Source organism: Pogona vitticeps, chromosome 5, assembly GCF_051106095.1.
Source record: "Pogona vitticeps strain Pit_001003342236 chromosome 5, PviZW2.1, whole genome shotgun sequence".
NCBI classification, from domain to species: Eukaryota; Metazoa; Chordata; class Lepidosauria; order Squamata; family Agamidae; genus Pogona; species Pogona vitticeps.
Window position 1 is genome coordinate 127,917,393 of NC_135787.1, and position 144,179 is coordinate 128,061,571.

Genomic DNA, 144,179 nt, shown 5'->3' on the forward strand with positions numbered 1-144,179 from the left:
CAGGCAGCTCCTCTGTTCCTAATGGCTTCTTCAGATGAGTCAAGTAGTCAAAACATAACATTCAAGGAGTCATCTATTCAGATTAAATTCTTGCTTTGGCTCTAACTATCTAGAGTTGTGATCAATCTCCTGCAATCTCCTTGACTTGGAATGCTTTTGTTTCCCTGCCAGACAATTCCCATGCTTGTAAGTCTATGACTACATAGCAAGGGAAATGCGAATTAACTCACCTTCTTTTGTTGTGAAGTCACATTGGGGCATTCGATTCTCTCGAATATAAGTGGCCATAGAAGTGAAGGGTGGGTTTCATTTGAAGTTTCATTTGAAGTGCCTGTTGTTGTTGTTTAGTCGTTAAGTTGTGTCCGACTCTTCATGTTTCCATGGACCAGAGCACGCCAGGCCCTCCTGTCTTCCACTGCCTCCCGGAGTTGGGTCAAATTCATGTTGGTAGCTTCAATGACACTGTCCAACCATCTCCTCTTCTGTCATCTCCTTCTTCTCTTGCCCTCACACTTTCCCAACATCAGGGTCTTTTCCAGAGAGCCTTCTCTTCTCATGAGATGGTCAAAGTACTGGAGCTTCAGTTTCAGGATCTGTCCTTCCAGTGAGCACTCAGGCTTGATTTCCTTTAGAATGGATAGGTTTGTTGTCTTTGCAGTCCAGGGGACTCTCAAGAGTCTCCTCCAGCACCACAATTCAAAAGCATCAATTCTTCTGCGGTCAGCCTTCTTTATGGTTCAGCTCTCACTTCCATACATCGACACTGGAAAAACCATAGCTTTGACTATGTGGACCTTTGTCGACAAGGTTATGTCTCTACAATTCAAAAGAATTGCTTTAAAAAGGCTTTCCTCTCAACCACATCTGTATCGTATCGTGCCGATGAGAGACTTCTTAAGCTGTTAAAAATAAATGAATGAATAAATAAGATTGCATGGTGGGGGAACTGTTTAAGGGAACAGAGACTTTGCAGAGAGGTGAGTACTGGCTCTGCTTAAGTGCATCACGTGGACAGAAAAAAATAATTTGAATCCACCCGTTTTATAAATGGAGTAAATCCCAAAGTATTTGGTGGTGCAGTTGGGCTCTAAGATGGGCAGAGTCACATGACCCCTCTACTGGCTAGACTGAACACTGGCCTCTCCTAGAAAAAAATGGATATATGTGGACACCTGGTGGAGAATGTTATGTTTGCAGCAAAGCATTGAGAGCCCTTCTGTGACACCATACTCCTGAGCACAATGACAACGTTCATCACTGAGGAAGAAAACTGACCACGGCTTTCAAGCTAAATCTTTATTCCATCAGTGTCATATAATGGCTGGTGGGGGGGGAAGCAGTCTGCTGTCTGCTAGAAGACCCATATGAAGAGATCAAATTTATGAGCTTACATGTATTCCTCACACCTATTTTTGGTGTAGCAACAAAAACTTTGGTACTCTGGTCTGAACTAGATGTGGAAGAAGGATTTGAGTCTGAGTGTCTTAGAGGTCTGTAGTCCTAATTCAGAATCAATGAAGTGAACAGTGGAAATTCTATTGCTCAAATGATGTGTTCTTTTGTTAAAGCTGTAATTAGTAGGTGAAGAAGCAAGAGGAAGTGTGAAGAAAGAACATTCTGAAAAGGTACAAATTGGGTTGTATGGTACTGAGAGCATGAGGGAAAAAAATCTATAAATGCAAAGAGAACTACATGGACTATAATTTAAATATGCACTGGAAGTAACAAATTGAGAATCATCCATCCTTTAAAAATGCAAGGTAATGTAGCCCAGGCAAAATAAACTGAAATACAACTATTCAGTGGGATGGAACCTGAAATTCAACAGAGCATTAAAATGCTTTACTGAAATAATGGACAGCTAGATAGATATCATTAGCAACCTTGGTACTGTGATAAAAACAAGTTCAAATTATTAGGAACAAAACGGGCAGACAAGAACGATACTCTTTATACTCTATTTAAAGGAAGTTGGGGCTACAAATTTAAAATCAGGTTGCCCACATACCAGGAAAATGACATTAATGGGTTTGAGTTGGCATTTCTCTTCTGTTTCTCATCCTTGTTCCTGGCCCAGTTTTGGCCATTTGCCAGAAAAGGGGGACAAAAGGCCAATGTGTTCTTCTTTAGATAAATAACCTGGGCTTTTTTTCTTCTGTGCTTCACCTCAAGCCTTCCCAAACTGTGATGTTCCGCCGGCTGTCTTTGCTACAGGACTTCATTTGGTCTCCTGTTCACAACCCTGTGAACTTTAAAAATTAGTTCATAAGATAGCAATCCCTAGCTTAGAAATGCCACCAGAAAGAAAAGGAAAGGGGGGGGGGAACCACCAATCTGTCTTCAGAAAATATCTGGTTGTATTTATGAAGAATTTGAACTCTACACACAATTGTTTTGATGCTATAAAAAGATATGCTGCGATCCTGGACACATCTACTCAAGAGTAAGCTTCACTGAGCTTAACGGGCTTTATACCCAAGCAAGTGTACAGGATTATGGCTTTAAGGAAGCACAGAAAGAAAGCTCCATGTCCCCACTTTTCTATGGGTAAATACCAGTGTTCCCCAAAAAACTTCTCTGGATAATCATGGGGTGGCTTAAATATTATGCCATCCAGGCAAGGGCAGAAAGAGAGAGGAGAAGACAAAAAAGTATCCTTCTTTGAAATGACTTCAGCTCATTTATTGTAGGGTCCAAGTTTCTCTTCTGAAAATAAGTTTAGAAGAAATTTTGGAGAGAGGTTCAGATCATGATTCTTGCACTTCACTTACTTGGTTAAAACACAAGGTGTTTGCATGCCCCTCTTGTATTTTATGTGCAATCATCTCCATGGCAATCACCATCTTTCCCAGAGTTCAAATTACCATTACAGTGGTGCCTCGCTTAACGTTTGCTTCGTTTAACGTTTTTTTCGCTTAACGTTTATTTTTTCAGAGGCAGATTGTGCTTCGTATAACGTTTTTCCCTATGGGCGATTTTCGCATAGCGTTTTTGGGACCATGCTTCGCTTAACGTTTTTGGTTTTAGGTCCCCTGCTTCGCTTAACGTTTTTTTGTTTTCAATTTAAAAAGTGTCTTAGAAGGGTCCAAAACGGTTCTAAATGCTTGGATTCGTTAGAGGACCCCTTAAGTCATGTGCAAACCTGATTTGGCTTTGATCTGACGTTTCGTTAATTTTTTGTGAATATTTGTTTTTTGGCCCATAGGAACCAATGGACCTGTCAAAATCTGACAGCTCCATGCTTTCCTATGGGGGAGAAAACAATTTACAAAAAATTAACGAAAGTTCAGATCAAAGCCAAATCAGGTTTGCACACAACTTAGGGGGTCCTCTAATGAACCCAAGAATTTAGAACAGTTGCTGAGTCTTCATTAAGTTTTTGTGAATTTTTTCTTCCCCCATAGGAAATAATGGAGCTGTCAGATTTTGACAGCTGTCAAAAGTTGGGGGAAAAAAATTCACCATTAATTAACGAAAAGTCAGATCAAAGCCAAATTAACTTTTGCATCCGTTTTAGAGGGTGCAGAAGCTAATCCAAGCATTTAAAACCATTTTTGACCCTTTTATGACACACTTAATTTTGCAAAAATTGACTTCGCAAAGCCATTGAAACCTATTGAGTCAGCTACAATACATTCCAATGGAGGATACATTGTATCGTTTAACGATGTTTCCTATGGGTTTTTTCGCTTAAGGACGGCAATCCGTGCCTATTGGAACGGATTAACCGGTTTCCAATGCATCTCTATGGGAAATGGTGTTTCGCATAAAGTTTTTTTCGCATAAGGTGTTTTTTTTTGGAACCAATTAAAAACGTTATGCGAGGCACCACTGTATATGTCAATTTGATCTGTAGTGTTAGGTTTTCTGGTTTTTAAAAAATTATTTTAGTTGGTCGTATGCTTCGTTCAATTATGTAAAACACCCTGGGTAGTGTTCTCACTAAGTTACACAAACGAACAAACAAATTCTGATTTATGGCAACACTTTTCAGGATTCTCTTGGTAGAGAGAACTCTACCAAGTGGTTTACCATTCCTCCTTCTGGCAGCATTGTGGAACCGTGCAGCTTGCCCAAGGTCACACAGCCCAGTTCCTCTGGGATGTGCAGTGGGGAACTGAACTCCATATTGTCTGGTTCCACAGCCAGATACAGAGCTCATTGAGCTATCTTGCCAGTGAGCTTCACAGAGGTCTACACGTCAGCTAAAGCCCTGGGCCTTAGGGGAAGATATCCTTCTTTGAAATGACTTCAGCTGTCAAAATCGTTGTCTAGCGAAAATCGGTTTGCAAAGCAGGGACCAAACATTGTCCAGCGAAATTCCTCCATAGGAATCACTGTTTGGCGAAACGCTATAGCGATCGTAAAAAGCCAATGTCTAGCGAAAAAGCTGTCATGTGGGGTAACTGTCTAGTGAGGCACCACTGTATAGCTCATGTATGTTAACAATTACTCTTTAAATCATTCTTTACCACTTTAAAAACTACAAGTAAAGACTTTAAAAGCCAAGGTACATACGAACGTATGTATGTACGTACAGTATATATAAGGTAACATAATGTAGAATAACATAATGTTTATTTTTCTGATCCTGTTTGGCCAAAAGAGACACATAGGCAAAGATATGCACAGAAATAATTTGGGGGAGGGGAGGAGAGCAAAGTCTAGTAATTTTTACCTGTACATATTTAAAGAAACACAATGTTTAGGATTCTTAAGGAAAGGCAAACACCCTTACTCCCTCGCCTTCCCTGACACCCATGCCCACATAGGTGCACAGGACAGCGTATGAAATATAAGATGAGATGATAAAATTTACAAAAGTAAGTTAATTGGGCATGAACCCATAAGCCTAAAACATTATGGCAAACCAAGCTGACTCCTTTCAATAGGGCTGTTTTAGCCTAATTCATCATAAAACACATTTGTATTCTTCGAAGGACAAAACATGAGCAACACAAAGTTCACCCATCTTGTCTTCATAAGAATCCAGTGCAGCGGGTTACATGAGAGAGATGAGCTCTTGACATGATCTCTCCAGTGAACTTTGTAGGAATTTTGGGCATGGCTTTCTCTCCCTCACTCTTGCCTTTTGCTGCCAGCCAAAGGAACTGTTATTCAGGGAGGACTTTGATTGAAGAGGATCCAGTCAGAGGTTGATTTTGTCCTTTTTTCTGTCCTTTCACTTATCTTTTTAGCTTATTTGTTTCCAGTGCTTTATAACTACTTCCTCCAAACCAACGACTCCTGCCCTGCCTCGGTGTAGTTTGTGTATATGAAATGTCCATTGTTTTAGCAATAAATAATTTGTTTCTACTTTCTGCATTTGTTGGGAAAAAGTGCTGCTCAACAAAAAAAGAGGGGGAACAGGGAACCCTAACCCTAACCTTTTCCTTCCTTTTGCACTTGTTTCTGGCACGGAACCGGTGCCTTGAAAGTTTTATTATAAGAGAAATGTTGAAAAAAATTCTCTAAGAGTTGTCCTTGGGTGACAAGGAAAAGTGCTTGCCCCCTGAATCCCTTTATTATTCATTTTATTATTAAAATACATGTTTGCTATCCACATTTAGAAATGTTCAACTTTCTTATCACATTTCTTTATGATTCTATCATGAACTTGTCAGATTCTTCAAAGTATTAGGATTAATGTACTGAGACTGACATGTTTTATCTGCTTCAGTCTTTCCCTTGCAAAGAGCATGTTGCACTTGATAACCGACGCATTTCAATAACTGCCCTTTCAAACAGATTCATTCTTTCCTATCTCCAGCAATCATCTGATGTTTTCAGATCTCGGCACTTACAGTAACCATTATCTGTCATGAAGGCTTCATTTTCCTCCCCATGGTGGTTATATATCTCCAATAAGCCACCCAACGGCGCTTGGCTATTTTTTCTGTGTAACAAAAAGTGTAAGTGAAATAGCAAATATGCATCTTGAGATAGCGTTCTATGCAGTTGTTTAATTTTTGCTGTATTGCCAACAAGCATAAACATTTTCATGATCCGATAGAGAGCTGAAAGAGAATGAGAAAGACCCATACTGAGTGTGAAAACTAGAACACAGGATCACTCATGTTTAGAAGTGGTGTTCCCTTAAGTGGCAAAAAAAAGTCTACTTGTCACAGTTTAAGCTTGGCTTACCTTCCTCACTTGCAGTTTGCTTGCTTTGATTTGTGACTGGTCATCAGGAGGTAATCATGGACCTGCACATCTGATTGTCGGTCTGAGGAAGTCCTGTTGCTTGAGGGCAAAATAGCAGGAAAGCCTTTTAAGATTTGATCTTTTGTAGCTTGATCCAACATAAAAGCTGATAGATACAATTTCTTATCAGAGAGATTGCCTGGGAAAGGAAGAAACTGAGATGAAGGAACTGTCTTTTCCTCCTGTCTTTTCCTGCGCTCAGCTATCTCATGTCTAAAGAATAGAAAAACAGATATCTGGTATTTTCCCCTGTTTCTTTAGCCTCTCATATATTATATATAATATTTATTTATTTATTTATTTATTTATTTATTTATTTATTTATTTATTTACTTACTTACTTACTTACTTACTTACTTATTTATTTATTTATTTATTTATTTATTTATTTATTTATTTATTTATTTATTTATATCCTGCCCATCTGGTATATTATACCACTCTGGGCGGTATGAGAGGCTATATATAAGAGGCTATATATAATCAGAGGCTATTGGTTTTAATGGGAAGGAAATGGCTTGTGCCCATTTCAGAGCTGGTGAAGATTTCTTCCATTCTGGAGCCATACCAAAGGAATGGAAAGGCTTTTCATGTTTAACTGCTATTACCATAATGTTCTCATATATAGAATTGCTGGATAGCTTGGTGGTTTAGGTATCTGGCTGTGAAGCCAGAGGTTGGGAGTTGGACTCAATCACCCAAAGGGTCCCTGGTGGTGCAGTCGTTAAACTGCTGTACTGCAGTGAAAACTCTGCTCATGACCTGCTTTGATCCCAGAAGATTCAGGTAGCCGACTCAGCTTTCCATCCTTCTGAGGTCAGTAAACTGAGTACCCAGCTGGCTGGGGGGGGGGCAATGTGCAGTTTGCATAATTAGATTGCAAACTGCCCAAAGACAGCTTTAAGCACTATGGAGCGATATATTTGCTCTTTTTTTTTTTTTTTTTTTGCTTTATTCCTTCCAGCTCTGTGATTCTAAGATGATGATGATGATGATGATTATATATGGTGAAGTTTACAGATTGTAATATGTTAGGGAGACATTTTATATTTTAATATGTCATCAGCCACTGGGGAGGTGTTAATGTGCAAATGGAAAAATAAATAAATAAACCACCATCTCTAAATGGTTGCATGTTAAATCTCTGTGCTCCACAACCCTAAGACCTGCATAGAAAAACACTAAATGGAATTCACCTAGTATAGTATCATACTCTAAATCCCTATGGAAATTATTCACATAAATCTAATCAAGAAAGATTTCTTCAGCTTGGATTTATCCTGTATTCATGTAAAGATATGTATCATATTAACTATTCCAGGCTGGGCTGGGCCAGGTTTCCTGCTCATATCCTGACCGCTTAGCACCTTTTGCAATTTATTGTTAGAATCATGGATTAATTTCTGACAAAGCTTTTGTGACTGACCATTCTTCCCCAATCTCCTATTGGAGGATCATTGCTTTATTAAAAAGGCAGGGTGCTTTAAAGATGAAATCACCGACCAAAATTTCATTACCGCTAACCTAGTTTCTGTAAGAGCAAGAGACCTGAACCCAGGAGGTTGCAGATGAAAGTCTTAATTAATATTATAAAAGTGAAAAGCTCAGAAGTGCCAAAGCTATGTTTTGGAAAATCCTGACTTTGCTGTTAACAATAATTATGATATTGTATTATGCTCAAGGCAGCACCAGTCAGAACTGAAAGTGAGACAAGAACAATTGAATTTTTAAAATGGAATTGTTCATTGTATTTAACTGTGCCTTGTAAAAAGGGGGTCATGTTCAGAATGACAAATTAAGTGTTTCTGTGGACAAAGATCTCTGGTAAAATGCTTAGAGAAAAGGACTAGGTTTTATTTGATTGAAAGGGGTACGGAATGAAACTCTCTTATGAGAATGGCTATATGAACACTCACATTTTACTTTTTTACATGTTGTACTTACATACAGTACAGTATTTAGGGCTTTTCATGCATTTCTTCCATGTGTTGATTAAAGATATAATCAGGATCAAGACCATATCTGTTGCCCCTGCCCCTATCACCAAGACTCCATCCCTTGTCCTGCCCCAAAAATCTATGTAGTCTATCGGATAAGAACAAAGGAATTATATCACTCTGCCTATACTGAGTCAGGCACCTAGCTCAGTATTGTCAATTTGTCTGTTAACAGCCATCCAGAGTTGTGTATAGGGTGTGAGGAGACCAGGCGCTATATACTGAGTAGAGGAAAGAAGTATACTGTTAACATAAACATAACCACAAAGAAAAATCAAGTTTTCTTGGGGAAGGAAGGGAATCTTATATGTTTTCCATACCATCTCCTAGAGTTAGTCAACCAAAGTCTATGGATCTCTCAAACGTAATCCATGGGAGGCCTGGGGCCATATCTAGAGCTTCAGAGTTGCTCCCATACATATCACTGACCTAATAAGTCATATGATAGCCAAGTGAAGTTCCCCCAATCCCACTCCTGCCAAGGAAAGAGGCTAACCACTCTTGGAATCCCTTCTTCAGTGAGGAAACTCTGGAAACCTTACTCCACACAGCTGCAAGAAAGTAACCCACCAAAACTCCCCCTGAACACCAGCTGCTTATGAGCTTCAATCAGATCAGGGTGCGCATGAAGAACAGGCTGGAGGGAGGCAGGATGAGTCTGTGAAACATGTAGCACGATGGTCTCATGCTATCTGCTGCATTGTAAAAAGGCCAAGTCAAAAGTGTCTAGCACTTCTATATGGTCACCTAGAAGGGAGGGAGTCTCAGTTGGTACAGGATCTCATGAGAATCGGGCCCCACACTTTCACTGCAGAAATGTGGCCAGATATGAGGCCATCCTTCTTCCCAGGATAATTCGACATTATAAGTGTCTCATCATGGGACTGCTGCTTGTTTAGCTGCCTGCAACCAGCCTCTTTTAGTAAGCCCTGGCAGGGAGGTGCATTTTCCGGAATAATACTCTCCTAGCTATAGAGATGCTAGAGACCCCTGGTGTCCCCTGATGGTCTTCCAACCAAGTACGTGCCAGTCTCTCCTTAGCTTCTTCATTTAGATGGGATTGAGTGTGTTTAGGATGTTTGAAATGGGTATTTAGGGGTTTTATACAGCCATAGTCTTTTTCAATTATCTTTGATCTTCTGCACATGACCTTCTGCAATATGTTGTCTTTTCTGCCCTCCATGTCATGATCCAATGGATCAGACATCAATAATTCCATTCTAGATTAATTGTAATTTATATTTCTGCATGTCCGCACTTAAAAGTTCTAAACATCATTGCACCTACAGTATTTAGATGTTAACTACTGGAAAGAAAACACATGAAAGAGCAGCCAATCAGGACAAAAGAGTGCATCATGGCATGGTTGACTCACTCATACCATGGTACACATCAGTGCTGATAACTGGAAAAGCCATAATAACAGGAAATTTTCATGTGAATATATATGGCTGAATGTATTTCTTGGTGTACAGTTTTACAAAGGCATCCATTCAGCCATCACTAAAGCAACTGGAAAACCGACACATAGTTAGTTAGTTAGGCATCCTTCAGTCTCAAAAGACCATGGTAACGTGCTCTGTATGGAGGACTTGGAACAGCGTCTAGTGTGGCTGAGAAGGCCAATTCGAGAGTGACAATCTCTTCCACACTGAAGACAAATCCAATCTGTGTCCTGTCCAGCTCCCTGATTTTGCTGCTTTTGTGACTTCCTCTTTGCCTCGGCCTGCTGGACAAGGGTCTCTTCAAATTGGGAGAGGCCGTGATGCAAGGCCTGCCTCCAGGCTGAATGCTCAGATGTCAGGGTTTCCCATCTGTTGAGGTCCATTCCTAAGGCCTTCAGATCCCGCTTGCAGATATCCTTGTATTGCAGCTATGGTCTCCCTCTGGGGCGATTTCCCTGCACTAATTCTCCATACAGGAGATTCTTAAACTGGATTATTAACCTATGGCCTAATTTTACCTTTTGCCTAGGGAAAATATGCAACCCTTGTGCATTTAATTCTGATGTAAGCTATTGCTTAGTTTATTATATTTTCACCAACATTCACTTAAGGGATTGAGGATAACAATTTTATGCAATCAGTGTCCTTTATTTGGTCTTTTCATTCTGCTCAGATCTTGTTGCTTGATTATCTACTGTGGGTTTTTTTAAAAGCTCTGTTATGTTAAGCCCTGATACTGGGAAATTGAAATCCATGGGGCTTAAGTCATGTTAAGTTAACATTGGTTGTATCTCATTGCTTTTCATGGGTCTACTCTAAACATAATTATGACTCAAAGTCAGTGTTTTGGATGATAGAATGGTGTGTATTTAATTATTAAATGATTTAATGATTTGGGAAGAGTTCCATACTACTGGCTAAAAATTTGTTTTTAAAAAGGGCAATAAAAGTTGCAAATGTCCTTCTAAAGAATGACAGGTATGTTTACACAAATTTCTTCTCTTTTCTGTCCTTTTCCCTTCAAAGAGAAGAACCAAGATGAGTCAGATGACAAAGTTATTTCAAAGATTCACTTGCAGGAGAGATGACAAGAAAATTGTAAACTTACGAGCAATATCTTCACAGTGCTCTTGCCCACTTCCAGGATTTGACAAAAGGGATGAGAACAGAGGGCGATGCCTTTGTCTAATAATGTACATTTTCAGCATTACTTTTATTCAAGCAGTTGAGAAAAGCAGACATGTAGCAGAGATAATAACTGGCTGTGACACAGGTTGTCAAAGCAGAGCAAATAGCTATGAAGAAGGAAGGGTGAAGGAGTGCTTTAGCATCTTGTAGCCTTTCTCCAAAACCCTACGCTTTGGTTCTGACAAAATTCATAAAAATAAAAATAATAAGTTGATTCCTTTGTACAGGTTGGAAGTGTTCATGCATTACAGAATCTCTGGTCCAGTCATTTGATTTCTGAGAGCTGAGCTTTCTATACATTCTTGTCAAGTTTTCAACTGAGTTGATATCCGTTTGGGGAGCACTGGCTTTAAGTATTCAGGACTATGTGGAGGATATACTTTAAAACCCGTCTTTTATCTACTTCCTGTAAAGCCTCCTGCTAACATAGATTAGAGAAAGTAATCTGATTTATGGAATTTCCACAGATTGAGAGAGAAGGAGAGATAATAGGGTATTAACATTTCCCTCATATGCAAATGCAATAATATGAGATAGCTCATTTTCTCACACATTCATTTGCTATTTTCTCGTCCCTGCTGTAGAAGGAGAGCTCTGAGACACTGCCATTTTAAATGAATGAGAACTCAGATTCGAATGAATCCTTCAAAAAATTCACCCTTCCAGCAGATTTATTTCCACTTCAGCTTCAAAATTGCAGTCAGGCGTTCCAAAAGGAAAACTTCATGGGTGAATCACAAAGAAGGTTTTAGTGATTCATTGATCTGTAGGACCAAACTATTGCTCTTTCCTGGCTGTTTATTTATGTCTCTAATTTCCACCATATTCATTGCAGTGCCAGAATTCCAAATTAATTAACACTGAGAAAATAGAAAGAGTGGCCATATATATCAATGCACAGATGTAACTAGAATCATTGCACTCTGAAAAGCCTTGCGCAACCAAGTAAATGTCTTCTTGTTTTTGAATGTTTATTCATGTGTTTGTCCCTTTTCCTTCCAGGAAAGGCTGGTGTTAAGAGTGAGCTGCAGGCAGCTGTCTGGGGAGAATGAGGAGCCTGAATTTGTGGGAACAATCCAGAAAACCAGAGCCAAATAACACTGAGAAGCACTCTGGAGCCAGGAGTGTATTAAAGCCAAGCCATAAATTACAAATATCCCATTGCCGGACAAGGGAATTTCTTAACGGCCCAAAACATCTGATTGTCATAGCAGGAGCTTCTCATTGTATATTGTATATAGGATTAGTAGATTCATACATTAAAGCAAGATGCGCTGCTTATGTACCACCCCATAATGCTTAAAGCACTCTCTTGGAAATTTACAATTTAATTATGCAGCCTTCACATTCCCTCCCCCAGCTAGATACTCATTTTACCGACCTATGAAGGATGGAAGGCTGAGTCAACCTTCAGCTGGCTACCTGAGCCCATCAGTATTGAACTCAGGTTGTGAGCAGAGCCTTGATTGCAGTATAATGTATTATTATAAATCAATAGGTGGATATTCCATTAGGCTTTGGCCCTTTTGAGGTATATCAGGCAGGAGAATAAGGTTTTGTTATCTAGAGACAGATATATTAAGTTAATAGATGTTGTTTCTCTGTGTGTGTGCATGTGTGATTTTCACTGGAAAGCATTTTGTTCTGCTGTTCTTTGGGTAAAGCCTGCACTGCATCAGCACTGACACTATGAAAGAGCAGCAGGCAGCAGTACAGGGTCTGTGTGTCTATGCCAAGGAGGTGGCAGAGAAGTCTCTGGTTCAAGATGGGGCAGATACGTGTGAATCTCAGATGTGTTCCATTGGCGCCTTTGTGCAATCTGGCCAGGTCAAGGGACTTGAGAAGGCTGACGATGGCTCTTTTCTTTCAAAGATCAGCATTCAGACTGACACTATTAGCTTGGGCAGCAGCAGTGTTCCTGCTTTTGCAGTTGTGAAAGAGATTCATGAAGAACATCAGCAATTGCCTTCCTTATCCATACCACGCAGTCCCATCATATTCAAGAAAGGGTTTACCCCAGCTGCCATTCCTTCTTATGCAAGGTGGGAACTCCCCTTCAAGTACATACTCATCTGATGTGGATGAGGAGGAGAGTGAGGGAACTAGGCGGGCACTATTTCAGAAGCTTGTGACATAGAAATGACCCCTGCCCCTCCCGTTGCACTTCCCTTCCAGTGGCTGAAACTAGCAGTGATGACAGGTTAGCAATCCCTGTTAGGAACATGCAGTCAAAAACTGGAGCTCTCAAGAAGCCAATAATCTGGAAACATTTTCAGCAGTGTGCAAGGGATGCTTGCATGGCCGACTGAATGGTCTGCAAGGAGATGCTCAAGTGTTGGCACAGCCTGGGCCACCTCTCCAACAGTAGCAGACTCAGCCACCTGAAGACTCAGCACAGGGCATTGCTGCTGGAAAATGAAGTGGGTATTGTGGGGGCCAATGGATTCTTTACTGTGCAGGGTAAGAGTCATGAGAAGGCAGATGCTGAGCCATCAACCCAGGGAAGCCAGGAGATGGATGGGCAAATGGCAAGAGGGAGGAGGCAGCAAATGCCAGACCCACGTCGCAACAATTAGTTCCATTCTAGTGCACATCCCTACCTGGCACACATAAATTGATGTCCATTACCTAAATCAAAATGATTAGGGCCTACATTTCTGCAGTCTGTAGACCAACAGGCCCACATCCCTCTAACACTTTTCTCACACATGCAAACACCCCAAATCACCAAAGAGCAGAGGCCCTTTCCCACCTCCCAGGTTACACTAATTACCTTAGAAAGGTCACACCTCTGTCTGACTCACTGAATGGGATATTCTATATGATAAGCCTAATTTTTGGGTTTTCTATAGATATTCAGTTTCTCATTGTTGGCTTTCTACTCATAGCTCTACCAGAATACATTTTTGCTTCTGGCATCAGCCATTTCCTCACTCTGTGAACTTTAATAGCGCCTTTCTTATTGAAGCTCCCATTCATGATCGTCTTCACTTGAGGCTCAGAATTATACTCCACAAATAGCAGCATATTTTGCCTTTCTGGCTTGGTGGCTCTAAAACGTTTTATTCATTGTGTCTCTTTACCTTCCATACATTGGACATGGGATCATTAAATTCATAAGGCCATGGTATGCACACAAGCCAATCCTTTTTAAAAAGAAAAGAAAAAATAGACAACCTGTAATTTCTTCTACATTATTATCACTAAAGTTGGGGACTTCATATTCATATACAAATAGAAAGCCTGCTGGCACTGGTGGCCAGCTTGATGAACACCTACCCCCAGAACCCACCAGACCACGTACCACGTGGCATGTAATGTGCATGACCAGCATCATCTCTGTGTCCCAGCTGCCACAGCTCCACCTCCCTACTTACCCAACCACTCCATGGCTGAGCAGGGAGACTTGTCCTCTTGCCCCTTTGCCATAGTGGCCAGGCAAGCAGGGAGGCAGGGCTGCAGCAGCCAATCTACCACTGCAGTTGGGGCACAGAAGATGATGCTGGCCATGCGTGTTGCATTGTCTGGCGGGTTCCGGGCAGTGGGTGTTCGTCAGGCCGGCCACCTGTGCCAGCGGGCTTTGTATGCATATACAAATATGAAGCCCCCATCTCTAATTACCACACAAAATACAGGAAAATGTAGGAAGTTTTTTTAAAAAAATGCTTGGATCTAAAGATTTGCTGTGCAAACAGAAAAAATCGTGTTCGAAAATTACACAAGCAGGAGATTTCTCCCCTAAATTTCAGAGCTCAGCATGTTGTCAAATTGCTCAGCCAATGCCTACAATAACAACAACAAGGAGAATTGTCATTCTAACCATCATAGTGTTCATTAAAGATTTTTTAAAGTTATCTAAAAACTGTAGTCATGGAGAGACCCTGAAAACATCCCTCACTGACTGACAGGATGAATGGCATTATATCTCTGTTCCCTCACTGACTAAGAAACTTGCAGCTATTCATTTGCATTTTCAGTTTATTTTCTGTGTCATTTCCTAGCTCTGCATCCACCAGGTAGGCCACAAAATTCTGCCAGGCCCTGAGGATGAGAACGTTGAAGGTATTTAGATGGGAGGGAAAATGTGAGCTCCCTTCCTCCATCTCTTCTTAATAAGCTGGATGTAGTGCATCTCTTTCCTTTCCAATCTGTTGCTTTTTATGGACCACAGAGGTTTTGCCTTACTTCATCCTCAGAGATGACAATGCGAAGTTTTGAATGTTTTATGCCTGCGTTGTGCATTTTTGCACAAAAGCGGTGAATTGAGCTTGGGTCACTGCAACTCCCTCAAGGTGTGATCAGACAGCAATTTGCCCTATGGTTTGGTCCCATTTGGTAGACAGGTTGAGTCCGTTCTTTTCTGGTGACCACATGATGTATGAGACATCCTGCCCGATTCATGCCTACCCACACCTTTTGGGGTGCCTGTCAGGGGCTACTTTTTGTTGGCGGGGTATGGTTGCTTCATTTCGGTTTGGCTCTGGCTGGTGTGATCACCGGAATCAAGCCAAAGCAGATGGCTGAAGTGGAAACATTGCTTCAGCCATTTCATTGTGAAATGACAAAATTAAAACATTGTGACACCCGGAAATTGAAAGTTTCCTTCTGCTACCCCATGAGAGGGGGGAAGAGGATGCAAAGGTTTTTTTTTTTTTTCTTAAAAACAATTAAAAAAAAAACAGCTCTTGTAAGGCAGCACTGAACTGATTGCTCAGCAAGCTAATAAAGAGCTTTGCCTCTTAGAAATAAACTTTTAAAAACTAAATGGTTCCTCCTGCTCCTTTATGGAGCAGGAGACAGGAGGAGAGAAGAAGGGGGATATTTTATTGTTGGTTGTTGTTATTATTATTTTCTTTTTCTTTAGAGGGAGGAAGGCCCAAACCCTGTCTTCTGAGGTGTGGTGCGGTTTCCTACACTTAAACCACCTTATCTTTGCAAATGGGTGCAAGGATTGTCCCAAATGACTTAACCGCATCTCAAAGGGACCCTGTTTAGAGCAATGCAGGCCCAGTACAATTTGGTCCCCCAGTTGCACCCTCAGGCTTATTTACATCTCAGGATGGCTGTAAGGATAAATTCAGCAGGAGGGAGCCATATACACCACCCTGAGATCATTAATGGAAAGGCAGGATATAAAGTGATAGCTGAAGTCCAAAATCTACCACTGAGGAGATAGGAAGGTCTCGACTGAGCTCATTGCATAGATGAACGAAATACTTGCACCAGTGCTTAGGTAGCCTTTTTGGACTTGAGAATATTCTTTTGGTTGTCTTAGTCAATTTAGTTTACTAAACTTTACTGAAATTGAGATTGAGTATCAGTATGGTTGTGGAAGAATTAAGATGTAGTAAAACTCCCCCAATAATAGCTGTCTGTGTCCCATCAAATATGGCAATTATTTTTTTAAAAAAATAAAGATCTAAAAATGCAGAGATAGTGTCAAAGAACCGGGGATGAAGCAGCTGGAAATGACTCTTAAAGGGTGTGGAGTAAAAGACACTATATGTCTTTTATTCAGATACAAAGCCAGTTGGGAAAGGTATTCTACACTCCCCTAATATAAATATACAGTGGTGCCTTGCTTAACGGGTGCTCTGTTTAACGACGAATCCGCACAGCGATGAATTTTTTGCGATCGTTTTTACGATTGCATTGCGATGTTTCTAATGGGAAAAAATCGCTTTGCGATGATCGGTAAGCTGTTTCGCTTACCGATTTTTGCATAACGATGATTTCCCAACAGCTGATCAGCGGTTCTAAAATGGCTGGCGGGTAAAAAAAATGGCCGCCCGCTGTGTTTTCGCCCGGATTCCTCGCTTACCGGAAAGCGAAAATGGCAGCCATATGGTGGATTTTCACATAAACGTGAGTTTTTTGCCCATAGGAATGCATTAAACGGGTTTTAATGCATTCCTATGGGCTTTTTATTTTCACATAGCGACAAATCCATATAGCGATGATTTTTGCTGCACAGATTATCGTCGCTATGCGGGGAACCACAGTATATCCATTTCTGCTAGGCAACAAAATGTGTTCCTTTTTTATGGTTGTCTTCAGGCAACTCTTATCTAAGCACTCCATGATCCCTATCCCCAATATAACATCAATGTGTGAACTCCTGACAAATAAGGCAAATAATAAATAATAACAATGCTTAACTTTGTTGAAGCACAACAAATCACAGCTGAAGAGAGATACTACAAAAATCTATAAAGTATTTATAATTCAGCAACGGGATGTTAAAATACCAATGTTAGCTATTTCAAAGAAAACCATGTTATTTTTATATGTGGAGCACAATAAGCTATGTAATGAAGAGAAAACAGGAGGAGAAATAAGTTACACACAAGAAAAGCACATAAATGTGTCAGTTTGATGGACCAAACTTGGAAAGAACTCAGGGAAACACAAACACAATATAAGCTGTACATTGCGTAGATACTACACTGTGCATCGATTACAAAAAAAGATCTTTTTAACACTTATTGAAAAGCAAGAGAGAAAGTTACCAAAACAGAGTTGCAATTTGAGGAGTCTGTTTTCCTTTCCTTCTCAGATCATATGTGTTTATTTCTCAAACCGCCTAACATCTTTGATTCTGTGCTTTGAACTGGAAGCCTATGCAGGTCTTGATGGGACCTGGGGGTGTTCGCCTCAAAATGTTGGTGTGAGGTGATCCCAACTAGGTCCATGAGCTACTCCTAGCTACTCCTTGCATATGAACCTAACCGGCAGTTAAGATCTAACCAGGGGGCTCTTTTGAAAGAGCCATCCCTTAAGGAGATAAGAGGGAGGGCTTGTAGAGAAAGGGCCTTTTCGGCAGCTGCCCCCAGACTATGGAATGCCCTCCTGACTGAGATTTGTCTGGCGCCGACGCTGATGACATTTTGGCGCCAGGTCAAAACCTTCCTGTTCCAAATGGGTTTTTAACTGAAATAATATCAGCTGTAGGTCTGATGGCAATTTTTAGAATATATATTTTAATTGCATTTTAATTATTTTGCCCTTTTATTTTGCCTTTTTATTGTATTTTAAATGCTGTAAGCCACCCAGAGACCTTTGGGTAGTGTGGGCGGCATATAAGTTAAATAAATAAATAAATAAATAAATAAATAAATAAATAAATAAATAAATAAATAAATAAATAAATAAATAAATGTATCTTATACTAGTAGAATGCAGCAAGTCAGTGTTCTGCTTATGACTATTAAATAGGAGTATTCTGGAAATTTGTATCTTGTTAAAAATAGAGATGAAATACAACGTCCATTCAGGGAGGTCCATTCAGAGAGGTCAGAGTGGTCCATTCCGGGAGGGGGGAAAGCCAAAATTTGATTAAAGAAGTTTCTAAGGCTAACTTACATGCATAGGATATGCTGATAACCATTATGGAGGTCACCCCAGATGAGGGTCTCTTCAACTAGATCAGGGGTCAGGGAACTTTTTTACCTTTTACCCCAAAAAATGTTATATAAGCTGACATTACTCCCTTGATTTGAAAGGAAGGATCTCGGTCATGTACGGCCAGTCGAGTGTCATCGCCAAAGCCTCGCCACCCACGTCCAGGCAACCACCGCCTCCTCCACCTGGCAGGGCTGTGCTCAGTCCTTGGTCCCGCAGGGGCGGCTCCCTTTCTCCACCAGCAGATGGCTCCTGGGTGGCCATCAAAGAGCAGCAGGTGGCTCGCCCACTGGGGGCACCCAACACCACCTCCCGCTCTGGCACCGGCTCTGGCGGCTGCTCACCGGGGCAGTCACATCGGACCTCAGAGTCAGGGCTCCCGCAAGCCTCACAATCAAAGCGCCATGACAGCTGCTGCACAGAGGGCAAGGGGCTCTGCCAGGCCCAGCCGGCCAGCATGGAAGCCATGAGGCCGGGCAAGCGCTGCTGCCACCTGACAAGCTCGGATGGGGACGGGGCGTGGAGCAGCATCGCAGCACCAGAAGGCTGAGCCTGGCCACGCCCGCCCCCCCCTCCACTGTGATCCATCTCTCCAGGCACTGGAAGGAAAGGCTCCACCATGGCTGGTCCCGCCACCGCCACTTTGGCTGCCATACGCTGCCAACTGGGGCCCGTCGTTGGCCACCATCCACCATGGCTCGGTTGCAGCCGGGCTGGAGAAGAGGGCAGGAAGGGGGCAATCAGACAGCCAAGGATCCCCCTCCAGGCAGAAGAGGAGGAGAAGGGGGTTAGGGTTGCGTCCTCATTACCCCCAGGATTTTCATTTTTACCCCATTTCGGGTAATTTACCCCTGTTCCCTGACCACTGAACTACATGAAGGAAATAAAGCAATTCATATATCATCAAGTGATTATCTGGGGAAGACAAAAAAAGGAAGGTGTTGTAGCCCATCTGATGGTCTGTCTGGCTCTCACCCATTACCATGACTCATATGTACAGTATGTCACTTGTTACCCATGTTGATGCCTTTTACTTTCAATAAAAGCCCCGTGCAGTCCTTGTATGGACACAAAGAGGATCTCCCAGTTTCTCCACCCATGTGCCTGCTTGGCCCGCCACAGGCAGTAGAACAGACTAGCACAGAGCAGAGGTGTCTTGTGGAACCAGCAAGGGGAGATGCCTTTTCCCAAAATTTCAAGTGGGAGTGCCCTGCATTTCTAGCTACAAGACACTTGGAGGTCTATGAGCATTTTGAGAACCATCTTTCCTTACATGCCTCATGCAAATTACTCATGTTCTGAAGCAACAGTAAGTTGAATGGTTGAGTGAGTGAGTGAGTGAGTGAGTGAGTGAGTGAGTGAGTGAGTGAGTGAGTGATCAGGTGATGTTTCTTGGAGACTTGCATGGATCTTCTTCCACACTTCTCAGTGCTTCTTTGTGCTACCTGTGCAATAAAGATACACCCATATTTCTATGGTGAGAATAGGTAGTGCTCTGTCAGAAACTGACAGGCTGCAGATGCTGCACCCACACAGAGACTTGTCTTAGGGTGAAGAAGACCTACTCTTCTCTAAATGTACAAAAGGCTATGGGTTGTCTGTCTTTGAAACACATCCAGAGATGGACATGAAGCGCAAGTAGATACATGTATCATCCATACAGGTGTTAGGTACTTCAGAGCCCCACCTCCTCTGGCAGGCACCCACTCAGAAGCAATGCCCAGAGGAGGCAGGGCAGGGAAGCCAGGCAGCTGCCTCTGAGTGGGTGGCCACTGGAAGAAGCAGCGCTTTGAAGTGCTGAACACCTGTTTGGCTAATAAATGAACCAGTGCAAACCGGGTCATGCCCATTTCTAAGATTCCAAACTCTCCCTTTCATACTTCTCTTTCCAAATTTAACAGCTACAGTACTTCATAAACAATAGGAATGCAGAAAACTATATAGGGCACTAATGACCAAACTAGAAGGAGATGAAAGTGCTTTTACAATTAGCAGCTGCTTAAGCTTCAAGACATTTACTGTGCTGAGAAAAATGCCATCTTGGTACCTTCATGAAATCTGTGTCAACTTGTGATAAAGGTGAGGCTCATTAAAGTGTCAGGTGTTAATATTATTAATGGGATCCCCATTCAATGAAGATTGGGTTATATTATTAATGGAATGCCCATTTAATGTAGATTAGGTTATGTCTTTGAATTAATTTCATTTTAATCCATTTAACTGAATTTAAAATTCCTAAAACACCAAGGAGCTGCAAGGATTGGTGCTACGGCCTGAGATTTTTAACATATTCATTAATTCCCTAGGAAGGAATGAGTGAGAAGCTGAGTGTTAAAACCTGAAGATGAAAACCACTCAGGGTGCATTTAATTTGGATGAAAATGACCAGTTCTGGACAAACTGGGAAATGGGAAATCCATTTGTATTTTAAAGCTCTCTCAAAATATGCACCCTCTGATGCATTAGTGAGGAGGTCCAGAAAATAGAAGATATTCAGGGACAGAAGGTTATGCCAAAATGAGTAAGGAAATAAGGTCTAATCTCGTAGCACAAAATGGGCTCATTAAACAAAAAGCACTATATTGTGAAAAAGTTCAGAGGGTGGTATGTATGAAAGCCATAAATATGATTTATGAGCCCATCTCTTTGGATCTGATGCTCACTGGCAGAAGTGTATGAGCCTTAGGGCTCCATGCAGCACTGAGGGATAGTGTATGTTGCAAAAAGTGTAGTGAGACTGTACACTACTAGACAATATCCAACCTCTCACACACACAGCAGTCTATGATGTTGTTGGTTCACTCGGGTACCTTCACATAACTACGCACAATGGAGAGGTAGCCACGGAGACAGCCTGTGTACCATAGTTATGAGGACATCTCCCCTGCAATGCTTTGATTTGATTTAGCACCTCTCATAGTCAGGTAACTGGGCCTAAACATCCCTCTGGAAAACTGTACCAGCTAGCATTGCTCTGCACAATTTGCCTGAGCTCTCACTTTAAGCCGCCTTACTCAAAACGAGATATCTGATAAGTCCCACCATGACAGGTGCTCTTGGCAGCTGGAGATGTTCATTGGCAGGGCTCTCTCAAGAAAGAGTTGGGATGAGACAAAAGGGAGCAGGAATTAGGTGACAAAAGAAGAAACTTGGGGAAAGACGATCGTTAGAAAAGGGAATAGATGAGGCAAGGAAGGTAAAAAGGGTGAAGAAGTAACAGATGAAAAATATCATGATTCCAAGTAGAAAGTGGGGTTAATATATGATTACCAGCCTAGCTATAACCCATTATTGTTTCCTCGCCCTTGATGGGCACATCCCTTGTTTGTAATATTTATTTTCATGCACCGCATTGAAAATTCTGTGTAATTTGCAATTTTATGTAACCACAGATTTATTTCTCTTTTTTCTTCCCCTTCCTAAGCAGTCTTTTACAGTGCCATCACACTGTACATCTCAATTGCCTATTGGAATATTAGATACACCCCTGAAAGCGATTACCTGTCTTATTTCCTTTCTCAGCCCACACATTATTCTGTCTCTGAGAAGCTTACACAGAAAAAAAAATCTCGATCATAAGTTATGAGAAGGTGTACATTTTTTTTTCCTTCCTTGAAAAATGAAGTGTATGTGCAGCCTTTTTACAGCTTACTTTTGGAATGGAAATCTCTCAGAAAAAGTCATAGGTCTCAGATGAAAATGTTATCAACAATCTCCCCTATTAGCTTCTCCTATGTCATTTTCTCATGACACATTGCAATAATGCACTTGTTTTGCTTCCAGGAAAAAAATCACATCACATTTTTCTTTGGCCATCAGTAGCATTTTAAGAATTCCATTCCTTTCTTTAAAAAAAAAAAAGACTTAAAACACACACACACACACAAACATTCACTCCCGTTTAGAACGGTTATTATTTTTCTTTCGGAACAATGGACTGGATTGGGCAATTTATCATACTCATATCTCCACTGCAGAATATAAGAGATTCTCACAGTATCTGCACATCAGACAGTACTGGTACTTTATGAGCAGGAGACCCCAAAGTGACAAAACAGAGGTGCTGTCATAAAACACTGAATCACTCTATCTGTAAAGAGTCAAGACTGTTCAGCCTGTTTTTCCCAATTACTAGATAACAATGTGAACATTGGACAGGAAGAAAACTCATAATGGGGGTGGGGGAACCCAATTCTTAAGAAATGTGGTATTAGAGGTCAATTTTATGGATACCTTAGGACAGTGGTCCCCAACCTTCGGCCTCCAGATGATCTTGGACTACAACTCCCAGAAGCCACCTCTGCTGGCCAGGAATTCTGGGAGTTGAAGTCCAAGAACATCTGGAGGACCAAGGTTGGGGACCACTACCTTAGGCCACCTACAAGACAAATATAAATGAAGCCTGACCTCACATTAGAAGCTAAAGTGGCTGTACTGAGGCTTCCGTACTTTGGGTGCATCCGGGGGAAAAAACTCATTGGAAAAGACAATATGTTAGGAAAAATTGAAGGTAGTGGGCAAAGCAAAAAACAAAACAAAAACTAATAAGAGATTCAATAAAGGCACCGTAGCCTTTAGCCTGCAAGATCTGGGAAGGGCTCTTAATGATAAAAACTTTTGGAAGTACTTTTGGAACTCCATAGAGTTGCCATAAGATGGAAGTGACATGTCAGCATATAACATGACAGCCATGAAATACACCAACATGTGTTTTAAAATCCTTCAGGCCATAGATAGTTGTCTCTGCAAGCAACTATAGAAGGTCCAGCTGGCCTCCATCACATTTTGCTTGGTTGCTTCCAGTGTCTGCTAACATAACAGTCCTGGTGCCGTGTTGCCTTTTGACAAAACTGGGTTGTTATCCAGTTTGTTGTTGAGCAAAACCCTCTTCTTTGGTCTCTAAAAGAAGGTACGTGTTCTGCACACCTTGGTTTAGAAACTGAAATGTACTTACAGGAGTGCAGTTTTACTTGGGATGAAGGACGTGCTTTCTTTTAAAGGTTTAATGCTCTTGCCACTGTGGTAACAAATGTGGCATTGACCATTGTAACCCAAGTGGAAGGAGCAAATGCCTGAAACTCATGTGGTCCAAATAAAGAGCCAAGTATAAATACAGCCCTCAGTTGTCTTATATGGAAAAAAAAGGCAGCTAGGATTTGAGCACTGCTGACCCCCACCCTCGACTTTCAGAAATGTAGGGCAAGTCAAAGTGGGGACAGATATGCCCTGATTATAATTAATTTGAGAAATACAGTAAATCTGAGTCAATAATAAATATGTGGATTGTGTTGCAGAGTTTTGAATTTCTGGTGAAATTCCTTTTGTTATGCAGAAGTAGAGACTCACAGAGGAGAATAGCTACAAGTATACCAGATAATCCACACCTTTCTCATTAAGTGGCACTTAAGGTCCTCACTCTAAGGAATTTGTATGAGAAAGAATAAAAATATTTCAGTATTTACAGTTGTGAACAGGTCAACTGGAAACAAAAAGACTGCCTTCAACAGACGAAAGACATGGAAAGAGCACACTCAGCAGAGAGATGGGGTTCTCTTTGAAGTCAAGGCAGGAAGGAATGATTGGTTAATACTCAGCAGACTGACAAGTCATCTCAGCCCAGAAGGGTTCCTTCCACAGGCAGCATGTGAGGTTGTAAAAACTCCAACAGATTATGTAAACAGAAAGGCAGTTGTGGCAAGGAACAAATCCTCAGAGAACATTAGAGGATCAGGATTCTAAAATGTTGAGACAGCAAAGACTCACATCTGTGAACAATTGTTCTCCATCTTTAAAGGGAGAGAAGAACAGCAAGGGACAGGAGGGTGGCACGATTGTCTTTTTGACAGTCTTCCAATACCAGTTAGTGCACCTATTACGCCTACACTAATGGGAGGCGAACAATACTGTGTGGAAGATTTCAAAGAAATCGCTGCAGCGGAAATTAATTGCATAAGTTATCCAAAGCTACAGATTTAATTAATATCAATTAGGATTTTGAGAGTTTCAGTGGCCCATGTATAGTCTGGCACAGGGGCTTGTGGAAGGCTGATATTAGCAGTCACCCTCAGATTTCTTCTCTGGAGTTACGCTATTCAGAGAAGTGCCATAAACTTAGCAGGATTTTTTTTTTGTCTCCCTTTCAGGCCTAAGAATTTACTTTGTTCTTTCCATTTTCACAGCTGGCAGTAATAGAGGATGAGTGGCTGTTATCCGTCTCTTTATAAGAATGGTTTAGGGTTAGAGAAAAATAGTTTCTATGAAGTCTGCACAAAATGATGGGTAGATTTTCCTAGGCTTATTCCCATGTTTTTAGAGGTTTATACTGTGCCTGCCTTCTCCAAACTGGTGTTTCAGAGAGGGATGTGAAAATCTGGTTCATTCCATTTCATAGTACTTCAACAGCATCCTCATTCTGTCTGGTCCATATCAAGCTATGATACTTCTCCCCACCCTTCACTGAACAAATATTCATGTGTAACTTGGTTTGCACTTTTCCTGATATGCACATTTGTTATGCTTTTCTTTCCCCTTAATGTCTGCATTAGTCTTTATTTTTCCCATTGTGAATCTTGCATATTGCAGGCATTTTTAGTTGTGCAGGTTTAAATGAGTAGAATTCAGTGGAGGATAAGAATTGGACACCTGCAGTTTCCTCCCAGTGATGGAAAACTGAGAATAAGGTGCACATCTTCATGAGGAAGGTAAAGACCACAAATTGGATAAATTTGATAAAACTACTTGTTAGTTTCTTTTCCATCTTTACTTCCAGCTGTGTCAGACAACAACATGGCATGTACAAAAATGATGGACATTGTAGTATAAGACAGCTGGATTACCTCCCTTGCACTAGGGTGGAGGATATGTTGGGCAAAACCAATCACCACCACTACCATTGAGAAATGTTAATGAAATTATTTTGGCTTCCCTCAAAATCCACCACAAATACTAAGGCTGCTGAATAGCTCAGTAGCTTAGGCAGAGGTTGGGAGTTCAATTCCCCATAGTACTTCCTTGACAGGGCCTGGACTTGATGAACCATAGGGTCCCTTCCAGCTCTGCAGTTCTAAGCTGATGATTATGATGATGATTAAAAAATACCAGGCACAGTGAATCAAAATTATAAAACCATTGACTGGTATTCTATAACAGATACAAGTTTTAAGCAAAAACCTAAGTGTCTGTGAAATATTGGAAATGATGATGATGATGATGACGACGACGACGACGACGACGATGATGACGACGACGACGACGATGACGACGACGACGACGACAACGATGATGATGATGATTTGTCAGCTTTGCTTCAAGAGGAATTTCAGCACTGGCTTGCAATTTTCTTTTCTGAATGTCACTTGGGCCTCCAAAGTTTAGGATACATGCAGAATCTCTCTGACAGCAATATGCTACGTTAGATCTGCACTAGAGATGGGCATAAATCAGGAAAAAATGTGATTCACTTTGATTCCTGATCATGATTAATCAACATTGACAAATCACAGATAACAAATTTATGAATTTTTCTGATGAATCAATGAATTGATGTCAATTCATTTTTGTCTTTAAAACCCTATAAAATGCTCCCCAAGCACCTAGAGATATCAAAATCACAGAGAAGCTTCCCCTGACTCTCCTCTACAATCTCTCCAAGATGGATAAAGACTGGGTTTCAGACATCCATGTTATACACCCACAAATGCCTCCAGGAAAGTGCCCTTTAGCAGCTGGCTTGGGGAAACCCAATCCTCACCAAACTGGGAGATATTAGAGAGGAGAGTCATGGGAAGCTTCTCTGTGATTTTGGTGTCTCTAGGTTTCTGGGGGAAACTTTCGGGGGGGGGGGCTCTTTGTGGGTGTATAACTCCAAAATCCAAAAGCAATCTTCACCAAACTTGGAGTAATTGTAGAACAGAGTCAGATGAAGCTTCTCTGCTGTTTTAGTATCTCTAAGCGCACGTGGGGCCATTTTTATAGCCCAATGAATTGACAAATAAAAAATCTCTAAAAATTCAATGATTCGTATTCATCGGGAACATTGATTCATAAAATAAAAATAGATGAATTAGTGATTTTTTGATGAATTTTGCATTTTTTTTTCAATTTGTACCCATCTTTAATCTGCACACATTTCTTTGCCTCTCTGGGACATTCTTCTGACTTCCCCTTAAGAGAGATATCCCTCCACAAATTCATTTTGAGTTTTTCTCTCTCTTTTATTCCTGTATTCACTTTCCCAAACAATCACAGGACATAGACAGCATAGGAAATAAGAATTTTTACTCTGCTGGTGTCATCTTCTTTATTCTTCAAGTACCAGTAAAAATTGATAATACCTTCATTTGTTACAAGATTAACAGATATTGCCTTCATGTGTATGTTATCTATACGGTTTGCTTTGATAAGAAGAGGATTATGCCTTCATACCTGTAATGTCCAAAGAAGAATTGGTATGTGTATGGCTTTACACTGAGCTCAAAATGTGTCCTGTAAAGGAGAGGGAGTATATTCAGAGAATTGGGATGGGATGGGGCAAATTCTTTTGGAGGACAAATGTCTATGTTTCAGTATCAATGGTTATTCCATCACTAATGGCCACAGCATCAAGAACACGGAAAATTGGATACAACTGTGTCACTGTTATTATCATTCCACCACCATATGACCAGCAGCCTCATGGTGCAGTGGTTCAACTTCAGTACTGCAGCTAAAACTCTGCTCACAACTTGAGTTCAATCCCAGGTAGCTGGCTTTAGATTTACTCAGCCTTCCAGCATTTTGAGGTTGGTAAATTGAGTATCCAGCTTGCTGGGTGGGGGCAATGTGTACCCTGTATAATTAAATTGTATACTGTCCAGAGAATGCTTTAAGTGCTATGAAGCAGGATATAAGCAGCAGGCTTTGTGTTTTGCTTTCTTTTGTAGAATTAACCCACATCAGTACATGACCTCACTCTGGCTGCTTCTGTCATAAATTGAATGAATGAATGAATGAATGAATGAATAGATAGATAGATAGATAGATAGATAGATAGATAGATAGATAGATAGATAGATAGATAGATAGATAAATAAATAAATAAATAAATAAATAAATAAATAAATAAATAAATAAATAAATGTAGCCAATCTCAGTCACACGGAACAGTCAACATCCCATCTCACAACCTTAGATTCCTCACACTACCTTAAATTAAGTGACGATAACCACTTTGGAATATTTGATCAATTATTCATCACATTTAACCAATATAGATGCCTTCTTCCACTATATAAGACTGAAACCTGTTTTCCTTGATCATTCGCATTGGCAGTTAGTACACAGCATATTTGTGTTTTTGAACTACAGTTCCCAAAATTTCTCAGCTGCTTGTGGAATTTATGTTTTCGTGCAAAGCCAAAATCTGCTTTCCTATATTTTTGTTGTTACTGAAGTTACCTCTCTGAACCCACACAGCTAACTCTCTGAAAATAGCCCATCAAGAATCCCCAGACCTGCATGAGATCTCACCTACGTTGTGTAGTCTCAAATACACTATTTCTTTGCAATCTGCACAAAAAAATTCTTCACGCAAATAGACTTCATATTTTTCCTTCATGAAGCTAAATGATTCACAAGGAGAACCAAGCAGCTTACCTAATACTATTGTTTCACTCATCCATGTAGCAAAGCAGCAGTTATATAAATTTTAGTTGTTTGCATATTTACAGAAATGTATAAAAATCAGTATTTAAAATGTGCAAAACACTATGAGAATATACTTATTTGTTGTGTTTATTATGTAATATTTTCTCTTCGAAAAGATTGCATCACTTTAGCTAGACCTATTAAATGATGCAGAACCTGACAACATGCACAGTGATGTACAATTCAACTAACTTATATTATTTGGTTGTTGGTCATTTTTTAAGAGCTGCCATTTTGAATAAGCATAATTAACCATTCTCTGCATTTGATCATTTCAGTCATTTCAGGGCTAGAGCTCTGATATGTTACAGAAAACTGTGGTTAGTTAAATCCCAATTAAATGTGTAGGCTACAATAAAATAAACCAATCAACTATCTACACACTCAGTGTGGGTGTCTCAACTCCTCTGTGAGCTGAAAACAATTGGACATTGCATCAACCTGTAATGGTGTTTTGTATCTGTATCCATAATAATACTCCTTGGTTTTTTTCTTTCTAATCTTGCATCTGCAGCATCTAGAGATCTATCAAGTCAACCTCAAAGCTATTCAGCCACGCTAGATATTATGGCAGGTAATCAGTAATAGACATCTCCCACAAGGTACAGATAATGCTAGTTTTCTTCCCAGACAACAACCTAGCAATCCATCCAAATAGCAAGGAATTGGAGCATATCAGAAGAACAGTGATTACAGCATGATACTGACGGATAATACAAGGGAGGGAGACATTACAAGTGAAACCTCACATATTTACTGCAATTGATATTCTTCATTGCAAGGCACCTGCCGCCATCATAAAATAGCAGGAAACGAAAGGCAACACAAGTTTTTATGAGGCTTCTAGTGCTGATATGGGGCTGTTGGAAGAAGTAATTGTGTGAGAGAGAAAACAGAAACCTAAGTAAAACCTAAGCAGAGAGGGGAAAGGTCCAAAGGGGAAAGAAGAGCCAAGGTCCTAACAGTAACTGCAGTCACACTAGCGAAGCACCCCCTTTTTTCTTGTGTCTTCTTCTTCTTACACTGAGGTCACATGCCATATATCCTGTAATAGTCATTCATATATTTTTAAACTTTTCCTCCTTTTTTTAAGGTAGATGCCATGCGTTCATATACACGCCTCAAGCAGGACACATCCCCTTCCTTTTCTGTGCATTTCTCTGCCACACTTCCCTTTTAAAAAAAGTGTGGGCACATTGACATGTTGCTAAATCGCCCATGCTGTGAGAATACCTTGAAAGTGCATTGTCTTCTTAGCACCACCTGGTGGAAGCATGCTGTGAGTAGCAGGCCAGGAAAACCCTCCTCAAGTACTTCAAGCTGTATTTGACAGAAGCAGACCAACATGTTAACATTTCACTATGAAAATTAATTTTTAAAAATTAAGGGAGTCAAAATACAGCAGGTGAGGAAGGTGGGACTGTACACCAGATGTAAAGGAAATGAATCAGTTTTGGAGTACACATTCAATGGAATGTCGTACTGCACCTTGAAACATGGAACAAATATAGTAGTTGCCTTCTAGCGGGCTGGATTTGATGTGGAGATAGAAGAGAGAGAACGAAAGAATCAGTAATGGCTCTGTCATGAGAAGCCAAAAAAAGGGGGTTGAAATTCACGAGGAGTAGCTCAGAAACATTTTGTTGGTGTGATCTCAGCCAGTATTAGAAATTAATGTACCCCCATAAAAATAGTTTTTCCCAATGTTAATAGTGACAGTTTCCAGGAAGTGCTCAAGCTCAGTCAATACACAAGTGATAAATGGCGAGGTTCGAGGGTGCCAATAGTGTGCAATAATAAAAGCATTTCTCAAATGGTAATGACAGAAATGTTACTTATGTTCAGAAAATTACATTTGCTTGCTTGCTGCAGGGCCATCGCAACCTCCCTTGATCCTTGCCCGGTCTGGCTCATAAAAGCGGCCAGGCCAGTAACAACGGAATGGGGCACTGCTTTTATTCATGGGTCTCTCCTTCAAGGCAAGGTTCCCTGTCAAGGAGGCACTTATTAATCTCATTCATTAAAAAAAAAACCTAAATTGGTGATGGATGATATTTATTTATTTTATTTATTTATTCTATTTATATCCTGCCTATCTGGTCTTATGACCACTCTAGGCAGCTTCCAGATACATAAAACAACATGTAAATATAACAGAAAAGAAATTATTACACTGAAAACAAGTTCTTCAAGATGGAGAGGGAAAATAAAAGTACACAAAAAAGAAAGAAGAGAAAAGGAGAAAATCAAATATTAACTGGAGGGAAGGCCTGCATGAACATCCATGTTTTTAATTGGTTTTTAAAAACACCCAGCGAAGGGACCGCATGAATCTCCGGAGGAAGGTTGTTCCAGAGGCAAGGAGCTACAGCCGAGAAGGCCCGGTTTCTCATTTTTTCCTTCCGGGCCTCTATTGGCGTCAAGCTCCTCAGCCTCACCCCCTGACTCGCTCGGGTGATACGGGTAGATCTTGGTGGGAGTAGGCATTCCGCCAATATTGAGGTCCTAAACCATTTAGAGCTTTATACGTAAGCATTAAAACTTTGAAGTCAATGCAGAACTGAATGGGCAGCCAGTGCAATGTGGCCAGAATAGGAGAAATATGGTGGTATTTCCTTGCCCCACTAAAGAGTCTGGCCACCGCATTCTGCACCACTTGGAATTTCCGCATCAACAACTATAGATCTGTCATCAATGTTCCTTTTCTTAGCAAGCTTCTGGACAGAGTGGTGGCCGATCATCTACAGACATTACTGGAGGAGACCAATGCCTTTGACCCATTCCAGTCCAGGTTCAGGCCATACCATGGCACAGATACGGCATTGGTTGCCCTGCAAAATGACATTATAAGGGAGACTGGCAGGGGCAAAATGTCCTTGTTGGTCCTCCTCGATCTGTCAGCTGCCTTTGATATCACTGACCACGATATCCTCCTGGGGAGGCTCTGGGTTGGGGATTGGTGGCCTGGCTTTGGCCTGGCTCTGGACCTTCCTTGAGGGCCATCATCCGAGAGTACAGCTTGGGGAAATAAAGTCCATTCCTTGGACTCTCAATTGTAGAGTCCCACAAGGGTCGATCATCTCCTAATTGCTATTTAATATCTATATAAGGCCACTGGGGGAGGTCATCCAGAGTTCTGGAGCTTCATGTCACCAATATGCAAATGACACCCAGCTCTATCTCTCCTTCCATCTCCCTGCAAAGGATGCTGTTCCATCCCTTGAGCGCTGCCTGGGCACTGTGCTGGGGTGGATGCGGGATAATAGACTAAGCCTGAATCCAGACAAGATGGAAGTCCTGCAGGTGGGCACCCCTAGTATTTGTGGATTGGGAGCCTCCCTCTCCTTTTGGGGGCGGGAACTCTCTCTGCTAAGGATGTGGTTTGCAGCTTGGGTATACATCTGGACCCAGCACTATCAATGGGGTCCCAATTAACATCTGTGGTCTGCTCTGCTTATTTCCATCTGAGGCAGATTGCCCAGCTGCATCCCTACCTTGACACCAGGTTCCTCATCACACTGGTCCATGCATTGGTAGTCTCAAGATTCGTCATCGTTTAGTATTTTAGTCATGTCAAACTCTTCATGACCCCATGGACCAGAGCATGCCAAGCCCTCCTGTCTTCCACTGCCTCCCGGAGTTGTGTCAAATTCATGCTGGTTGCTTCGATGACACTGTCCAACCCTTCATGGATTGCTGCCTTGTCATGGCGAAGGGGCTTGAGTAACTCAGATAAGCTATGGGCTATGCTGTGCATGGCCCCCCCCCCCCAAGAAGGACAGGTCATAGTGGAGAGTTCCGACTAAACGCAATCCACCTGGAGCAGGAATTGGCAATGCCACTCCAGTATCTTTGCCAGGAACACCCCATGATCAGAAATAAAAGTCTTGAGATTTGACTACTGCAATGCTCTCTATGTGGGGCTGCCTAAGAGGCTGCTACAGAAACTTCAGCAGGTCCAGAATATGATGGCCAGACTACTGAGTAGTATAAAGAAATACCATCATATTTCTCCTACTCTGGCACTGGTTACCTGTTTGTCTCTGTGCCAGTTTCAAAGTGATGGTGCTAACATACAAAGCCCTAAATGGTTTGGGACCTTGGCACCTGACAAAACACCTCCTTCCAATGAGATCTGTCCATCCTATATGATCTTCCCAGGCCACGTGGTTGAGAGTATTGACCCTGAGAGAGGCCTGGAAAGAGAAGACTGCAAACTAGGCCTTCTCAGTGGTTGCTGCCCAACTCTGGAATAACTTCCCACCTGAAATCCACCTGGCCCCTTCACTGGAAACTTTTAAACAACTGCTAAAAACATGTTTTTTTAGACAGGCCTTTCCGGACCTTATAACATCATAACAGAGGGGTTGTTTTAACATTTATATTATCCGTCCTGGTGCCTTGCTTCCATTTCATTTTAGTTATTTCCAATTAAATTTGTTGATGCATACGTGTTTAATTTTGATTTATAATTATTATGTTTACTGTTTTAAATTGTTGTCTGATATTATATTTGTTTAATGTATAAACCGCCCAGGGTCACCTTGGCAGCCAGATGGGCAGTATAAAAGTCAAATTAAATAAATTAAATAAATAAGCCTTGAGAATATTTTTTAAAAAAGTTGTGAAGGGGCTACATGGATTGGGTGAAATGATGGATTGGTCATAGCCACTAAACATTAGCTCTTCCCAAGTTTAGCCATTCCTAACTTCACAGCTTAGTTGTGCATAAAAAAAAAAACCACAAACACAAATCTCTTTTTGTAATGGATGCAAGACACAGCTGGAAATCAAGTTCGGAGACAAGAAGTCAGATATTTTTTAGGTTCAATTCAGAAGGCTGAAGGATTGAGATGACCCAAACTCTGAATCTCTGTAAAAGATGTTTTGCTCTACAGATGATGGCATTGCATGGAGCTATCTTTGGGAGAATCTCCCAAGATGGCTTTGGTGCCCCATTTTGCTTCCTGCTGGCCAAGAACTCCAGTTAATAGTATTTGTCTCCATTCTAAGGAATCCTGGGGTTTGTAGTTTGATTATGTTCTCAGCAGTCTCTGCTAAAGCAATAGGGCTGTCTAGCAAAGAATTCTAAGTACCTCAGCATACTATAGATTTTAGGCTTCCATAGGATGCAACCTATGGAACTTGTGATCATTAAAGTGGTGTCAGATGGCTGTAACTGTGTAATATATAACTACATTGACGGTCCTTCCTCCCTTTTCGGTCTACTTTGTATCTAATTTCCCACCTACAGCACAAGATGGCTGTTATTTCTTCTTGATGTCTCTGTTCTCTAACACAAATGGGTAGGTAATTGAATGAAGCAAATAACAGCAGCAATGGCAAATAGTAAGTTGGTAAGTTGGTAGCTCTTCTACTGATGCCAAGAGTAATGAAACCTCTGCAGTTGCCTAAGAATACTAACAGGTAATGACCGCTGTAGTACTGGTGCTGTAATAAGATGATCCTATTGAGACTGCTGTACAGTATTCCATTCCTGGGGACTGCTAAAAGCTGTTACTTTATTCTGAAGGATATTTCTGCTTTACTGCATGCTAGCATTCCAGACCAACCCTAACATTAGACACAGAGAGGCAATTGACTCTGAACGCAGTCAACGGGCAGAATAATATCCCTTATTTATTGTGTTATTGCATTTTTTAGGCTAGAAATAGGGCAGCTGATCCACTTTTGAAATTTATGTTCCATTTGCCAATATACCTTGCCTTGCTTTAGTTGTTTTGTACTTTGAACTAGGTGGATGAGGGGTACTATTTGAGGGGAGGAGCCTCATGGTGCAATGGTTAAACCGAGGTACTGCAGCCAAGACTCTGCTCACAACCTGGGTTCAATCCCAATGTACTCAGGAAGCCAGCTCAAGTTTGAATCAGCCTTCCGTCTTTCCAAATTTGGTAAATGAATAGGCCAGCTGTGGGGTGTGTGTGGAATAATTTGTAGCTTGCATAATTAAATTGCAAATTGGCCAGAGGGTGCTTCGAGTACTATAGGGTGGTATATAAGCAGAACACTTTGCTTTTACTATTTGCTGCTCTTGTGATGCAATGATTAAACTGCAGTCCTGCAATCAAGACTCTGCTCACAACCCCAGTTCAAGCCCATGTTCAGGTAGACAGCTCAAGGTTGACTCAGCCTTCTTTCTTTCTGAGGTCAGTAAATAGAGTACCTAACTGACGGGGGGGGGGCAATGTGTTGCCTGCATAATCAAATTACAAAACACCAAAAGAGTGCTTCAAGTGCTATGGGCTGGTATATAAGCAGTATACTTTGCTTTGCTTTTGCTCAGGCTGCAAAATGTCTGGGTCATCCATGACAGCACTGCATATTCAGAATATGTATCATCAAAATAATTGTAATGCAAGTCTAAATGTGTGATTTATATTATTTACAATCATCTTGTGCATCCAGTTTCTTTCTTGCTTTCTGAGGAGGAGTGAATCTAGCAAATAATGTTCTCAAATTCACTGGCCATCAGTGCATCTGCTACAATGAACATGTGGTGGGTTGTTTTAATATTTCAAGCATAAAATCGGGAACAACACAGGATTTTTTTGGTATCACATTGTAAAGACATCTGGACCGAGAAAGCTGATCAACTGTAGCCAGAGATCCACAGTAATGATTAGGAGTAAACTGGAATTAAGCAACTGAGGGCATCGGTTCTAACTAATCAAAATGGCTAAGGGCTGGCTCAGCTGACACTAAGCCAGCCGAGTCAGTGCTGAATCTAAACCCTTCTGAACCTAGGGATGGTGGAAATTATTCAGACTCATCCTGACCCTCGCCTAACATTTTGCCAATGTAATGGCTGTGAGTCTAGACTAAGAGGAGCTTGGATCTGGCATTACTCAACTTCTCTCCTGCTCCTCCTCTTCTCTGTCCCTTTTTGGCTCTTCTGCTTGCTCATCTCAGCCAGCACAGTAGTTGACTTGACAGATCATTGTTTTGCCAGCAATTCTAAGATGAAATCTGAAACTTGCCCCCTCTGAGCTGAATGTGCTTCACATTTTGGAATTTGCTTTTAACAAAGGAACATCCAGCCATGCTTTTCAAAACGTCTATGACTCTTCTGCATCATCCCCAGCTTTATAATGCCAAATTTGATGAAGACTCCTGCAGGAGTTGAAAGTTAGCTTCTGTTTGTGAGATGTTAGTGGTCTAATTACGTATCACACACTCTTGTATTCTGCATTTTTAAAATTTAGGTGTCAGGGAGCATACAGGTTCCTTGCATCACTTCTTATCCTTACCAATGAGTGGCTGTGCACAGGCCTTCTGCCAGGGCTCCCGTCCTGCCCTGGGTAGCCTGCTGGATTGTCAGGCCTCCACTTGCTGTGGCACACAGAAGTGATGGTTATCGGCATGTGCCACCATGACAAGCAGTGGTCCAGCAACCTGTGTGAGCTACCAGAGTGGGGATAGAAGGCTTGAAAGGGGGAAAGAGACAGAGTAGTAAGGAAAGCTGTCAGAAGACAAGTCAAACAAGGAAGGGGAAGCTCTGCATGGAACTGGACCTGAGGGGGCTGGAATGGCAAAACCCCACTGGGAGAGGATTAATACAACCACAAGGCCACTCCTGGTTTCCTATGCTACACCTACCACCCAAGTCTGGGCCATATTGAGGATTGGGGCCCAGGACAGTACATGGCTCTAAATGGAAGAAAGACAGGAACCAGCCACACCCGGCCTTACCAAGAAACTGGGGGCATATCCTACCTAGAAGGAGAAGTAAATGTATTTGCAGTGACAAGGGGGTATATTCATGCAATATTTATGAAGATAGCCATGTCACTCCTGTAAATACTTTAATGTTCATGGCTCTCCTCTGAGGAACATGTTTGATGGCCAGGAAGTCAATACTGCCAGATTTGTGGGGGTAGCTGGAACTCATCCTACTGATACTTATGAAAGATGAGGGATGTGGATAAAAAGTTTGGGTGGTGGTAAGCAACAAACATGAAAGGAAACTTAATAAACAAAGTTTTGGATTGCCACTCTCAGCTTTGCTTCTTGAGTGCATGTCTGTAGTGGTTTAAGGTGTACCTCTCTTCATGGAATAATCCAAAAGGGTCACAATATGTTTCCTGATCCTTATTAATCTGGAACCAATATTCCAATGAGTTTCCACAGAGCAGGGAATAACAACAGCATAGGGAGTGTGTCATTCGTGCAAGCACTGCTGTTGTTCAAACAGAAGGAGGGCTTTTTGTTTTGTTTTAAATATCACCACATGAGCAATGGTGAAGCTTGCATGATCCCACCAGAAAGACGAGTTTATAACTGGAAAAGGTGAATACCCACTTCTGGAAGACTTTTCCAAGTATCTTTTCCAAGTTCTGCATGTAGGAAAAAATGCACACCAGCCAGAATCCTATCACTTACATTCACCAGCATAAGTCAAATGGCATAAAGTTTATTGGCTATTTTCTTGCAAAATAAGTCAACACTTACATTTCTTGTCTAACACCAAGTGCATAACAGGAAATGCAAACTTTGTCTTTGTAACCAGTGACAATTTGCATCTAAGATTTACACTATTAGACCAATGTGCACAAGTGGCCTCTGTGATGTTGGGGAGCCATATGGATTTCTGTTCACTACTACTATAAGAACTGCCCAGGTTCCAGTAAGATAGAATGGCACATGCACATCAAGAGAGCAATTATTTATCACATCTGTTATCTGTCACACATCTCTATACATTAAGATTCCTATTCCTATGTGTTTGATATTCAGCCATACCTAAGCTTAGAAAACTCTTAAATTTGGCTATAAACCACTTAAATCAGGAGTGTTATAGGATTATCACATTCATTGTGGTATCTCGTCTTCTCATCTTTGCTACACAGCTATTTGTTCTTCCCGTGGAAACTAAATTAGTGAAATATTTCCAACTCTGACACACACACAAAAGCATAGGAAATGCTGCCCAGCTCTATCTTCACAGGTATTCTCTAAATCAGCTCTTAAAGCTATAAATTGAAACTTATTCCAAATGATATGTTAATTAAAACCAGGGCTTGTAACTCTAAAAAAAGAGAAAGAACTAATGTGACCCAGCACACTAAATTCTAATACCTTTGAAAAATTAGTATAATAGGTTGAAGAAACATTGAACAACAATGCCATACATAATTCACTTTAAGAGTTGTTGTAGATATGTAGCTTATTAATCAAAGACATAAATAATATTCAAAGGTAAAACAAGTTGTTGTCAGCATCAGGCACAATTTTTCTGCCTTTAATGCATTTTCCCCCTGAACTCCCAACAGAGTTCACACCTAAGCTTTGACAATAGAGCTGAATTTGTGTATCACAAGGCATGTCCCTGTGGTGTAAATCTGACAGTTTTAAAATACGTAAGTTGTTTTGATGCAAAAAACAAAACAAAACAAAAAACAGTTTGTATTAATAATGGGTGAATTCCCCTTGGCTCATCTCAATTTCCACTTGTTTTTTGTGGTGACCTTTCCTTTTGTGTGCTTAAAAAATCAAATGAAAACAATATATAAAACTTTCTAAGTGTTGGAAGTGTGGGACGGTAATCCTGCAAGTGGTTTCTCCCCTTCATTGGACAGCTGATCTAAATCTTTTCAAATCCACTCTGACACTCCTCCAGCAGATCTTTCCAGAAGACATCAAGGCCTTTTTCCAACACTGCCTGATGACCAGCTACTTTCAGTGGGATAACGGGTTCTATGAACAGCTAGATAGAGTGGCCATGGGGAGCTCCCTCAGCCTGGTTATAGCTAACTTCTACATGGAACATTTCAAAACAACAGGCCCTGGCTTTGGCACTCTTCACACCCACAGTCTGGTTCCGATATGTGGATGACACCTTCGCAATTTGGAACCATGGTGAAGAAAAACTGGAAGAATTTCTAAACCATCTTAATGGCATCCACCCAAATATACAATTCACCAAGGAAAATGAAATAGAGGGCCAACTCCCTTTCTTACATGTCATGGTCATACGCAAAACTGACCTCCTATTGGGACACAAGGTCTACAGAAAACCCACCCACACAGACTGGTATCTACACAAAAACTCCAACTACCACCCATGACAAAAAAGAGGCACAATCAAAACACTGGTAGACCGTGAAAATTGGAACTGTAAAGCTCAATTTCTCAGCACCAAACTCAACCATCTGAACTGGGCCCTACAAGCAATTGGCTATTCCAAGAATGAAATCAAAAGAGCCATCAAACCAAGAACACAACACCAAACTGAAGAAGAAAAACAGCCACCCACAAATAAAGTATTTCTGCCATAAATCAAAGGGGTCACGGACCGCATGGGAAAACTTTTGAGAAAACATAACCTACAAACAGTATTCAGACCCACCACAAAAATACAACAAATGTTACGGTCAGCAAAGGACAAAAGGGACCCACCCCCTCACCACTGCAGGAATATACTGGATACCTTGCAGTTGTGGACAGGTATATATTGGAAGCAAAAAATGCAGCATTCAAACCAGAATCAAAGAACATGAGAGACACTGCAGACTAAAACAACTGGAAAAATCAGCAGTAGCTGAACATGCCCTAAAACAAGCTGGACATGAAATTCTATTTCAAAATACTGAAGTACTAGACAACACCAGCAATCATTATGTTAGACTGCACAGGGAAGCCATTGAAATCCATAAACATCAGCAGAGCTTCAACAAAAAAGAAGGAAGTCTGAAACTGAACAAGGCCTGGCTTCCAGCACTGGAAAATACAGCCTGCAGAAGGTCAGCGAACTCTACCCAGCCACAAGGACCAGGGATCATTGCACAAAAAAGATCAGCTAAAGACACCCATCAACCACAGTGACAGATAATCTCTCCCAATTATCACAACAATACATCCACAACAAAAACACACTCCCTATCTCCTGAAAAGGACAAAAGCTGTTCCCGCAGCTATAAATACTCAACTATCCAATAAACAGCAACAGATCATGGACAGAGTTCCTACTCCAGTCCTCTGAAGATGCTGGCCACAGAGACTGGCGAAACGTCAGGAAGAACAACCTTCAGAACACAGCCAGAGCCCAAAGAACCCACAACAACCATCAGAACCCGGCCATGAAAGCCTTCAAGAATACATTTCCCTTTACCCTTTCCTGAGAAGCTAAAACCCATAATGTTGTGAGAATGGCTGATGGTCAGATTTCAAAAGATCTGAATGGAGAATTAGTACAGGGAAGGCACCCCAAAGGGAGACCACAGCTGTGATACAAGGATATCTGCATGAAGGATCTGAAGGCCTTAGGAATCGACCTCAATGGATGGGAAACCTTGACATCTGAGTGTTCAGCCTGGAGGCAGATGGTGCAGCATGACCTCTACCAATTTGAAGAGGCACTTGTGCAGCAGGCCAAGAGCCAGTCCCAAAAGCAGCAAAATCAGGGTGCTGGACAAGGAACAGATTGTATTTGTCTTCAGTGTGGAAGGGGGTTGTCACTCTTGTATTGGCCTTGTCAGCCACACTAGATGCTGTTCCAAGTCCTCCATTCAGAGCACATTACCATAGTCTCTTGAGACTGAAGGATGCCTACACAAAAAAAATCGTAATTATATATTTCAAACATACAATAAGGGGAAACTTACTCAAGTTCACACTGTGGGGACACCCATATTTCCAATATGGAGACAGAGAAGAAGATATGGAGGGAGAAATGGCCCAGAGATAGTAAAACGGGCTCCAAAGAAATTGATGGACTCTGGACCTGATGATAACCTGTGATATGATGTGTGTTAAAAACCGTGGTTTCATGTTCACACAATGAATTCCAAAGTGTGTATCTATTTTCCTCTGGCTTGTATTATTTTCTTAGGAGGCAAGTTAAAATAAATAGCCACCAGAGGGCTGTTAATTTTAGCATGCTGTATTCTTAACCATCTTAAGCCCATTGTGAACTACAGAACCAGTTTTAAAAGGGATCATTTCAAGTATTTAGTAGGAATGCATGAAACTATTCAAAAACCACATGACATGAGTTGGCTAAAATTAAAATGCTACATATTGTGCGCGTGTGTGTTTTTTTTTTTAAAGAAATGTAGACAGGCTCTCGGTGTACAAACAAAAAGTGCTTACCGGCTACCCGTCAGGACATCAGCAAAAGGAATTAAGGAACTGCACTGCTCAGGGCGCTATACAGTAATGGAGGAGAACACGGGGGAATTGACCCTCCACCAGTCAATAGGAGCATAAAGGATGATACGTCAAATGTGACTCTATAGATTTTTGTACAATAGGAGGCAAACAGGAAGTGGGGATATGCACCCTATATTTTTATACACTTTCATTGCTTGGAAGAACAAAGAGGGAGGAAGTTGCCCTAGCCATAAAAAATAGTCCATGCATCAAGAACTCTGCGTTGAATTTGGAGATAAACAAAGAGAAGATTCCTGTGGTACAGCGATGCCACAGTGAGCCACACAAACACATACTCATACACATAGAAGTGCCTCATCGCCAAACTCATGGAAAGAGCTGCAGCAGATGCATCTTTATGCAGAATTGGGAGTTCTTGAATGGAGACTCATCAGTCCAGGAAGGCTTTCCATGCAAGCCAGATCATGGAGAAATCTGACTCTAGCCATGGCATTTGCCCATTGCCAGTGAAACAGAAAACATCGCAACCAATGGTGAGCAGAGCTGCAGGTAAATCATGCCCACATGGGCACATATTTATATATATAAATGCTGGCACACCCATACAGGTACATATAGAGGTAGGCAGACAAATATTCACACATACACAGGCTTTCTGCCTATGGTAAAGAGGCAGGTAGGAATGGGGTGACCAAGGTCACTCTGAGCTGGGAAAGCATCTTGTTTGCTCTACTGAACAAGCCCCACTGCCTAGCTTTTACAGAGAACCTTCATAGATCAGTGAGAGCTTCCTCTTAAGACCTATAGATTCACATGACTAAAATGACAATGGGGGCAGGAAGCCTGGCTCATTCTCCTTCTTCATGCAGGTAGTTCATTCACTTAATGAAGGACTGAATAGGGTAATAACTGTTCTGAAATCAGAAGCCTTTGTCCCTTTTGCTTTGTAACTCCTTTCTTTTCTCTCTTTCCTACCCTCTGAAATTATTTTCCCTACTTCTGCATCTCCCCTGTTTTCATAATCAGTTCTGCTTGCTAAGCACCATAAAGTGGCCAGCTGGATAGCACAGTGACCTGGAGCACCTGGTTGTTAGTTCAATTACACAGTGTAAGGGAGGAGCCAGCCTGTGTGGCCTTGGGCAAGCTGCACAGTCTCAGGGCACACACCCCCCTCAGAAGAAGGGAATGGTAAACCACCAAGTACTCTGTACCTGGGAAGCCCTGAGAAAGATTGCCGTAAGTTATAACTGACTTAATTATAATTATAAGGACCATGAAGCACACTTGAAAATTCATCCAGGGCCCACCCACTCCTTTCCTCATGTTTGCAAAGAGTATCCATCTCTTTTCTCCTCTTTAGCTTGTGCATATGTGTTTCTTTTTTTCTCATTTCATCTTCCTTCCTAGCTGCCAATCGCTGATCTTCCCCATTAGTCAGTTGCGCATACGCCCTACCCTCAGTCCATTTGCTATTTCCAACTAGAATAATCTTGCTAAATGAATAAAATTGACATGTTTGTTGTTAGAAAATTATAAAATGGGTCCACTCTGGCCTGAAGTAGCATTTGGATTCAAGCCATTAGCTTTCTATGTATTTTGCTGCCTGTATCTGCTTGGTGGACTTTAACCTTGTAACTACTGGCTGTCAGCTGGTAGGCCATTTCATTTGACATCCTTCTGAGTACATGGTTTTGATAAACAAACCCTTCTTTCAAGGTCTATATTCGTACAATCTTTGACCCCCTAATCATTAATGTGCCCATTTCTCAGTAGTGTTTAGGATTCAACTTTAACAGTACAATCCTGTGTCTGTTTACTAAGGCATAAGTGCCACTGAACTCAGTAGGACTTCTACATTCATACATCTGCCTCAACCCATGTTATCTAGGTTGCACATCTAGAGGTGAACCAGGAAAACTTGGCAAAAGGGGAGGATGTTAATCCTCTGTTATAATTCAGTGTTACCCTATTTGTGAAATTCCCTCTCAGAGCTACGTACCAATGCTTTCAAATCAGAGAGAAACACAATGCATGTAAGACAAGGAGCAGCGTATGCTCTACAGGCAGCACTGCAAGGGAATATGTTGATCTTTCATCCTGGTCCATTTGGCACGAATAGTTCAGTGTTCCTACATAGCGAACAAATGTCTGCAGCTGAAGGCAAATCCCAAGGGGGGGGGGGCTCTACAATGCCATTTCTGCCTAATTCAGTTCACATTCATGGAAGAAGCAAGGCAGCTAATCTCATTTCCAATGAGCATTCACTTGCACATTGCTCCGGTTATTATACATGCTTTATCGCCAGCTCCAAAGTCAAGCATTCACGGGATGACAAAAGATGCTCATTTTATTTGCTAATGAGGGCAGGGTGTTCTGGTACGGCTGGCGTTCAATAGATATTGATGGGCAAATTCAAGACGAAGCAGGGGCGGCCTCGCAAGCTGGATTCGCAGCGAGGATGCCGATTCCTAGCATTTACAAAGTGACAGTTTGATGACATCTGTAATGCTGGGATTGGCCCAATTTGTGCACCATCTGTCTGCAGAAAAATCTGCTAGATGGGTCTGTAATAGAGCAATCCTGGCACCCGGTGTAAATGAGCAATTTAACAGCCACGCAATGGTTTAAATGTTTGGTACAAATGCCCTGATAGAATTATGTAGCACTACAGGGATGATGGGGTGGTACAGACCACTTCTGGAATCTCTTGGTTAGCTGCACATATTGGCAACCAAAGTCTGATAGTAAAATTTAAAAATAAAAATGGAAATCTCCTTCACTATGGCAAGGAAAACCCAGTACCTCTTGTCTTGTATATCTGTATTCACAGATGAAACATATTTCTTTTTTGTTTTCTTAGAAACCTGTACATAAAAACCTGTCCTACTTTGGTCATATCATGAGAAGGTAGGACTCTCTGGAAAAGACAATAATGCTCGGAAAAGTGGAAGGCAGCAGAAAAAGAAGAAGACCAAATACAAGGTGGACTAACTCCTTAAAGGAAGCCACAGGCTTGAGTTTACAAGAGCTGAGCTGGGCAGTTGAGGACAGGATATTCTGGAGATTGCGCCTTCATAGGCTTGCCGTTAAGTCAGAGGTGACTTGATGGCATATAACAATAACAAAGAGTTGTTGGATGTTATGTACAGAAACACAAGCATGCTTTCACAAATTAGCACACTGTGTCTGTTAAGTAACAGTTTGTGTGGAAATGGCAGTCATCAGGGTGCAATTACAAATGTTTTTTTCTTCTTCGGTTTAGTGCAAATTAAATCTGATTCAATGTACCTAGGGGACTGATGCTAATTATTACTCCCAGGAATGTTGTTAAAGCTCTAGTAGCTCATCTTGTCTACAGACTCTTCGTGAGAACAAAAGATGCTGCCCTGCACCACTATTAGGTATTGTCTTCATTTCAAAATCTTATATTTTAAAAAAACCATTGCTGCAATTAACTGGAGTTTTTTGGTGATTTTGTTCATGTTTCTGCTCTCTTGATTAAGTTTTCAGCTGTTGTGCTGACACATGCACAGCAGATATACTTACTAAACTGTCCCTGACTCAATGGTTAGGCTAGGGGTCAAGGAATATGATTTATTCTGGATGACTGGATAATTTCAAGCATCTCACGTGGAACAAGAAAAGAAGCAGGGGTGGGATTTCTTTTTCTTCTTGCACAGAGATTTTTCTGTGTGAGGAGATTTCCCCCCCCCCCCCACCGCCCTTGAGAAATTTTGCAAGAAACCCTGGAAAATTCCCCAGATGTTCATAGGTGTGTGTGTGGGGGGGGTTGGTTTGGGTTTTTTGTTGGAATCACTGTTCTCTGCTGAATTATTGCGATTTCTACACAAAAATGACATCTTTCCTGTGGAAAACTACCTGCAAAGGACATCAAGCTGCGCAGAATTTGGTGGTGTCTTTGGCAAGAGAATACAGTGGTGCCTCCCTTAACGATTGCCATGCATTATGACAAAATCGCTGTACGACGATCTTTTTGCAATTGCAATTGCGATCGCACAACGATGGTCTAAATGGGTTTTTTTTCGCTTTGCGAAGATCGCTTCCCTGCTTCAGAAACTGATTCTTCGCATTACGATGATCAAAACAGCTGATCATCGGGGTTTCAAAATGGCCACCGAGTGCTTAAAATGGCTCCCCGCTGTGTTTAGGGATGGATTCCTCGCTATACAGGCAGTGAAAATGGCCGCCGTATGGAGGATCTTCGCTGGACTATGAGTTTTTACCCCATTGGAATGCATTGACCAGGTTTCAATGCGTTTCAATGGGGTTTTTAATTTCGCTTTACAATGTTTTCACTTAACGGCGATTTTCCTGGAACGGATTATCATCGTTAAGCGAGACACCACTGTAAGTGAAGAATTTGTGGGGGAGGGATGAGAAATAGAAGTCTCTTTTTTGCAGAAAGGTGGAGAACATTGCTACTCCTGCAACATGGCAAGATTCAAAAGAGAGCTAAGAAGAAGAAAATCGGAGTGCTCTTTCCTTTCTTAATTCAAAGCAACAGGCTGAGGAAACACACACTGAATTACCAGCGGCAGGCCCTTCTCTCACGTCCACCATATTCCCAAGCTCACAAGGAGAAGACACGAGATATGGCCTTCTCGGTGTCTGCTCCCAGGCTTTGGAATACATTTCAGGAACCTGGGTTGACCCTGTCCCTCTCATCTTTTCATGGTCAGGCAAAGACCTTCATCTTCGGGCAGGCCTTCAAGCAGTAAGTTATCTCAGGAATGCTGGTTTTCAACTATAGGTTCTTAAATGTGTTTCAATCATTTTAATACTAGATTTTAAAAAAGATCTTCATGTATGTTTTATTATTTTTAAAATGGTATATTTATATAATGTTTTTAAATGTCTTATTTGATGGTTGTTGTGGGTTTTTTGGGATCTTTGGCCATGTTCTGAAAGTTGTTCTTCCTAACGTTTCGCCAGTCTCTGTGGCCGGCATCTTCAGAGGACAGCGCTCTGTGCTCTGGTCTGTCCTCTGAAGATGCCAGCCACAGAGACTGGTGAAACGTTAGGAAGAACAACCTTCAGAACACGCCCAAAGAGCCTGAAGAACCCACAACAACCATTAGATCCCGGCCGTGAAAGCCTTCGTGAATATATTTCTTATTTGATGTTGTGAGCTGCCTTGGGTCCCCTATGGGGAGACAGGTGGCATATGAATAATTTAAATAATAAAAATAAATAAATAAGTAGTTGACTGCTAATTGCACCCCATCAGCTGTTGTAGGCTTTTCTCCTGGCAAGATATAAGAGGGTGTGCTACCTGCTACCGCTCCAGTTGCCTTGGGGCACATGGCTCTTCAAAGAGCATCTCCTATTAAACGGCCTAAGGAGAAATGAGAAAAACATGTATCTTAGATCCTTCTGAAAACCCATTGAGAAGTAAGTCAACATCTCCAGGCCTGGTAGTTACTCCAAGAAAATATGAGAATTCCTTCTCTCTTACAATAGACAATTCTGTAACAAACAAGGAGCACTGGCCTCCATAAGATCTCCAAGGGCCAAAGGGGGACAGGCCACAAACCCGATGGCAGAGCATACACTTTGTATTTGGAATGTTCCTCTTACAGCCACTGATATCTAGGAAGTATAAAGCCAGGAAGACATCTCTCTGAAACCCTTGAATGGTATATATCAGAAAGACTTAGCATGGTACACCTATGGTCTGCTTTGATATACACACCAACTTACTATGCTTCTGTGCTACCCAGCAGCCATTTTTTTAGCTCCTCAATCATAGGACACCAGAACTGGGCTTGGATTATCTCCATTTTAGGCTGATTCACTGCACCTGGCTAAGCCAGCAACTCGCCCAGCTCCATGTAGGGCCAGGCCAGCCATTAGTCAAACTGAAGCAGTCACTTCAGGCAATGGAGTGGTAAGGTGGTTATGGAGCTGCCACAGCAATACACTTTCTGCTCCCTGAGTCAGCTGCCACCACCAGTTTGCCCCCTCCCCCATATGTAATGATTGCGCCAGTGCTGAGCCACGCTTCAGCAATGTGACTCGCCTTTGCCTCCTTCCTCAGAGGCTGCGAGACCTTACAGTCTCATGACAGCAACAGTGGGAGAGGGGGGACAATAGGTTATTTAAGGGCCGTTCCCCCCTCTCCTCTTTCTCTTCCTTCCCTGGCACCCACGCGCCCACCCTATATTCTAGTGTGATTTTATCTGGTCGCCCTTTGGGGCTGGATAGGAATTTCTGACCCATATCCTGATTGGTCTTTGGATGCAGGAAAATATGTAATGGCATGTTTTGAGGTGGAATTTCCGGTCACACAGGCAAGTAGTGCGGATAAAACAGTTTTTTTGTGAGTCCCATAGCAATCTCAGATAAGGTATAGCTCATTTGAACTCCCAGAGCTGCGGATCATGTGATTACAGTGCTTGGGGGGAAAGATGTGCTGGGGTCACACCTGGACCAACAGTCAACAAGGAGAGGGTGGCTTGAGGTCCAGGGGGTGGTCAAATTTGGGCCGGCCGGGTTTTTCGTTGTCTTCATGGCTGCGAAACCTTGGGCCAGGGACTTGTCCATTTGTTTGTTAAAAGGTCCGTTCAGGCCTCTGTGTTTAAACCTGATTCCACACTATGGGAGGACCCCCCCTTTGCCAAAGGATTGGCAACATTGATTATTTCAATAAAGTGTGGCCTGTGTTTAACCCATAATTCTGGTCTCACTTCATTATTCCAGGGAAAGGGGGCAAAGGCCACATCTCCTTCATTATCTCCTCACAATGTCTTTGCCCCAAGGAATTATGCATAATTTCCACAGCCAACCAAACGTTGACCAGGGCAAACAGATGGGAAGAAAGGTACCTTGGTGTGCCACCATCACCCTCCTCCTCCCTCTTCCCAGTGAGGTGAGGGGCAGGATACCGGCAGCTGCAGCAGCATCCAAGGCAGCAACAGCTGACTTTTCCCCCCATCCCAACCAATGGGAGAACTTTCACCAGCCTATGTATTTCAAAAAGGGCATGAAGGACCTTAAATTCTACTGCTTTGTGCCAAATTTTCTTCATTAAGAAATCTAATACACAGTGCTGCTTCATTTCACCTTCAGTGGCTTCAGCATTCCCCTAACAACAGATGCACGCATCTAAAAATGAAATTTTGGCTTTTTTGCAGACCTGTGATTAGATGCCAATGTAGCCGGTAGCAAAAAGGGTTTGAATTAAAAGCCACTGGACTCCTGTGGCCCGCAGATCAGTTGCAAAGTCAATAGCCCCTGTTATGCTCCATTCATTTTACTTTTTCCCCAAAAATAGGAAAGAGGCCTTTGGCTTTCAGGTTTCTCATTTGAAATCAATAGTTCAGCGTTGTGTGTGCCTCTCTCTCTCTCTCTCTCTCTCTCTCTCTCTCTCTCTGTGTGTGTGTGTGTGTGTGTGTGTGTGTGTGTGTGTGTGTGTGCGCGCGCGCACGTGTGCGTGAGCGCATGCACATGTGTATATTCTTTAGACTTCAGAATATTTCAGTACTGTTTTCAACATGATTAGATGGTTGATATGAAAAACTAAGAATAAAACTCAGATTACAGTGAGAAATTGTAAGCCAAAACGTCATCTGTTCTGAGGAGAATAACATTTTGATTAATTATAGTGTTTAATTATTCAATTTTGTCCCTTCTAACATCAAATCACACATCAAAAAGACATTTATTTGTACTGGTTCTGTTGAAAAACAGTTCCTTCAGGAGATAATGCAAATGGGGATTGTTAATTGTCTTTAAACACACCATCAAACTTCTTAATCATGGCATTGCCTTCAGGAACTAGCATTTCCTGGGACACTCTCCTATCGAGATTTTTCTAAAAAAATTGATTGCAATTTTACCCAGAGACACAGATTCCAAACTAGGAGAAAATGGTTACAGTGATGCCCCGCATTACGATGGTCTGAATGGGGTTTTTTCGCTTTGCGATGATCGGTTCCCTACTTCGGGAATCGATTCTTTGTAAAACGATGATTTCCCTCCAGCTGATTGATGGTTTCAAAATGGCTGCCGGATAAATAAAATGGCTCCCCGCTGTTTTCTGGGACGGATTCCTCGCTGCACAAGCACCGAAAATGGCTGCCCTATGGAGGATCTTCGCTGGATGGTGAGTTTCCAGCCCATTGGAATGCATTAAACAGGTTTTAATGTGTTTCAATAGGCTTTTTATTTTCGCATTACCACGTTTTTGTTCTACAGCGATTTCGCTGGAACAAATTAACGTCGTAATGCGAGGCACCACTGTACTTCTATACTTAGGCAGGAACCTGCATGTCTCCATATGGCAGATGAAGGGGAGATACCGGAAGCATTGAATGAAGGTGGAACATTCTGGCATGTTGCTCTCAACCAGCCTATTGTAGTTTCTTCATCCAGTATACTTATGCCAGGCAATGCACTAAAATGTTACGCAAAGACCACAAATTCAGAATTATCCAAGGAGTTAGGCTACAGAAATACATCTGAAGGGAAAAGCTTTATATGGCAAAGTTCTGTTTGCACATATTTCTGCTGCTTATTAAATTCAGTAGGGTCTAGGAGAGATGAGCCTTGTTTCATACGTTGTTGACTACAATTTCCACTAGCCCAAATCCACATAACCAGTGGTGAGGAATGCTGGGACGTGCAGTCAGACAACTACCAGAAGTTGTTTTGGGAGTGCACCTTGCCCACCTGCAGCTTCCTGACATCACTGTTGACTTCTTCTGAGGCTAAGAAACAGGTGCTGGAGTTAGCCTATGACTGGGAAATTGTTAACTAATGTGATTATCTGAATGTCTCCACATGAGCTTTTCTTGCTTCTGGGATTATGCTGATCAGCTTGCTTTGTCTGGTAATTGTTTTTCAGGATTTAAACATGGGGTTCCTTTAAGGTCTGATTTCGCAAACACAAAAAGGTTGCCTCAGTCATCTTCTTGCAACATTAATGTACTGTCAGCTTAATTATGGTCTGTCTCTAATGCTATTTTTGGTCTATTTCTGTAGAAATAAAGTTCTAGATTAATTGCTTCCTTGGTCACAGAAAACTACAAACCGAGCAAGCTTTTGAATTCACTGAGATCTCTCCATTAGGTGAAAATAGGGTGACTTAATAGGGTGAGAAAGAAGCAAATAAAAAATTGGGCACATGTTATGTCAGTTGTCCATAAATGCAGACATGAAGATTCAGCTTGAGACAAAGGCATTAACATATTTTACTGTGTCTCTGTGCAGGCAGAATCCTGACTTGGACCTCTACAGATCTGTTCATGTCTTGAGTTAGGTAGCCACGCCTCTTCCTTGCCGTGGAGCAGAAATACACAGAGCAAGATAAAAAATTTAACACCAGACTGTAAAATGATATCATGACAACATATTCAGTGGTATTTGATGAAGAACTCACCAATCCGTTTGGATGAAGGGTGTAAAATATAAAAGCTGAGAATGTGGTGATTATGGCTCAACTGGGTGGACTACAGCATTACACATAACCACACACTGGATGATATCCGCAGCTGCTATGAAAAGGCGTTCAATAAATGTAGTGGTTAGCGTGTTACAAGCTGTCTCCTGCTGTCTGCATATTATAAAAAAGGAGAATATACAACATTAAGGAAAGCCTAGAGGCTATTGCAAGCAGATCCATTACTATAAAAGCCATATGAAAACTAAAATCATATTTATGTAAATGAACATCTTACAAACTTTATATTATCACTGTATTTCTAGGGTGTCCAGATCTTACAAAATTTGCAGAAATAGTGTCATCGGATCAGGATAAGTTGCACACATCTGAGCTTGTTGCCCGTCTGCCTCTGTAGGAAGGAATGAAGGAGGGAGGGAAGAAGTTTTTATTCAGGGGATAAGTACTCTGTCCTCTGCTCCAACAGATACCCAAAAAGAAACAGACATGCCTGAGCTTTATCTAGTCCCAAACTCTTTTCCCACACCAACTGATGGCAGAATTCATTGTAGATATTTTCCTGGATAGACCAATATTCTGAAGAAGTCAAACAGGACAAACTCACAGAAAAAAGAAAGAAAGCTGTGAAAACTCTATTCACTTTTATTGCCAATGGTATGCTTATTGTTCTAGAGTAGGGATGGAATATGTCAGAGTTGCTTTGTGGAAGCAGGCGGGGTTGCCCATTCCACCATCACCACCCATCAGAAGAAAATGCCATGCCATATTAACAATCACAGTTCATTAAAGTTGAAGAAAAGTGATGGATCACAAAAGGCTGTGGTTTCTTTGGTTGCAGAAGAGTAGTTTTGGCACAACATGAGAAGTGAATCCAAACACTGGAAGACCTGCCTGTCAACTGATGCACACCAGCCCAGTCTGTTGCTGGGGCATCATGGGTTGGCACTCACTTACAGGCATAACCCTGAATGCAAGACCACTAGAGTGATTTAGTGATTTAGCAAGTAGTAGGGGATTATGTCTGCCCTCCTGAACAGGACATGCCCCTGTCTGACCCCGCAGCTCAGACCCCTCCAATGAAAGGGTCATATTCTGGGATGAGGCTTGACAGATTGTCTTCCATTTTGTGGATCCATTTCCATGCAGAAAACTCAGGCAAGTTCCAATTGAAAAGAACATTGTCTTTAAATAACATATGTCCAGCCTTGTCACCAGCATTAACCTACAGCATCTACACATGCAGGAAGTACAAAGTTGCAATCAGCATGCATATACCATCCGAAGGGAAGAGTGGGTGGATGAAGTCTTGAAGCAGATTGCCAGAGAGCAGCCTGGGCAGCTCCTTGTATACTTGTCTGGCAGACCAGATTGAAAACTTCTACTCTCTGGTCCACCAGACCAGAGGCCCTTCCATTCGCTCCAGCTGTTTGATTCTCATTGGCCGGCCAGCAAGGAGAGCAGAAGATCCTTCCAGTTTGGCACAGAGCCTCCTGGGAAGATGACAATGGCTCTGTAGATGGCAGCTTCTTCCTTCAGCAGCCTGAAACTTGCCGGGTCTCAAACAGGGTTTGTGGTCTGCCAATTTTGATAAGTGTGGCGGTCGCCCCATGTCACTCCTGTCAATCACATTCAAGGTCTCATTTACATGAGCCTATGAGAGGAGTGGAGGGGCGGAGTCACCAGATATAAGGGGCTTGGCAAGAGAGAGAAGAGGAGAGTAGCTGATTGGTGTGGAGAGAAATTGCAGAGACAGATATATAGTCAGGGAGATAGTGATAAGAGCTAATTAATAGTGATAAGCTGGTTAAGATCAATAAATATAGTAGGTGGTGATTGTTTATGTGAAAAGTATCTGACTCTTGAATGATTTGATTGTAAGCATTAAATAAAAGAATGTCTGTGATCCTGAACAACTTAAATACACCTTAATAAATAAATAACTTTTGTTGGCAGTAATCAGACAAGTGTTTGTCTACAGTTCTTGGCATTGTGGATAAAATAAAATCCACTGGTGGCAGTGAGGAAAAGAAGAAACGTGTCAAGTGGTCAGAAGGCATAGCATGAGCTCCTAGAGTGGTGAAGCAAGCAGGGGCCATGTGGCTAAACATCACAAGTGGTGTCCAGCAGTGGGATATTAATAGAGTCCAGTAAAGTCAAAGTTTAAAAAGGGAATTTTTCTGAGTCAAGGGTACCTGGTAGTCAGAGGGTCTGTCGTGAAGGAGTGGGTAACTCGCTCGAGCTTTTGTAGAAAAGCTTAGTAGCAGGGCTCCTGAACACAGATCTTGGAGGGACTAAAGATAGGGAAAGACTCTGAGAGAAAAATTCTGGCTGAAGTTTCCTCAGGATTTGAATAGACCCAGTGGGCTAACTTAGAATCCAAGGCTCCAAGAGTTAAGAGAGCACTTGAGGAGAAAAAGTAAAAGCCAGGGTCAAAACAGGTCTGAGGTAATAGGAATAAGGCTAGAAACAAATCCAAAATTGTCCTGTGTCTGGAGGCCAGAAAGTGTCTCAGACCAACAAACACTGTGGCTTGCAGAATGCCAAAAAGAAAAAGTGTAGCCATCCTTAGCTGCAAAGGGAGGAGCTACATAGTAACAGTAACTCAGAAAGAAAAAGTATTTTAAACTGAGGCCTGACTATCTCTGCAGATTAATCCAGCTCTTATCTAAATAAATACACATATGTATGCCACCTAAACGAAGTTAAAAAAAAAGTGATGGAAGTAATTGACCCTCAAGAGGCACAAGAGTTACAGTGGAATGGTGTTCTTAAGTTGAAGCGTTCTTAAGTTGAAGCGACATTTCCCATAGGAATGGACTGAAAACCAATTAATCCGTTCTGGCTGTTTTTTTTTTTGTTATGTAGAGGTGCGTTCGTACATTGAAGCATTAGTTCCCATAGGAACTAATGCAAAGCTGGTTAATACGTACTCTACCACTAGGGGGAGAATTATTTTTTTTTACCTAAGATGACCTAAGGTTAAAAAAAGAGCAGGAAAGGTTTTTTTTCCTGTTCTTATCTTGGATTTCTGTTCTCAAGTAGAAGCAAAATTTAGCAAATGGAGCTGTTCTTAAGTTGGATTGTTCTTAAGTAGGGACGTTCTTAAGTAGAGACCCCACTGTACCTCAGGAAATGGAGGGAAATGGAGTTCCTCTAGATGTGGAGATGCATGAGGGTGCCTCAGGGAGAGAAAGTGATCTAAGCTCCCAAGAGTTTGAAAAATGGAGGTTACTACAAGAATTTAAATTAAAGGAACTAGAAATCAAAGCCAGGGCTGAGGAGCTAGCTTTGAAAAATTAATTAGAATTTGAAAGAGAAAAAGACAGAGCTGAATTAAGAGAGAGGGAAATGGCAATTGAGCAAGAAAATAGACAAATAGAATTAAGACAAAAAGAGATTGACTTTCAATTACAAATGAGACAATTGGAACTGGCATCTCAAAATAACAATAATAACAAGAGCAATGCTGAGGGAAATTTCTCAAAAATAGCCCTAAAGAGATTTCCCCAATATAGAAAAGGTGACTGCCCCGGGTCCTTCCTCATTTCCTTTGAACATGCTTGCTGGAACTTTAATGTGAAAGAGCAAGAGAAGTTGATTGTGCTAAGATCGCAAATAAGTGGAGATTTAGCAGATTTATATTCACAAATGCCTTTAGAGCAAGCCAGAGACTGAGGCTTTTAGAAAAATGGTTTATGCTAGATATGGCATTAATGCAGAGCACCTGAGGCGAAAATTTCACTCCCTGACCAAAAAGCCTGATGAATCTTATTCTCAATTGGGGGCTATATTAGTTCAATGCTTGCAGAAATGGATGGAGCGGGAGAATGTCACTTTGTTAGATCAAATGAAAAACATGATAGGGCTGGAGCAATTCTATTCTAGTTTACCTGGTGACTTGCATTATTTAGTGAAAGACAAAAATCCTAGAAATGTACTGGAAGCAAGTGAAAATGCTGATTCCATTAATGAAATAAACCCCAGGTTTTCTGAAGTAAAAATTGGCGGTAAAGTGTGGGACTTTGACTTACGAACAGAAAATAGGCAGGTGAAAAGGGTGGGAAATTCTAATTTCTAACTGTAGGTGGTGACGAGGTTGCTTCTTTGTAGCTCTTTCACTTGGGCAGAGAGTGTGCGATCCGAGGAGGCTGCCCACTAAGGTAAGGTTCTGCTTTATACTTTTAAAAAACTGTTCTGGATATTTTTGCAGTGTGATTTTCGGCTGGGGGGTATGTTTCCATGCTGTGATGGGTCTTGGGGAGGTTGTTTTTTGGTTTCCCCCCATTTCCAATGGGTCTTGGGGGGTTTGGTTGCTTTTGGGTCCCCCCCCTTGTTTTGATGTTTCTTGCATGCTTTTTGCTTTGTTCTCTTTGCATTTCTGATCTGCTCCGTTTGTTTTTGCAATGGTTCATGCATGCTTCTTTTGCTTTTTTGCTTAGTTCTCTTTGCTGGGGTCTAAAATGCATTTAAGTCTTTTGGTTTTAAAATCAGAAATGGTTTTGCAAAGGTTTCTTTGGCTACTGGGGGTCTAAAATGCAGTTTAGTCTTTTGCTTTTAAAATCAGAAATGGTTTTTCAAAGGTTTCTTCTGGTGGCTGCTGGGGTCTAAAATGCATTTTAGTCTTTTGCTTTTGAAATCGGATATGGTTATCCAAAGGTTTCTTTGGCTGCTGGGTGTCTAAAATGAATTTTAGTCTTTTGCTTTTAAAATCGGATATGGTTTTGCAAAGGTTTCTTTGGCTGCTGGGGCGGGGGTCTAAAATGCATTTTAGTCTTTTGCTTTTAAAATCAGAAAACTTTTTCCAAAGGTTTCTTCTGGTGGCTGCTGGGGTCTAAAATACATCCCCCTAGTAGTAGAGGATGGATTAACCGGCTTTGCATTAGTTCCTATGGGAATGAATGCTTTGACTTACGAACCATGCCTTGACATAAGGACAAAAACAGCCAGAACAGATTAATCGGTTTTCAGTGCATTCCTATGGGAAATGCTGCTTTGACTTACGCACATTTTGACTTACGAACACTGTTCCAATACAGTGGGGTCTCTACTTAAGAACTTAATCCGTATTGGAAGGTGGTTCTCAAGTTGAAAAGTTCTTATGTTGAATCTGCATTTCCCATAGGAATGCACTGAAAATCATTTAATCCATATCTGCTCTTTTCCGTCCATAGAAACTACAGTGGAACCTCTACTTAAGAACTTAATCCATTTTGGAATGGTGTTCTTAAGTTGAAGCGAAATTTCCCATAGGAATGGACTGAAAACCAATTAATCCGTTCTGGCTGTTTTTTTGTTATGTAGAGGTGCGTTCGTACATTGAAGCATTAGTTCCCATAGGAACTAATGCAAAGCTGGTTAATACGTACTCTACCACTAGGGGGAGAATTTTTTTTTACCTAAAATGACCTAAGGTTAAAAAAAGAGCAGGAAAGGTTTTTTTTCCTGTTCTTATCTTGGATTTCTGTTCTCAAGTAGAAGCAAAATTTAGCAAATGGAGCTGTTCTTAAGTTGGATTGTTCTTAAGTAGGGACGTTCTTAAGTAGAGACCCCACTGTACAGATTAAGTTCGTAAGTCAAGGCACCACTGTATCTAGCACTAAAAGACTCCCGCTCACAAGTTACATTATGCCCCCCAGATATAGTCCCTAAGGAAAATAAGTTAGAGAATGGAAGATAGCAGTTGAAAATAAAACACACAGTTGGAGATATGAGATAGGAGATAAGATCAAGAGAAATAGAGAGATAGGGATATAGTAAGAAGAGAAACAGAAATAAGCTGGTACAGATAAACAGATACATTGATAGAGCAGGTGAATGCAAAAGATATGGGATATTGATTTGATTGTTTGCAATGAATAATAATAATATAATTTATTGTCATTGTAAGTATATACACAGTATACCATACAACGAAATTCACAATGAATAAACAGCATCTGTGATTCCAATATAATTTAATACACTTCAATAAATCAATTCTATTGGCAGCAAGTGTTTGAATAAAGTCTTTTACGTTGTGGGTAACAGAAATCCACTGGTGGCCGTGAGAAAGAGAAGAAGTAACTTTTCAATTGGTGAGATGACAGTGCAAGACATTGTTTGGTGAAGCAAGGGTCACGTGGCAAACGTCACAATAAGTTCTTTTTAAAAATATTGTGATCTTATAAAAAATGAATAACATAAAATTCCTAGTCATCTGCAGTGGCTTATTTCAATAGATACAGCCCTTGACAGGAAAAAAAGAGCCATGGTGTACCTGCTCATCGTGTAGTCATGAAGGATGAGCAACTACCCTGGGACTTTTTTTTTAAATGATAATCTGAACTGAGCATTGGAAGCATAATTGCATGCATAAGGATTCAAAGCCAGGCTTTCAACAGCTAGGCACTCCAAATCTCTCAAGATCTCTCTGTCTGCATGGGCGAATCTAGTCAGCTTTGCTTTCTTTCACATTCCTTTTAACAAGCAAACAAACAAACTTGCATTATTTCTGTCAAATATAGAAAGAACTCTGTGGATTATGAAAAGATAATCTCAAACATGAATCTTATGAAAAACAAACCTAATGGAAATCTTGCTGATTGGTTAGCACATTTTTCATTCCTTTATAACTGCAGCCATCCACTTTCTTTCTAGATTGCCCAGCTCAATATATGCAGGGGTTACTCTCAAGGACAATTGCTAGACCTGGAGGTTAGCATCAAATGAGTGTTTCCTGGTGCCCACCTTGTTAAAATGAATCATGTGATTAAGTGTAGTTTCACCTCTCAGTCAGCACATGGCAATGTGTCTGCCGATAGATAGACCTCCTGCTATGCTGGTGAGCTCCTGAGGACTTACCAAATAGTACAACAACTAATTCTGGTGGCCTGGAACCACCATTTGAACTACCCACAATGCCTTGACAAAGCATGACTCCTGTGCAATGTGAGATATTCAATGAATATGAAAGGGTGGCATTTAATATACTACAATGCAACAGAGCAATTAAATACAATGTTTGCTTATCAATTCAAAAGAATAAAATATCTGTCTCCGTAGTGGGTAAGAAATTTGTACATTCCTGTTCAAGGTCCTGCCTTCAACATGCTGTCTCTCTGCATGAGCAGCCCTCATGATAAACCTGAGTACATTTACTCCTGAGGGCAGCTACAAATGAACATTCTGGAACAGTACATAAAAGAACAATTGTTTTGTTTGGCTGTTGGTTTCATGAAGGGGGGCAGTTCTAGGTTTTGTTTTGTCAAGATAATAAGAAATAGGACTTGGGTCTGTTGTTGTTGTTGTTTTAATTCCAAAGGAATCTTCAACTTGCTAGCTGGCATCAGCATAGCACTTATCTATGCTGGTGTAAAGCACACTAACACTTTTTTTCATAGAGTGATGATTCACCCAGCTCTAATGATTAATCCATTATGTTGTCTCTGCATGGTTTCCTTTTATATTTCGGTTAGCCCTACACTGCAAGAACTTTAGAAGAAGTCATTAAAGGGTTGTTTGTATGCATTACAGTATATATGGGAAATGACACTGTTTGTTGCACAATGTTGTTAATGTCACAGATAATGAATTGGTATAAACCTCTGTGTTTTATTTCCTGAGTTTGCACATTTGTCTAGAAAAGTTTCTTGCACATTTTTGGAAAAGAAACCTAACAATCAGCTTGATGTAATTCTGCCTTCTTTTTCCTTAACAAGGGATGGGGATGAAGTTATATGTAGTATTGCTTTGAGTGGGTCCATTGAGATCAATATGACTAAATGTAGCACTGCTGGTTTCAGGGGTCTATTCCAAGAACAACATAATCTGGACTGAGCCCTGTTATGACAGGACCAGCAGATAGATGGTCCTGAAATTTTCAACATGCCCAATTTTCCTACTAGAGCTGACTGCAGAGAAATCGATGCACATTTACAATGAAGAAGGACCCAGCAATTGCAATTGGTTGGATCTACGGTAAATGAATTGTACTGCAGCCTCACTGAAATCTGTGTAAAAATGCAGTGAAGTCCTATTGATTTCATTGGAACTCACTATAAAATCATCTCATCTGGATCTCATATGGGTCCAGTACAATCAGATTTAATTCAGAGCCATCCATACTGACCATTTGTTAAGCTTTCCTGACACCAATGACACTGGAACTGCAGCGCAGTGTTGACACGATTCAAACCAGTGTAAAAAGATTCAAAGTAGGAAGCGGAAAAACTTGCTTTCTATGGGGTTTGCACCCAGTTGTGCTTTGTTCCACTTTGCTTCTGTACAGGATCTGCTCACTTGGACCCTAGTATGCATTGTTTGTATGCATCATTTGATGACTTTTTAATGCATTTTTTAAACTAGTTACACGCCATCGCTCCATATCCCAAGGATGGGTAAAACAAGGAAGGGAGGGAGGAGACAGGAGTCAGGGATAGGGCAAAGAAGATAGGCAGGGGAGGAGGGCAATCGGTGTTGGGAGTGAGATAATAGGGTGTTCTAGATGTGTGTGTATGAAGATGGCATGATACATTCCAGGACATCTAGTGATTATAGTCTTCCAAGTGTAGACACAAATAGCAGGATGATTTATCCAAATTTGCAACAACAATAAAAATACAGGAACGCAGAAACAAATCCAGAACAACTGGAGATAGCACTAATGTCTGAACAATCAGACACATGTAGCAATGTGAATAATGACCTGGTCTGTTGTCTTGCACACATGAAAACACAAGAATTCTCCTCATGGTAGGAAGAGGGGTATTGCTGGTGGTGGTGTTCATAGTGAAATTGTATACATCTGTGAGACTGATTTTTGTGTGTGTGTGTTACTGTACAAAACTTATATTTATTTTGTTAGGACCCAAGGTGGCTTACAATGTCAGTTAAAGCAGATAACAGTGAAAAAACAGCTGATTGTAGTATTTAAAAACAAATGCAATTAAATATTTGTTGATTTTGTTAGGCATCCTTCAGTTTCAAAAGACTACGGTAACGTGCTCCGTATGGAGGACTTGGAACAGCATCTAGTGTGGCTGAGGAGGCCAATTCGAGAGTGACAATCCCTTCCACACTGAAGACAAATCCAATCTGTGCCCTGTCTAGCTCCCTGATTTTGCTGCTTTTGTGACTTCCTCTTTGCCTCGGCCTGCTGGACAAGGGGCTCTTCAAAATGGGATAGAGGGGTAATAGAGGGAGGTGAGTCCACGCCTTCACCCATGACTTGTATTTTCTTCAGGCTGATTGTTAGTCCAAAGTCTTGGCAGGCCTTGCTAAAATGATTCATGAGTTGTTGGAGGTCTTCAGCAGAGTGGGCAACAATGGCTGCATCATCTGCAAAGAAGAAGTCCCATATGCATTTCAGTTGGACTTTGGTTCTCGCTCTCAATCTAGAGAGATGAAAGAGCTTTCCGTCTGATCTAGTCCAGAGATAGACACCTTCTGTTGCAGTTCCAAAGGCATGCTTCAGCATGACAGCAAAGAAGATTCCAAAAAGGGTTGGTGCAAGGACACAGCCCTGTTTCACTCCACTTCGGATGTCAAAGGAATCTGATGTTGAGCCATCCAAAACTAAGGTGCCTTTCATTCCCTCATGGAAGGACCTGATGATGTTAGCCTCTGGCGTCATGCTCTACGCCAATCGAGCAAAGACTTATAACTGGTAACTGCTACTTCCCGTGTTGTTTCGACACTGTATGCAAAGCTGGAGTGTCCTCCCCAGAGCACAAAGCCTGGGTAAAATAATATGGAGGATAGGCTGTTACCCAAGCAGCAAATCCCCCTTCTCCTCATCGGTGAAATATTCCAATGGAAAGGCAAGAGCCAATACAACTGGTTCCAGCAACGTCGCAGCGACGTCGCAGGAGTTGGCAGAACAACACGAACTGCCTCCGGGACTCCAGCTCTGGATTTTGCCTTGAGGTTATCTCCTGAAGCCTTTTCCATAAGTGGATATAGCAACAAGGCAGTGGAGGTTTGGAATCAGAGTTTTCCTTCTCCTAGATGGGCTGCCTTCCAGGGCTGACGAGCCCCACCTACCCAACTTGCTCTCTAATAGTGTGGAAGTATGATCTGACCTTTAAAAGTATACTCCCCCAGGTGTATGCAATGCTAATTGGCTTTCCTATTTACCAAATTAGGGTAAAAAATAGGATTAGAGAATTTCACGCGCCGTTAGACACGATCTCCTGCTCATCCTTTAAAGCTGAAACTCTGCCCTCCTCAGGCCATTCCTATTTACCATATTAGTATCGGAGACAACATTTTTGGTGCCCTTGGGATTAGTGAAGTAGTTGCCTCAGGAAAGGGGGACAAAACTAAGGTAGCTCTGCAATTACAAGATGTTAAGGTAGTTGATGGGATGGTGCAGTTCCACGTATGTCGATCCAAGATTGATCAGTGGGGCAAAGGATCAGGTATTACTCTGTCACATTGTCACATTAAGACAATCTGCCCTGTCAAGGCTATGGAAGAATATTTAAAACTTAAAGAACTGGACCCAGGTTAATTCTTTATACATAGGAATGGTTACCCTTTGACAAAGTACCAGTTCTGGAAGTTAACAGATTTGGCCCTTCAAAAGGAAGGAGTTCAAGGTCTTAGATTTGATATACATTCCTTCAGAATTGGTGCGGCATCTACGGCGGCTGCCCTCGGTTACCGTCCAGAAGATATCAAATAGTTTGGATGATGGGCTTCATCCTCTTATCATAGGTACATTAGAGCACTTCCCAACGTCTAGGCAGGGACCTATTTTGTTTATGTCTTGCAGATAGTGTGGTGGTGGCCAGGAGAAGACACATCATGATCATGGGCCACAGCTACATTTTTTGGGCAGTGTGATATGCTGCTGTGTCCCCATGGGGGAGTTGTCTTGGTCTAGAAGCACGGGCCCTTATTGAGTGGAGAGGATGCTGAGGGATACTTTGGAACCAGATTTGGCATATGACTGCCTTTGGGCACCACCCAGGTGGCAACGACTTGACGTGGCATTGTGGAAAGGCCCTGATCATTGATGTGATTTGTGACCTCACTTCGTTGAAGGCCACATATCCTGCCATGCACATTGTTTGGTTGACTATCATCCCTCGGCTGTCATGGAGGGATGTGAGAATTTTTTTACCCATAAACACTGCCTGACTGAGTGTTAACAGGAGAGTCTACAGAGCTGTTTGCAGCAGCCTTGAATTGGTGATTGGTCACCAAAGGATCCGCTTGGATAGGCCAGAGTTTTTTCGGTCAGATGGTGTACATCTTTTTGAATGAGGTTTGGATGTCTTCCTTGAAGACATCAGGAGGGGGGGCTACTGCTGGAGCTTGATGGGCTTGATGGTGGGCATGGGACTTAGCGTGACTAGTCCCTATGCAGTGGCGGTTAATGTGGATCAAACAGGTATTTTGGTGAGTCCCATAGCAATAGCAGGTAATTATAGCTCATCTGAACTCCCAGCGCTACGGATCGTGCGATTACAGTGCTTGGGGGGGAGATAAGCTGGGGACACACCCGAACCAACAGACAACAAGGAGAGAATGGCTTGAGGTCTGGGATGGTCAAATTTGGGCTGGCAGAGTTCTCACTGTCTTCATGGCTGGGAGAACTTGGGCCAGGGACTCGCACATTTGATGGTTAGAAGGGTCCATTTAGACCTACGTTTTGAAACCTGAATCCACACTACAGCAGGACTCTCCCCCCCTTTGTCAAAGGATTGGCAATAATGATTATATTCAATAAAGTGTGGCCCATGTTTAATCCATAATTTCTGGTCTCGCGTTTTTATTCCGGAGTAAGGGAGCAATGGCCAACTTTCCACCTTTTAGCTCCCCAGTTAATTCCATACTCCTTACTGAGTATGGAAAGGTGAAAAAGTTAGAAAAGGTGGAAGTAGAAACATGGTAGGAGGAACAAAGAAGTTGGGGGATGAATTCTGTTCTTACCCTGTATCCTGAGCAACATAACTGGGCCCAAATTTCCTGTGCTGTTTCATCTTTCGGGGGGAATGGAAAATCAATCTTTGCTGTAAATAAACAACCAGTTGCACCAGTCTAGGCTATAAATATATTTATATGGCCAACGGAGTTATGGGAACTGTGGCTGTAAAAGAACAGCAGAGTGATGCTATAAATCACTGAAAGTGGTTGTATATGCAGCAGGAAAGATACTACTTAACAAAATATATATGTAGTATTTTTCATCCTAAAATAATCCAAGGGTGATGTAATAGACTGAGAGGCTAGCAGTTTGAAAGATGAGCCCCAAAATAAATGACCTCAAGTCTATAGATGGTCTGGAATATAAGGAATGTTCCAAATGCTGCACAGAGAATAACGGATGATCTTAAAGCACAACGCTGTTGGGTGAGTGATGGCATTTGGAATGGCATGTTCACAACCAACTAATCAATGCATAATTTCTGCCTTAGTAGTAAAACATTTCAGAAGGTTCTCGAGGTTAGCTGGTCAAAGAACTAAGAGCGGAAATTGCCTTTTAATAGCTCCATAATGAGTAGTGTGTGCACATTCACGTGAATGTTTGCATGGGTTTTACAATGTCAAGACTTTTTTTCTGCAATTATTCTTTCAATCAGCAATAATGCCCAAGACGAGTGCTATTTTTGTCATTGCTTGTTTGCTCATATAAACAGGGGTCTACTAATGAACATATGATGCTGCATTAGTCAGCTTATTAGTCCATATAACCCAAGGGTAAGGAACTTTTCAGGACTATTTCAGTTTTCTCTTCAGATGTTTTAAGTACAGTTCTCACAATTCCTCATCACTGACCTTTCTGACTGGGGTTGATGCATGTTGTAAGCCATAGGCTTCCCATGCCTTATGTTGCTTAATATTGTCTACTATAATCAGTTGTGTCTCGGTCCATATGTATAGATCAGCATTATATACTTTCTTTGGGCATTCTGTATGCAGCCTAATGGGAAGAAAGACTGTCAGTCCCATAATGCCTTATAGTTCCTCTGGAGCTTAGTCCCTGCCAGCAGGTTCTCCTGCCTCCCTAGCAATATCATGCTTCTCAGACATGTGCTGAATGGAGCTGATTGAAAACTCCTGTGAACATTTACATTTTTTTGGAAACGGTTCCCAAAATTCTGTCTTGAGGAATTCTGGGTGAATTCTGGAACTTGTAGTCAAAAAATAAATGAAGGTCTCATGTTAATCTGTCACCAAGCTTTAAAGAACAGAAGTGGGAGGCACCAGAACTCACTAAGACTTCAGGTTCAGAGTACAGCCTGTTACTCTCTTGGGTGGTCTATGGAACTTGTACTCATTGTATGCCCTGGGAATCTGACTGGTGTTTAATTAGAGATACCATTGATTATTTCAGTGTGTAGCTGTGAGGGTCCGTTATTCTTCGCCTCCCCCTTCCCCAATAAAGCCTCAGACGCCTTTAAACCAAACAACTTGTCTTCTTTATTTAACTGTGGTAACGGGATAGAAACGTCAATTAGGTTGGGGATAAACTTCTCCTGTTGAAGTAACGGCTCATACAGGGGCACCCAATCTTCGTCAAACGGGTTACTGGACTTCGATGCCCATGGACCGGCCTGAACCTGGGAGGGTTCTTCGGGATCGAAGTCATCTCGCTCCATCGTCAATAATGGGGTCGTCTCCTCGAGCCCTGCATATCCCCAGGGTGAAGCTGCTGTTGTCCCGAGGGTTTCCCAGGGTCCGGATGATACCCCAGTCTCCTCAACTCCTCCAGATGCCATCGGGTCTTTTCCTCTCTTTCTCTCTCTACCCGTTTCTTTTCCTCAGCTAGCTTTCGCCTCCACTCACGGGTCTCTCTTTCTCCCCAGTAAGAGGGACGGACCCGAGCCTCATTCCTCCTTCTCTCCTCCGCTTCTTGCCTGGTCATACACACCTGTTCCCACTTGCCCGACCAGGGATCCTGGATTGAGACCCATTCCCATTCGCCTTCTTTCCCCGCCTGCCTCAGACTGACCTCTCCCTCAGCTCCCTCTTCTGGAACTTTCGTTCCCCTCCCTGCCCAGACTAGAGGAGTCTGGGTCGCTATGCTTAACCCTTTCATACCCTTTTCTAAATCAAAGGTATCCACTGCCTGGTGCAGCATCCGTGGTGGAAAAGGCTTGGGTGCGGTCTGGGTGCCCACGGAGGCTCTAGGGCGAGACGGCACTCCTAACATCACTTCACGACCCGGGGAACGGGTGACACACATCCCCCCCTCCAAGAGTGCCGTCCGCTCTTCCTCGCTGCGCGCCCACGGACCCTGCCGAGAAAAATAGTCGACATTAGTATGCTCTTTGCCTTTTCTATATCTTACTTGAAAAGAGAACGGTTGTAGAGCTAAATACCACCGAGTTAAGCGTGGGTTGGTCTCTTTCATTCGTTCCAACCACTGTAGAGGGGCATGGTCGGTGACCAGGTCAAAGGGAGCTCCTAGCAAATAGTATTTAAGACTATGTGTGGCCCACTTGATGGCCAAAGCTTCTCTTTCGATGACAGCATATCTTTGTTCTCGGGGTGACAGCTTACGACTCAAATATAACACCGGGTATTCTACCCCGTCTTTAACCTGTGATAAGACAGCCCCTATACCCCGATCTGATGCATCTGTAAAAAGGGTGAAGGGTATATCAAAATCAGGTGCAAACCTGACTGGTAACTCACAAATGATTTCTTTTAACGTCTCAAATGCTTTCTTTTGGGAAGGACCCCATATTACTTTTACCGGGGCTTTTTTCCTAGTTAAATCAGTTAGCGGCGCCGCTATAGAAGCAAAGTTAGGCACAAACTGGCGGTAATAACCTACTAAACCTAAAAATTGCTGGACTTCCTTCTTTGTCCTGGGTTGGTACCACTTGGATATTTTAGTCACTTTCTCCTCCTGGGGTTGGATTTCTCCTTGCCCGACTTTGTACCCCAGGTAATCTACTTTGGGCAGCCCAATTTTGCATTTCTTGGGATTAACCGTCAAACCTGCTTCGTGTAGCCTTTCCAGTACCCTCCTAAGGTGGGCTAGGTGTTCTTCCCAGGAGCTGCTAAAAATTATAATGTCGTCAATATATGCGGCTGCACAGTCTTGTAAGGGTTCCAACACCTGGTCCATTAATCGTTGGAACGTAGCAGCTGCCCCATGAAGCCCAAACGGCATCTTCTTGAACTGGAATAAACCCTTAGGGGTACAGAAAGCCGTTTTCTCCTTATCTTGGGGTCTCAAGGGGATCTGCCAATATCCCTTTGTTAAATCGATCGAACTGAGATATTTGCCCCCCCCTAGTTTATCTAGCAAGTCCCCTACTTTGGGCATAGGGTAAGCATCGAACCGGGATATGGCATTAACCTTCCTGAAGTCAATACAGAACCTAAGCGACCCATCAGGTTTTGGAACCATTACAGGGAAGCTTCTCCAAGGTCCGTTGGATGGTTCTATGACCCCCAGTTTAAGCATCTCATCAACTTCTTGGTTAATTACCCCAGTTATGTGTCTGGGCCAAGACCTTCCACTAACCCTTACAACATTGCCAGGGGGTGTTTCTATAGGGTGTTCCACCAACTGGGTGCACCCAGGTACTGAGGAGAATACTTGGGGAAAGTCTTCCTTCAACTGCCCTGCTTGTAATTTTTGCTCCTCTGACAAGAGGTCTCCTACCACTATATCCCCTCCGGAGGTCAAGTCTTCCCTTTCGGGGCCCAACTCGTCATCGACCTCGGTCCCAAACAACACTTCTCTGTCTATCCACTCTTTTAACAAATTTACGTGGAACACTTGAGTTTTCTTCTTCCTATCAGGGGTCTCTATTTCATAGTCCACTTCATTTAATTTTCTTAGTACTTTGTAAGGCCCGTGCCATTTAGCCAAGAACTTGGAAGTCTCTGTGGGTAGGAGCACTAGTACCTTTTGTTGGGGTTCGAATTTCCTAGGACGAACCTTTTTATTATAGTAACCCCTTTGTTTAATCTGCGTTTGCCCCAGGTTCTCTTTAGCCATCTCCCACGCCAATTGTAAACTATTCCTCATCTCAACTATCTGTTGGAGGGCCCCCTGGGAACGATCTTCCCCTTCTTCCCATTTCTCTCGTATTAAATCTAGTATCCCCCTGGGTCTTCGGCCATATAACAACTCAAAGGGGGAGAATCCCGTGGAAGCTTGGGGGGCCTCCCTAACCGCAAACATTAATGGGGCAAGGAAGGTATGCCACATCTTGGGTTTTTCCATTGATAATTTCCTGAGCATACCCTTCAAAGTCCGGTTAAATCTTTCGACTAGCCCATTGGCTTGAGGATGATAAACCGAGGTTCGTAAAGGCTTAACCCCCAATAGGTCCCACATCTGCTTGAAGGTCAGGCTCATAAAATTAGAGCCCTGATCTGTTAAGACCTCTTTTGGAAAACCCACCCGGGAGAACATTTCTAACAATTCTTTGGCTAAGACTTTAGCTGTAGTGGATCTCAGGGCCACTGCCTCCGGGTACCGAGTGGCATAATCAATGACAACCAGGATGTACTGATGCCCCCCCCGCTGACTTGGTTAGCGGACCTACAATATCCAAAGCAATTCTGTCAAATGGCCTATCTACCAGAGGCATAGGTATGAGCTCTGCCCCTGGTCCCGACTTGGGTTGAGTTATCTGGCACTTGGCACAGGACCTACAGAACTCTTCTACGTCGTGGGCCATCCTGGGCCACCAGAACCGCTGTTTCACTCTATCCAGAGTTTTTTGGGTGGCTAGGTGTCCTGCCACCGGTAAGTCATGAGCCCAATGCATTACCCAGAACTGCAGGCCCTCTGGGATTACCAGTTGGGATTCTTCATCGTTGCCAGCCTTGGTTACACGATACAGCAAACCTCCCCTCAATTCAAAGCCTTGCCCCCCTTCTGGGGTGGTCCCTTCAGTCATCGCTTGCTGCAAACAGCTGTTAAGTCCCGCATCATCTTGTTGGAGGCATCGTATCTGGTCTCTAGACAAATTCATCACTTCTAACTCCCTGGCCTCCGTTTCTTCCTGAGCCCAGCCTATTTCCCCGGGCTCCTTAGCCAAATTGCTCAGTCCAGGCCAGTCTCTCCCTAGTAGCATTTCTCGGGTCATACCGGGCACTATTCCCACTTCCATGTCCCTTTTAAGGCCATCTACCTCGACCTCTGCCATGGTAGTTGCATATTCTTTCACATCCCCATGGATACACCGGATTACAGTGATCTCAGGTAAAAGTTCTCCCTCTAGCTCCTTTACCAGCGTTTTGCTGCATCCTGTGTCCACTAAAGCCTTCTTAGGATGTCCATTTACTCTCGCTTCTACTACCCAACCCGGGTGATTCTCCTCACCCACCTTGGTCATCCCGGTGCAAGCCTCTGCCCACGCACACTCAGTCACTGGGCAATACTTCCGAATATGGCCGAACTGGCCGCAGCCGAAGCAAGCGGTCATCTTCTCCTTCCCTAGGTTCCAGGTCGCCGCTTGTTTGGAGGCTGCCGGGTCGCTTGTCACCGTTGGTCTTGGTACCCTCGTTCCGACTGGGTTTGCGTATTCAATGCGGTCGGGTCTATTCTTTTTGGCCCCCGTCTGCGCCGCTCCGCGAAAATCCGCCTGTTTGTTAGCGTCCGCCATTTTCTCCCTCAGTTTGGCTCCTTCTCCTTGTGGCGCACTTCTAGTTTGCCACGTGTCCTCTGCTTCTAAGTAATCTTCGAGCAGTGTCACAGCGCCCTCTAGGTTGGAGGGTTTGTTCTTGATGACCCAGTTCCTAGCTCCGCTGTTGAGCGTGGATATTAACTGTTCCATAATCACGATTTCTACGACCTGTTCTGCTGTCTTCCCCTTTGGTTGTATCCACCTCGTGGCGTTTACCCTCAACTTTTGCGCTAGTGTCCTGGGGTGTAACCCGGGCTTCAATTTTAGTCCCCGAAATTTCCTCCGGTAGGCCTCCTCGTTTAAGTTGAGGGTATTCAAAATGGCCGTCCTTACCACGTCGTAATCTCCCGCGTCTTCTGGGTCTAGGGTATCTACTATTTCTTGAGGTAACCCCGTGAGGTATGGGGTCAGTATTAGTGCCCACTGATCCTTTGGCCATTGCGCGGAGATGGCGATCCTCTCAAACGTGTGTAAGAACGCTGCCGGGTCATCCTGGGGACCCATTTTCTGTAACTTAACCGGGGGCCGTGTTGCTATGGGTTGTTTCAGTCCTATGCTCTCTGAAGGCTGATTTCCCTGAGGTGCTTTTAACTGTTCGATTATCATCCGCTGCTGATCTGCTAATTGTTTCAACAAGACCTCCTGCCCTTCTGTTATACGCTGCATCCATTTTTCTGCGTCTGTGGGTTGCGGGGGAGGCCCCACGTGCTGGGCGCCAGTATGTGAGGGTCCGTTATTCTTCGCCTCCCCCTTCCCCAATAAAGCCTCAGACGCCTTTAAACCAAACAACTTGTCTTCTTTATTTAACTGTGGTAACGGGATAGAAACGTCAATTAGGTTGGGGATAAACTTCTCCTGTTGAAGTAACGGCTCATACAGGGGCACCCAATCTTCGTCAAACGGGTTACTGGACTTCGATGCCCATGGACCGGCCTGAACCTGGGAGGGTTCTTCGGGATCGAAGTCATCTCGCTCCATCGTCAATAATGGGGTCGTCTCCTCGAGCCCTGCATATCCCCAGGGTGAAGCTGCTGTTGTCCCGAGGGTTTCCCAGGGTCCGGATGATACCCCAGTCTCCTCAACTCCTCCAGATGCCATCGGGTCTTTTCCTCTCTTTCTCTCTCTACCCGTTTCCTTTCCTCAGCTAGCTTTCGCCTCCACTCACGGGTCTCTCTTTCTCCCCAGTAAGAGGGACGGACCCGAGCCTCATTCCTCCTTCTCTCCTCCGCTTCTTGCCTGGTCATACACACCTGTTCCCACTTGCCCGACCAGGGATCCTGGATTGAGACCCATTCCCATTCGCCTTCTTTCCCCGCCTGCCTCAGACTGACCTCTCCCTCAGCTCCCTCTTCTGGAACTTTCCTTCCCCTCCCTGCCCAGACTAGAGGAGTCTGGGTCGCTATGCTTAACCCTTTCATACCCTTTTCTAAATCAAAGGTATCCACTGCCTGGTGCAGCATCCGTGGTGGAAAAGGCTTGGGTGCGGTCTGGGTGCCCACGGAGGCTCTAGGGCGAGACGGCACTCCTAACATCACTTCACGACCCGGGGAACGGGTGTCACAGTAGCTTGCACCAGTCAGCTTTTTGTTATTTTGCTTTTTGTATTCCCAGCTGCATTTTCTAATTGGTTTTCTGTAATTTTGCACAAATGGATCTTTTTTACAGTTTGGCTTTTCTCTACTCCCCTAATAAAATAAACATATATAATTCTCTCCACTGACTGTGTGATTTATGCTATATGTTTTTTTTAAGAATCTGGTACTAAATCCTGCCTATTTCTTGGGTCATGCTCTCAGGAGAGGGGCCTGGTATGTCTATCTGGCCATGATTTTTGGATTTTGTATGTCTTATTTTGCACTGTCCACAACTCTGAAGTGCCCAACCTGGTGAAAACCACCCTTGGCTTTGGATAATGGCTACCTGAAACTCTGAGGCAAAAGGTTCATCTGATTTCATGACTTAATTCCTGAGATTGTCTTAGTGAGGTCTGATAAAGGCCCGTATCTCCCTCTAGCCTGGGCTGGAAGATGGGGATAGAAGTTGTGATAAGATAGCTTGCATATTTGTTGTGGTTCTGGATAGAATCCTTTGGTTCTGCTGCCCTTGTTGATGATGCCAGCTCTGTGTGCTTCTTTGCCTCAGATGGTATTCATTCATTGGAAGGCAGAAGCAAGTGAACTTTGGTAGGAAAACCCATTGACAAGACTCACCACAAAAAAGGGCAACCTTCATTTTCCCAATTTTTAGGATTTGTTCATCAGTGCAACCCCAAGACTCAAGCAAAGAATCACACAGACAGTACACAATGTTGATGGCAACTCACTATCCAAAATCCAGGCCAGGTGGATGCCTCAAAAGCTGTTTAAAAAGTAAGCATCACGATTCAGTTCAGAAGTGAAGGTGAGTGGGTGGTTTGCCTGTCCAAACATTGGCATCATATTATCCCTGAAACCAAAAGTATAGCTGAGCAGTAGTTATAGTCATTTGATACTACCTAAGCTACCAAAACATGATCCTACAGAATCCTGTGATTCATAGTGTAATGAGAATATTAGCATTTTTGCTATGGTTTAAGCAAGGGGAGCACACAGAAAGCTTCTTAGTGAACACACTCTCAATATTTCACCAAACTTCAGATCTCAAGATTTTTACAGTAGAGCCAAGACACTTAAAGTGATATCAAACTGTGATAATTGTGCAGTGTAGATACACCTCTGACAATCTTTTACAAGCCCTAAGTCATAAGTGCAGAGTTATTTTGGGATCCCAACTCTCACATTCAATTTCACACATACATTTCAAGTATACTGTGTTGGTTTGTGCATTAATTAGCATGCATGGGTAAGATCTTTAATTGTACCAGAACCTCAAGGTAAATTTCACTAAATTAGGGACTCATTAACATTTTCATTAAGTAAAGTTATTTGTTCCCAAATTAAACCTTTCTCCTTTTATCGTTTCCCTCCCTACAGCTGCCCTGAAAATTTCTTTTTAATTTCAGCATATGTCCTATGAATATAACATTTTTTCAAAGAAAGTTTAGGTTCATTGTCTCTTATAGGGATGTGCTTCCCATATAAACTGTTGAACACCAGTTTAGACCAATGATATATTTCTAATCAGATAGATAACTGCCACTGAACCAGTGAAACTATTGGCTGTCTATGTTTTCTACTTTTGTTTTCTCTTCCTAGAAAACCTGTAATCACCCAAGTGTGCATCTAGTTTCAAAGAGTCTGCTTCACTGCCTACCCCAAATTAACATTGCACAGAAAACATACATTCTTCTATAATCCAAGTAATGGGGTCCATGGTCTGTAGTCCTCAGCCATCCATTTGGGGGTAACCCCACTCCAGCTTAGGCCATCACCCTTCCCAGTAAGAATACTTGTCTAAATGTGCTTGGACTAAAAGAAATGAGCCAGTTCTAGTATTATTTTATTTTGCATACCACTGAGGGTCAAGAGTCAACCAAAACGAGAGAGCGAGAGCTGAAAGAGAGAAGCAGGCCATACACCACAGGCATATCTAAAGCCAATAGTGTACCTCTAGTACCCCTTAATTCCCCAATATAATTCCATTTTTTAAAAAATCCCAAAGGCTTTTTCATTCACTTTTCATTTTGAAGAAAGACCCCTCCCTATCTCTAATAAGATCTGTGATGGCAAAAATATGGCACAATTGCTCTGTATACCCTTTACAGAGTGTGAGGGGGCCTTTTAAATTAAAAATATTGGAGAAGGCATAGAAGCAGTCCTCTATAATCTAGAAGAGAGCCTGCATGGCCTGCAGACCTCTGGAAGCCACTCACCTCCGCACTGGAGAAAGGAACATCAATGACTAAGCAAGAGGACAAATCACTTTATGGCTAGAGATAGCAAAGTGAGTGATGAAACCCAAAGGACTGGCCTGTATTTGTTTATTTGTTTGCAAGCAGGAAACATTAGAATTCCACACTTTTACAAATTATGCACTCACATTTGTACCTCAGTAGTTGGCTTGAGCTACATCTACAAGTCAGGCACCAACTTTGTGATGTATTCAACTTAACATGTTTTTGGTGGAGGGGAGTAATGAGTCCTTTTAATTTTTTAGTTTCATGCTTAAATGTGGTAATGTGGAAAATATCTGTGGATGATCCCTTGACCCAGACAAATGTCACCTTCAGAGGACAGTCAACAAAGCCATACCATATCAGAGGTCAGAGGCCGAAACAATCGAAATCAGGCAGGATGTGTGAGCAGGTTCCAGACTCTAAATACCTGGACATGTCATAGTCTAGTTGAGTTGTCACATAACTTCTTCTTCTTCTTCTTCTTCTTCTTCTTCTTCTTCTTCTTCTTCTTCTTGTTTCACCTGATACAAATTTCTAAGATCAGTCGTATAATAAGAACTAGATTAAATTGTTTGTGTTCATTCTGAGTATCCAAGCGACTTTCAATTTAACTTTGAAAACCCGAACTTTAATAGTCAAGCACCCCCCACATGGAATGTTTCGTATTATGAAATAGAAACAACACCAAAATACTATAAATTCAATGAAATAGTTCTCTTGACTTTAAGGTTCCAGTGAGTGCTTTTCTGACAGTTAAAGGTGGCATTTAATTTCTGTGCAGAGCTTAGGAGTCATTTAATTGTCAGACATACATTGCAGAAAATACAATTTCTTCTCTCTTTCAGGAAAAAAACCAATTGCAATAGTAAGTCAAACTCATGATGCGCTAAGACTTGAACTGTGTTCCCCTGGGTAATAACAGCAAAAACCACCTTGATTGAATTAGCGGGTATGAACTTTGCATGGCAGTAGAAGAGTATTTGACTTGAAGCATATGACGGAGTCTTCTGGATTGCTCTACTGATGCATGTCCCTTGAATCAGCCAGGCCTTTTTTTGGGAACACACCTGGTTTTATCCTGCTTTCTGCTTGTGATCCACTGAAATCAGAATATGAGTTTATAAATATGGTATTGACTTGAGCTTTGGATTTAGAGAATGTGGAACGGAAAAATAATATCCTGTCATTTTCTTTTTTATTATTATTCGTATCAGAAGTGCCACAGAACAATACAATGCAATATATTGTTAAATTCAGATAAATATGTCAGATGATTTTTGCCCACCAATAGTAGACAACATCAAGGGCATTCAGGGTAGTATACATTGCTTCCTAACTGGGTTCCACTTGTAATGAACAGTAGAAAATGTACTGTAAAAGGTGGTTATTACATTACATTACAGTTTGAGTATGCTTTGTTTACAAGAACCCGTTCTTTTCTACACAGAAAATGGTTTGTGCTGCTGCTTGATTTTGTGGAAATAACTTCTACTGTCTCATGGGAGATGTCTCTTGGAAAGGGTCAAGGAAACTACTTATGAGTTCTTGAAGCACAATAATCCATAAAATGGAAAAGATATGTGGCAGCCCTCTGGTTTTGTCCCACATTCTGAATGTCAGAGATGCCATTTAAAGAAATGTACACGGAGACCTTTTCTTGCATTCAATATAGATGGATTCTGAATATGCTCAGAGACAGCAACATCATCTACCCACTCATACCCAAAGACTTGCAGAGAGCCTCGACATTTACAGTTTCATGCAGGAGGCCTTCTATAGATGTTGAATGAATGTGCAGATGTTTGGGTGAATGTTAGGGCAAACAGTTTTGATCTTTTACATGTGTTTGCTACCTGTGGATGTAAATTGCTTGAAAACAAGCAAATCATAGTTCTTATACATTAATGTGCATACATCATACATGGTTGGGCCATAATATTCTACTGTTTGAAGAGGAGAGATAGTGTTGTCTCCCCTTCCCAGATATAGAAGTCACCTGGGCTAGTAGCTGAATCATAGTTAATACAACAGTGAAGATAATATCCTCTATTATATTTAAGGAATCTAGTTAGATTAAGGGCTCTGATAGCAAGCTGTGTGTCTCTGTCTTCCAACAGAAAGGAATGGCTAGAGTCTCGAGAGGAACAACATCCCATTGTTTATTACCTGAGACAACCTCTGCACTTGACCTAATGTATCTCTGGCTCCAGTCTCTAAATGGATTGCATGAAACAGTCCCTAAAGAACACTGGAAACAAGATTTTCCAGTTACTGCCAGTCTTGAACAGAAGCCAATGATTCTTATAGGAGAAGCTTACCGCCTATGTGAACAAAGAAGGGCTCCTCAGCATGGAGCATTTATTCTGCCAGCATGTGCACACACACAGGGAAAGAGGAGAGAGAGAAAAAAAACTTTTGACTGCTTGGTGACATAGGAACACAGAATTTATCAAGATTTGGGTCCACAAATTTCTGTAAAGTGCCATTTCTCTTCTGAAGAAATCAGCATCATTTGCGGTAGAATTGTGAAGTTATACAAAAAGTATGAGTTAAAATATTTGAAGAAATTAGAATTGTTGGAAGACAACATCGAAATGGTTCCAAAAACAGCATTGTTACTGATGATAGAAAATTGTGATGTGAATAATACAAAAAAAGAAAGAAAAGAAATGGTAATGAACTTGATAACCACAGCTTGATTGCTTATAGCGAACAAATGGGAAGCAGAATTGGGATTTTCAGCTTCGCGAGTGGTACAATGAAGTATGGAATATAGCAGCTAATGATAAACTGACTTCAGAAATTAAGTCTGAAAAAGGAGAACTAAAGATTAATAAATCTAAGGAATAATGGGAAGAATTTATAAAAGTTGTATTGTATAAAGATAAAGGGGGAAAAACTGGCAATGAATACAGTATATGTAAAGGATTTGGTGGTTGAATAAAAGAGAAGGAATATTATGATCATAAGTAAAAGTATGTAAGATATAATGGTCCCTTCAGGGAGGGGTGTATTAATATTTTGTGTTTATGTAATACGTAAGTTTTATGTGTTAGTATTATATGTATTTTGGTTTATATTTTAAAAAAACAGAATCTGACACCCAGCAGAATGCAATTCTTTGAATTCTAAACATGTGAGAGTATTGGTTATACTGTAATCCATTGTATTGGCCAAAATCCTGTTGCATAGTAATTCTGGTAGAAAGGAAATGGTGTAACCTGCAGCAGCAAAATGCCTTTAATTCTCATTGTGGGCCAATCATTGCTCATGTCAGGAATCCAAGGAGGGACTCATTATTTAATGGGAGTTGGATTCACTGTGTGAGAAATGCTCACACCCTTGTTACTTAATACAGAACCCAGACAACCACGAATTCAAGCCGCTCTCCTTTATTAAAAAGCACTTTTGCAAAAGTGGGTGTCCTAACTAGGTAGGCCCACCAATCTATATAGATAGCTAGATATTTATTCGCTATTCCTGGCCTCATGGTCCCTCCCTTGTTTCCCCATTGGTAGGTACTCCAAGGTGTACAGCCTATCTGGTATGCCTAAACCAATCATGTGAAGTCCCACCCCTGTTTACATCTCCCATTCCCCACATTAACTAGACCCCAGACTCCTATTTATTTTTCTCCTTATTTGTTACATGTTCCCCTTAACGTTCTTATAGTCATTCTTACTGATCCATGTGGTTTTCTCATTATTAGCTAGGCTTAATAGCTCAATCTTCTTGTCAGTACAAGTACCCTAACCCTAACCCTAACCCTAACCCTTATTTGTACTTTCCTCTTAAAATTTCTCAAGACTTCCCTAAATTCCTTATTCTGGCTAAAACAACAACAAAGAATATATTCTGATTATTTTATCATGACCATTTACTCCATCACCCTGTCCTTGCAGAGACTTGCAAAAGCAGCATTTATCCACTTCCTTTTCTCTCAACTGTGAGTTACATTTCTTTTCTGCCAGCATAATTGCACAACAGGATTTTGGGCACTGTCTCCATATAGACATGTGGTAAAGTCACTTTCAAAAAATGTAACGCAATACCACATTTTAGGATTTTTCTGATTAGATTGTTTCAACAACACAAAAAGCAAGTAGAACAGAACAGAAAAAAGAAAAAGGGGGAGAAAGGGAAAAAGATAAAAAAGAAAGTTAGTCTGCCTGAATGTGCACATACTTCTTCTTTCAGAAGAAGAAGTGGATTATAACCCGTAGAAGCTCCCACTGAAATGTATTTCTTAGATTTTAAGGTACCACTTTCAGGTCAGAGATTCTGACCCCAGAATGTACCGCTAAGAGACTTGTAGAGCATTATAGACCTCGAGGGAAAAATCAGAAGGCCGTGTTTCTCACAGTTGGCATTTATCCCAATTAGAGATTAGCTCCAGAATGAAACCAGAAAATTGTTGACAATCGTATCAAAGTTAATGTGAGTATCATGGAATACAGTATGACTTTTCACTGTTGCAATAATTCCTGGCAATGTCAGCATGTCTAATTCTACAAGCTTTATTTCCTAATTGTTTCTATGTCCCATAAAGACAAAAATACTTCATAGTTGTAAAAATATAAAAAACTTTCAGCTATGTCAAAACTGTAGCTACTAAATATACATGAACACTAAACTTAAACTGCAATCAAATACAATCCAAGATACCATAAATTTCTTCTAAGTGTCAAAAACTATAATGAGAATGTTTCAATTACATTCTAAAAAAAAGCACACTGAAACAGCAAAAGGCAGAAAATACTTCTCCAACACACCAAAGTTCTTGAAAGAGTAACTTTCTTAGCCTCTAAGAATATTAGGAACACACAAAATAATTCACCAAGCCACACTAGTTTGAACCTATGGAAGAAAATCCATTTTAATTGTGCTGCTGACTTTTGGAAATGAAACATGCTGCTACTGCATGATTGTTGTTCTTTGATATCTAATGCCCTGAGTGGCATGGACTTGCAATGATGGTGTGAATGTCTGTATGTGTGTCTTATCTCCCTATATTTATAATTCAGTTGTTTACACCCACCTGCCCCATCTGTAAACAATATTTTTTCTTCAGGGGCCTGGATATTCAGAGAACATGAACTCCAAGAAAAAAAGGGAAGCTAAATTGTTGTTGCACCTACTATAATTCCAAAATTTCACAACCTAATATCTTGCACAATGCCACAATAACAATATAATTTTTATGACTAAAAATTGTCCAGAGCTTGGAGTAAAAAAGGGCTGTAGCATTGAAGGTCTGGAATCACAGAAACCTAGAAGGCTAGAATATTGTAAATATAGATAGTACAGACCATAAAACCTGCAAACACCATCTCTGAATTTACAAATTGTAACAAAACAAATTCAGCTTTCAGGATGTTATGGTACAATGACCTTGTTTGTCTGGAGAACTAGCTCCTTGTTTTAAAAGGACTTTAGTAAACTGTAATTCAATCCTCAATTTTAAAAACACTATCATTTTCAGGGCTGTTTTTTTTCTACACCTCCCTTAATTATTTTAACACTGAACAGAAATTTCAAACCTTAACATTACAATGCTTTAGTTTTCAGTTTTGTTTCCATGTGTTGATCAACATTCCATCTTCAAGAAGGTGCTAGTATCAAATAATTTAGGCAGTTTAAACACTGCCATTTGATATTTGCTTCATTTAAAGAATTGTTTTTTAAAGACTTTTTTTTCATCTTTATGGTCAGTTTGCTAGAGCAAGTGAAAGAGCCACATTATTTTTTTAAACCAGTATTGTGCCAAATTATACAGATATCAGTGAAAATATCATGCCCCATTCCTTCCCATCAGGACACCTAATAATGGGCCCAAGTTGCAGGAAGAAAAATTTCAGCTGAGTACTGTATCAAGAAAACTTCCTAACTATTAGATCGGTACAGCAATGGAACCAATTACCTTGGGTGGTGGTAAGCAGGTACGCTGGAGGTACCCAAAAGAAAATTAGACATCCATCTGTCAGATATACAGTATATCACAGAAGTGAATACACCCCCTCACATTTCATAAATATTTTAGTATATCTTTTCATGTGACAACACTGAAGAAATGGTACTTGGCTACAATGTAAAACAGTGAGTGTACAGCTTGTAGAACAGTGTAAGTGTGCTGTCCCCAGCACACAGCCATCAATGTCTAAACTGCTGACAACAAAAGTGAGTACACCCCCTAAGTGACAATGTCCAAATTGGGCACAAAGTGTCAATGTTTTGTGCGGCCATCATTATTTTCCAGCAGTGCCTTAACCCTCTTGGGCATAGAGCTCAACAGAGCTTCACAGGTTGCCAATGGAGTCCTCTTCCACTCCTCCATGATGACATCTGTTGGATGTTAGAGACTTTGTTCACCTCCACCTTCCGTTTTAGGATGCCCCACAGATGCTCAATAGAGTTGAGGTGTGGAGACATGCTTGGCCAGTCCATCGCCTTTACCCTCAGCTTCTTTAGCAAGGCAGTGGTCATTTTGGAGGTGTGTTTGGGGTCGTTATCATGTTGGAATACTGCCTTGTGCCCCAGTCTCCGAAGGGAGGGGGATCATATTCTGCTTCAGTAAGTCACAGTACATGTTGGCATTCATGGTTCCCTCAATGAACTGTAGCTCCCCAGTGCTGGCAGCCCCAGACAATGACACTCCCACCACCATGCTTGACTATAGGCACAACACACTTGACTTTGTACTCCTCACCTGGTTGCTGCCACACATGCTTGACAGCATTTGAACCAAATAAGTTTATCTTGGTCTCATCGGACCACAGGACATGGTTTCAGAAATCCATGTTCTTCGTCTGCTTGTCTGCAGCAAACCGTATGCGGGCTTTCTTGTGTATCATCTTTAGAAGAGGCTTCCTTCTTGGATGACAGCCCTGGAGACCAATTTGATGCAGTGTGCGGCATACGGTCTGAGCACTGACAAGCTGACCCCTCACCCCTTCAACCTCTCCAGCAATGCTGGCAGTACTCATATGTCTATTTCCCAAAGCCAACCTCTGGATATGACACTGAGCATGGGCACTCACCTTCTTTGGTCAACCATGGAGAGGCCTGTTCTGAGTGGAACCTGCCCTGTTAAACTGCTGCATGGTCTTGGCCACCGTGCTGCAGCTCAGTTTCAGGGGTTTGCAATCTTCTTATAACCTAGGCCATCTTTATGTAGAACAACAATTGGTTTTTTTTCAGATCCTCAGGGAGTTCATTACCATGAGGTGCCATATGGAAATTCCAGTGACAGTCTGAGAGAGTGAGAGCGATAACACCTGCTCCCCCTTCATACCTGAGACTTGTGACACTAACGGGTCTCATGACATCAGGGAGGGAAAATGGCTAGTTGGGCCCAATTTGGACATTGTCACTTAGGGGTGTACTCACTTTTGTTACCAGCAGTTTAGACATTGATGGCTGTGTGCTGTATTATTTTGATGAGGGGACAGCACATTTACACTGCTCTACAAGCTGTATACTCACTGTTTTACATTGTAACCAAGTGTCATTTCTTCAGTGTTGTCACATGAAAATATATACTAAAATGTTTGTCGCCTCTGGAACAACCTTCCCCCGGACATTCACGCGGCCCCCTCACTGGGTATTTTTAAAAAGCAATTAAAGACAATGATGTTTCCGCAGGCCTTCCCCCCACCCCCCCTTAGCTAATCCTGATTTTCCTTTTTTCTTTTTCTTAGTTTATAATTTCATGGTTGAAAGTTTTCTTCTTTGTAATTTCATTTTTAGTTATTGTTGTACCCCTGTTGTGAGCCGCCTAGAGTGGTCTATTGACTAGATAGGCGGGATATAAATAAAATAAATAATAAATAATAATAATAAATAATAATAAATTATGAAATGTGAGGGGCTGTACTCACTTCTGTGATATAGTGTACTTTGTTTTGGATTCCTGCACCATATAGGCCTCTTCCAACTCCATTATTCTATGATTTCTAGAAGAAACCACAATGGGACATTTGATCTATTTAGAACACAGTTTAATTAGGAGTCTCCATGTGTCCATGGTATATGAAAGGTGTAAAAAACATAGTGATGTTGTTCTATTAGGAATTAAAATGAACAAAATTCTTCCAAAACATTTTTTCCTTCCTGTACGTCCAAGCCTTCAACTGTAAAGTCTGAAATTACTAGGGTGAGAATGATCAAAGTCAAGGGCAACAAAGCAATTAAATCAACTCCTCAAAACATTTACTTTTTTAAAAAAATTCTTAATTGCTTTGTGAATTTTTCCCCCAGAGATACAAGATTTCCCAGATTGACAGGCAACCATTTCAGACAATCAGCCCTCATTGTATATCCACTTACTGTGAATGATATCTTTATTTTGATGTTGTTACAAATTGGTTGCTAGGCTTCCCCTCCTGATATATTTCTGAGCTGGATTTTGTTGATAAATAAGGTAGGAAATGTCAGGATTCTAATGCAGGAAACCTGCGGGGACATCTTCTCTCTCCCTCTCCCCCTTCTGGGTGGAAGGGGACATCTTAGCCCTGGCTCATAATATCTTCCTTGGGATGACAGGCTATTTTTCTTTCATGCTTTCTGTTGGGCAGCCACATTGGCAAAAAGGTGGATTTGAGAAAAGCCAAGCACATGCTAGTGGATTTGGGCAAGGCTTATGGAGCTTTTCTAATGCATTATAATGATCAGTCCTGGGCTTTTTAAAAAAATCCCTAAGGTAAACAGACCACCTCATTGCTCAAAAACTCCATTTTATGTTCCCCGCCAGCTTCTGTTTCCTCTCTGCTTTTATACAGAGTGGATAAGAATTTGCACCTGCTCTCTTGAATGTTTGTACCAGATGCATTTTGTTACACTACTCATACTGTACATAATCACTGTGTGCCTGTCCGCTAGAGAGATCTAGCTATTTTGTCAATATTTTGCAGGTTTTTGGTCTAAATATGCACTGACAATCTGGCCTTATAGATCTGTAGGTTTTAGATTATTTCCATTCATATTGACTGACACCACTTGTTCTGGTGTTTTCATTTAATCAGTGTGGGTCAATGTTCCCTCTAATTTTCCAGAGTGTGGCACGGGGCTCTGCCTCATGCGCATGAGTTTCCAACCAGAAGCAAATGGGTGGAAGCACAGACTCGGCTGTGCCCACCCGATGTAGCACTGTGCACCTTCACACCCATACAGTTTAGAGGGAACATTAGTGTGAGTGCATTTTGATCATGATTTTAAGCCACCTTTGATCATTTAGAAAAAGATGGGATGCCAATATGGGTGAGAGGTGGAAAATAAAGAATATTACAATTATTATTTTCCAAAAAAAGGTAAAAAGGGTTCATATCTTTAATGAAGATCTCTAGAAATATGTAACAAGTACCTCATTATGACACTCTCTGTAAGATAGAAGTGTCCAGCCTGTGTCCTTTTGAATAAAAAAAAATCTACTGTTCTCAGAACAAATGAAATTCTTTGTTCCCTCATGTTTCCCATTGCTGCTAATGCTTACTGATGCTACTCTGTGCTTCACCCTTCTTTCCACAGAGCTCAGAAATGTTACTTTTCTGGACCACAGCTCCCAGAATCCCCAAACCAGCAGGGGGACAAGCACATCTGTAACTCATAAAATCCAATTCTAGAGGCTTTTGTAAAGTAACTTCAGCTTTTCTCCTGATCTGACTCTGAGTGATTTTCCAGAAATAAATGTATACATGTTTCTTTTTCTAAACTGTAGAATACCAGAATATCTATTTGATTCAATAGACCCAAAGAGAACCAAACCACTGTACTTTACAGCTGTGAATGTTCTATACTACATTAGTTCCTCAAAACCAGCAAACAGCCTATCATTTCTTGTGGAAGCAAAACTGCTTCTTTAGGCTTAAGCTGTCTGCACGGCAGGAAACAAAATATATGAGATGTTGAATCTAAAAGACTGTGACAAAGAGATCATGAAGCAAGGTACATTACAATAAAACTACGATAATGTAGTACTGAATATCTGACAGAAATTCAGCTAAATGAAGCAATTTAGAGGCTAGTACTAGATATTAGGTATCATATTATGTCATTATATCAATTTTCCTTATGTGTGAGGCAGATATTCGGAGATATCCAAACAGCCAAATAGCAACTGAAGTATATATGGTGATTTATTAGAAGTATTGTTTTACTGTGTCCTCTCATACAAAGTGTCAAAAATGAGCTCTGTGTAAATCTTAAGTTCTGAATTCTTTGTTTCACTGATAGAATAAGAAAAGAAAAGAAATAACACACATATAAGATATTCACCACCTCTCATCCACCCTGTGGATTCTGGGAATGGTCCGAAACAAAAAGGTAACTCATGCATGCTCTGATTGCATCTGGCATGGGTTAAAAGTGATGAGAAAAGAAGGATGGACTAGGCCTGGTTCATGGGCCCACTCTCCCTTGTAAAGAAGAAAATGATCTTCATACCCTTCTATGTTAGATCTGTGCTCATTCTAAAGAGAAGAATACTCTATTCCCCTCCCCACATTTAGTGAGGTACTGTTGAATGGTATCCAGAGGAAGAATCCCAAAACTAGAAGAGACATCCAGTCACCAACTCCAAGACTCTTATTTTGGGCCAAATCTGATCTCCTCTAGATGTTTTGCCTAGAATATCATTGTGTTTTATTGGATGTATTGATGGAACTGTAACCAATTTTGCCTGGTAACAGAAGATTGCCTGGGAGAATGCAGAAGATGAGCCAGCCAATCCTGAAGAGCCTGTTGGACATGGAGTCAAGAAGAAGAGCTAGAGAAAGAGTAGGAGTTAATTTATATCTGGGAGACGGGGGTTGTATTTTATCAGCGGGTTGTAACTCAATATAAACTTTCATTGAACTCTGTTTACCTTACCAGTTGATATGTTGTAATAAAGAAAATCTCACATATTTTATTCTAAAACTGCTTGGGCTCATATGTTTATGGTTGAAGGCAAGCCTTATAATATTTTAAAAGTGGCAAGCCTGGGTCAGGGCTGGTCACATATGTCTTTCAGTCTTTAAGCATGAGGATGTGGCTTAAAACACAATGTGTTTGACTAAGCCCACCCAACCATCTTTGAACTTGATACTTTTAGCCACCAGGAAGTGGCACACTGTATCAGAAGGTAGAAAATACTTGTTTGGAGGTCAAACTAGATGCCAGTAGCCTTTCTTTTACTCTCGCAATCATGATTTTTGAGAAGGCAGAAGGGTAGGTAATAACGAATTACAAAGAAAACCCATATTCAACTTCCATTGACTAGCCACAAAACTGAAGCATAATGTGTAGAGTTGAGTGAAAGAAAGCACATGGTATGACAAGCATTTCTAAGGATACATTAAAAGTATTACATACCATACACACAGAGGCATGGTGGATGTCCTAGCTACCTTGAAGGAAAATCATAGTAGCACTCTACCTTAGGAAACCCACTTTACACCAGGACCACATGAGCATATGTCCACTCCCTTGCTGAGTTGCATGATTAAGTGGGTTGTTCCCAGGCAACTTCAAGTACTCATGGGTGATTTCAGCTTAGATTCTGGTGCAGAATCTCAGAGGTTTTGTGCAGAATTTGCCTTGGTCACTCCTTGGAAATACATTTCCAGGAAGGAGAAAAATGAGTGAGATCTGATTGATTCTTAGATATCCATTGTCTTTCAATGCCAGCAACCATGGAGTTTTGCTTAGTAAACTGTTCAAGACAGAGTAAGCAGCTTTTTCATAATTACCTCAGCACTAGATAATGGGACTTCTTCTCAACTTAGCATATAAACGTCAGGATCCCACAGAGTTACAGTCTTTTCTCCATGCTAACATCTACTACAGTGTGCACTCATCCCGACTGAAATAAGATATCATTAATATGCCCATGAGGCAGCCACTTTTTTCATCAGAATGCCCTAAGGATATGTTTTGCCATCATTGAGTGTCTTCCCAGAGATATTTGTAGCCCTATTTGCGAAAAACATAGGAACCATTTGCCAAGTTTCATAAGGGACATTCAAGATTAACGAAAGGGGTGGATTAAGATGTTCTCAGGCTAGCTTGTTCTTTACAGTCCCAATACTACCACCCATTTGAATGGATTCTTCTCATTGAGTCCTACTTTCTTGTTCTCATCAGAGAAATAGGATTTTGAGAAATAGGAAAGTAATTAAGTTCTCTTTAAAAACAAAGTAATGGTAATTGTAACTAACAACTTTGAAGTTACTTGAATTATCAACTGTACTGAAATATATTTTGAAAGCAACTTTCAAAGGCTTGCCAATTACAAGTGCACATACTAATTCAAATAATTTGCCAAATTTTTGGCCCCAGGCATCTACCTTTACAATGCAGTGCCTTGTATGACATACTAACCAGAATTCAATGGGTACTCTCTAAGGGTTGTACAACTTGCCATTGCTACTTGACAAAGTGCCAGGCACATCTTGGTTGTACAGTCAGGCACATGACGAAACACATGACCAAGATGAACCAAGGCACCTCATCAATTAGCCATAATTAGTCACAACAAGTTATTCAGAACTTACCTGAACACTAGTACAGTTCTGACCACAGAGTGAAAAGAGTCTGTTGAAGGATGACACCTATTTGAGCAGGAATATATGTAGCTGCTGGCCTTATAGAGGCATGCAAAATTGTTCAAGAACTTAAGCAATGCATAGCCTTCTCTCATACAGGACAAGTCTTGAACTTCCTCCACTGGGATAAGATAGAGAAAGCTTGTCCTGTTCTGAGTTATATGAATGAGGGTAGCTTTGTGTTGATTATGCTGATGGTTTTCTGCTTCTCAAGATTCTACACTTCGAAGATGCTACTGATAACATGATCCTAGCCTCTGTTTTCCATTCCATTTCCCAATTCTTGGCAATATATTTTGTTTTCATTAGACTCTCAAGAAATTGTAGGCCGTTGAAGAGAAAACATGTGATTTATATTTTTTTTATATTTTTATGGTTTCGGTGGGTGAAAGGTATAGCTTCTGTTCAGGTTTCCTTCTCATAATGAAGTGAAGAGTGATATGGAGATATGCTCCCTGCTCCTGCCCCCACCATCACATTCCCACTGATCCTCTCTATCCACCTCCCATAGAGGAGGATATGTCACACAGTTACACTAAGCTGCCACCAACCATTCCCTTTAAGAAGTCACACAGACCAGGGATGGATTTTTAAACAATAAAAAGAATAAGGTTTATTTAAATACACACACAGGAAAATAAAATAATCAGGTGAATAGGATAAAGTAACGTGGCTTATTCTCACTCATACAAGCATACAGTTTGGTTCACACAGAACCCTTAACTTGAAGCACAGACCCTGAACCTATCAGTTCTGGCTAACCCACAGACACCTGAACCTATCAGGTTGGTACTCTGACACACAGTAGTACCCTGTCTGACACACAGACTCCCACAACAGCTTCTTCTTCCCAGCTGCTGCTTCGTCACAACCCAGTGTCTCTCAGCATCTCCTTGTGTGTGTGTGCTTCACCACCCAGGCATCACATATTTATACAGTACAGCCCCTCCTCCTGATGTCCCGCCTTCCACTCCCCATAGGATGGAACTTTCCCTCCAAACCCATGACAGACAGGTAACATCAGTGCTGTATGTAACACCTCCCCTCTTTATAAGTTGTTTTGTAGGGGGAAAGCTAACGTGCTTTTCACCAAAAAACAACCTGAATAAAATATACAACAACAGTTATACATACCATATTATACTTACTTATTCTTACACTCTAAGTTAACCATAGCAAATAGGCATTTAAACATTTACCATATACATTACATCAATTTACCTTTATTCATACAAACCAAATTCAAAACCAGGTACATTTAACTTTTGTCATCATTATATACACATATAGTCCATGTTCTTTCGCCGTCTTCATTCTTCAGGTCTTCTTGATAAGGCGTCAGCAACACAGTTCACTGACCCTCTGACCACCTTCACTTCAAAGTCATAGTCCTGTAGGTTTAAAGCCCACCTCATAAGTTTGCTATTGTGGGTTTTCATTGTCTTTAACCATTGCAGTGGTGAATGGTCAGTACACAGAACAAAATGTCTTCCCCAGATGTAAGGCTTGGCCTTCTGGATCGCGTAGACTATGGCCAAACACTCCTTCTCCACGGTTGCCAAATGTCTCTCACCTTTTTGAAGTTTCCTACTCAGGTAGGACACTGGATGCTGGTCACCATTCTCATCCTCCTGGCACAGAACTGCTCCTACCCCGCTGTTAGACGCATCGGTGTAGATGATGAACTCCCGGTCGAAGTCTGGAGCACGCAGGACAGGATAGTTGATTAGCGCCTCCTTCAACCTCTGGAACGCCGCCTCACAGTCGCTGGTCCACGGGATGCGGTCATCAGCCGTCTTCTTCGTCAGATCGGTCAGCGGAGCCGCAATCTCGCTAAACCTCGGGATGAACTTTCTGTAGTAGCCCACCAACCCAAGAAATGATTTGACTTTTTTCTTGGTGTTGGGTCTAGGCCAATCACGAACAGCTTCTATTTTGGCCTCCAGGGGTTTTATCATTCCTCCCCCTACCATGTGACCCAAGTATTTTATTTCTGGGCTACCCAGCTGACACTTGCTGGCCTTTACTGTTAGCCCTGCTGCACTTAACCTCTGCAGCACTAACTCCAGGTGTATCAGGTGATCTTCCCAGGTATTACTGAAGATCCCTATGTCGTCAATGTAGGCCACTGTAAAGTCACTGAGCCCTGCCAAGGTCTGGTCCATCAGCCTTTGGAATGTGGCTGGTGCATTTCTGAGACCAAAGCTCAGGACTCGAAACTCATAGAGACCAAAAGGGCTGCAAAAGGCAGTCTTTTCTTGATCCCTGGGATCAATTCTTAATTGCCAATATCCCTTTACCAGGTCCAATGATGAGATGAACCGACAACCCCCTATGGTTTCAATCAGGTTGTCTAGCCTGGGCATTGGGTAGGCATCAGGAGTGGTTACACGGTTTAATTTCCTGTAATCGACACAAAACCTAATGCTCCCATCAGGCTTGTCCACAAGGACTATCGGAGAGGACCAAGGACTAGAAGAGGGGACGATTATGTTCTCCCTCAGCATCTCGTCCAGCTCCTTCCGCACCTTGTCCCTATAGGGTCCCGTTACTCGGTATGGGGATACTGCCTGCGGGGGTGCATCCCCTGTGTGGATCCGATGCATCACTCCCTTCACTATCCCCGGCTTGTTGGAAAACACCTGTTGATATTTACTAAGCAGCATTTTTAGTTCTTGCTGCTGGTCTTGGGTGAGTGCAGGACTGATCTTTACCTCCTCTGGGTTGTATTTTACTTCCCCTCTACCCTCCCAGAAGGGTAATTCAGCTTCCTCACTCTCAGCTGCTTTTATCGCGAATAAAACCCTCTGTTCCCCTCTGTAGTAGGGTTTTAGGGCATTCACATGAACCACCCTCCTTGCTTGGTTCTCCTCCTGCTCTATTAGGTAGTTCAGGTCTGACATCTTGGAAATGACCCTATATGGTCCTGCCCATTTGAGCTGCAGTTTATTCTCTCTGCAGGGCCTAAGCCAAAGCACTTCCTCCCCTGGGTCAAAGTGCCTCTCTCTAGCTTTGTGGTCATACCATGTTTTCTGTCTGACCTTCTGAGCTTGCAGGTTTTCTGCTGCCAGCTCTAGATTTCTCCTTAGGTCATTCATCAAGGTGTCTATGTACGTCACAACGTCTTGTGGGTCATCCTGGGTGATCTGCTCCCAAATTTGTTTGATCAAATCAAGGGGCCCTTTCACCCCTAAGTGTGCAGCAAACATGTCAGAGTGACCCCTTTGTAAGATCATGGGGCGATACTTTTCAGGTACCACCAGCTGACTTCTGATCCCATCTCCCCCTTTTGAGATATTCCTCAGGGACTCTCTATATAAAACCCCCTTTTTCTCCAGAAATCTCACTGGGGTTTCAGGTGTTAGCTGGGCGTCAGTCACCTGTTCAAAACACTTTTGGAGAGTGGCGTCTGCCTTTTGCTCCTGTCCAAATCTGCTGTCTGTGGTTAAGGTTTCCACCACAGCTTCTGAACTCCCCTCTGCTTCCGTCTCTGGCTCATCATTACCCCCCTGAACTGTCCCCGTGGTGGCTTGTGAGCGTGTAATCACTAGCACCCGTTTCACATGTTCAGCCAGGTCATTTCCCACGAGCACGGCTGCTGGCAGAGCCGATGAAATCGCTAGCCGCCAATCTCCCCTCCAGCCTTGAAAGTTGACAGGTACCTCTGCTACTGGCAGAGAGATTACCTGCCCCTCAATCCCTGCCACCTTCATGCTCTCATTTGGGATTATAAACTCCCTAGGAATAATATCTGGATGGCACAGGGTTACCTGGGAACAAGTGTCCCGCAGCCCCCTATACTGACGGTCAAGTATTCCTACGTCCACCCCTGCTGTCTCAAACAACGGAGAATCTGTTTTCACCAGCAAGCAGCGCTTTACCTCTATAAGAGGACCATTTTCCTCAGCCTGATCAGCAGAGGTAGCTGTTCCAGACTGAGTAGCCATGGCAACCGGCTCCCTCAGTGACACTGAGCCTTGCTCTTTCTGGACACAGAACACAGCTTTTGGCTGGGTTCCACTAGACTCCTGAGGCACCATTCCTTTTAGCTGCTTCAATTTCTCACACTCTGAGATTAGATGACCCTTTCCCTGACAGAAATAACATTTTCTGGTGTATTTTGATTCTCTCTCATCTTGTTTTGGTTTTCCCTCCAAAATCTGAGGTCTTAGTTTCATGTCTGAGGGCTTCCCTTCACCATGGGCCCCTCCCCCTTGCTGGCTTTTCCCTGGTCCCTGAGAGTACTTGCTGTAGGTTTCTTTGGGTTTACCTACAGATTTCCCCTCACCCAAGGGCTTTCTTATTTGGGAAATAAAATCTGCGATCTCTGCGGCTTCTGCCACAGACCTCGGTTTCCTTTCCCTCACCTGGAATTTCAATTCCCCATGCAGGACTGAATAGAACTGTTCCAGTGCTATCAAGTCTTTAAGCTGCTCATAGGTCTCTGTCCCCTCCTGCGATAGCCATTTCTCAAGCAGCCTCACCAATTGGGCCCCCACTTGGGTAAAAGTTTGTTCTGGTTTCTTGGCGAGGGACCTGAATCTTTGTCTCAGCTGCTCTGCATTTATCCCATGTCTGGCAAACACCAGTTTTTTAAACTCTGCAAAATCTTTCATCAGTTCCTCAGGCATCTCGGCATAAACCTCAGCTAGGCTACCACTGATTAAAGATCGCATAATGGTCATCTTCTCAGTTTCCCTCACTGAGAAGTCCACAAACGCTCTTTCCACTAAGGAAAAGAACACCTCAGGACAATCTCCCTTGTGGTACACAGGGAATTTCTTCAGGTCAGCTTTAGACAGTTGGCCTCCCTCAGAATCCCTATTATTATTATTGTTCTGGTTCATCAGTTCCAGTTTTTTTAATTCAAACGCCATTTTCTCTCTCTCCAATGCCAATTCAAATTGTCTCTGTTTCTCCCTTTCCTCCCTTCTTTCTCTCTCTAATCTTTCTTCTCTTTCCCTTTCCTCCATTTCAAATTGCCTCATCCTCAGTTCATGCTGTTGGGCTATGAGCAATTTTCTAAGTTCTGGGTTCTGCTCTCCTGTGCTGTCACCTTGCACTGAGCCAAATTCATCCTCAGAACCTTGGTCAATCTGGGGGTCTTTCACATCACTCATTTCTGCCATCTGGCTTCGAGTCAAGGGCATAATCCCCCCTCAGAACAGGCTGCTTTAAAAAGTCAAGCCTCAAAATAAAACGACCACTTTTTTCCTTCTTGCCTCAGAACCAGCTCTCCCTAGAGATTGCTGCTGTTCTTCAGCACTAAACTTGCAACAGTATCGAGTCAGAGCCTACCCCCCTCTGCTGGGCCTCTCAGCTGGCAAGCTAGCTCACTGTTACTACGCAGTTTTGCCTCAGCTTTTTCCCGCCAAAACTAGGCTGCCTCAGAGCACCTTAATCTAAGTCTCCCCAGTTGGCACGTTCTTCTACTAGCGCACCTCCCCGTGAGGTACACCTAGAAGATTACCTACGCGCCTCAGACTGTCCCTGACTAGACCCCCCTTGCTCTGGGCACACTTGCCAAGGCTTTGCTGGACCGCTGGACAACTGGACCAGTCGTATCCCACACGCTGGACACCAATCAATGTGACAAACCCAGACCTACTGGGATCTGCCACACGTTAACTATGCTGCCACCAACCATTCCCTTTAAGAAGTCACACAGACCAGGGATGGATTTTTAAACAATAAAAAGAATAAGGTTTATTTAAATACACACACAGGAAAATAAAATAATCAGGTGAATAGGATAAAGTAACGTGGCTTATTCTCACTCATACAAGCATACAGTTTGGTTCACACAGAACCCTTAACTTGAAGCACAGACCCTGAACCTATCAGTTCTGGCTAACCCACAGACACCTGAACCTATCAGGTTGGTACTCTGACACACAGTAGTACCCTGTCTGACACACAGACTCCCACAACAGCTTCTTCTTCCCAGCTGCTGCTTCGTCACAACCCAGTGTCTCTCAGCATCTCCTTGTGTGTGTGTGCTTCACCACCCAGGCATCACATATTTATACAGTACAGCCCCTCCTCCTGATGTCCCGCCTTCCACTCCCCATAGGATGGAACTTTCCCTCCAAACCCATGACAGACAGGTAACATCAGTGCTGTATGTAACAATGCTCCCTGCTCCTGCCCCCACCATCACATTCCCACTGATCCTCTCTATCCACCTCCCATAGAGGAGGCAGTGGTGGTAGTACACATAGAATCATAGAATAATTGAGTTGGAAGAGGCCTATAAGGCCATTGAGTCCATTTCCTTGCTTTGAACATTTCCAGTTCAAAGCACATCTGTACAGGGAAGTGTTTTTTGTATGTGCCAGCTCCTCCACAGCATGGAGTCAGCCACAATTCCATAATTCAAAATTCTTTATATCCCAAAGATAGTTTTTGAATTTTGGAAAATTTTTATATAAACATGAACTGAACTGAAATTCTCGGCATTCCTAGCTCCCCTTAGGCTTCGCCGTTGGTTGGTCCTCATATTAGTCAGCCATGTTTCTGAAGGAATCTGCTTCTGGTTGGTGTCGAATGGAATAACTCCTAGAATCTCAAGTATATCACCAGAGGTTCTCTTTTTAAAAAGGATGGTAGGATTTAAATCATGGTTGGTCAACTTGGCAGATCAAAGGGGCAGTGGATACTTTTAAAGCCATGAAGAAAATTTGAAGGGGGTTAAAAAAGAAAGAAAATGGAAATGGCCAGAAATCTATTTCTGGTTTTGAAAAATGAGTACTTTCTGATGTTAAACACTGCAAAGAAATATTACAAGCTATATAAGTGGTTGGACAGTAAAGTCCCATCTTTACCCTTTAGATTGGAATAAAGCCATGGGTAGTCAAATACATCAATATTAGATCAATACTTTCAAATCTATCAACACACAACTTTAAACAAAGGTCAGGTAGGCTAAAAGTCACATGGATTTGCTGACAGAGGAGAACAAATTTACTTTACAGTCAGTTTATGAAGTACCAGAAGTTCTGAGAGCACAGAAAGAAATTTCTAAATCACCATTTTGAGGACATCTTCTAGAAGGACTTGGAGTCAGTATGTGCTTGATTAGATAAGCTCACTGCAAGGCCAAGCATATGTTTACATGAACCATGTAATTATTTAGTTTTGGCATAAGTAACAGGATGTCACAAATGGTCATTGGATGAAGAATTAAATATATTTGAAAAGCAATGCCCAGGAAGCCAATGAGGTTCTTTAGGGGTTTTTTTGGAGTATGCTTTATGATTCCACATCTGGAGTTCCAGGGCTGGTCATGACATTATCTTTTTTCTTTGAATCTCACTGGTTCTGTGATTATGAGACTATGACTGCTTACATAAGAACATAAGAAGAGTCCAGCTTCCTGTATCTCACAGTGGCCCCATCAGATGCCTGTGGGAGCACATGAGACAACTTAGATACCTGTCTCCTGATACCACTCCCCTGCACCTGGCATTTTGAAGTACCTTCCTTTTAAGCCTGGAGATTCCCATGATGGTTTGTAACCTGCAATGGGCTTTTCCTCCAGAAATCTGTCCAATCCCCTTTTCAGGGCATCTAGGCCAGATGCCATCACTACATCTTGTGGTAAGCAGTTCCACAGACTAATAACATGCTGGGTAACTTTTCTCACTCTCCCAACACTCAGTTTGAGCGGAGGACCCCTGGTTCTAGTGTTGCGTGAGAGGGAAAAGGACTTCCCTCTATCCTCTTTATCGTGATCACAATTGTTCTGCTTCTTTTTCCCTTTCTACTTATATATTCAACAAAGCCCAACATGTTCCTAGCCTCTCCATGAGCTAATCTGTTGATGTATGTACTGAGTCCTTCTAGGACACATCCCAATGTAACTTTCTTTTCCTCACAATGGTAATCTAGACTATTTTAGGAACCAAAACTTAGCTCTTTCTTGACAACTTTACAAAATTTGCTTAAATACCTTCTGGTGTGATAGTGCCCGAATTCCCAGAGTGTGAACTAAGTCCAGACTTTAAATGCACTGGTTAATTGAGGATTTAAAGGCGTTCCTCTTTCTTTCATAATCAACTGGAGTGCTTATTAAATAGATCGCAGAGCCTAACAAGGGGAATTACTGTTTCTGGGGGCTTCTAGGAGTGATAAGTCATTTTTTTAAAATTGTGAGAAAAATCATTTTTGAGGCAGGAGAGCATGAGTCTGATGAGATCAAAGCTTTGAAAAAACAGCCACTGGGCTTACATTAAACCCAAGGGCTACATTAACTAAATAAATATACTTCCACAGTGCACTTCTACCGGTAATACTAAAACATTGCACTGATAATGCTGAAGCACATTTTGTTCCACTAAATGTAAGCCCCTGGCAGAAGAAGCTGGACAGATAAGAAGACTTAGCAAAACTTTCCACAATAAACCGCTCCACAGGGCAGTTATTCCATGTAGTGAATAGCTTCATGCGTAAGTATATCATACAAACTGACTCACACCCATTCTCCTCTGTGCTGGCATTATAAATAATCAGTGACACTGTGGACACATATCAGACAAAATAAGAACAAGAGACAAAAATGTTTTGGCACCTTGAAAACTAACTGCTATACTGTATTTTAATCTGGCCCTTTGGGGATCGAGCCCACTTCCTCTGACACGAGATGAGACCATATGAGAATCATATTTATACATGGCCCCATGACTAGGTGGGGATACAGATTATGGACAAAGTGGCAACAGTTAATAACCAAATAATGTCAGTTATCAGTCTACAATAGCATAGCTGACACAAAGGGAAAACTATGGGAATCAATGCAGGACTTCACAGTTTGTAATGACTTAAGAACCTTTGATTGATATTCAGTCCTCTTAAGTGGGTCTCCAGTGTCCATATATACCTTATCTCAGCTGTTTCTCTTTCAAGTCTAGCTTTGTAGTTCTTTTTCTCCAGAACAGTGAATTTCAAATCGTTCAAAGAGTGTCTAGGTAGACAGAAATATTCGTGTATTGCCATTCCTTATGTCAGATATATGCCATTCATTCTTCTGATACTACCTTGTTTGTCCTACGCAAAGTGCAGAAAGACATTGTTGGCAAATGATGGCATAAATCACATTAGCAAAGCAACAAGTAAACAGGTCCTTGGTACTGTGTGTGACATTGTTGGGGCCTGTAATCATGTTGCCAGAGCACATATGGGGACAGAGCTGGCACCTCGGATTGTAACAGGGATGAGTTCACATCTCTGTCAGCATTCTAAAGTCTATTATGTGTCAATAGTTGCTTGAGATTGTTTGCAAGGAAGTACAGGGGACGTGGTGGCACTGCGGGCTAAACCACAGAAGCCTTTGTGTGCAGCAGGGTCAGAAGACCAGCAGTCGTAAGATCAAATCCACGCGACGGAGTGAGCTCCCGTCACTTTGTCCCAGCTCCTCGCCAACCTAGCAGTTCGAAAGCAGGTAAATGCAAGTAGATAAACAGGTACCACCTCAGTGGGAAGGTAAAGAGTGTTCCGTGTATAGCCGCACTGGCCACGTGACAATGGAAACTGTCTTTGGACAAACACTGAGCAGCGCCCCCTAGAGTCGAACACGACTGACTAAAAAAAAGTCAAGGGGAAACTTTACCTTTACAGGCCTTCCACCAAAGGAAAGTGAACTATTTTTGTCAAGAATGGATTGAAAATAATTTTGATGCATGTGAATGGTCTCAATTATGGGCTAAAGGTGACAACTAATGGAGTTTGGCCATTTTCTTGTCTGGGTCTGTTTCACATTCGGTTGCTTCTGGGAATTCACATTGCCCAGTTAATTTTTTCTTTAACTATATTGGCTGAGTATTGTAGTCTGAGAAATACCTTTTGTAGGTCCTTGAGTTTGGAGTCCCTATCTTGTGGGTCCAAGCAGATGCAATTATATCTATCAACTTGGCTGTAGTGTAGACAGTATATGTTGTGCTGTGCTCAGGATGGAAGCTGGATACATCCAAGTAAGTATAACAGTCAGTGGGTTTCTAATATAACTTCCTTCCTTCCTTCCTTCCTTGAACACCATCCAGCCAATGAGCATTCAAGGCAATATCAGCTTAGGTAAAATAGAAACAATGATGAAACACAATAAAACACAAGCACCTCAAAATAATAAGTTGAAATGGGTATGGAAATCTTCACATCAGAGTGAAAATGAAAATGGACCAAGAGCCTAGTGGAACTATATAGTCTTCACTAACCATCTAAAACTTTACCTGAAAATAGATTAGAAAAGATCCAAAGGATGATTAATTAGAAAGAATCCAAATTATCAGCTTTATCTAAGGAGGTCTGGAGTTATACATGTTATCATCTGTTCTTTTATACAACATTTAATTTTATAAAGGGGAAATTAAAAATTGGCTGTTAATTAATTTGGCCAGTATCCAATCAGTAGCCTCAGCTAGAGCTCTTGAATCATTTGCTGAATAGTGAGGCAATACTCACATAAATCCTACTGACTGTACAGGGGTACACTAGCTGGGATTAGCAATAGGATACTGGCCCTAGAGTGGTGAGAGCCTGTTTAAGCTTTCTTTAAGTAAAATGTCTTTTTACACAATTACCTTTTTATAAGAGACTAGGATTTTACAAGGCTTGAGGAGGCAAAACCTCCTACCACACCCATGATTTCCACAGAAACCATGTAGAAATATCCATGCTGTACCTATCAAGGCCATGGTAACACAAAGGGGGGGCAATGTCACCTGTGGAGGCACTTCTATCAGCCCAGGGAGGGAGAGAGTTGGCCATATGGATATCCCATGATCTGAGCAGAGAGAATACCTTACGCCAGAGGATAACTGCTTGTGGCGATCTCCTCTGAAGCCCCTATTCTCCCAGGTCTTCACAAAGTTCTCACCCTTCTTGTTTCTTCGCTGCCACCAGGTATTACTGCTTTAATACCACTTAATCATGGAGAAATGGGTGCTTTTAAAACTTAAGTCATTTATTAGGTCAAGGAAGTTAACATCTGATTAATATTTAATAAGTAAATCACAGGCTGATAATCACTAGTATCTGAATCTAAATTGCTATAACTTTAAACCTCTTTTAACTCTCTATTCCATTCATTGTTCTCACAGATTTCTAACTCACTCTTAGTTCACATTTAAGTTTCACACTGTCTCTCAGTACCAGAATCTCCCTTCATCCTCCATACATCAGCCTTTATATCCAGCCCCCTCCCCCCTTGGCTCCGCCTTCCATCCTCTCATTGGCTCCTTCTCCACTGTTCAGCTGTGATGGACAGGTGAGGGCAGGGCTGTTTGCTACACTGCTTACTCAGACCCTAAGCTATTTCTAGCAGTACAACTGGAGAACACATGTTTAGGTATATGGCTGTGGAGCCAGAGGTTGGGAGTTTATTCCCCACCATGTCTCCCTCGTAGGGGATGGACTTGATGATTCATAGGGTCCCTTCCAGCTCTGCAGTTCTAAGACGATGGTGGTGATGATGATTTTCAGTCTCACCATCTCTGCACACAAATATGAGAGTCTATAGAACATGGCACCTCACCAGGACAACAGATTCCTTATTTGATCTTGTGGATTTTGCCTGGTGTCCCTTAATCATGTGGAGGTCTCTCCCTGTAAGAAACATGTAAAGGTGGCTAATGAAGAGTTGTCATAGCATTAGAAATAGCCACTGATACCAGCTAATTAACCGATAAACCAAGGAATTTCTCTAAATGTTTATATATTTCACTCGTTATCTTCACATTATATATGATCCAATTAAGGGTCCCTTTTTACATGAAGATTCCCATGAAGACCCCATTCCATTCAAAAAGAATAATTTTGTAACCAGTAGTCACTGTTGAGGTTTAGATAGCATCCTTCCAAGTGCTTGAATTTATTAGGCTCACAGAAAACAAGCAAATTAACCTGTGTCAGGTCAGTCTAGTCTTTCTGGCTATTTAATATTTCCTTTGTGGGATTCAATCTTTTAAATTGGCAAGTAGGTCAGGCTGGAGAAAAGCCTGCAGAACAATTTGGAGTGGCTCTGCCTGGTCTCTGCCTCATTTCTTATTCCTGGTTTCCGCATGTGCGATTAGTTTCTCATAAAAATTCATCGCATTCTGTGACTTTTGTGGGGAGGAAGTAGGTTAATGCCAGAGCTTAGAAATACTGGCTTTTTGCAACAAAAGAGCCTAGTATCCTCTACTTTGCATAGCAACTGAGGGATTCTGGGAGGTGCAGTCCAAAAAAGTAAATTTCTCAAACTGATTAAAAGAAAGAAGACTTCTCTTGGAAATGATCATATTATGCAACTATTAGTTAGATGGTGTTGTGTTATATAAAATGTTTTGAATAGCATCAGGTAGGTAAACATATTATAGAACAGTGGTCAAGGAACAGGGATAAATTACCCCAAATGGGGTAAAAATGAAAATTCTGAGGGTAATGAGGACAGTCGCAGCAGGCATTTTACCCCCAGGCATTTTATTTCCATCGATGCTGTGTGTAGGTGGGTGTTCCATTGTGGGGAGAGCAAGCCCTGGCAAGGAACTGAACAGGGCACCCGCCTGTCATCCTCAACTCCAAAGTGGGGGGGAGGGCAGCGTACCAGGCCAGCTGGACTCTTTGCTCAGCAGAGCCCTGTCCGGGGCTCTCCTTCCTGCCTGCGCCCACCTGCCTGGTGCACTGTCGAGGAGCCCCCCTTCCCACTCCACCTTACCTGAGCTCATGGCCAGTGGACCTGCCAGCCCTGCGGCACCGCCTCCCCTCGCCAAGGATGCACCTTCCCAGTGGTGTGGCAGCTCCAGCCTAGCTGCCCGGATGATGTCCACAGGTCCCAGGCAATCACAGAGGTGGGGCAGGGGTCAGCCACAGAATGCAAGAGCCCGGGGGGGGGGGTGTTTTGTAATATTAATGTATATAATGGGGGGGGGGGTAAAAAGTAAAAGAGTTCCCTGACCCCTATTGTAGAATAGGTTTCTCATGCTTATAATTACCATTATTACCAGGTCTGCATGATAACAGCAATTTTGTTAACAATTACAATGCAAGGCTGAAAATGAAAGTTTCAATTTAATATCTTTCATAATCCACCCAGCCTACAGGTGTCAGGTAGAAGGGGACACAAAGCAGTTTATGCTGTGTCTTCTACATCATCATAATCTGTGGTATTCTTCCAACACCATTTGGTCAGACCATATTCCCAGAAATGTAAAAACAGCTGAAAAATTGAGCTGCATGGAAAAGGGAACGAAGCAATCCCTCACTGAGTTGCAAATGTAATGCAATGCATTTATTGGGGAAATGAATTAATTACAAGTCACTAGTTCTTTGTAACCAGTTACTTCCAAGATCTGCATTTCAGTCTTCTTCAGCTCCTGGACTCCACACATACCACTACCATCTTTGTTTGAGTTTTTACTGCATGTTGCCTGTGGTTTGTATGGCTGGGTGGGGTTTTTCTGGGCTAGGCTGACTATCAGTCTATTCAGCACTAACCAATTATTGCCTCTCACCTCTGAATTCAAAGAGAGCCCCACCTCTCTGCTGAGCAAACCTTTCCTCCTCTCTAGTCTGTTGCAACCAATCAGATTGTTAGTTTGCTGTTGATCTGGTCACAACTGTAAGTAATGAAATGTTATTTATTCTTTCTCTTGTTAAAAAAAAGGCTTCAAGACATTGAGACAAAATATAATTAATAATCTTTATCTAGTTCTCTTAGGAAAAGGGTAAACAGGACATCCTAAGAAAACAATAAAAGTACTAAAACTACATTACAAAACATACTAACCAGTAAAGGGAATTAAAAGAAGGAAGAAAGAACTGGACTCTCACAAGTTTCCTACACCTGCCTTAGTCTTTTATGTCATGTATGCCTTTAGGAGCAAATGACAGCCTAAGACCATTCTGATTAACCTGCCCAGTTGTGATAAGAGAGAAAGGAAACCCAATTACTGCTAGTGGGTTCAGAATCATTCCTACAATGAAATCCCCTAGCACATTTCAGTCTGTCTCAAAAACCATAGATTCCAGTCAAGAGATAATACAGTGAAATTTGTCCATTTTTCCTTCATTGCTTTCTTGTCTTCATAGCTGTAGGACTTGGATCAGCCATGCACTGCGAGAGAAATTAATTCCTGAATTCTACTTTCCCATAAGCAATAACATCTTTCCACTCTCAAGTCAAGTGTTGACCTTTCTTTCTTTTCTGTTTTTAAAGAACTATTTCTCAGCTTTTTAATGTATTTCAGTCCTATAAGCCATGCCCAAGGTAATTGCTTTCATCTTTCACGTTGGACTGCGCAAAAAGTGATGGGCGAGGGGGCTAGGTTACAAGTTACACTTGTGAGCTCTGTGTTTTGCCTTGCCAGCTGCAAGGTACTGATGTTGCTTATCCCAGGAATGGATATCAGAAGTTCCTGCCATGAAATCCTTGGGGTAATTTAAATGGAAAAGAAAGCTATCCGTCTATGATCCATACTTTCCAGGAGGCTGGTGGTTGAAGGAGACAGGCACGAGAAGTAAAGATCAGGGAAAACAAGGTTCTTCAAAACTGAGGGCTTTGAAAATTATAACAGGAGGTACTGCAACTGCTTTTAAAATATGATCAGGAATCATCATTTGTATTATACTCTGTGGAAATATTTGCCCTCAATATGCACAAAAAATTGGAAAAACCACATATCTGAGTTCCTTGCCTTTTATTATACAAAGGTTGTGCTTCTTTTCATCTTGTTTGTCTCCAAAATAACCTTGCCTAATAGACTAAATTCTAATGACTTATTCATTATTTTATTTCATTTCATTTTATTTGCTGCCTTTCTCCCCGAAGTAGACCCATGACTTGCCAAAGAACCCCATAGTTGGTTTAGATTTCAAGATCCACCTTCTCTATGGAGACCAAACACTTGTAATTTTTCAAAATATCCTACTTAATTATATTCAGAGCTGGGAATATAGTCTGCACTTCACACTGAAGAAGCCACTTGATGGTCAACCTAGTTCCATGTTTAAATGTTCTACCTTAGGTAGTATGATAGATCCTTAAATGGAGATAAACAAAATGCCTGTAATTTGTTTGTTCTTGTTAATTTAATCAACTTTGATTCAACCAGACACCTCCACAAGGAATTTCCAAATCCCATGAGGTACCTCACCTCCAGGCAAGAGTGAGATGAGTACTGCTATTTGTTTTCTTATTGAGAGATTTCCTTTGCACAAAACAACAGTTCCTTCGCTCAGTGAAGCAAAGCACAAGCACCAAGGGCAAGCATGGATAGCTGGTTGATTCAAAAGAGCCAGGCATCCTTGCTAGGCTACTAATCTCTAAAAGTCCCTACAACCAACTAGCAGCTGTTATCATCTTATGCCATTTTACTATTTGTACTGAAGTGTTATTCCTGTGCTTTGTGCAATTTTGTTGAAGTGGTAGACCCCGCCCCCAAATGGTCTTGTACTCTGGTTGAGAGTGCCAAAAATAGCTCATCCTCTCACAGGAAAAGGAGGATATTTCTGCAGTTCCTTCTCCTCATGTGCAAAGGGGGGGAGTTAGAATTTACGCCCTTTTCTTTGAATGCTTATAATTTCATTGCCTTTTTATTTACTGTGTTTTTCGTTGGGTTAAATGAGAACTGAACACAACAAAGCTTGGCTGCATCAATTTTTGAAACCAGATACAGGGGTGAATTTGTTTCAGCATCATACTTTACTGCATTTGTTTCCCTTCAACCTTCATAAAGGCAATATACTCAAGTTCTGCTTCATTTTATTTGGTATATATATCTCTGCATTCCAAAAGCCAATATATTTGAACTCATTTCATTTTATGTGGTATATATCTCTGCATTCTTGGGCAAAAGAAGAGACTTTCCCCACCCTATGAAAGGCAGATGAATTCCACACCATTTTGAGTGGAGTGATACCATTCTTGGCACTTCAAATAATATGCCAAATTATATGTTTAAGTATACGTTTTATGGGAATACACACTTCTATGTCTATTTTGAGAGAAAATGCATATTTAAATAGATGTTAAAGTGTGGATTTATTTTACATATACAGTATACTTTGCAAGGGTTAACAAGGAAATGAAGTGGTATGGAGTGATGTCTCCTGCTTTGCGATTTCTTCATTGATACTGGATTGGATCCAGACTTAATCACACGTAGAGCTGTTGTTCTGTGCAGTCAGGTTGGAACTGACTTACCTTCCAAGGTAAGTGAGATATTTAAGATATGTAAGGAGTGGTTTTACCAGTTCCATCCCACATCAGTGAGTTTCCATGGGTGAGTGGGAATTTGAACCCAGATCTTCTGAGTCCTAGTCCTTCACCCTACCCACAACACCTCACTGGTGATGTAATCACACTTGGACTCAATGAAATCAATAGGACTCTCTCTTTTTTTGACATTTTAAATTAATACCAAAAATTACAAGAATTAGTTATCAATGAGAATTAGGTTAGCCATGACTAGTTACAGCTAAACTAGACCCTCTGATCCTGTGAGCTTTTATTTTCGTCAACTCAAGATGTCTCCTCTCCTTCTTTCTCCACTCAATCTTGTCAGACGATTGCTTTTTGTTATTCCACTTTTTGGAGGTGGGTACAGTCTCATCTGCACACCTTTATAACCTTATAAAGGATATAATAAAAGCAATTTTAAACAGTGCTATGTGTAAAACAGTTAAAAACCAAACAAAGGAGAAATAGAAAGACTTGTCCATGATTAGCTCTTCCAGTTTCCCCCTTTCCAGCTCCTTTAAGCACATGAAACATGCAACAGGACATTATAATTCACCACATTACTGCTGTCATAATGTAGTTCCACAGATCCTCTCCCACACAAAAGCCCCACTGAGTTCAGTGGGATTTCCTGCCTTATAAGTGTGGATGAGATTGCAGCCTCAACCACGTCCTTCTTTATTTTTTGTTTGTAAAGCCTTTTAAGAGAAGAATACAACCAATCCATAGTTATACTGCAGTGCTACAGCATGATATTTGAAATTAGATCAGCACCCACACAGTCAGTATGCTGACACTTGTCTTTGCCTTTGCTTTTCTATACAAAACAAGTGTTCAATAAGACAGAGAGAGAGAGAGCAGAACTGGAGTCTTAAGCCTTGCAATCTTATTCACATGAAGTTAATTGAATGGAACTCTCAGCAAGAACTGGATTGAATACCATGTAAACCAAGAAGTTACTTTTTGTTACTCCTTTTCCGTATCTTTGCATAGATAAGTGTTGCTACTCCTATTGTGGTGGCAGCGGTGACATTGATGACTGATAATATCTGGAGGGCTGCCCTTTACCCAGTCTGCCTTAGAAGAAAGGCAGGAGATTACAAATGGGATGATGTTCTACAGAATTGGAGGGTGTTAGAGAGTCACATTTTAATCTTTGCAAAAGGTAGGATATTTTGACAGTGACTAGCCATCATGTAAAGAAAATTCTGGCCTCCTAGATGTTGTTAGGCTACAGTGCCCATCAAGGTTCCCTTTGAGCCATGTGCGTGTGCACGTGTCTCTGCCTCCCTGTTCTCCTCCTCCATGCAGTGATTCTGGTTGCGGTGAAACCCTGCGTGCAGGGGGCAGAGTCTCATGTGCATGCAGGGGCAAAGTTGAATGTGTGAGAGGCAGAGCCTTGCCCAGCAGGGCTGAAAATTAGAGGCTACATTGGTGCCCATCATCCCTGTATATCATAGGCAATGATGACAGACTAGGGGAACTGCAGTCTAACACCAGCTGGAAGATCACACTTTCCTCATCCCTCGAGTAATCCAAAATTAGCTTCATGGTAGACCAGAAGCTAGAATCTAGGACCAGTACTTGCTCCATTATACCCCACTGGTTCAGAGGATTGTGCTTGCTCTTAAAATAGTTCAGACACACCATGTGCTGATTCATACATGCACATATAACATTTAATATCTTCACATTGATTGCTGTTAACAAAATACAACTAATACTTTATATTTTACTTATAGGTTCACATATGTGGACTATCCTTTATACAAATCTCTCATGCCTCATCTTGATCAGTCATCTTAAGAAGGGGAAGAGGATAGTTTGCACCCAGAGGTGCCAATGAACAGGAGAAACCAAGCGACCAACAGACAGCACCCTCAAGAAAGACTTGGGGTGAAGGGCGGATGTCAGTTCTGTCAATGAGGTGTTGGATGATCAAGAGAGCCTGACAGCTTTGGATTCCGTTTGACCAAGACGATGGATAAAAAGAGTTGAGCTAAAGCTATGTCAACATCTCAAGATCTCTTGATAACTGATTGGAAACAGGTGGATGCCCAGGAAAGGCATGTTAAGAACTAGAAATTCTGTGTACACTATCAGTTAGTTTTGGGAGATAACTCATCAAAACCTCTTTGCCTTGCCTGGACTCCTTGAAACAATTTGTTACCTGGAGCTCCTGCAATTTAAAGTCACAAATTACTTGGAACAAATATTTTTTTGCTTGACCCATGGACACTGGTGATCTCTCTTTTAAGAGTTAGAGTGACTTTGAAGCTGCCATCCAGCACTTGCTGCCCACAAACATGACAAGAACTATGTTTTGTGAATTAGCTCTCTGGCTTGCTACTTTGGGTGTTTAAAGACTAAGTAACAAGCACAAGTCAGACTGGGTTTGCTCAGCAGACACAGAGTGCTATTTCGCTGTCGAGATGAAGTAATAGGAAAATGCGAGAGAAGGGAGAAGGACTGGAATGGCTAGAATCCTGAACAGCAACACTCCATATTGCAACATCTTCTTACAGATTCACTTTAGTAAAAACCCCCTCATGGGCATTGTTGCTAAAACAGGGAAAGGAATACATTCCTTTCCCTGTTTTAGCAACAATGCCCATGAGGGGGTTTTTACTAAAGTGAATCTGTAAGAAGATGTTGTCACAGTAAAATGATCAAAATGAAATTTATGAAATGAGGGAGGGAGGAGGGATGTTCTCACACAGTGGTGTATCCTCTTCAAATATATAATCCTTTTTTTTGTCTTCAGAATAAATTATGATACATCGGGATGCAACCCTACAGTCTTTGAGATGAAGTATCAGAGATCATAGGAAATATCAGATCTCCCTACCAAGGTTAGAGACAGAAGAGTTCATATGCTCATCCTCCATTGATCCTGGAAACAAAATCTGCACCTCCTCACGCATCTAATATTGCAACCCTGAGATGGAAGAATGAGGGCACAGTGTGGGCAGACAAATGTAGCACCCAAAGACCTACTAGTGCCCAGCTTTGCTTCCAGCATGGGTGATGTTTAGCCCCACCCCTGTTCCTGGTTTAAAAGATTCCCCCTCTAGTATTTCCAAGTCACAGGGTACCAGGTGAAATTCCAGGGTCTTATTCTATTTGCTCTGAAATTAGTCCCCAAGCAATGAGACTAATCTCAAAGCAAGAGGCTCTGAAATTCCTCACTGCCACCAGGCCTCAAGACATAGCACAAAAGGGTTTGTACACATGTTGTGCTTCATTCCATTCCAAGTCATGTCTGTCTCTCTTCAGTGACATTAGGGTCCAGTCTATGACATCAACATGCCCCCCCTTCTCAAGTTTTGTTCCTAACATTTCAGAGAATAGGATGCATTTCCTTCCCATTGTGAGGATTTGGGGAAGTGGGGTGGAAACAATGGGAAAGCAGCAAAATAGCTTATTTTTTCTTCATGACCTGTTGGCAGGACTTTGGAAATGCATTCCATCTCCTGGTGCCTTAAACAAACATGTATGCTTGCCTTGTGACAGCTTCTGTTCCTTTTCTGAGCTTTGAACAAATATGGCTCTACCTTGCTCACTCCTTATTCCAATTAAATACCTGATTCTGAAACGTCAAAAAAAAAATGGAATGTATTCTATTTACTGTACTTTAGAATTAGTGTTAGAATTAGATTGCAGGGCAGAATAGGAAAGATTTTGAAATTGGGTTCTCCTTTTGATTGAACTTAGACAACTGTATATATTACTGGGAGAGAGACTGGGGTGTCATAAGACCTGATTTATACATTTTATTGGATATTACAGATGTACCTTAAATTATGGAAATAATATATATTCCAGATTTAATACCTAGCCTTGACAAATGAATGGAACTGTCAGCCAAATGCTACAAGAACTGGGGAGAAACATAAAACACCTGAAGGGGAAAAAAATTTAAATGTCTGTTTCACAGATGACTTATCAAGCATCATTTGTCTTTAGCAGAAACAGCTTTAACCATGAAAAATTCTTCGTAATGTAAACTGCTGTCACATGGTAAATTATAGGGAAATCTATGGAGGGATAAAAGTTTAACAAATTTATATTTTGTTTTTATATGGCAATTTGTTATAATTTGGCTTCACTTAGGGAGATGCAGAAAAATGTGCACTCAGATAATAGGAGACAGATGATGCTTCCCTTAGCAGTCCACTTCTATTCCACTAGAAGCTGCATCAGTTAAATTACAGCCTGTCCTGCACTGGTTAAAGGCACAATGTTGCAATTATATTTTGGGCTGGGGATACAAAACTAGATGAAAAGTAAACATTGCCAATGTATGAAAAGTCTTTTCTGTTATATCCTCAGCTAGATGGGACATACGTACTAATGTAATTTGCTACTTTTAGTCCATGAAATAAAATCTATGAGAGTTATTTTACACAGCATGTTGGCAGTGTGTAATAAGGTTAAACAAAATTGCTTTTCTGGTTTGTTATTTTGTTTTGATTTTATCATTAAAGCTTTGTTTTATTCGGGTTTTTTTTCCATTATATTTTTTCATTTCTGTTTTTCATTATTGTGTTACGGTCATCTTGATTCCTGATTCTGTCCTTTGAAGCATGAACAATCCCACATGTTTTGTATAATCTGAAAAATATGATGAGCATGCCTTCTTCTTAGCCATCCCAATAATTTATAAATATGTTGAATAGAGATAGGCACAAACTACCAGTCTGGTGGTAGTGGTTCATGCTGGTTTTTCAGTTGGCCCAACAGATGTTCCGCAGCTCCAAGCCCCGCCTCCTCCGGTGAGTGACCACTTGAAGGCAGCACCCCCAGCTTTCCTGCACCGCCTCCTCTGGGTGCTGCCTCTGAGTGGATGCCCACCAAAGGAGGTGGAGCTTGGAACCACAGAACACCTATTGTGAACCACCACAAACCGCCAACCTGGCAGTTCATGAACATCTCTAATGCTGAACAATACCTGGTATAGGAGAGAATCCATAATAATTAGGATCCACTGATGAACACCATTTGGCTACAGCCCACCAAAAAACTATAAATCCTTCTAACAGCAACACCACCTACCCCACAACTTACCAGCCACATGAAAACCATGGGAGACCTTGCTGAATATATGCTATATCCACAGCATTCCTTAATCAACTAAGTTTGTAACTAGGGATGTGCATGACCCGTTCCCCCCACTCCCAGGCCTGGTACAGCCAAAATCAGTGTGTACAATTCATTGCCTGACCTGTCCTGCATCTTTTTGCGACATTCCACCAGAGCTTTGCTTTGGTCTGTGGTGATATTTGTCTGTATTTAGTAGAGATATGCATTAGAAATACTATATGGATTCAGAATTATAGCCCTTTGGATTCAGAATTCAAAATTTTGAAAATTCTGAACTTCTGGATATTCAGAACTATATTACACTCAATATGAGTGATATACTGTATAGTCATTATATTCCTCTTTTAAAAAACGAACATAATGTTTTTAAAGGATTTCCCTGTATCCTCTGATACCTTCCCAGTGGCTATGCCAAACAAAAAGAATGCCCACCAACAGCCAGCAGTGCCATGGTGTTAGGAAATAACTGTAACGGGCATACTGATTGAACCCTGAACAGTGGGGACTTCCCAGCAATGGTAGGTTTACCTTACGGAAAATAGGGTTTTCTACAAACCTGAGTTCCAGGTATGAGTGGAATGGACTGACAATGTCCCCTGCCTGAGGGAATGCTCTCTCAAAAGGCATACTAGTTGGTGGGAAAGACGGCAGTCCCACTGCCACCTTGGTCAGACTTGTCCTTCCTTTGAGACAAAGGATCCATCTCTTTTGCCTTGCAGGGCTTCTACATGTATGCCTCTGACTCTCTCATGCCCTGATGTCTCTGGAGGACAGGCTCTTGCCATGCTTGTCAAGATAATGTCCCAGAAACTTTGCCTTTTTGTTACAGGGGCAAAGGGACATGGACTCTAGAATACAATTGCTGGAACTGCTATTTGGGGTTCTGTGAACAGTGCTAGTTCCTTCCTGCTCTGTGCTAGCTAGAACTTTTTCACCAACTGCTGCTACTATATGATAGGAAGTTGGCTGGCACTGCCCCTTCCCTCTTGCTGCTGCTTAATCTCCGTCGCCCGCTGTTTAATTTGAGGGTCCAAGAGGGTTGTTAGAACATACTCCTTCTTCTTCCACACGGAGGCAAGGCTGTAATGAATGGAGCAGGTCCTTTAGTTGGCTGCCTCAAGGAGAATACAGCTTCCCAGATCTCTGTGCCTGCCTTCAATCTTTCTCTCTCCAGTTTGAAAACTTAGGTGGGCCTTGGGGTTTTCCAATTTTAACCCTTCCTCTTTGGGCACTCTAAACTGGACCAGTAGCCCTGTCAGAGGATCTTCTTCATAAATGTAGTCCCATTCCCTTAGGGGTCCAGGTTCGTCCTCTGGGAAACTCTCAACCTAATAGGTCTTGGACCACTCCTCCCGGGCATCATCCCACTCTACCTCCCTTCCTTCCTCTTCTCTTTGCACATTCTCCTGTTTTCTTTCCTTATGAATTGCTGCTTCTTCTATTGTAACTCTCTTTCCTTTTCCTCCTTCTCTGACAGGATTAGCTTCCCTGGCCTCGCCACTTGCTTCTTTTTCCTCCTTGATTATCTCCCTTCCTTTCCTTCCTTCTCCATTTCTCTTCCCTTCTCCTGCCTTTATATCTACAGTACCATCCATAAAGGGTAAGAAGACTCCTCCCTTTTCCTCCTACCGGTACCTCCTATTCCTATGGCAGACACCACCACATATGCACATATCTGCATCCTGCTCTATTGGGACCTACCTCTGTATTTTCCCCACCCACGTCTTTTGCTTCTCTGTATCCGGTTCCTTGAAGGATTGGGTCTTTTGTGAGGGTCCTCAGTCCAAGGTCGATGGACTGCTGACAGAGGCATCTGTGGCTTGTCTTCCTCACACAACATCTTAGAGGACATATACTTTTAGACCAGATATCTCACAGTTATGACTGAAGCCCACTAGGAGCTGTTTATAGCCAAGCATGAACTATTATTGCTTACACTATGGGAAATAAATAAGAAGATTTCAGCCTCCATTGCTATGCTTCCATCACACCATTCACTAGCAATAAACTCACATTTGCAGTAATAAATAAAAAAAACCCTTATGCACCAAATATTTCTCAAAAAGCATCAATATAAAGAGATATGGACAAGGAGATCTAATAAGCGATTTTTATATCTCAAATGTGTTCAAGCTTTTCGGAGACATATTGTAGGCAAGATAGAAGTTTTGGATTTCAATAGCCCCATAATACCATTCCCCCCCCCCATGTGTTGCGAGTCTCACATATTTCAGATAACAATTCCATCCAAAACGCTACATCCGAGCCTTGAAATGAGCCTAGCATTCAACACAAATGAAAATTAATCTGCCAGACTTTCCTATTATTGTGCTTCTCAGCATCCGCTAAAAAGTCTATAATGTTATTTGCCACATGTGTTTTTCTGTGGGCAAAACGGATCTACTTAAAGCAGACAGAAAATAAATTCTACCTCAGAGCAGCATTCACACTGCATGACTTTGCCTAAGTGTGACAGTGTTTATGTTTAAACAGTCAGAGCAGCACCATAGAATGGACACTTCACTTACAACTAATTGTCAGCTTGTCTCATGAGAAAACTAACTGGGTGAACAAATGCACTTTCAAAGAAAATATAACTATTCATTACCCAAGCCCAATGTCATTTTATTTTTACCCATTGTTCACTGACTTAAAATAAACAAACTACCCCATCTTAAACATAGACAAAAACATGTGCACAGGGGGAGGGAGGGAGGGACGGAGGGACGGAGTGAACACAAGTTGAGCTGCTGAGGAAAAGATGATAGCCCTTCCTGTACAATCTCACTCTTGGATCTCCTTGCAGTTAGCTTGAAGGAGGCTGATTTTTTACTCTGTTCGGAGGCTGTTAAAATAAAGTGATTAGTCCGACATTATTCTAATCCTTAAAAGTTCAGGTATTGTCCATCTTTCTGTCTGCCTGTCTGACTTTATTTAACTATTTGGTTTTTTTTAAAAAAATTGAATGAGTATTCTGTGAACATATTTGTAGTGCAGTATAATTAATTGTTGAGGCTGGCTGGATAGCTCAATTCCGCGCTACGCCTCCGACATGTAGAGCCAGCCTGTGGGGCCTTGAACAAGCTGCCCCAACCCAGGGTGCCCCCAGAAAAAGAGAATGGCAAAGCACTCCTGAGCATTCTCTGGTAGGAAAATGCTGCCCAGAGTAAACCTTTGGTCTAGATAGGTGGGGTAGAAATCCAATAAAATAAAAAATAAATAAAATAAAGCCCTGAAAAGGGTTTGCCTGAGTCAGAATTGACATGACAGCACATGATTATTAGCATAATTGTGGGGACAGAATAATTTGACAAAGGAGAAAGAGTAAAAAGAACTAAACTTACAGAAGACAGCTGGGGGGGCGGACAGAATTACAATTTCAGTTTTTCCCTGCTGTCTTCTCTAAGTTTTGTTATTTTCTATACTTCTTCTTCCCTTTCTTTGCCAAATTATTTTGTCTCAACAATTATTCTTCTTTTGAAGTATTCTTGTGGAAGTCCAGTTCATATTCAGAAATGAGTAAATAAACAAACTGGAACTTGGGCAATCTAGGTTCTAATCCACACTGAAACATGCAACTCGTTGGGAGACCTTGATGAAGCCAAACCCCCCCCCCCCCTCAAGCTGACATACTTTGTGAGAATACAACAGGGAGTCACGTCTGCCATTTTGAACTCCGTGCTAGGAAACCTGACTATAAATGTAACTGAAAGTTATTCATTCATTCATTCATTCATTCATTCATTCATTCATTCATTCATTATACTCTCCCATTAGTACAAGTACTACTCTGGGCAGTTTGCAGATTAACTCTTAAAACCCTTGAGACCCCATATTAAAATTGTACAGTCAAAAACAATATGGTGATACACAATAGTAATTACATCATAAATATAAGTAACCCCATAAAATCCAAAATTTGTACAAAAATTTTTTTACAGCATCCAGGTGATTCAGTTGTTAAAGGCAGCTTCAAATAATTTTATCTTTACCAGTTTCCTCAATATAAGGAGAGAAGGAGCCCGGTGTATCTCAGTTGTTATAAAGGCTGGGGCCACCACTGAAAAGACATGATTACTTGTAGTTGCTTTTTTGGTTCCCTTTGTGTAGCCACTTTTAATAACATGGATTGCGAAGAGTGGGTGGAATTGATAGGTAATTTCTGGGAGAGAAAAGTCCTGGCAAGTTTCAAGGTCATAAACCGTGAATTACAGTGAATTATGAATAGATGCATGTCCAACAGTTGTACACTTTGCAGACTAAACTATTAACTCCTGAGCTCCCCTTTACTTTTTAATTTGCTCTTGTGTGCAGTATCTTTGCCTCTTAATCTACGAGGACCTTCCTTTGATCCTATTGGGCACTTTGCTTTCACTACTCTCAGTTCCTGTCCAGGAATCTGCATTTTGCTTTTCAGGAATTGATAGGCCTAGGCCAGGATCCAATGGGATACATCCACTGACAGAACTTCCATCAGCAGATCCCACTCCCCTCCCCACCAGGAGCTCCCTTATACCCTCCAAACATGCCCTGGAGGATTATGAACCCACTAAAAACTGTATTAAGGTACTACTGAGGTCTGGTAAGGAAAGGAGAAGAAAAATAATGCATGCTAGTGGTCAACTGCCAGAATGACACTGAGTGCAGGCCCTAAATCCCATACATTTTCCCTCACATACACATCCTACTGTATTGCTACCTCATGTGCATTTGGAAAGGTCAACAGACTGTTAAAATATGTCTCTAGAACAGTGATTTCCAACCTTGGGTCCCCAGATGATCTTGGACTACAATTCCCAGAAATCCTGGCTGACCCAGTTAATGGTATAGGCATCTGTGAGTTTTAGTCCAAGAACATCTAGGGACCCAAGATTGGGAACCACTGTTCTAGAAGGAATCTTACAAGGGAGCGTGTTAATTTCTCATGCCCTCCTGTTTGTGATCTTGTACCTTCCAATGAGATAAATATGAAGCCTTTACAGCCTAAGTGATGAAAATGTATTATGGGCTTTATGAGATAATTTGGTTGCTCTGGTCCTTAAATGTATAGCTAGCAAACAAAATCCTTCATGAAATACAAAAGATGGCTGACCATAAATTATGAGGCAACCAGCTTGTTTTCTTTTTCCACCAAACAAGATGTTTTTTCCCTACTCCAAACCACCTGCCTTTACATCTTTAAGTATATAATATGTTCTAATTGGCAGCACCTGAATAAATCTCATTTGAGGTACTTGGAGCTGTTCTGCTCATAATTTGCTTTGATGGTTATCAAAGAAAATGGGAGCTTCTATGCTGTTTCTTTATGTAGGGCGGCTTGCTTTGTACTGCCATCATGAATTGGTCAGGGTGTGTGGGTGTGGGTGGGATTTTCAAAAACAAAGGTTTCATTAAAGCTCCGCTTACCATGAATTCTCTTTAATTGCTCATTTCTTCTAATCATAACAATTTCTTGTTGCAGGGTATCCAAATTTGTTGCTTTCGCCTTGTACTTAGAAATGCTGGCGTTGTTCCATCTGTCTTCATTTCTGTCCGACAGCATTTTTTTAACTTAGTTGAAATAAATCTCCAAGAGGAGATGTCTTTATTTTCCTCAAGCCTTGTAACTCAGAGAATTGTTTTGCTTCTTCTTTAAATAGTATACAAGGAATAGGTAATCATTATTGATTTTGTGGTCACATAGCAGGGTATTTTGATATTAAATATGAAGGATGGCTGGCTAATAACATGAAACTATTCACAACCAATAGCGCTGGGAAAAGTCAGAAAAAGGGGAGGCTGCTGACAGCAGAATTTTTAAAAAGTGGATTCCCCTTAAACAGCTTTTATTCAACATGACTGCCACAACTAGTCAAAACACTCTATGGGCTGAATCAGGACATCATGGGGACTTTTTCTAGTTTGGGCCCCCATATGTGGGTGAATACGAATAATGATAATAAGCCTATTTTCATGAGCAAGGGCACCTGATTTAGAGATGGACACAACTTAAGTCATGCCGCATAATACTACTCATGCCACGCAGCACCACAGCTGCCACATGTTCCCTCCAACCATATTCCCCCAGCTGGCTGCCCTTCCCTGCCTCCTCTGGCAGGTGACCACTCAATGGCTTTGCAGGGAGACTCCCCATCCTGCCTCCTCTTTTGAGTGGTCAACTGCCAAAGGAGGTGGGGAAGGGCAGCCTGAGGTACTTCCGGGACTGGCAGCTAGCAACAGAGGATAACCTGGGTGGGGCGTGGAGGCTTGTGAGTGGGGTATCCAACCATGGGTTGGTTGGAGGAAAGGCACGACAGCTGTGGCATGACACAGCAAGGGTCATATGATGCGGCATGACTTAAGTTGTGCCCATCTCTACTCCTGATGGATTGCAACCAACACATACTTGCCATAACTATGTCACCACAGTGGTGCCCCGCATAGCGACGTTAATCCGTTCTAGGAAAAACGTCTCTATCTGGAAATGTCACTATGCTAGGGGGAAACCCCATAGGAATGCATTAAACTCCATTTAATGCTTTCCTATGGGGACAAAACTCACCGCTAAGCGGGAATCCTCAATCCGGCTGCCATTTTCGCCGCCTTGGTAAGCGAGGAATCGGCGCGAAAATGCTGTGGGTGGCCATTTTCTTCTTCCGGTGCCATTTTGGAACCGCCAATCAGCTGTTCCAAAACATCGCAATGCAAAGATCAGTAAGCGAAACGCTTACTGATCATTGCAATGCAATGTTTTCCCTATTCAGAACATCGCAATGCGATTGCATTAGCGATCACAAAAAATGTGTCACTATGCGGATTCGTCGTTAAATGGTGCGCTCGTTAAGCGAGGCACCACTGTATTGTTATTTATTAAATTGTGTAGACAACATATCCCAAGGCACCTTCTCTTTGAAGGGCTCTTAAGGATGAAGGATTGGAGAAGAGGAGGTTATTCACCACAGGTCACAGCTTTCTCCCTTATGAATGATTCATTGTAGTTCTATTTCAATTATACATACCATTTATAATTTTGCATCTGTACACATGAACAAACACATACAGTTTTTGCATAAATTGCTATCCTTTTTTTGTCCTTCTTCTCAGTAAAGCACATACCCTGCTGGTGGCGGTAGTGATGGTGGCAGTGCAAGTATCAGCCAAACCAATTGTGCTGGCAGCCTAGCAGTTGTTTTGCATTCTCCATGTTGCCCCAGAACAGGAATCATTCTCAAATTTCATGTGGGAAACCAGCAGCAACACTACCAAAAGGGAAGGATATTTGGGGGGGGAAAAATCATTCAGAGTGGCTTTCTATTTCTTTATTTTTTATTTATTTGTATTTCTATTCCCAGGAAGTAGGAAAATCTCTGAAATTTCCTGAGGAAAAAAACATCTGGGGTCTTTAAATATCAACTGGATTGGATTGAATCGTAGAACAATTGCGTTGGGAGGGCCCTATAAGGCCATTGAGTCCATTGACCCCCTCCTCAATGCAGGAATTCAAATCAAAGCAGACCTGACAGATGGCTGTCCAATTTTGCTCTCAAATGTCTCCAGCAATTAAGCAGTCACCATTTTCCAAGGCAATTGGTTCCATTGTCATACTGCTCTACCAGTTAAGAGTTTTTTTCCTGATATTCAGCCTAAATCTGGCTTCCTATAGCTTGAGCCCATTATTATGTGTTCTTCATTCTGGGATGATCAAGAACAGATTAACACCCTGCATTAATATTGCATTTTCCCCAACTTGGGACTCAATTTTGGGGCATGGCAATGCAAAATTTATACAAACGCAGATCCAAAGGATAACTGTAAATCAGGTATCAAGTTGGTTTGGGAAGCTCAAATCTAGGCAAGTTACTACTATACGTGCTTGTATCACATTAAGATGGAAACCGTGTTTTTTTCTCCTGTTCCTAGCTGAAACTCTATCACAGGTCACCTAAGCTTGCCCTCATCTTGGAAACTCTCTCATATGGGTATTTTCTCTTTTGTGATTATTTTTTGTACACCACACTTACGATAAATAATATAAGACTATCAGAAACTACATCTAGTTTCAAAAACCATTGTAGTTTCCATAAAGGAGGCAGAGAGTCCAGCTTTTGGATTGTTATTCATCTTCCTGGTGTGATTCTTTTCTCCGATCTGGAAGAAATCCTTTGTTGCTTGAAATGAATTACTTGTGTGATAGGTTTCCACAGCTCCCATCTCTTTCTGCATGGAATTACTCAGATCTCATTTTTAAGAAATTTCCCCTGACTCTCTAATATCAATTTAATGCTATTACTCACAGGTATCCCCAGAATTGCTGTTTCCTTCCTTGCTGTTACAAAATTCACATCTTGTTCAGTTTTTAAGGGGCTTTCATATGCCACAGCACAAAGTAATTTTTTGGTCAGTGAAGTCAGAAAACAGTACAAAGAGATGTATGATAAAAAAAAAATAGAAACTATGGAAGGGCAAAGTATTTTTTTTATTTGCTTCAGCACAAACCTTTGACCAGAGAAATCAGCATTATAAGAAGGCAATTTTGTGGGTAAAAGCCATTAAAATAAAGTAGTACATACTAAGAAACTAAGGTTCATTGTGTTTAGACACATGCAGAAACCCTTTGAGCTGATTCAGATCTGAATAAAGGGCGAACAGATGGGGCCAACCTGCCTTGTACATTCTAACCCATTTCTTAACTGATTCTGTGACATTATTGGTGTGTGCTGGAATCTCTTTAATGGGGAAAAATCCAATGAATGGGCAATAATAAAAATAAAATTCTCACTAAAGGTAAACAGAAATGACTATGCAGTACCATCAACCACATTGAGTGTAGTGTTCTATACTGGGCCATACACCCCCTCATGTGTGGGATCCAGCCACCTCCAAAGTTACATTTTTATTTGGACTAGGAAAGGAAGAATAAGTTGTAGTTTTAGTGTCCAGCTCCCCCTTTCCCTGGATCCCGCACAAGTAAAGTTCTAGTCTCTAAGGTAACTCAGTTCCCTTAGTTCACCGGTGGTCCTTCCCTCCCACTTTCCTATCCAAGGAAAACTGGAGTAAAGACCCAACAGATTTAGGCAGCTGCTACAGAAAGGAAGCCTGGCACAAAGGCCAGTAGTACCACAACAGCAGGTAAAAAGAAGACAAAAGACCAGGAAGGAGAAAATATACTCTAATGGTCCTAACTGTTATAATTTATCCACTCAAAACCCATAAAACATGCTTTCTCCAATGACTGTAAACATCCTTAATTGTAATATTGTAATAAATAAAGTTTTAGAAACTAAGCTGAGAATGAAGAGAAAAAGAACAGAAAGACTAACCTATACAACAGTGGGACCACCCTAATACATCCAAATACAGTGCCCATCTCTACTCCTGATGGATTGCATTTATATTATCTGAACATTTATATTATCAATCCTGCCACCTTGCTTTTATACCATTGTAATTATTTTTACTCAATTTCATTGGCGTATTTGTGTTTCATTTTGATTTCATAACAATTATGCTTATTTGCTTTGAATTGCTCTCTAAAGTCATGTTTCTTTAATATGTAAACCATGGTTTTGGCAGCCAGGTGGACAGTATAGAACTCAAATAAATAAATAAACCCCTTCAGTTTGCATTCAGTTCTGCAAAATGGCTGGACAGGTGGCTATAAAGGGGATGCATATAATGTAGTGATCTCAGTCTAAGCTCTTCCTGGTGTCTTAGCGGATGGAGGGTCCACAGGAGATTCAGCTGTCACTCACCTTCTTGTTTGGCACCAGCAGCTCAGTCTAGCAATATTACGTATACTTTCTTATTTCTTCAGTTTAAATCACTGGATTTTCCACCTGGCATCCCTGTGGTGGGGCTCTTGAGATGGCTTCAGCAGCCAAGGAATAGGAGGCAGTGGCAAGAAAGGGTAGGGAGATGAAGGGACTAGTGGGAACGGGGCAGGGGCAGTGGAAAGAGGGCAGGGGAAAGGGGACAAGCTGGGTTTTCTTTTTTAAGACAGCCATGAGGCTGTCTAAAATTTCCTGAACAAACCAACGACTCAATTTGTGGTTCATTCAGGAAAAATTGTAACCATCAAGGCTTTGCAAATTGTTGTCCTAGATTCTGTGTTATATGCCTGTGGCATTAAGGACGTGCAAAAACAATAGAGATTCCTATTTTTAAAAATCCCTTTAATTTTCTTTTGGCGCATCAGACACCTATAACTTGCAGACCCTGGAAAAGATCTTTGGCAGATTTGGGGGAATTGTAGCTTTCTGAAGGAAACATAAATTTAGGGAGGTACACTGCCATTTTCCTCGTTTGGATTTCTTGAATTAATCATATGGCTAACACTAGCCAGGTGAAACCCACAGTGAGTGGGATGACATAATGACGCTACATAGCTAGTCATCTTTGATTATGTAATGATGTCAGTATTAATTGAACACTATTAAAGGAACGTTCTTCCAATGGCGCAAGAACTGGAAATACAACTCTTTTTTTATATTGCAAATGTTTCTTGATAACTAGGAAATTGTCTGCTGCTTTCTTAGCATTTTCCCTTATCACTATTCTCTCTTCCATTTATTTCACAAGGTATGAAACAGAATACTCAATGTCAGTGGGATTTAAAAAAAAAAAGACTTATTGATTTCCATGTTTTGTTTTGTTTCTCCAGGTTGTTTCATGTGGGACAAAAACTCTGATAAATCATTTTCAGCAAACCTGACTTTTTTATATCAAGCCATGCGCATTATATGCACAGAAGTGAATCATTTGATATTTATCTTTCAGAACATGAGATTTGACCCATCCCCAAAAGACATCTGCCATTCAGAAGTCCTATTAACTCCAAGCGTTGTTTAATCCCATGATAAATGACTTTACTAGAATCTTGGCAGTCAAAGGTAGCCATATAATTCCCGGCATATATTTTAAATTCCATAACAAAGGAATGAAACCACTAAATCTGAGAGGAGATGGTCAGGGATATGTGGTTTTTAAACCAGCAAAGATCCTAAATGCAGGGCCAGTGAGATGTAGTTAAAACGTCTTGGAATTGGAGACAGGAGAGAAAAAAGTAGAGCCTGGAGAAAGTTACTTCTTTGGATTATAACAGCCAGTGGCTATACTGACTGAGGGATAATGGGTGCTACCATCTAAAAGTAGGCAACCTTTGCATGCCGGACAGGTCAGTGGTGTAACCAGAGTTTGGGAGTTCGATTCCCCACTGTGCCTCTTAAACATTAAGTCATGTCCGACTCTTTGTGACCCCATGGACCAAAGCACGCCAGGCCCTCCTATCTTCCCCTGCCTCCCAGAGTTTGGTCAAATTCATGTTGGTAGCTTCGATGACACTGTGCAACCATCTCATCCTCTTTTGTCCCCTTCTCCTCTTGTCCTCACACTTTCCTAACATCAAGGTCTTTTCCAGGGAGTCTTATATTCTCATGAGATGGTCAAAATACTGGAGCCTCAGCTTCGGCATCTATCCCTCCAGTGAACACTCAGGGTAGATTTCCTTCAGAATGGATAGGTTTGTTCTCTTTGCAGTCCAGAGGACTCTCAAGAGTCTCCTCCAGCACCACAATTCAAAAACATAAATTCTTAAGTGGTCAGCCTTCTTTATGGCCCAGCTCTCACTGCCATACATCGTTACTGGAAAATCATAGTTCTGACTATGTGGACCTTTGTCGGCATGGTGAAGTCTCTGCTTTTTCAGATGCTGTCTAGGTTTGTCATCGCTTTCCTCCCAAGAAGCAGGTGTCTTTTCATTTCGTGGCTGCTGTCACCATCTGCAGTGATCATGGAGCCCAAGAAGGTAAAATCTGTCACTGCCTCCATATCTTTCCCTTCCATTTGCCAGGAGGTGATGGGACCAGTGGCCATGATCTTAGTTCTGTTGATGTTGAGCTTCAGACCATTTTTGCTGCTTTCCTCTTTTACCCTCATTAAGAGGTTCTTTAATTCCTCCTCACTTTCTGCCATCAGAGTGGTATCATCTGCATATCGGAGGTTGTTGATATTTCTTCCGGCAATCTTAATTCCGGTTTGGGATTCCTCCAGTCCAGCCCCTCGCATGATGTATTTTGCATATAAGCAAAATAAACCGGGGGAACAATATACAGCCTTGTCGTACTCCTTTCCCAGTTTTGAACCAATCAGTTGTTCCATATCCAGTTCTTACTGTTGCTTCCTGTCCCACATATAGATTTCTCAGGAGGTAGATAAGGTGGTCAGGCACTCCCATTACTTTAAGAACTTGCCATAGTTTGTTGTGGTCCACACAGTCAAAGGCTTTTGCGGAGTCAATGAAGCAGAAGTAGATGTTTTTCTGGAACACTCTGGCTTTCTCTATAATCCAGCACATGTTAGCAATTTGGTCTCTAGTTCCTCTGCCCCTTCAAAATCCAGCTTGTACTTCTGGTAGTTCTTGGTCCACATACTGCTAAAGCCTGCCTTGGAGAATTTTGAGCATAACCTTGCTAGCATGTGAAATGAGTGCAATTGTACAGTAGTTGGAGCATTCTTTGGCACTACCCTTCTTTGAGATTGAGATGTAGACTGATCTTTTCCAAACCTTTGGCCACTGCTGAGTTTTCTAAATTTGCTTGCATATTGAGTTTAGCACCTTAACAGCATCATCTTTTAAAATTTTAAATGGTTCAACTGGAATGCCATCGCCTCCACTGGCCTTGTTGTTAGCCATGCTTTCTCAGGCCCACTTGACTTCACTCTCCAGGATGTCTGGCTCATGGTCAGGAGCCACACTACCTGGGTTGTCCAGGACATCTAGATCTTTCTGGTATAATTCTTCTATGTATTCTTGCCACCTCCTTTGTCATGTCCCTCTTTGCATAAAATGTTCCTTTAATATCTCCAATTTTCTTGAACAGATCTCTGGTTTTCCCCTTTCTATTATTTTCCTCTATATCTTTGCACTGTTCATCTAAGAAGAACCTCTTGTCTCTTCTTGCTATTTTTTGGAAGTCTGCATTCCATTTTCTGTAGCTTTCCCTATCCCCCTTGCATTTTGTTTCCCTTCTCTTCTCTGATATTTGTAAGGTCTCGTAGGACAGCCACTTTGCTTTTTTGCATTTCCTTTTCTTTGGGCTGGTTTTTGTTGCTGCGTCCTGTACAATGTTACAAGCCTCCATCCATAGTTCTTCAGGCACTCTGTCCATCAAATCGAGTTCCTTAAATCTGTTCTTCAGTTCCACTCTGTATTCGTAAAGGATTTGGTTTAGATTATACCTGACTAGCCTAACTTGAGTTTTGCTATAAGAAGCTGATGATCAGAGCCACAATCAGCTCCAGGTCTCTTTTTGCTGACTCTATAGAGCTTCTCCATCTTTGGCTGCAGGGAACATAATCAATCTGATTTCGGTATTGCCCATCTGGTGATGTCCATGTGTAGAGTCGCCTCTTGTGTTGTTGGAAAAGAGTGTTTGTGATGACCAGCTTGTTCTCTTGACAAAACTTTATTAGCCTTTGCCCTGCTTCATTTTGAACTCCAAGGCCAAACTTACCTGATGTTCTTTTTATCTCTTGACTCCCTACTTTAGCATTCCAACCCCTTTAATGAGAAGAACAATTTTCTTTGGTGTCAGTTCTAGAAGGTGTTGTATGTCTTCATAGAATTTGTCATTTTCAGCCTCTTCAGTATTGGTAGTTGGTGCACAAACATGGATTACTTTGATGTTGAAAGGTCTGCCTTGGATTCGTATTGAAACCATTCTATCATTTTTGAGATTGTATCCCAGTACAGTTTTTTCCACTCTCTTGTTGACTATGAGAGCTACTCCATTTCTTCTATGGGATTCTTGCCCACAATAGTAGATACGATATTTGTCTGAATTGAATTCACCCATTCCCATCCATTTTAGTTCACGGATGCTCAGGATGTCTATGTTTACTTTTGCCATCTCCTGTTTGACTACATCCAGCTTACCAAGGTTCATAGATCATACATTCCAGGTTCCTATGCAGAATTTTTCTTTGCAGCATCGGACTTTCCTTTCACTTCCAGGCACGTCCACAGCTGAGCATCCTTTCGGCTTTTGCCCAACCACTTCATTAGCTCTGGAGCTGCTTGTACTTGTCCTCTGCTCTTCCTCAGTAGCATGTTGGACGTCTTCCAACCTGAGGGGCTCATCTTCCAATGTCATATCTTTTGTTTCTGTCCACTGAGTTTTCTTGGCAAAGATACTGGAGTGGCTTGCCAGTTCCTGCTCCAGGTGGATCGTGTTTAGTCAGAACCCTCCACTATGACCTGTACGTCTTGGGTGTCCCTGCACGGCATAGACCATAGCTTCTTTGAATTACTCAGGCCCCTTCGCCACGACAAACAGCAATCCGTGAAGGGGTATATTTGTATACAAATACAAATACACCCATCTCTAATGATAATGACAATTTCCCAGGAAAGAGATAAAAGATTGAAATGCAAGAATTACCTTTTTAAGATTAAAATAATAAAACAGCCTTTCCCCACAGCCTCTACTATGATTCAGGAGTTTATCTGGTGGACCATTCCTGAAACATAATTGATTGATAAGTCTCTTAACTAGACATGGGGGTGAATTTAAAAAGCAGATTGCGATATTTGTGAAAAGTCGCTGATTCATTAAATATTCGTCCCTTCATATTCTGCTGATCAGCTGATTGGTGGGCCCATAGGCAGGCAGACAGCCACACAGCCACCTACCCCCACAGCCTATCCCCCACCGCTTCTGTTCTCTGCCTTAGCTGCTGCCGCCATCCATCACTGTCTGCTGCCACCGTCATCCACTACCACCTGCTGTGGCTGCCATCCATCACCATCTACTCCAGCCACCGTCCATCACTGCCTGCTGCCATGGCCTCCACAGCCACAGCCTGCCATAAGGGACACTGACTGCCCTTTGCAAAGATGGCAGCTGCAGCTTCTTTTCAGGCAGAGAAGCTGCAGACACCATCTTTGCAAAGGGCAGCCTAGATTCCCTTAAGGCAGGCCATAGCATCGGAGGCCATCTCAGCAAGTGGTGCTGGATGGCAACTGTGGCAGCTGCTTTGGCACAGGCCTCCATGGATGGCGACTGTGGCGGCAGCAGTGGCAACAGTGCAGACTGAGGCAGCCAAGGTAGGAAGGCAACCGGGGTAGTGGGCAGGAGGACAGGCTCTGGGGGTATGAGGAGTCAGGTTTTTTTCTTCTAGACAGCCTCTGGCTGTTTAACACCCCAACGAATAAATTCATGTTTCATCAGTTCATGGAGAGGAGATTCATGCTTTGTGCTTTGTCAACTTTGACAGATCATGACGCAGGACGACTCACCAAAATGGCAATTCGTCCCTATCTCTAATCCTAATGTTCAAAGTGGAAGTGATGAAGAGCTAAAGGATGAAGATGCCTAGCTTTCATCTGACAAATGAATGTGATCCACTTTTCAGAGGAATGCTTAGAGGTACAGCAAAATCAGTGAGAAGTAGCTTGAAGACCATCCTTTATTAGTTTTAGCCTGGCTTTTTTGGGCTTCACCATTAATACGGAATGGAGGGCTCCTAACAGTACAGGGTCTTGTTTGTTAAAGACTTCCCATTAGATGTTGTGCTGATCTTTATATAAAGTACTGTTGAAGATTTTGTTCTGAAAATTATTCTCTTTTACCCCTTTACTGTAGCTCAGATTGGCTGTTGCATTACCTTTATCAGCAGGAAGAGGAAGTATCTGGCTGGGACATTGCTTGGAGCACCTCTTTTTATCTGTAGCAGTAATGAGTGTTACAATATTACTTTTTAATATGGTTTCATATCTTTTTGATAGCATCTCAATGTATTCCTTCTTTCAAAAACAATGTTCTTTTTACAGTTACCAAAGGTTTGATGGAAGACAAGTGCTTGATACAAAGGCTGTACAAAACACCCTCTCAAAAACCATTCCATATGATCACAGCCAACAATATCTTACACAAAAGCCTGGGGGACCAGATGGCATTTTAAAAACTCCTCCCCTCAGGTCTGAGATTAACAACATTCAGAGAAGTCACTCTTTCCTTCTGTATGTGATTTAGAAGAACAGAGAAACAGCTTTACAAGACCCAAACTGATAAGGTACAGGGGATGCGGGTGGGAGATCAGTATCATTTTTTTCCACTGGTAGTCAGTTTTGGTAAATTAGATTTAAATCTTTATATAGGTTGTGCTCCCATATACTACCAAGTTCAAGGAGGTGTCTATTGCAGAGTTTTGAATTGTTGGTTAAAGTCCTCTAGCTGTACAGCAGAAGTGCAGGGTTCCATAGATCACAATAGCTTCAAGTTCTCCAGAGTAATTCACCCCTTTTTTCATCAACTGGCACTTACAATCTCATTAACTTACTCTGGGGAATTAGTAGGAAAAAAAATTAAGAAACATTTTCTTTACTTTCAGTTGTGAATATATCAAACAGCAAATGGACAAACATGACTGCTTTCAGCAACAGACTTCAACAGACTCAAGAGAAGGGGGAAATAGCTGAACAGAGAAAGAGAGGTGTGGCTCTCTTTAAATTCAGAGGCAGAAAAGGAATGATTGGTTACTGATGGATAGATTGACAGTCACCCCAGGCCAGAAAAATCCCTCCCAGCCACAGCTTCTACACGCAGTATGCAGGATTGTAAGCAACAGCAACAGCAACAGCAACAGCAACAGCAACAGCAGCAACAACAACAACAACAACAACAAAACCTCCAACAGCTTCCTCCAGAGAACATGGATAGAGGGTGGATTGTAACCTGAAGCAGGACACTGAAAGGGAATGTTTACAACCTCTCCACTCTCAGTCTCTGAACAAGTTCAGAAGGCAGATGCCTCTACATAACCCTGGATATAAAATTATGTTCTTTTAAAACATGAACCAACAAAACAAATCCTCATGTATCTACTCAGAAGTGCCACAGAGTTCAATGGGGTTTATCCCTGGGTATACAAAGCATTAGTCAGAAAGGCAAAATGACTCTGAAAGAGGCTTCTCCATCTACTGAAACAAACAGGAAAGCATTGTTTGTTTGAAAAGAATGCAGGGCCCCATGTAATGATCGGAATCAAAACTGTGCATATTCCCATGGTATAGATTAACTGGTTACTCTATGATTTAAAACCATTAAAGCCCCTGACCCTGACCAGTCAATGTAAATCATTGATTACATCAAGTTTTAACGTTAGCATTATGTTGAAAAATTACAGTGGTGCCTCGCTTAATGAGCGCACCGCATAACGACGAAATCGCATAGCGATCCGTTTTTTCGGATCGCTAATGCGATCGCTTAACGTTTTTCCTATAGGGCACAATTCGCTTTGCGAAGACCGGTAAGCGTTTTGCTTACCGATCTTCGCAAAACGAAGCCCGACGATCAGCTGTTCGGCAGCCAAAATGGCCGCCAGAAGCCCGGAAATGGCCCAAAATGGCCGCGCGCAGTGTTTTCACGCCCTTGTTAAGCGAGGTGAGGGCGTGAAAATGGCTGCCGGCCATTACGAAGCTTCATTGAACGGTGAGTATTTGGCCCATTTGGAACGCATTAAACCATGTTTAATGCGTTCCAATGGAAATCCCTGCCCCGTTCAACGATGCTTCAGCATAGCGAAGGTTAATCTGGAACGGATTAACCTCGCTATGCGAGGCACCACTGTACTTATGACCCTCATTATGTGTGCTTATTTATGCTTTGTTATTTAAATGAGAGCAGCAAATTATCAGTTAATTATTAGTGTTCTTTTAACATGCTGTTTTTATACTCCTGAAAAAACTATGTGGAACAGCCAGATTTCACACAGTCATCACCACAGTATTAGTAGCAGACCTTATAGAAGCAGTAGAGCACAAATTTATCCTTACACCACAATCCTTTATATGTCTACTCAGGAATAATTTCCACTGTAATTCATTTCAAAAGAACTTTGACTCAATAGGACTTTTTACTCAATCATATTCTTAGATTATACATCTACAAGCAAGGTTTTATTCACCTAATATGTCTCCATCAAATCATCACACCATCTCCCTCTGTGTTGTCACAAATTCAATTATCCAGAGATTTATTAGAGGGTCATTTTAAGAACTCCTGCATAAAAGTCCACAGGTTGTACGCCAAAGTTATCTACTATGTAAACTCAAAAGTAAGTGCAGGAAATGAGAATGTATAGGAAATGATTTGTTCCCTTGTGTAAAAGCTACAAAGAAAGAAGAAAATGGCATTTTTTAATGGACTGATCCATTGCTGAAATCCCATTAGGGATGATATAGCAAGATGTACAGTACAAAAAGCCCTTACAAAATAAAATCCATTTGCTTTGATTTCCTCCCAAGCTAATCAATAACTTCTTTAAGCTTTATGTCAGCATCATGATGCATAGCTAAAAAGGCTAACCTATTCTCTATTTTCTTTATTCCTTAGGTATTTACAAAGATGTTAAAATGACAATGAAATATAATCCATAAGAAGGCTATGACAAGACAAATTGTGGAAATAGAAGACAATGGATCATACCATGGGAACAGGAGAGAATACAGAGAATATAGTAAATATTTAATGGCATACTGAGGGCAGACATTGGGACAGGGCCCATGGTGTGTTGCATCCAGCTAGTGGCGAGGCCTGAAAGGGTGAGGAGAAAACTGATTTAAGTAGAGACATGCAAGAACGCAAGATGGAGATAACAGATATTCCACAGTAAAGTTGGGAATTGTCATGGGTGCAGAAATGGGTGAACTTTCCATGCTGTGTGGAGTAGGAGCCTTGTAGTGCAGTGGTTAAACTGCAGTACAGCAGTCAAGACTCTGTTCATGACTTAAGTTTGATCCTGACAGGCCCAGGTAACCGGCTCAAGGTTGACTCAGCCTTCCATCCTTCTGAAATTGATAAATTGAGTACCCAGTTCACTGAGGAGGGGGGAAGCAATATGTGTTCTGCATAATTAAATTGTAGACCACCCAGTGAGTGCTTTGAGTGCTCTGGGTTGATATATAAGTAGCATACCTATATACTACAGAACATGTCCAAAGAGCCTGAAAACCCCGCAGCAACCAACAGCATACTTTACTTTGCTTAATTTAAAATGAACTAAATGCATTTTAGCTATGTGTCAGGAATCTGCTCTTGTAGACTCCAACCCCTGCCAGAGAAATTATTTTACACTTCTTAAATTGTTTACATCCCAGAATTCTCACACTGACAGATAGCCACACAGATACATTCTGGGAAAATCTGGGCAGATTTGAACAGTGTGCGCAGAAAAATAAGTGTTCCTTCAACAAATTTTGGTAAGTGAGTGCATTCAAGCAATGCATATCTCTTTTTAAAATATGCACACCACATGCATTCTTTGAAGAGATGGCCAAGAAAGGAATGAAGTTTTTCCCAGCAAAACCAAACTGGAAACGTACCAGATACAGAGGTGGGAAAAGCAGAAAATCCACACCTGCACACTCTAAAGATGTGAGAATCCTTACTCGATTTAGATCTGTTTACATTATTTTGTTTTGTCCTTGGCACCAGCTTCCTTGGCCTAAAAGTAAACAAACCTCTTCAGAATAGTGTGGGCTTGTTTGATGTTATATTTAGGACATCTTACAAGAGAAAGGCAGACAATGAATGCTTTCTGAGCTCTAGAGCTGCAGTGGCCTTGGAAAGGCAGTATTCGTGTGGCAAAGTTCAAACCCTGTGACAAGTATGACTATGTGCCTCATGTACTCTTGCACTCTCAGAAATGTCTTAAATAAGACCTGGGAGCCTTCAACTCCAACTACAGTACTCATACTGCCTAAGTGCAAGTGTTCCCTCTATTGCAAACTCCTCCATCCTCCTTTTTGTAATCAAAATTTAGCAGGCAATGGGGACAAATTACTACTTCCCCTTACAACAGCAACCACATCCTTAGTGACAGAGCATCTGGGAATTGAAGCTTCAGGAACGTCCGTGTTCTCTATGAATCCAAGGGTCCCCAGAAATTCCCATTTTCAGAAGCACTAGCTCCCAATGATAATGAACTCTATGATTTTTTTGGTAAATACAGCTCCTGGGCCTTCTTCAATTTCCTTCTTCAAGGACCTATCTCTGGAAACCCGCATTTCCTAGGAGACTCAGTGCTTACCTGTCTGTGGAGTCTAACAAAGGTTGTTCAGGTTGTTCATTTATATATACCACAATTTCTATGTTTGTCTCCACCACTATGGATATTCCTATGCTAATCTGGCTTTATGCATAGATTCCTGTTGTATATTTAAGTGCCAAACAGAACTGGCATCACATGGCACAGTGTGCTGGACTCCCCAGTTGGAAGAACCCCTATTACCAGAAATTTGTTCATGAATAAAAAACGAAGTGTGTACAACAGCACTGGGGCAAGTTTGTGAAAAACAGTATTGCTAAGGATTAGTCTTATCACATGATCCAGCCAAACTATGAGACTCTTAAACGTTGCTATTGCAGAGTTGTAGTACCTATAAGGATAGGCATTTCTGTTTCGCCGAAATATTTGTGAATTGGTTTCCTCTTCAGTTACATTTGGTGAAACACCAGTTTATGCCAGTTAGGATTTGTCAGTCATCAAGAGCTAAAACCAGCTCTTAGTCTCAACTACAGTGGTGCCTCGCTTTACGATCACTCCGTTTAATGACAAAACTGCATTATGACGAACTTTTTGCGATTGCTTTTGCGAGCGCTTTACGATGTTTCCTATGGGGGAATTTCGCTTTGCGATGATCGGTTCCCTGCTTCGGGAACCGATTCTTCGCAAAACAATGATTTTCGGACAGCTGATCGGCGGTTTCAAAATGGCCACTGGGTAAACAAAATGGCCCCTCGCTGGTTTCTGGGATGGATTCCTCACTGCACAGGCAGCGAAAATGGCTGCCCTATGGTGGATCTTCGCTGGACGGTGAGTTTCCAGCTCATCGGAATGCATTAAATGGATTTTAATGCGCTTCAATGGGCTTTTTAATTTTGCTTTACGATGTTTTCGTTCTACAGCGATTTCGCTGGAACGAATTAACATTGTAATTTATTTATTTATTTTGTAATGCGAAGCACCACTGTATAAGAAATCCACTAAGTCAATGAGACAGTGGTAAGTCAGCATTTACGTAAGTCCTGTTGAACCATATGGTTGACTCTAACTGGGACTAACAATGGCATTTAGCTTTCAAGTTGCACAAGATTTTTTGTTTGTTTTGCTGCCACAGACTAAGATGGCTCCCCTCTCTCATGGAAACTACTGAAAAGAGCATTCATATAAGGCAAAAACTCATCCATCAACCACCCATCTCCCGTGCCTATACAGTCCCCCATACAAGTTAATATTCTGAAGAAAAAAAGTATGATTTCAGTGTATACATAATAAAGCACTGCAATATTTTGGGGGTAAAAAGTTGCGGGTGGATGTTTTTATACAAAGGCTTTCTTTCAAAAACTCAAGTGTCAAGACATTTCCATTCTGCTCATCCATATACCAGTAAAAGCATTTCTGTCCATTGTTGGCATCATGGTTTTTCTCACCAGTGCACCCGCTGTTGATATCTGCTGTTTTTTATTTATCAGCAGAAGGCAAGTGTGAAAATGGGAATAATTTACATGCATTTCGGCTCACATTTGAATCTGAAATATAATGAAAGTTTGGAAGTCATTGAATTCTCAGCAAGACACACAATGAGTGCTTAAGCTTCAGTTATAAAAAGGCAATTCCTGTAGGACACTCACATGCACACCATTTTAAAAACATCCAAATAGTATTTTAAACTTCAATGTCAGTGAAGAAGAGCTTTTATACCAAAAGCGTGCAAAGTCAGAGATATGGTTCTTATTATGCAAGGTATGGAGGTGAAAGAAGACCTCCTACAGTCCAGCAATGTTTTGATAAATTGGCAGCTCTGAACATTTCAAGAGGAGAGACATCCCCTTTCACGAGTCTAGACAGAAGATAATGTGTGGCACAGCAAGACTCGGAAACAAAGATTCTGGGATGTCTGTTTGTTTTAGGGACCAAGAAAGAAAGACTGACATGGATAGGCTACCATCCTGCAAATAACCTTGGAAATGGTGTGTCCGAGGCCAGAAATAGACATCAGAGACAGTCTTGTGACAGAGAGGGGGGACATCTTAATTAATATGAGCATCTGAGGGTCACAGCACATGCTTCTCTCACCTCTAAAATTATGTAGGTTTCCTTACTTTGTTGGTCATCAGTCTTCAGAAGTTAAGTGTGAGATTCCTATGACGTCTGATTTCACAAACTCAGAAAAACACACCAGCCACTTGTTTGCAATATTGACATGCTTTCAACAATAATTATGGGGAGTAATGATTGTGCAGCCATAAGTGATGCAGTGTGGAATAGATGCAACGCATCAGTATTCACTAGTGAGGAGGAAAGAAGTGCACAAAGCAAGTGGCAGTTGACAACAGTCAGAAAAAGTGCAGCTAAGTGATCCAAATATTGCATTCTTCTTAATTTGGTCCTTGATTTCCAATGACTAAATTATACACTACAGACTGCCCATCATTGGAAGAGGGAATTGTTTAAATGCTGAGAATGTCTGGTTTCCTTAGCAGGATGTTTCCCCATTTCCCACAGTTCACAAATTAGCTTACTTTGGTTTGTCGTTGGCTTTCAGAGTTCATTTATAAGTATGATTGTTCCATCATAAAGATACCCTCCAAAAGATAGATGTTCCAAGATTTGATACAACAGAAATTGAGGACTGGGGTGGGGGTGGGGGAGATAGGATCTTAACTGTGGGGATAGAGAACTTATGAAAATGAATGAAAACTCTTCCAATAGAATGTGTTGGCAATCAAAATTTAAATCCTGGTTTGTCTTGTTCTTACCCACATGAGCATACTTCTTACCTTCCAGTTAGCGAAGTATGCTCGTGCATACTTCGCTAACCAGATAAGTGAAGGGTCCAACCAACAGGTGGAGTTATTCCGTATAGTGCGCAACCTATCCGGAATTGGTCTGAGTGATGGGCCTCCCCCTAGTTTTTCACCAGACCAATTTGCAGCATTTTTAAAATCTAAAGTGGAGGCCATCCGCCGGGATCTTTTACATTTTTTAAATACAGTGAGTTGAGCAGAGATGTCCAGCGCACTGCCTTGTCCGGTGATCCTCGATCATTTCCAGCCTGTGACGCCGGATACTGTGGACAAAGCGCTTGATCACTGTCGTGCCACCACCTTGTCCCTTGACCCTTGCCCGGCCTGGCTAATCAAAGCAGCCAGGTCTACAACAACAGAATGGGCCACAGCAATAATTAATATTTCTTTCTTTGAGGGCAGAGTCCCTCGTGCCCTCAAGGAGACACTCATTAGGCCCATAAGAAAGAAACCTAATTTGGCGGCGGACAAAATTGGCAATTACAGGTCCGTTGCCAATATTTCTTTCATTAGCAAAGTGGTGGAGAGGGTGGTGGCTGACCAGCTTTAGGCTCTTTTGGATGAAACAGATGCCCTGGATCCATTTCAGTCGGGCTTCGGGCCGCGCCATGGTACAGAAACAGCATTGGTCACCCTGCATGATGACCTGCTGAGGGAGGCTGACGGGGGGGAAATATCTCTGTTGGTCCTCCTCGACATCTCGGCGGCCTTCGATACCGTCGACACTGGTATCCTCCTGGGGAGGCTCTCCGAGTTCGGAATTGGTGGCCTGGCCTTTGCCTGGCTCTGTTCCTTCTTGGGGGACTGTCCCCAGAGAGTACAGCTTGGGGAGCGTGTCTTGGCCCTGTGGAGTCTCAACCGTGGGGTTCCACAGGGGTCAATTATCTCCCCAATGCTGTTTAATATCTATATGAGGCCGCTGGGTGGGGTCATCAGGGGGCGTGGGGCATCGTGTCATCAGTATGCTGATGACACTCAGCTCTACATCTCCTTTTCACCTACTGCAGGAGATGCAGTCCTGTCCCTTCAGCGTTGCCTGGAGGCTGTACTGCAATGGATGCAGGAAAATAGGCTGAGGCTGAACCCGGACAAGACGGAGGTTCTGAGGGTGGGTGCCCCCACTATTGGTGGCTTGGGTGACTCTCATTCAGAGGGGTTACCCTTGCCGCAAAGAGTGGGGTCCGCAGCCTGGCACTCACCATGGAAACTCAGGTGGCGTCGGTGGTCCGTTCCGCCTTTTTCCATCTTTGGCGGATAGCCCGGCTGCGGCCCTATCTCGATACAGGGGCGCTCACTACCTTGGTCCATGCGCTTGTAATCTCCAGATTAGACCACTGTAATGCACTCTATGTGGGGCTACTTTTGAGGTTGATGTGGAAACTCCAAGTGGTGCAGAATGCGGGGGCCAGACTCCTTAGTGGAGTGAGGAAATTCCACCATATTTCTCCTATTCTGGCCACGTTGCATTGGCTGCCCATTTGGTTCCATGCTGACTTCAAAGTTTTGATGCTTACATACAAAGCCCTAAACAGTTTAGGGCCTCGATACTTGGCAGAACTCCTACTCCCACCAAGGTCTACCTGTGTCGCTTGTGCAAGTCAGGAGGTGAGGCTGAGGAGCCTGACGCCGAGGGAGGCCCGGAAGGAAAAAACAAGACACCAGGCCTTCTCGACGGTGGCTCCTTGCCTCTGGAACAATCTGCCTCTGGAGATACGCGTGGCCCCCTCACTGGTTATCTTTAAAAACCAATTTAAAACATGGATGTTTCGGCAGGCCTTCCCTCCAGCTAATTCCTGATGGTTCCTTTTCTTTCTCTACTGTGATTTACTTTGTTTGCTCTCCATCTTGTTGAATTTGTCTATTGTATAATAATCTTTTAATATTTTCTTCATGTATTTTATGGTGTAAGCCACCTAGAGTGGTCATAATTGACCAGATAGGTGGGATATAAATAGAATGAATGAATGAATGAATGAATGAATGAATTCATTAATGAAATAAATAAATAAATAAATAAATAAATAAATAAATAAATAAATAAATAAAGGACAAAAACTACAACAATCTTTTTTTTTCATGAAGGAGGATCACTGGTTTACCAGTGTGTAAGTTTACCTGGCTTACTCATGAGTAAGGAGACAGCAGCGGTAATGGCACAAGGGGGAAATATTGGTGTGAGGGTTGGGGAGAGTGAAGGGAAGTAACCGCACTTTCTCCTGCCTTTCTTCGCAGCCAAGGTTCTGCTGGGGCTGTGCTGCCTCAAGGAGGGTGATGTTGACATGGGCCTCTTCCATGACTGGTTCCCACAGCCATCATTTACCAGACAGCAGGGACTTTCCTTTTTGTTGTTAAATAAAATATGTGGCATTTCAAAATAGCAATGTGTCAACTTAGCATGGCATTAGAATAGCATTGTCCCAGTAAGGGAAATATTTTTACAAGAGATGAAAATAGAGGATAAATTTTCTCCATTCTCCCCTTTAATGCCCACCTATTACATCACAGAAAACGCCATCCATAGCTCCATATAGGTGGAAGCTAATGGTCTACACAGGTTACACAACAAACTACAGTAATTAGGATTGTGCTGAATCATACTAAAAAGAATATATGTCCTAGTGCTCTGCCAGAATGGTGCACAACAGTTCCTAAAGGGGCAGGATGGCTCAATCAAAGTAGGAACACACGTGGATGCCATCATTTGGTTCAAACCAAAGCATACTAATAACAATCTACATACTTATATGCCAGTCTGAACAGGCCGTGGAACATGTGGAACAAAGAAAAATAGTTACACAATAAAATGAGGGAGCTGAGTGGCATGTATACAAAAAACAGAGCTCAAAAAAATGTGCACCCAAGGTATGTCATGAATGTATATGAACAAGCAGAGTAGAACGGGAGAAGCTTGTAAAAGAAATACAATTTATAATGGGATAGAGAATGATAAAATAAAAGCAAACAACCCAATATGATGCATGCTCACTGAGCAAAGAAAGAAAATAGGGAAAACATTAGCATCACAGAAATACTTGCATATATTTTCATTCTTTTTACTGAATTCTCTAGATTGTTGCCATTGTTTCTTTTGTTGATTGTGCTTTTAATTTTATTTTGAAATTTTAAAAATTGTATGAGGGAAAAACAAACAAGCAACAAAATCAAAATGTTCCAGGGTGCCCAACATATGAAGAATTTGGGTTCAGACATTTTATTTTGTATGTGTTTATCGATAGAGTTGTAAGAAATATTTGCAGTGCAAAAGAAGTAATAATATTTACCTGATAAAGTGTCTTAACAGAAAGGTCACTGGTAAGATTATTGTTAGCCAAGTAACGACAGGCCAGTTCCGTGGGGAAGCAAAGTGCTGGTAAGAAATATTAAAGCCAGTTTTCATGCTCATTTGTGTGTTGTAAAAGAAAGCTAAAAGAAAAAAAATCAAATTCATTCAAAATGTGCTGCTGGAGAAGAGCTTTGCAGACCACCATGACAAATAAGGGGTTCTAGAGCAAATCAGGCCTAAACCTTCTCTGGAAGCAAAAATGACAAAACTGTCAAGGTACAACAGGAGAGAAGAAATAAGCAGACTCAGGTACCAGGTGTGAGGAGGAGAGGATTCAAACAGCAACCAATCCCCCAGCTACCCTGACTCTCATACTGCAGCCATGTGAAATGGATTCAAATGGTTACAAGCCCTGTCTATGTTGGCTTAAGTCAGGGATCTCCAAACTTTTCAGTGGGAGAGCCACATCATATATGGCCCACATTTTTGAGGGTCGAAGGAAGATGCACGTGTGCACACTCCCATTCACACGCACGCCCTTGCACTTCCACATGCCCGCGCCACCACACACACACCCCAGCACACATACATCCCTCACACACACACACTCCCACATGCCCGCACCCCTGCACTCCTGCATGCATACACACTCTTGCTTGCCCACCCACTGGGCTGGATAAAAAGGTAAGGCAGGCCGGATGTGGGCTGTAGTTTGGAGACCCCTGGGTTTAGTGATCACACTGCCAAAACTGAAGTGAAGGCATTTGATTCCAAAAAAAGTGGAAGCCCCAGCAGCAGAGGAAAAAACTGCAGGTGTGGGAGAGGAATTCTAGGCTGATTTGCATTGATTTTACATTATGTAGTCAATGGAAAACAATAGATCTCACAATTCCAATCCCAGAGCATTTCCTGTGTTATTTATCAGTGTTGTCACTCTCTGAGACTATTGTACTTTGGGCATATCATGAGAAAATAAGACTCTCTGGGAAAGGCAGTCATATTGGGAAAAGTTGAAATCAGCAGGAAAAGAGGAAGATCAAAGATGAGCCACATATATTTGACCAAAAAATCCATGTTTTATGTGGATTCCATACTCTACTGTCTACCTCCTTGACACCCTAGCATCCTGGGTGCCATATAACATATTGCCTTGAAGAGGTTTTCAGTCCTTGTCACTATCTTTCTTCTTCTTCTTCTTTTAGTGAAGTGTCCTAGATTTTTACCAAAAAAAGAGAGGTGCACATTCTCTTTCACTGCTTTTTCTAAGTTTGCTAATATGGCAATGCACTATTTTTTTAAAAAAAAAAATCTGTCACAGTTATTTTAAAATCTATCTGTGAATGCAAAGTATATTATTTTCAGTACAGCAGGCGCAGTGTAATAACATTAAAAGCCTATATGATAAAGGACAAGTTATGTCCCACAATGGGCTACTTAATAAATTAGTCAGAAGAGACAAAACTGATTTATGAGGAAATTCAAATCTAAATCTATATTCATGACTCATACAACCATGATGAAAACTATGAGTGCATTCAGATGGCTGGAATGTGTGTGTGTGTGTGTGATCACACCAAAAAGGTAGTAATCTTCCCTAAATCCAGCCTTCTGTCTACCAGGAAATCACTCCATCCCAGACCCAAACCTCTAAGCCCTACAGATAGACCAAAATAGTCCAGCTTGGGAACAGGTTGGGGTCAGGCTGGAGCACATTTCCCCATGTGTTGTGTGTGATCACCAGGAAATAGTTTACACTAGACTGCTCTACATGCAGTCCAAATTGTAATCTATTTCCTTATATGATCACATCATATGTAATAAAGGGAAATGCTACACTTTAATCCAATAAGTGTCTACTCAAAAATCATGAAGCTCACATCCAGATAAGTGGGCAAAGTAGGGTAAAGGATCTTTGGGTCTTCAAATGTTTTGGACTGTAACTCTCCAAATCCCTTACCATTTGCCATGCTGGGTCAGGCTGATGAGACTAAAATGTTTTGCAGACCAAAAAACCTGCAGGGAAAATGATTTCCTATTCCTAGGGTATAGGGCTGAAGCCATAGAGTAACTAAACACAATAAAAGAGGAAGGTTCAAGTATGTTTCATAAAGGTTTGATTAATGAAGACAGAAAAAAGGTGCTATCATTGTCCCTATTGGGAGGCACAGCAGTGTTTATTTTCACTTGATGGTGTGTAACAGTGGTTTACAACCTTAGGTAACCCAGGTGTTCTCGGACTGCAATTCCCAGAAGCCTTCACCAGCAGCTGTGCTGGGCAGGGTTTCTGGGAGTTCTTGGGTACTTGGGAGTCAAAGAACATCTTGGGTTATCCAAGATCGGAAACCATTGGTGTACAGAGAGCAACGCATAGAAATAGAATTTAGAAGTATGCATATGATATTTGTTGTGAATCAAAGGACAAAAGAAGAAGAAATTATTAGAAGTGCCAAGGAAACTTAGATTAAGAGTTAGTAAAGACAAGAAAACATACAAAAATTCAAGATGGAAATTGAATTCAGTTAATGTAAATATCTTGGGTCTTTTTTAACAAAGTGTAATAAAAAGAATACAGGAATAAAGGCTCATTTACAAGGCGGTAATCAATCCTGTTTTTCCCTGCAGCCATTTTTGTCATTAAAATTGTTAACAGGGAGAATAAAACTGCAATCCACTTGCAAGTATGCTGCCAGTGCTGTTGTTCGGAAGCAAAATATTAGACAAGAGCACAAAACAAACCAGAATTTAAGATTCTGAATATTTACATTTGATTAAGAGCAATTTGTTTCCTGGTGAAAAACAATGCAGAGTTTGTAAATGTTAACAAGGGTACATCCTGAGAGAAAGAACCATGGTGGATGCTGAGATTTGGGTTCGTGGGGAATCATTTTGTAACTGAGGAGCAGAGCTGGGGTCTTGATCCCGAACCCAGTATTGAACATACTGCTCACTGCATCTCTGAATGTCCATGCTAACACCTTCATCCCAGTTGCATGGAAGGTTATGCTTAAGGAGCTGCTCTCAAGAAAGCATCTTTATCAGCAAATGTAAATGTATGGATGAAGTGTGTCCATCTTTGGGGGCAGGGTAAGAAATTCATCCCAGCTCCCCAGTGAGCATATAACGAATCAATAACAGAAGCAGCACTAGCAACAGCGGCAGCAGTAACAACAACAACACACCATCAATTGTGAAGTATGGCAGACCTTTCCAGGCTCATCTAGGTATAAGGTATTGAGAAGTGGTTCACTCTTCCCTTCTTGCAGTTGCACTCCAAGAATGTGGAGCTTCCCCAAGGCTACACAGGCTGGCTACAAAGCTGAAGCGGGTGGGAGGGCTGTTGTCCTGTTGTCCTTAGAAGAGTGCAAGGGAACTTTCAGAGTAGTTCTTGTTCATGCTTCAAAAAAAAAAAAAAAACAACCCTAGAATTCTGATTATTTGCTGAAGACAATTCCGTTTAATACTATGTTGAAGATCAAAAATCAAAAGGAAGTGTAATTTCATTCGTTTTATTGTATCAAGAAAATCTTTCTTTTTATTTATTCTGAATTATTTTTACTATTCCATTATATCTTTCTTGTGAGTGAAATATAAAACAAAGCTTGTGGGGGAAATGGTTTGAAAGAACTTCCTTTTTCTGTTATATAACAATCCTCTAGAGTTCTAAAAGTAAAAAAATAATCGACAACTTTCTCGAAGTGACTTATCTTTTCCACAGCAGAATATAAGCAAAACAGTTCAGAGAAAATCAAAGGTGATGTAGGGAGTACTTCAATTATTTCAGAAACCCCAGATTTGTGACAAAACATGCATAAATAAATAGAAAAGCCTTTAGATGAAGGCGGCCACTAAAAAAGAGCTAATACAATGGAATGAAGTAGAATAGGCAACATCCATCAAAGACATAGGTTTAGTGACTCATTGTTGAGAACTCCCCCCTCATAGAGTAGACTATGTCTAGATGGGCGGCATATAAATGCAATAAATAAATAAATAAATATGGGACTAGTTAGTGCCTTCAAAAAGTAAAAAAAACCACCATCATTTATTTTGTTCATGCATGTGATAAGATTTCTTTCCTCAGAGTTCTAAAATCCATTCGACCCCCTTTGTCCATTTTCACTTGTGTCTAAGCTGACGTAGGACATTATAGAGCTTTTCTGACCAGATGAAAGTATCAGACACTAAGATTTATTTCATGCATTTGAAGTTCTCACACATATAGTAATTTTTAATTATTTTTTAAAACAAATATAAAAACAAAAACCTACATAGCTAAAAAATTAATGGAGCCCAGTGTGAAAATCCCTCCAAATACAAATAAAACCCTAAACACCATCCCATTCATAACTAATTTAACCCACCTTTGCTCCAACACCCCCCAGCACATAACTCTGAGTTCCCCCTTAATCCACCAGGATTCCAACACCCCAATCATAATGTAAGCCAAACCCATGAGGGGAGGAACTTCCCACCATTCTAGCCAGCTGTCACCTACAGTTGCCCAATCTTCCACCTATTCATTCTTATATCCTTACTTCACATATATTCAATCAATAGACTCATCCTCACTAAACTTCCTTATTCTATCCCCATCTATCCGAATCTATTTAAATAATATCTCCATCTTATCTATGTTTAATCTATTAATAACACCTCCCTTCCTATAAATTTTAACCACCACTATCAAATACTATTTAATTGATAAATGTCTTAGGATACTCTACTACAACAACTATAAATCATTCTAACATACCCCTATTTTCTTATCCTTTGTATTGATTAAGAAAAAAAGTTTACCTAAAAAAAACCTTCCCACTCAGTTTTATCTTTTTATTTTCCCTTCTGCACATAGATTCTGTAACCTAAAAGAACCTTAACTTTACCAGTCTACATATTTTCCTCATCATTCTCCCTTGTAGTATCCCTCCCCCTCCCCCAATTTACCTCCTTATTTACTCCCAACCAGTTCTTCAGGTTAACAATCCAAGCATATTCATCTATATTTATCAATCATAATTTTCAAGACTAATCACCATAAATTTTCCATTAAATATTTCACAGATACATCTTTTATATCTTAGCTGATTATCCATTTTAAGAAGCAAATATGTCTTCCCCCTGGGCTGGTAGTCTGCTCCAATGATATTCCACCAATCACTCCTTGATCTTCTTCACTCTCAGAGATGGTAGGATGATCTTGCTTTTTCTATTCTGTTTTTGTAACATTCCTTAAGCCTTGATCTGACAATATTGTTCTGTGGTATTTTCTAGCTTATTGAATTCTCAAGTATACTGGATACCCCCAATTATATCTTATTTCATTCTTCATAAGAGCAGGAGCAATCAGCTTTAAACTGAATCTCCAGGATACTGTTTGAAAACAGAGATTCTGATATACTTGTATCAGCACATCTTTATATGACAACTGTCTAGATTAGAGATGGGGACGAATATAAGAATGAATTGCTATTTTCGATAAATATAGCCGATTCGTCATATATTCGTCGATCCGTATTTGTCAAATTTTAAGTCCTGATGAATACGACTTGGTGAATACTTTCCCAGTTTTATTTGTCAATTCGTCAATATTCATCTATATTTGTTACTTTTTGGGGACCGCTCTCTATGCCATCTCTGAGGTTGCTGGTGCCAATCAGAAGCTCTGGTCCATCAGGAGATCCTGGATTAGCGTGTTAGGCAACCAATAGCGCTGCTGAAAGGGCTGTGGGGGGTGTAACTTTTACAGAGGCTTTATAAGCTTTTCCCCTACAGCCATTTCCCACTTCTGTTCTGATTCTCTCCAGAGTGAGAACAGTTGCGGTTGGCTGGCGCTTGTGTGCTACTTACTCCACAGCTTGCTAGCTGTGGCTGTGCTTTTTTCACTTCTGTGGTAGCAAAACAGACACTTCTTTTTTGTTGTTGATTTTATTTCATTAGTAGAACTGGGAATTTCAGGAGGGATTTCTTTAGCAGATTTTAGTGAGCTTAGGCTGCTTCTTTTTTGGAGGCTTGTGTCCACAGTGGATGGGGGGAATTTTCTATGTGACTGTGGAATTTCTTTCCCAACAACATTTAATTCCTGTGGTTGTGTCTGAGATTTAGTTGGCAGGGCTTTAAGTTTAAAAAGCTCAGTTACTTTTGGAGACTTGTGTTAACTTGTGTCTCTTCGGGGGGGGTGGAATTTGGTGTGTGACTGTGTGGGCCAAATACCTCAGTACCCAATGGGGCCACAGTCTACTTTGCTGCCATGTGCCTCAGTGGGCCAAACTCTACCTCTATGACAAATACTTCATTGCCTCCTGGGGCAAACTCTACATCACTTCCAAATGTGATGTTACTGAAGATAAACTCTACTTCAATGCCTCATGCCTCTGAGTGCCTACCAGAGACAAATCAAACTCCCTCAATGCCATCTGCTTCTGTGCCGTGTAGTAAACTATCCTGGGGGGACTCAATTTGTGGGTGAATAACTCAGATGTCCAATATCCAATCTACACCAAACTTGGCAGGTGCATTAGGGAAAGACATAGGAAGCTTTGGTGCCAGTCCATGGCCATGGCAGGACTGGGCTGTGGAAACATCTCTCCCACCCTCATGCATGCACTCCCCTTACCCTCCCCACCTGCACATACGGCCTGCCACCCACACACACGGGTGCCCTGCCCACCTATGAACAAGTCCTGCCCCTTCACACATGTGCACGAGTGCACTCCAGCCCTCTGCGAGTGTACCCTGCCCCTTCACACATGCACATGAGCATGCCCTACCCCTCAGCAAGTGCACTCTGCCCCTCTGCGCATGCATATGAGCACATCCCTCCCCTCCATGAACACGCCCCACCCCCACAAACAGACCCCACTCCTCCAACTGGCCCATGACTCAGGAAAGTTTGGGGAGCACTGCTCTACGTACCTGGGGGAAAGTTTGCTGGGGGTGTCCTCCTCATGACTATATAACTCCAGGGTCCCTTACCCAATGTTCACCAAACATGCTAAATTTGTAGGAAGCCATTTTAGGGAGCTTCCCTGCAAATTTGGTGTATCTAGCTGCTTGGGGGCCAGTTTTATAGCATTTTAAAGTGAAAATCAATTGATGGATCGATTCATCAATTCATTGATGAATATTTGTAAATTCATATTCACTGATTCATTAACCTTGATGAATCACAAATCACAATGAATCACCATTTCTTATTCATTCCCATCTCTGCTCTAGATGTTTCTGTTACATACAGCACTGATGTTACCTGTCTGTCATGGGTTTGGAGGGAAAGTTCCATCCTATGGGGAGTGGAAGGCGGGACATCAGGAGGAGGGGCTGTACTGTATATATATAGGTGAAGCCTGTGTGGAGAAGGAGACGCTGGGATGTGAAGAAGCAGCAGCTGGGAAGAAGAAGCTGGTGTGGGAGTCTGTGTGTCAGACAGGGTACTACTGTGTGTCAGAGTACCAACCTGATAGGTTCAGGTGTCTGTTGGTTAGCCAGAACTGATAGGTTCAGGGTCTGTGCTTCAAGTTAAGGGTTCTGTGTGAACCAAACTGTATGCATGTATGAATGAGAATAAGCCACGTTATTTTATCTTATTCACCTGATCATTTTATTTTCCCTGTGTGTGATTTAAATAAACCTTGTTCTTTTATTTGTTTAAAAATCCATCCCTGGTCTGTGTGACTTCTTATAGGGAATGGTTGGTGGCAGCTTAGTTAACGTGTGGCAGATCCCAGTAGGTCTGGGTTTGTCACATTGATTGGTGTCCAGCGTGTGGGATACGACTGGTCCAGTTGTCCAGCGGTCCAGCAAAGCCTTGGCAAGTGTGCCCAGAGCAAGGGGGGTCTAGTCAGGGACAATCTGAGAGCGCGTAGGTAATCTTCTAGGTGTACCTCACGGGGGGGTGCACTAGTAGAAGAACGTGTAACCTCAGATTGGGGACTAGAGTAGGGAGCTCTGAGGCAGCCTGTTTTGGCGGGAAAAAGGCTGAGGCAAAACTGTGAAATAGCAGTGAGCTAGTTTGCCTGCTGAGAGGCCCAGCAGAGGGGGGTAGACTCTAGCTCGCAACTGTTGCAAGTAGTGCTGAAGGACAGCAGCAATCTATAGGGAAAGCTGGTTCTGAGGCAAAAGAAAAAAAAAGTGGTCGTTTTATTTTGAGGCTTGACTTTTTAAAGCAGCCTGTTCTGAGGGGGGATTATGCCCTTGACTCGAAGCCAAATGGCAGAAATGAGTGAAGTGAAAGACCCCCAGGTTGACCAAGGTTCTGAGGATGAATTTGGCTCAGTGCAGGGAGACAGCACGGGAGAGCAGAACCCAGAACTCAGAAAATTGCTCCTAGCCCAACAGCATGAACTGAGGGTGAGGGAAATGGAGGAAAGATTAGAGAGAGAAAGAAGGGAGGAAAGGGAGAAACAGAGACAATTTGAATTGGCATTGGAGAGAGAGAAAATGGCGTTTGAGCTAAGAAAATTGGAACTGATGAATCAGAACAATAATAACAATAGGGATTCTGAGGGAGGCCAATTGTCTAAGGCTGACCTGAAGAAATTCCCTGTGTACCACAAGGGAGATTGTCCTGAGGTGTTCTTTTCCTTAGTGGAAAGAGCGTTTGTGGACTTCTCAGTGAGGGAAACTGAGAAGATGACCATCATGCGATCTTTAATCAGTGGTAGCCTGGCTGAAGTCTATGCCGAGATGCCTGAGGAACTGATGAAAGATTTTGCAGAGTTTAAAAAACTGGTGTTTGCAAGACATGGGATAAATGCGGAACAGCTGAGGCAAATATTCAGGTCCCTCACAAAGAAACCAGAGCAGACTTTTACCCAAGTGGGGGCCCAATTGGTGAGGCTGCTTGAGAAATGGCTATCTCAGGAGGGGACAGAGACCTACCAGCAGCTCAAAGACTTGATAGCGCTGGAACAGTTCTATTCAGTCCTGCATGGGGAACTGAAATTCCAGGTGAGGGAAAGGAAACCAAAATCTGTGGCAGAAGCAGCCGAGATCGCAGATTTTATTTCCCAAATAAGAAAGCCCTTGGGTGAGGGGAAAGCGATGGGGAAACCCAAAGAAACCTACAGCAAGTACTCTCAGGGACCAGGGAAAAGCCAGCAAGGGGGAGGGGCCCATGGTGAAGGGAAGCCCTCAGACATGAAACCAAGACCTCAGATTTTGGAGGGAAAACCAAAACAAGATGAGAGAGACTCAAAATACACCAGAAAATGCTATTTCTGTCAGGGAAAGGGCCATCTAATCTCAGAGTGTGAGAAATTAAAGCAGCTAAAAGGAATTGTGCCTCAGGATTCGAGTGGGACCAAGCCAAAAGCTGTGTTCTGTGTCCAGAAAGAGCAAGGCTCATTGTCACTGAGGGAGCCTGTTGCCATGGCTACTCAATCTGGAACAGTTACATCTGCTGATCAGGCTGAGGAAAATGGTCCTCTTGTGGAGGTAAAGCGCTGCCTACTGGTGAGAACAGATTCTCAATTGTTTGAGACAGCAGGGGTGGACGTAGGAATACTTGGCCATCAGTATTGGGGGCTGCGGGACACTTGTTCTCAGGTGACCCTGTGCCATCCAGATATTATTCCTAGGGAATATGTAATCCCAAATGAGAGCATGAAGGTGGCAGGGATTGAGGGGCAGGTAATCTCTCTGCCAGTAGCGGAGGTACCTGTCAACTTTCAAGGCTGGAGGGGAGTTTGGCGGCTAGCGATTTCATCGACTCTGCCAGCAGCCGTGCTCGTGGGAAATGACCTGGCTGAACATGTGAAACGGGTGCTAGTGATTACACGTTCACAAGCCACCACGGGGACAGTTCAAGGGGATAATGATGAGCCAGAGACGGAAGCAGAGGGGAGTTCAGAAGCTGTGGTGGAAACCTTAACCACAGACAGCAGATTTGGACAGGAGCAAAAGGCAGACGCCACTCTCCAAAAGTGTTTTGAACAGGTGACTGACGCCCAGCTAACACCTGAAACCCCAGTGAGATTTCTGGAGAAAAAGGGGATTTTGTATAGAGAGACCCTGAGGAATATCTCAAAAGGGGGAGATGGGATCAGAAGTCAGCTGGTGGTACCTGAAAAGTATCGCCCCATGATCTTACAAAGGGGGCACTCTGACATGTTTGCTGCACACTTAGGGGTGAACAAAACACAGCAGAGAATCACACAGAATTTTTACTGGCCTGACATAGGGAAGCAGATCAGGGAGTTCTGTAAACAATGTGATGTGTGTCAAAGGCAGGGGAATAACCGCGACAGGACCAAAGCAAAGTTGTGCCCTTTGCCTGTGATTGACACTCCGTTCAAATGCATAGGGGTGGATATAGTGGGACCTTTGCCCAAGGCCACAAAGAGGGGGAACAGGTTCATTCTCACCATTGTGGACCATGCCACGAGGTACCCTGAAGCCATACCCTTGACTAACATTGAAACTAACACAGTGGCAGATGCCTTGGTGGGGTATATGTCCAGGATGGGATTTGCCTCAGAAATAATCACAGATTTGGGCGCATCGTTCACATCAAAGCTCATGAAACGGTTATGGCAAATCTGTGGAATTAAGCACAAGGAAACCACTGCCTATCACCCTGAAAGTAATGGGTTAACTGAGAAGTTCAATGGGACTCTAATGCGCATGATTAGGGCTTACTTGGCAGAGAATCCAAACAATTGGGACCAGAAGCTGCAATCCCTTTTGTTTGCTTATCGATCAGTGCCACAAGCCAGTACCGGGTTCAGTCCGTTTGAACTTTTATTTGGGAGAAGGGTGAAAGGGCCCCTTGATTTGATCAAACAAAATTGGGAGCAGATCACCCAGGATGACCCACAAGACGTTGTGACATATATAGACTCTTTGAGGAAGGACCTAAAGAGAAACCTAGAGCTAGCAGCAGAGACCCTGCAAGCTCAAAAGGTCAGAAAGAAAGCTTGGGATGACCAGAGAGCCAGTGAGAGGCACTTTAATCCAGGGGAGGAAGTGCTTTGGCCCAGGCCCTGCAAAGAGAACAAACTGCAGCTGGGTATCCCAGAAACAAAATATTTGGGTCACATGGTAGGGGGAGGAGTGATAAAACCCCTGGAGGCCAAAATAGAAGCTGTTCGTGATTGGCCTAGACCCAACACCAAGAAAAAGGTCAAATCATTTCTTGGGTTGGTGGGCTACTACAGAAAGTTCATCCCGAGGTTTAGCGAGATTGCGGCTCCGCTGACCGATCTGACGAGGAAGAAGGCTGATGACCGCATCCCGTGGACCAGCGACTGTGAGGAGGCGTTCCAGAGGTTGAAGCAGGCGCTCATCAACTATCCAGTGCTGCGTGCTCCAGACTTCGACCGGGAGTTCATAATCTACACCGATGCGTCTAACAGCGGGGTAGGAGCAGTTCTGTGCCAGGAGGATGAGAATGGTGACCAGCATCCAGTGTCCTACCTGAGTAGGAAACTTCAAAAAGGTGAGAGACATTTGGCAACCGTGGAGAAGGAGTGTTTGGCCATAGTCTACGCGATCCAGAAGGCCAAGCCTTACATCTGGGGGAGACATTTTGTTCTGTGCACTGACCATTCACCACTGCAATGGTTAAAGACAATGAAAACCCACAATAGCAAACTTATGAGGTGGGCTTTAAATCTGCAGGACTATGACTTTGAAGTGAAGGTGGTCAGAGGGTCAGTGAACTGTGTTGCTGACGCCTTATCAAGAAGACCTGAAGAATGAAGACGGCGAAAGAAACATGGACTATGTATATATATTGATGACCAAAAGGTTAAATGTACCTGGTTTTTTTTTGAATTTGGTTTGTATGAATAAAGGTAAATTGATGTAATGTAAATGGTAAATGTTTAACTTAGCATGTAAGTATAAGTAAGTATGATATTGTATGTATAACTGTTGTTGTGTGTTTTAACCAGGTTGTTTTTTGGGAAAAAGCACCTTAGCTTTCCCCCTACAAAACAACTTATAAAGAGGGGAGGTGTTACATACAGCACTGATGTTACCTGTCTGTCATGGGTTTGGAGGGAAAGTTCCATCCTATGGGGAGTGGAAGGCGGGACATCAGGAGGAGGGGCTGTACTGTATATATATAGGTGAAGCCTGTGTGGAGAAGGAGACGCTGGGATGTGAAGAAGCAGCAGCTGGGAAGAAGAAGCTGGTGTGGGAGTCTGTGTGTCAGACAGGGTACTACTGTGTGTCAGAGTACCAACCTGATAGGTTCAGGTGTCTGTTGGTTAGCCAGAACTGATAGGTTCAGGGTCTGTGCTTCAAGTTAAGGGTTCTGTGTGAACCAAACTGTATGCATGTATGAATGAGAATAAGCCACGTTACTTTATCTTATTCACCTGATCATTTTATTTTCCCTGTGTGTGATTTAAATAAACCTTGTTCTTTTATTTGTTTAAAAATCCATCCCTGGTCTGTGTGACTTCTTATAGGGAATGGTTGGTGGCAGCTTAGTTAACGTGTGGCAGATCCCAGTAGGTCTGGGTTTGTCACAGTTTCTCTAGCCACTTTCATAAACAGCTCCTTCTTGTAAACATTTGCCAGTCTCACATCTCAAGGAAGCATTCTTCCTCCATGCTTAAAACCCAATTGATGCAGTCTCTGCAAGTCTTATTTCACCCAAACCAAATTTGGTGCCACTGGTTTAATCCATCCCAACAACACATTGGTAGGATTTGTCACATCATCAGCACCTCCTTCTGGAGATCCATGCAATTTCAGATTCCAAATCAATTAACTTCTTATCATTTTCATTGAGCTTAGTTTCAGGCCAATATAATTTTCCAGCACTTGTTTTGACTATTTTATCAACTTCCTTCACTTTCAAATACAATGTCTTTAATTCACCTTTGACTTCTGATACTGATTTACTTGATTCTGTCTTTATATGTCTCACTGTCTTCTGCATATTCTGCTCCATTTCTATATCAATTGATGGCCCCAGTACTGCTTTAAGGTATTCTTTTATCTCCTTACATGTTTTTTCACCCAATATTTACTTGAATTCCACTAGCAATCTATCATTTTTTGCCATTTCACTTATGAAGATCTTGTGAGTCATCTCTATTAGACCTTTGTTTCAAACAAACACTTCTTCCTTTTTTGTGAATTAGAGAGTTCTTATTAGTTCATTGCTTCAAGAGAGCACTTCCTGTGACATGACAAATTCTTTCTTATATTGACTGTAGATCTCTGAACTTTATACAGAAACAACTAAGTTGTTTCCCACTTCAGAGGATTCCACTTTTTGAGGTCTATATAACTTGGATCTGATGGGTGTGATTTCTT

General features: G+C 41.8%; 1 protein-coding gene and 1 long non-coding RNA gene across 3 annotated transcripts; one reads left to right on the plus strand and one right to left on the minus strand.

Moving 5' to 3' along the window:
- Window positions 1-62,875: 62,875 nt before the first annotated feature.
- LOC144583267 (uncharacterized) lies at window positions 62,876-68,618 on the minus strand. Its single transcript, XM_078376741.1, has 2 exons — window positions 66,755-68,618; window positions 62,876-63,693 (listed from the first exon to the last, which is right to left on the minus strand). Exons 1-2 carry the CDS (start codon window positions 68,150-68,152, stop codon window positions 63,058-63,060), a joined length of 2,034 nt encoding a protein of 677 aa, XP_078232867.1. The 5' UTR covers window positions 68,153-68,618; the 3' UTR covers window positions 62,876-63,057.
- A 27,760-nt stretch (window positions 68,619-96,378) lies between these two features.
- Window positions 96,379-103,575, plus strand: LOC140707736 (uncharacterized). 2 transcript variants are annotated; one of them, XR_013536881.1, is made up of 4 exons: window positions 96,379-97,058; window positions 99,497-99,649; window positions 101,420-101,726; window positions 102,442-103,575. It is a non-coding gene; the product is annotated as an uncharacterized LOC140707736 (long non-coding RNA). The 2 variants fall into 2 exon arrangements; XR_012087907.2 differs by lacking the exon at window positions 102,442-103,575 and having other exon boundaries at window positions 101,420-101,911.
- Window positions 103,576-144,179: the final 40,604 nt, after the last annotated feature.

Coding starts and splice junctions, on each gene's coding strand:
- LOC144583267 (XM_078376741.1), bottom strand. CDS start 68,152: ATGGCATCTGGAGGAGTTGAGGAGACTGGGGTATCATCCGGACCCTGG. Junction 63,694..66,754: donor CTTGCACCGGGATGACCAAG/GTGGGTGAGGAG, acceptor TTTTCTCGGCAG/GGTCCGTGGGCGCGCAGCGA.